Genomic DNA, 144,179 nt, shown 5'->3' with positions numbered 1-144,179 from the left:
TAGGGCATCTGTTTTAGGCCGGTGATCCTCTTTGTGAGGTATTTCTGTGGTCTTTCTAGTTGCTGCAAATGTCTTGTGAGGTACATCCCAAATGGGGCATTGTACTCTATAATAGGTCTAATGAGGGCTGAGTAGAGAGGGACAATGACCTTTTTTTTTTGGATGAGAAACCTTTTGTGATGAGGTGTGCCACATAGAAGGACTTCCTGACCACTGTGGCTATGTGGTTATCAAAGGACAGACTACTGTCTACCTGTGTACATAGACTAAGGTATGGACAAAGCTCCCAGAGATGTGAACATTTGTCACAGTCCAAAAACACTGCAGTCTTTGAATCTATATTGCAAACAGTAAGATAGTCAAAAGACCACAATGTACAAACTTGTCACTAAAACTATCTTGTGGTGTGGCTGTGCCCAGATGGTGGAAACACCCAATGCAATACATGGTTAGCACTATGCTTAGGGTGACAGGAAAGAGAAAAATACGAATTAGCAAACATAAGGATGCACAAAATGCATGTAATGGAGGGAATTTCAATATGCCGTATGCTTACAGAAAGCATTGCCTACAGTTTTACATATGCTATCACGATAGAGAATGGAAAGTATTTTGTGATGTGAGACTCCATTTATTTTGCCATTGACAATAGACAAGGATGTAAAAATATGGCAAAATTCATCAAAGCCACAACTTGTTATATTAATTACTTTCTCATGGTCTGATTTCCCTGTTTCTCATACATTGTGTGATCTAGAACTGATAAGTTAAGGGGTCACCTAAAGCAGATTATTTTTTATTGCAAAAAACAAAGATCAATTTAATCTCATTGATACAATGAGTCATGCATTTGATGAACTATGAATCAGTGAGGGCTTCCTACTGTAATTCTGAAACATGTAATTACAAAACAAATGTAAAACATGGTGTCCTGAATATGTTAACAATATGTATGCATGCTGTTTTCTGTGGCTTTAAACCATAATGTTTCAAAAGAAGCTTCAAACAAAACATTGCACTATATACCCATGTTTAGTTTAAATTCAACATTTTGACTATTAGTTTTAGTTTTCAAAATTTATTGCCAATACTCGGACTTGCACTCTTGTCTATTTCTGATGCATTTTCATTCATAATATTTTCACTCTTTACCACGTCAATAATGCAGAAAGCTGAAAACAGCTTATTGTGTTTTTGTTCAACAACCTGCAAATACATTTGAAAAGCAAATGCTTCCAAGACAATGGATTGTACAATTACAGCATAGCTCAGAGACATTCCTAACTATAAAAAAAAGTATTCCTTGTTATCATGGATGGTCGAATATGCAAATATCCTGTCTAAATTCTAACAGATTTATGTTTTTGTGTCTGTAATTGTTCACACACACACGTGCACACACACAAAAGTAAACACTATCTATCTTGTGCATCTTACTTTATGTGATAAACAATATTTTATGTAAAGTACACCTTTGATGGATTATGTGTTTGTAGATTACTGCTGGGCTAGCTGCCCTTGTGGACCATTTTAAGCCAATTTCCCTTTTAAATTTAAGAATCAAGCACTGTTCTTGTGTCTGTGAGGTAAACACTTTAACCAAAATGTCAACCCCCAACCCCATAAATGGTCTGGATCATGGCTAGAAATGGTGTTTGTGGCTAAAATTCTCAGATCAATGGATTTATCAAATTAGCTTGTGAGCAAACAAATACTTAAAAATAATTATTTGTAAATTCAGTTGGTATGTGTCCACATCTTTTGGCCCTTTTTTAATATCCTACTCATTATTTTACCATTTCTTATTACACAGAGTATTCTAATTCTTATTAATGAATTCTTTTGCTTACCAAATTAACAGTCCTTACCTCAGTTCTTTATCTCAGTAACATAAGCATCCATAGTTTTTCTACGACCTTTTAGCCATGATCCAGACCATTTATGTTGTTGTTTTTATAAATTTGATGTTTGAAGACATCAACCATATGGTGTCGACCACATGGTGTTCGATGCTTTCAACCGTCAGTCTTATAATACAGACCCCCGGAGTCTACTTTCCTTACTTTTTATGTAGGTATATATATCAGGTCACAATGACACTTAAAATGGAGAACAGCAAAGTCTGACAAGGAACACTTTAGTGACACATGTAGACTTATGTATCATGACAGGAAGCCTTTAACTGATGATGTTTCTAGATGTCTGGTGTTGTTTTGTTATATATGCTGGTTTGAAGGCTAGCTGAATCAGAGTGGAGGGGAGAAATACATTTTTTTTAAATTTCCTCTTTTCTTCAATATTCTGTAACCTATTTAGAGATTAGAGGCATAGGGAAGAGCCCCCATTTTGACCAAAGTGCTGGTAATCCATCTTCCATTGCAAAAATTATGTTTTTGCACATTTTTAATGAAATCTTGTCTTGAACAGCTGCAGTGGTGCAGCGGTGAGTGTTGTCACCTCACAGCAAGTGGTTCTCCCGTTTGATTCTCGGCTGGAGCGCCTTCTGTGTGTAGTCTGCATGTCCTCCCCATGGCAGAATGATGTTAAAGACATGCAGGTAGGTACGAGCATGAATGGGTGTGCCTTTGTTGAAGGTTGGGCACCAGGCTGGCAACTCGGCACTGTAAAAATCCACTGCCAATCATGAGTGGACCAGAGTTCCGCTGTAGCGACCCCTAACCTGGAAAAGCTGCAATGTTTAGAAGCATTATATATTATTATATATCTGTTAAACTTAATAACACTTTAATAATGTTCACTACACCCATAAAATATACTTATATAATTGAATAGCAAACTACATTGCATACATTTAAAAATTAGACTTTTTTATTCACCTTCATTCTTATTTCAGTCCTTCTCTGTGCTCCTGAACCCCCCCTCCCCAGCTGCTGCAAAACATTCGGCCTGCCTCATCCACGTTCTGTTCTTCTTTTTTATCTATGACTCATTCCTAGTAATCCCAGATGTAATTCTTCACACAGTGAATCTCATGACTTCTGAAGAAGTGATACCTGATGGCTACTCACTTATTAGAACCAAGGGAGTGAGGACTTAGTAGGGAAAGCAGACTAGTACTAGTGGTCATCATTCAGCAGTGAATATCAAAGTCCCTGACCAGAGGAAAGAATCATGCAGTGGTATCAGTTTGTACCAGTACATGCTAGTGCAAACCAGGAGATGGATGTCTGCTGCCCCTCCTTTCACCTATACATGTATGCATACTTGTATGGGTTCTGGGCTCTGTCACATGTTGTAGGACTACAACTCATAACCTCCTCATGCGTTAGGAATGCAAGGTCTTGTCTTCATCATTCTATCGTTCATTCTGACCCTTCACTGAGTCTGAAACAATTACCAAAATTGGGTCAATGGAGGAACAGATGAATACATTACTTCTGTGTCAATAGGCCAGTTACACCATAAGTGATACTCAAAGTATCCATGATTAACAATTGTAGCAAAGACAGGAGGGAGATTATTTTGCAGAATCACCGTTAAACATTGTTTTCTACTTCTATAAACACTTTTATTACTTCATGTTACTGTGGATTTGATTTAGATGTCAGAAGCCTAGTGACTTTTTTAACCTTAATTTGTTGATGTTGTGGTGAGGAAAAAATCAGTGTGTAACATCATGAGGACATATATCAGGTACTGTATTTCTTTTCCCTTCAAAGGGAAGCAATCCCTTCAGAGAATACAGAATATAATAATGTAGATACCTATCTTTTAGGATGATTTAGATGTTGCAAACTATTATTGAGAATTTTAAACCTAGTTAGTTTTTTATCATGATATTTTGGGCCTGGATAATGCAAGCCTCCATTTGTAGCAGCAATATATTTTTTCTTATGGCCTCTTTATTGTACTTCATAAGGAACAACAACCTTTTGATTACATGTTTTAGTTCACTAGCAATGCAGCTTTTATTAGCAAGTAGCATATGGATAATATGTCAGATGTGTTAAGCCAGAGTCTAAGTATTGTAAACTAATTTAATTCTTCAGGCATTTCTGTACTAGGAGCTGATCATCTTCAGCGAAGGGCAGACAGTTTTGCCCTAAACCATAAGAGCATCCATCACCTTTTCTTTAGAAAGATTAGTTAGAAGCTGATTTCATGTAAGCATGCCATGTCATCAGCAGAAAGGATGGTTTCTATCCATAAATTCATCAAAGTATGTTTTGATAAACATGACAAAAAGCAATGGCCCGAAGAGAGAGTGCTTGGAAACATTACAACGCATTTTATGTACAGACATTTAGATATAAGATTGCCAGCTGCAATGTTAACTCCCTGCCTATGAAATAACTATGAAAGTCATGACATTTTCTTTACTGCAGGATATTTCAGATTCTCAAGGAAGACTTGATGACTAACAGAATCAAAAGATTTAATAAAGTCAAAGGAAATGGCCTTTCAATGTCAGACTGATAACATAAGCAGGATAAAACTGTGTGTAACTAAAATAATAAGTCATTGTATTGATTTTTCATGTTCTACATCCTCTGTATAAAGATGAAGCACAGTTTAACCCTGCAACTGCCATACTAGCAGAAATTCTCAACCAAGAATTAAAATATTAAGAGTAGAGCCTATACTCCACAACAGGCTCCTCAAAACAAATGTTAGATAAGTGATGTGGAACTCCATGATTTTAGAATATGCAGAAAGATTAAAAATTGAATATATTACTCTAATGCTTGTATAACAAATGCATAGACAAAGCACTCCAGGAATGCATAATCCCTGAGGGAAATTCCAAGAAACCTAAGTAAGAGGTTATCAGGGAGAAAGCAAGTAAGACAAGAACAGCTGCAGTGTGGCGTGATGGGAAGAAAACATCTTCATCTAAGGGTGGTATCTAATAGGCCAGGTCTTTGCACTTGCATTACAATGTGTATCCAGGAAAGAATAAACTGAGAATTAGCTGAGGTCATATGTTTTCTGCTTATCTTTGCTAGTCTGCACATATACAACATGCTGAAAATGCTAACAACAGCATTTCTAATAATAAAAAAAGATCTTTAAAACAGTGCCTGCAACTGGAAACAGGCTTAATGGACATGTGGCAGTTTAGTGCAGACATTTAAGATTATGTGCTGCTAAACCTAGATCCTGCAAAAGTCCTGAGTTTGATTCCCACAGCTTTCATCTGCTTACTGTGTGACAGCAAACAGACATTGCTACTGGATTGCTCCCTAATAGGGACTTTGTACCCAGTAAACATACCTGGTTAACAACTATGTTTAATTTTAATGAAATGGAAGGAACTGCACTTCTAGTATCCATGCCAAAATGAAAACCTTAAAGTATAGAAAAGGAAGGAAAAGTGTTAAACAACAGGATAAAACTGGGTGGTCATATTAATAAGTATAGGTAATTTGTCAATGTGAAAACACTCAAATGAATAAAAGATACAACAAGTAAAGGATACTGCAAAATGTAGAGGCACTGTACTTAAGCTGAATATACCTGGCTTTAACTGTGGGAAGGACTTATGGGGTGGTATTTGGGTGTAAAAAACACACGCGCACACACACACACACACACACACACACACACACACACACATAAATATATATATATATATATATATATATATATATATATGTATGTATATAAACAGAACTGTGAATGGAGTTGTATACTTCAATGCATACATTATCTTGAATCTGTGAAGAAACTGGAAAATCCATGACATATCAATAGAGAAAAAACTTTGCATTTGGTAGATGCTGTATATAGGCCAGAATGGTGAATTGCCATCAGGCTAATAATGGGTTAAATAGCTGTCTTTGACCTGATATCTTATCTTAATATTTATTTTATTTATTCTTTTGTAAGAGTGGCCTCTTTTCAGCAAAGACCTGAGGTGATATTCAAACTGACTATGGGAAATTTGGCAAGGCCACCAGGGAACTTCCCCAATTCTTTAGCATATGGGGGTGCTATTGATGGTGGCACACTCTATATCCTTTTTCCATTCCAGGCAGTTAGGTGGCCTGGAGAAATGGGAGGAAGTACGGCAAGTGTGAGTGAGTGAGATTTAAATAAGGAAAAAGAAATTTGTGTGGAGATGTCTGAGCCTTTACATGGCAGCAAAATGAATCAGAAGAAGTGGAGAGGTTGTTGGTATGAGAGGAGAGTTCCTCCCTAATCCAATTCAAGTGCAACTTGGGCAATTGGATGGGAAACCAGAAATTCATCCCTGGTTTGGCACTTATGCCTATAATGGACAGAGGTAACCTGTAAATGGTATCAGAACTTGTCAGAGATTTGGGATACGTGGCTAGGCTTAAAAAAGTCCTTGTGGTCGTTAGCCTAGTAAACACCTATGAACCTATAAGGGGGATGGTGAAACTGGTGTGGTTCCAGATTCGGAGACTTTATTTCAGAAGAAGGTGCTCAAGGTGGAAGGAGAGAGTCAGCAGGAGTGTAGTTTTTCAGCCCTTCAATCAGGAGTGTTGCTGAATGATTATCTAAAGGATATTATTGAACCAGAGAGCAAACTGGTGGAATTATGGGGTGAAATTATGGAGAAAATACAGTAAAAAGAAGTTATAGAAGATGAAAAAAAATCATACACACAGCCGGTTAAAGAAGGAGAAGAAAGAAATGAAGATGAGAAAGGAAGGAAGGATAAATATACAATAAAAATAATTACCAAAAAAGAAACAGGACTGGACAGATATGAGGTATGGGACACTATAATTGCACCATTGGGTGTTTCACTCAAATAGGTAAGAGCATTTATTCTTATTAACAAAGAAACATACTCTGACTTAATTCTTAAAACAGGACAGTACATGGAACATTTCTTATAGAAATATGAACTGAAAAAGAATTGTAATCCATAGACTGAATACATAGAATAGGCATTTTGTAGAGAAACAAAAAAAAGAGTTATAATACAATTCAGAATGGAAATTGAAAAAGATGGATTAAAAAGACATTTAAAGACAATATGTAAAGATGTGATGGGTATAACAAAACTATATGATGAATGAGGTTTATGGACTGGGGGTTAGGATTGTGGGATTTTTTTGGAAATGGAAAGTGATAATGTTGTGAATATCCCTAGTGTGATTAATGTAAATGATAATAGAGAATTTGTTAAGTACAGAGGGCAACCTAAAACATGCTTTTTTGTGGAAAAGATGACCATCTGATTGGTGAATCTGATAAACGAAAATGTTTTATTTATGACAAAGTAGGACATGCAGCAAAAAAAAAATGTGATATGAAATGCAAAAATGTGGAAAAACAGGACATATATGGGTGGATTGTGAAGAAAATGTAGAAATGATATAAAAAGAAGGTATACAAGATTCAACAAATGAAAAATATAGAAAGGGAAGAAGAAAAACAAAGATATAATAATGGAGGTAAAACCATTAGAAAGAGAAGGGGAAGAAAAGGTACTTGACAAGTGGGAAAAATAGAATATATAAATGTGCAAGTAGTGAGAGGGAAGAAAAATTCCATAGGGAAAAGGGTAAAAGAGAGGAAAATAATATTTAAAAACGTAATTGAAAAAGGAAACAAAAAAAGGTAAAGGATGAGATTAAAACATCAACATCAGTTAAAAGCTGCAAATTGTAGCTATAAATGTGAAAAGTATGACGAATATTAAATGAAGAATAGGTATTTTAGAATAGTGTGCTTCAATGAGCATGCATATTATTATATTAGAAGGTACTATGATTCTGACAGAAGAAGAAAGATTACAAACTGAAATTTTATGGAATGGAAAAGTCATTTGGAATATGGGAAAATACTCATTTTCAGGAATAGGTATATTATGTAAAGAAAATATCAAAATATTAGATTTACGATAGTCAAATTAGGAAGGATAACAGTACTAGATTTAAGGTGGAAAACAAAGGTTTATAGAATTATTGCATTATATGCATATGTTACTGTGACGCCCGTGCCCTGGTCCAGCAATCAAGGAGCCTCAATCCTCACCACTAATACCAATGAGGGGTGTCTTATATAGGAGGAAAGGATAACAAATGCACACAGTAAAGTGCAATTTCCCTTAAGAGCACACAGAGATCACAGTCAGTCTGGGACTGGTCGCTCCCTTGCTCTCCAGATCCCCAATAAGACTCCCCACTGGCACAGCTATAGGGTCCAGATCTCAGCCTAGTGGGCTAGCTAAAACCTCCAGCACTCTCTCTGTCCAACCAGTGCATTGTGTCCCTGCCAAGTAGCTGACACACACAAATGCACACACACACACACACACACACACACACATACACACACACACACACACACACACACACACACACACACACACACACGCACACACACACACACACACACACACACACACACACACACATGCACACACACACACACACACACACACACACACACACACACACACACACACACACACACACACACACACACACTTTCAGATGAGTTTATACAATCACACAGACACTCCTGGGGAAGGCTGGCACAGGTTCTCCAGCTGTGCCCCTTTTTCCCAGACTATATGGTAGTACCAGCTACCACCACCCACTAGTATTTATCAGCTACTCAAAGGCCTTTAAAAGGGTGACCAATTATTACTGAGCAATATTATTATCCAATTGGTAGTATAGCCCAGGCTAAAGCTATTGGAGTGGCTTTGTATAATTTTACCAAAGGCATGCAAGTACTCTAAAGAGCTTAAATTATCTCTACAAAACAGCCACAGTTGAAAGGGTTTAAAAATATTTAATAACAAATAGTCAAAACACAAGACAATACTTTGTACTACACGGTGCTAGTCAAGAGTTCAGAGATCACAGAGAAATAATTCAGTAGTACAGTTCTGACATCACAGAAAAGCACTTAGTCTAATCTTTCTAGTTTCTAGCTATTACTAAGAGAAAACACAAATCTAAAATAAGCTTACATATAGAGCAAGACAGTGCTAGTGAGTTGGATGGTCAAGACAAAAATGCTTAATGCTCTGTGATTCTCTTTGTTTTTAAAATCATATTCTTGTTTCACATTACATCATTCTTCACACTACCCCAGGTTCCCAGGCTAACAGAAACTACATTTGCATTCTTCACCTCTGGGCAGAAACCAAGGCAATAAAGGACAGTTATGCGTGCAAATTCTGGCCATTAACTCTGGCCTTAAAACAATAGGCAGGATGCCTCACTCTAGACTGACTGGCTCCGAGTTTTAACATCAAGGGGTCACAACATGCTTTACTTGGTCAGTAGAGTGCACTGTTGTTACATTATTTTTCAGTTCTACATGTAACACTATTTTTACCATTTAAGACAACAAGCCTGTGGTTTGCATTAATATTTACAGATGACAAAATTTTCTCCAAAATTCTATCTGGCTAGGCTGGCAGCCTTCACCTATCTTCACCCAATCTTCACAGTTACAAAGAAAGAAAGGGGAATAATGTTTAAAAAATTCTAAATTATGTAGGTGTTAACATGAATATAATATTAGTGAGAGACTTTAACTGCAATTTAAGATTAGGAAAGAAAAACAGCAATGATGTCAAAACAATACATGAGATAATGAAAAGTGGAAAGTTATATATATGGGACAACAAACATTGGGCTTACAGAAGAGGAGAAAAAAATGGAAATTTGCTATTTCTTAGTATCAGAAAGTTTAAAAATATTACAAAAAGGTATAAAAAAGACAGGATTTTCAGATCATATATCTATATGGATAGAGGTATATGAGAAAAAAGGCTACATAAAAATAGGCAAAGGTGTTAAAAGGCTTAATGAAAAAGACTTACATAAAAACGATAAAAAATAAATGAACAAATTATGGAAAGATCTTATAGGTATGAGAATATTTTATAAAAATTGGACAAGTTGGTGGATAAGCTTTAAAGAAAAATACAAAAAATGCTTTTTGGAATGTCAAAATGAAAAGAGAAGAATATAAAAATTAAGATATAAACAAGAAGTGTTCAAAGAAATAATAAGAGATACAAGCATCCTTTTTGAGAAAGAAAAATAAATGTATGATATGAACCAAAAAAAAAAGATTAAAAAATTGTTGTATAAACAAAGATATTGCTTGCATCACATTTTAGCATCACATATACAACACAGTAATATGGCCTGCAAATACTCAAGTGATGGATGTTGCAACTGTACACCAGATGGGCTTGTACTGACAAATATTAACAAAAATGTCAGGTTTCACATGTGCAATACATTGTTGATAGCTATGACAATTTTGCTGTAACACACCTGATCTGCCTGCACTTGAAAATGAATGGCTTGCCCCGTCCACTGGATGTACCTGTAGCATACAATGGTAGTTAAACAACAATATAACAGTAAACAACACTGCCCTGAAATGAGGTTGAAGCACTAACAAGGTAGACATTCACCTGCTGATCCCTGGCTTAGTCCCAAATTAGATGGACCAGTAAATATTAATTCAATCAGCATTACAAATGTTGTTTGGACTGCTCTGTCTGTACTTCAGCTGTATCAATACATGCTATTAGACTTACTTTCATCATGCTCACCCTGTGTGGATGTCTGTGCATGGTTCAACTCTGCTGCTGTAAATCAAAAACAATAATACATGAATATGTCTGATACGGCAATAGGCAGGGATTGTCTTAATAAACAGCCCCATAATGGAATGAAAGACATGCATGTTCATCCTGGAACTCCAGCTTCAATCTCACCACCAGGGATGCATCACTCCCCTCTTGCTGTATGCAGTCAGGCCAGTGGTACTGTGATGTCATCGGGGTCAGTGGTGATCCACCACCGGTGGCATTCCTCGATCTCTCATAACATGTCACTCTGTTGGCTGCACGAAGGATCATGTCTAAGCAGTGTCATCTACAGGATTCACAAAAATGGTTGTGGCCTCCAACTGCATTGATCATATTGGTGAGGTCCATTTAGATTTCATTTCTCCAAACAGTATCACCTGAACCCTTCCATGTTGGCAGAGAGTATCAATTATGATGTCATTTTCCATGTGGGAGAAGTTTCACCCCTAGGATGGTTGGCCATCTGAAAGACATTGATATGCACATCATAATATTCATGTTTAAGCCCATTTATGCATTTAATTTTGTGAACAGCATATGTCAACATAAACAGTATGCATTCTGGTAAATGAAAATGTTTGTATAAAACTGTGGGAGATAAATACTAACGTGTCACATTACAAGTAACAGCATGCCTTCATATATAATATTGTTTAAAGCAGGATAACTTGTAATATCTTTACAGTTTGTGAGAGGATTAGTGCCCTTGGCAATACATATGCATTGCATGGAGGTCCAAAGACAACCACATTATGCCACATGAGTCTGCTTGCATGTCACATTCAAATACTACAACAAATAATTTGAAGAACTTATGGAATGCATGGATAAACCTCAGGATTCATAGCCAGGCCACAGAAAGTGCATATACTTAGTATATTTATTTATTTATTTATTACATTTGTTTACCAGGTTATGTCCAACTGGGCCAGGAGCCCATTTTCAGTTGAGACCCGGGGAGAAAAGCTCCATCAAATAATTAGTAAAACAACAGTGGAAGAAATACAGCAGAGTATCACCTACAGTGTCAATACTGAGCCAGTACTAATCTTTGTTAAGAATCATTATTGAAGACATATCTGTAACAGCAACAGCACACGTTTTTAACAGTTTTGTTAGGAGACATGAATCAAGAAATATCCATAATATTAACATCACATACCAGATATCGATAGTGTTAGAATCCGTAGCTTTCCATAGTTACACAACATAGCTCAAGGAATTACCTGTAAGAATTACAGATGATCTGTAAATCAGCCTTCATATACCATTAACATTTGCAATGGAAGTCAGTCTATACAACTGCATATGGAACTGAAATAAATTTTTTATTAGAGCAGCACCTATATGCATAAAGTTCAAGGCAACATCACTCCAGTAAGTTGTAACAACTTCTGTTAAAGATACCATTTTGAGTAAATATTACTTTATAAACATGTACCTTTTGAAATGACTAACTTTAAGAAATTTACTAATCATCAAAACGGAAATGCTACCAACTGCCAATGTGCCTCTCACTCCAAATCACAGAATCGAAGTGCACCCACTTTTAAGTACCATTTGTGGTATACATTTATTTATTTATTTTATTTATAATTTGTTGACCGGGAAAGTCTGACTAGGTTCCACAGAGCCTGTTTTCAGCGGAGGCACGGGGAGAAATGCTCCAGATGCATGTCTTTGGAATGTCGGAGGAAACTGGAGTACCCCAAGGAAACCCATGCAAACACAGGGAGAACATGCAAACTCCACACAGAAGGCACCCCAGCCAAGAATTGAACCGGAGAACCTCTTGCTGTGAGGTGACAATGTTAACCACTGCACCACTGCACGCCCACATAATTAATGAAGTTTATTAAAATTCACATTTTTAGAATCCCATTCATGCACATCAGTGTAAAGTGTGTTTATGTTCCAAAACACTCAGGTGTACCATATAAACACCCAATAGATATCGATAAATGGTACCATGTGTAGCACGTGCCTATTATCTTCCAATGATCTGATAACATGACATCAGCACCACTTTCCGATATTGATGTTTATACATTTACTGATCAGATCATTGCTAACTGTGAACTGAGTGGTACCTCAGAGAGCATTTCTCTGTTTTTGCATCTTCCAGACATCTTCAACTTGAGAATCATGATGGCTACTTCGAGGAGGCTGAGACATGTCCATGCACCCAATTGGACTGATGAGAAGATGACCCAGATGTTGACAATGTACGCCGGATTGAAGCAGAGGATGAGAGCCAGACCCAGGAGCTTCACCATGATTGACATGTGGAACCAGATCATGAGGAAGCATCGACCAAGCACAGGGATTTACCACACTGCAGTGCAGGTTCATCACTATTATGACCTGTGAAGGAGCTCTGTAGGAGGCTTGCCAAGACCTGGAGGCAGCCTGTAGATCCCTACAGTCAGTATCAATTTTCTATATATACCTGAGCATTGCTACGGATTTGAGAGGTAGTTCTTTCCATTATATATCAGTTTTTTTATAACCATGTATTAGTTGCTGACAATTACCTTGTGGGGATAATTAAGTGGACTTGGTAACCTCTTAACTATGTGTTTGATTCCATGTTGTTAATTTATTTAATCATGTGTATAATATCAATAAATATGTCCTTTGTAGATGTACATATGTTTTACAACATCTAACTACATAATTTTGCATGGCCATTGTCCTCCGGCATCACAGATGCCTATAGCACCCTAGACTGCAGATGACTCCACACTTCGTAGTTTTCCATTATAATCCCACCATATCACCTATTGTACCATTACACGTTGAAATAAAAACATGTATATAAGTTCATTGCAACATTTTTCCTAAACAGTTACACAAACACGTTTATTTAATTTACAAAGTAATACTTGTCTGACTGCTTGCACATATATTTTTAGTTATGTGTTGATAGCTGTTATTTCTTTACAATAAAAGGCCAAAAAATTGTTTGCATTTTCTGTATTCATCCATTTTCCACAGGAGTACTAATAGACACCTGCAGTACCTCTTTTCTTAAATAAACCCTAGTTGAATATTAGCTCCACCTGCAAAACAACTGGTCAGCATGTCTAAAGTTTGGCATGTTGTGAGTTTCAAACCACATAGGGGAAACATTTATCTGTACCTGTTATCTTGGCTAACTTCACCCATAGCATTTTTTGGAAAAAACATATTTCCATACTTTATATTAATGTTTATGTTGTGCATGGTAATGACTCATTGATATAGTTTTCGAATATCTGTGAATTTGGCCATAATCCATAATGTTCTAATAACATCAACACTTTAATAAGAGGGTATGTAGAGCAGTACTTGTTTTTTTAAAAGTTGCCTGTGCTCACATTGTAAGGAAACAAGCTAGCATGTCTACATCTTGGTATGCTGTGTGTTCAAACCCAGACACAGGATATATATATATATATATATATATATATATATATATATATATATATATATATATATATATATAGGATCATTACTAAATCTCGAATTACGAAATCTCGACACTCTGAATACTGAAGACCAAAATCTCAAGATTCGTAATCTTGAAAAAAAAAAAAATTTTTGACAGCATATGCAGGGGGGCAAGCACCCCTGCACCCCCCACACGGGTGGCTGCGTCCCTCACACCCCTTGCAACTTAAATATACCAACTCTGAGATCATATCACAGTGGAGTGAATGACAAAATAGTGTCATGCAAAGCAGAACGAAAATGTTGCCGTTCACTCCACTGTAGTGTGATCTTGGAGTTGGTATATTTAAGTGCAGGGGTGTGTGTGTGGGGTGCAGGGGGGCTTGCCCCCCTGCATACAGCTGTCTAAGTCTTTTTTTTTACATTTATTTATTTTTTTTTACTTTTGAAATTACGGAATTTAGGTTTACTATCAAAATTTCGAAACAAACTCCGTCGACTGTACTATCGTCGAACACGGAAGTTCGAAAACGGTAATATCGATGTCAAAAAAACAATCTAGGAACGGGTTTTAACATGGGTTGAGGTAGGTGTTCAGTGTTATTCTGAACTACAGATATCTCCCCTACCTCGACCCATGTTAAAACCCGTTCCTAGATTGCTTTTTTGACATCGATATTACCGTTGTCGAACTTCCGTGTTCAACAATAGTACAGTTGACGGAGTTCATTTCAAAATTTTGATAGTAAACCTATACATACATACACAAAAAAGCTCAAGCCTTCAAAAACAGGTGCTGGATTTATTTTTCAAACTGCAAGTAAGCTCTTTCTTTCCAAAAAGCATTTACAAGGAACTTCATCAGACAATTACTTAAAAATGATTGCCTGGTAAAATACTTTTAAAGCATGACATCACTTCCTAACTGATATTTAAAAGCACAGTGTCTTACTTTCACATACAAATATGTGATTTAAAAGCATATGCATATGAAAAAGTAAAATATGTAAATGTGCATGAATAGTAAAACATGAATCCTGACATTAAGAACTATGAAGTATTTTAAAGAACACAAAAATGTGTATTCATACCTTTTACACATATATGAAGTTTCTGACTTAATAATCCTTTAGAAAATGCATGATGTCACAAAACACATTTTCTACTAACTTTCTATGGTTATAACAGCAATATTTTAAACATTTTCCTGGCTGTGACTTCTCTAACTTGAAGCCGCTATATAATGACAGACATCAGAGTTTCAGACTTCATGCCCTTCTGAAAATGTGTACTAATGCAAAATACATTATTATACCATGACCCCCCCAAAACGTGCATGCTGATTGGCCAGCATGCACATTGTAAATCGAGTTATACTAATGGAAAAAGGTCCGGTCGCCCGGACTTTTTTCCATTAGTATAACTCTACTTTTAAAACACTGTCTCGCTATGTTAAATGGGTTTAACATAGCGAGACAGCTTTAAAATAAGCAACGGAGATCTCCGTTGCTTATTTTAAAGCTGTCTCGCTATGCTAAACCCATTTAACATAGCGAACAGGTTTTAAAAAGCAATGGAGAAAGCAAGATCTCCGTTGCTTTTTACTGTTCACTATGTTAAATGGGTTTAACATGGCGAGACAGTTTTAAAATAAGCAACGGACATCTCCGTTGCTTATTTTAAACTGTCTCGCTATGTTAAACCCATTTAACATAGCGAAAACAGTAAAAAGCAACGGAGATCTTGCTTTCTCCGTTGCTTTTGCCCACAACTCGATGTACTGCACAGGCGCAGTACATCAGAACTGCCGCGGATGCCAGACATCTGCGGAAGGGCAGTAAACAGGCATTATACTATGCCATTATTTAAGAAAAGTAATAGTTTCTTTTCTTAAATAATGTCATATAATAGCAATAACCACTTCTGGGTGTGGGTAATGCTGTATTTACCCACGGTTGGCTTTGTTTGGTCCCTCGGGCTTCACCCTCGGGACCAAACCACGCCAACCGTGGGTAAATCCAGCATTACCCACACCCAGGCGTGGGTTATTGCTATATTCTAGCAACTTTAACTATATAACAAGACATATTTTGCACTTTGTCCCTGAAGTTATTCCTCCCCAACTTGAAATCACTAGATAATGAGATAGACACTTTGAGTTTCAGACTTAATACCCTTCATACTATTTACATACATATAAAATTCTCACTAAAAATGAACTACTATAAATAATTCCATCTATTCAGGGCTTTCAGTTTTAAAATACTCGCTATAAACATGCTGTAATTTAGTCCAGGCCAGTGTACTGAATCCAAATGGATCTGCAAGCTCAATTCATTCCTTTCAAGGAGATATGGCTATGCACCCCCCCCATGTAATGTATTAACTACGTCTAAAACTATAAACTTAAAACTGTGATTTGGATATTGTGCGATATATTTAGCTAATGCATTGGTTTCACAGTGGTCTCTAATATTTCTTAAATGTTCACCAATTCTATGTTTGAGCTTACGCTCAGTTTTGCCTATGTAAAAACAAGGGCAGAATTCACATATAGCACAATATATGACTTTTTCAGTAAAGTAGCTATACCTGTCTCTAATTTTTATTCTCATCCCCTTAATACTTCTTACTAACATGTCCGTAATTTGTAACATTCCTTTAACATCAGCTATTTAACCACAGACGCAGTACATCTTGCTAAATCCTGTTATATGTCTGAACAATTTTTTGGTTAATATTTTACCCTTTATAAAAATGCTGTGAAGGTCTGTCTTCTCATAAAATATTAAAGTCAGTAGTAGAACAACATCATCTTCAATTTTTTAGGGACTGGGATGGGCAGACTAACAGCTGAAATGAGGAACAGGGACGATGTATGTATTTTCCTAGTGATGTGGAATTTAGCAAGGAATGTCATGGTCCTCACACATACCTTACTGTGTCCATAATGTACAGCAACATGTATGGTTCTGTTCACATAAGCTCTATGCTACATGACACTATCAGACTGCTTGAGGAATGTATGCTCTCCGTTACCATTAATGTTTCTAAAAACAGTGATAACATGAATAAATTTTTCCAGCTGTTTAGCTACATGAGCAGCACATGTTCATACTTTGCAATCCTAAGCCAAGATCATTATGAGTAGACCATCCCCCATCCAGAAGATGTCATAACATAAACTCTTTTCACTGCATGGAAAAGCATGCTTTTTTTCATTTCTGATGTGTTAGGTAGGGAGGTAGCTTGCAAAATCAGAGTTTGGATGTAGAGAATACCTCACTAAAAGAATCACAGACCTAAAGCAGATGCCTTACGCTGCCAGCCTTAAAAAACTCCAGCTATACTCTGTCGCATATTGTCTACTCAGAGGCGATCTCTGCTTTAACATACAAGGACATGTAAAACCCAGAGCTGTTGGACATGCTACACTTAAAGAAATCCCAATCCCTCAGAGTCACACGCTCCAGGGATCTAAACCTTGTCATCACAATAAACAAAACATGCTGGAGGGATAGGTTCCTGACCCAGAGACTCCCCCAGACTCTGGAATAGACTTCCCATACATGTCAAGCAGAGCGCCTCTTTGGCCCTCGTCAAAAGGAACCTTGATGACTGGATGGGAGAAAGGAAATTCATCCCGGGGATCACATCAGTCGCCCTGCTAGACAGGGGTCCAGGGAAGTAAATAGTGTGGGACGAAATAGCCAGAGAATTGTTATGGCTAGGCTTGTATGCCGATAGCCTAGTACCAACCTATGAACCTATGAACCTAAGATTGTGTTTGGAGGTTTGAATCTCATGTTCTCCCATCTGTGTTCAAAGATTTTAACATCTGAATGTGAAAATATCAACTGTGTATTGTGATTATCTACTGTTCAGCAGAAAGAAATGCCTACAAACTATGCTGAGTAGTGTATATCAGTGTTATTTGAGAAATACATTATTAATACTATTTTTATTTCAGGTGAGGAAATTTGTAGTCAGAATACAACCATATGAATCGAGAGTATCCACAGGTTTGAGGATCAGAGGAGGGAGAGAGGTATGTTGATTATTTTATGCATTTTCTGAACTGAAATGCATCTTCCCCTGTTTACAGGCCTACATTTTTCACAATAACATGTATATTGATTAGAATGCAGGAATATCCATCATGCATCAGTAAGGTAAATGAAATTACTACGCAGTAGCTGTGCTTTCAACTGTGAATAAAATCTAACAATTTTACTATTTTATGTATTACTGAGCCACTGTTTGAAATGTACTTCACAACCTAAATAACTGTTGGGTTGGTATATTTATCACACATCTTTCAGCTGGATGTTTTGCATATAAGTCTAAGTGTTTTGGATAGTGCTTATGATGCATGGTTTGATGTACTTGTATGTCTGGCTGTCTTTTCTAGTGATTGGCCAGTTGTATATAGCTTGCCTTTTCAGATAGTGAAGGGGTGTCTGCTGAAGTAGTGTTTACACTGTTATTTGCAGACTGTGTTGCATGCCCTTCAGTTCTACAGTGGTATTTCATCTGCCTCTGGCACCTTGGATGTTTTTGTAGAAATATAGTTATAACCTAGGTTGACTGATACTTGAGTAGATATCTGCCTCAGACACCTTGGCTGTTTTTGTAGAAACACAGTTATAGCCCAGGTTGATTGACACTTGATCAGATAGTCATTTGAATGTGGTAGTTCAGCATCTGCAAACATACTCACAATATTTTGCTTTTTTAGGCCACTGATTGCTAATTGGTAGATAATGCATGCAGGTGTACACATACAATATTGTTAGTAACAGATATATTAGATCCAAATGTGCATACAGCTGTAAACATGCAATACTGCTAGAGTCAAAAATATTAGATTCTCATATGTCAACAGTTCGGCTGACTGAACATATCGCATTGTTTTTAGTGTTGTACTCATTATATTGATGCTTGTTCAGCCAAATGTCATGCTGCCTGTCTCAGATGTTTGTCATATGGCTTGCCTATTACCCCCAATAGTGTCAGTTTACTTTCTCCTCATTTTAACAATATTTTGTGGCTGCTCATATAAATCATTGACTGCAGACAGTATGATCTATTGATCTGAGCATTCATACATTTTTACAAAGATAATGACATATGTGTATGTGTCTAAGCATATAGAATTGTTGAGAAAAGAATACTGTCATCCTTTTTAGGGCACCAACATATAGGGCCATAGGTAGCTCTGTCCATAATAGACGTGTGTCAGTCCCTGTGTAAACTGTCATCATAATCATATTGTGTTGTGCTATGGTATTTATGGGACTATTCTGCATTATACACATTTGCTTTTCTTTACTGTTGTGTTTTGCAATTAATCTTTACATAGCATGGGACATATGGAAGTTCTCTGATCCAGAGACGATAAGTACATGTAAGAACACTGCCAGACTCTTCCAAGGATGATGGTGATGATGATGATGATGATGACGATGATGAAGATGATGCTGAGGAGCCTAGATCCGCCCCTGCCTGAGCCATCCTGCCTACACTCTGGAGAAGATGTTATGACCGAGATAGAGATGATTATCGGGAGGAGATCTGGGAAACCATGGCCGATGTGCTCTGAACAAAGATGAGGGACATGATGGAGTCCTTCTTTGAGGATATATTATGGGCTATGTGGGATTCTTTCATAACAATAGCTCAAAAAATCATTTGGGAGTCTGAACCCCATCAGCCTGGTCTATTTGGTCCTAAGTATCATCTATGTACTCCACTTGTGTTATGCTACCAACATGGTGATTGCCATTTCATTGATTGGACTGTATATGCCACTCTTGTGCATGCATACCATTTATCTGTCATGCTTATGTGTTATTGCAGTGTAGCATTTACTTTGGTTTCAATATGTGCATGACACACATTAACATAATACACTTTCCACACATATTCAACTCTCCATGCATTGTGGCAGTTAATCTGCAGATAGTGCTGCAGGAGGTAGCCTGTAAACGTGTATCTTACTGGGGCGACTGACAGACAACATATGTTGTCCATATTCCATCACTGACAGTATGATATGCCTTGGATTTCTGTTTTACCATACCAGGTATGTGCAACATACAGACATGTCATTACACATGTTTTTTGGATGACAGTTGTCATGATGTCCTACTGTCATGTTGTAATGTTGTGTCATGGTTTGGCAATACTGATACCATGTGTGATCATATACAGGTATATCCTGCCTATGTGCAGTCCTCCTTTTCTGACTGCATCAAACAGCAATGTAACATTAATCTGTACAGAATGTTACAGATAACACATTATTTCACTGTACATTAGGCTGTGTTTCTTGTATGTAGTATTTCCACACCCATTATGTAGTGACATTGGTGTACACCTTCCATAAATATATATTTATATAAATATATTTAGAATGCATGATATGTCTGAGTAGGTACTGTACCTAGATTATATATGTTGATATACTTTTTTATATATACAGGGTGCCATATTTTTAAATATTTTAAATATTTTATATATTTTAAATATGCACATACTTTTTGAGATGTTATAGGAGTGTATGTTTGTTTGTTAGTACCTTTTCTGGTATTGCAATTTTCATGGCTTGTAACTTTACATTTTAAAGTGGTTTAATCAATTTAATGTTAAATAGTATAAATAGAGGGTTTGCATGGCCTTCCGGTGCCTTGTCTGATGAAGTTGTTGATGAAAACATATTATGCAAGTGGCGTTAATGTGGAAATACATTTTGGCTGTGCTTTAATTTTGGATGTAGACATTTCTTAGTGTTTAACGGTGAAAATTTAACTCCTGTGTAGTGTCCCAATCTACCTTGGCTTTGGTTGGTTTATGTGACCTGCCATAAATAGTTGTATACATTACATGACTGTGTGTGTGTGTGTGTGTGTGTGTGTGTGTGTGTGTGTGTGTGTGTGTGTGTGTGCACACAGTCAGAGACATACTGACACACAAATGTACATTTGACATGTAAGCATTCAGTGATTTACTGCTGATGTGATATAATGGTGCTCACAGGAGTGTCCTCTGATCCATAATGACCAGGGTGGTTGACATACACCTGTGTTTCTTTATCTGACATTTGCATGACAATATATGTTTATGTGCTTTTAATTTTAGCTTGCTTACCTATGTATGTTGCTGTGACATGATTTCACATTACTATGTATGTATATTTTATACATGTCCAGTTCTGTGGATATCAGCAATCCATCTCGCCATTTGACATACATTTTCCGTTTTGTTAAATGTATGTCTGACTGGCTTCTGCAACACCCTATTTGCTGTACACATGCATTTGCATTATGTCAACTTACATTGTCCTGCCTTACCCTGATGTGGGCCCATGTTGTACACCTCGGTCCCACCTTCATATTTCATTATTATTTTTTGTAGCTATGTTTGACTTTGTTAAAATTACTGATCACTGCCATGTATTAATTTGACACAGTGAACTTGTGCCACTTCTATGGGCTTTGTATAATGTAGGACATGTGCACAGGAGTTTCTGGCTAATGCTTGCAATGTATTATTGTTCTCGTTATACTTGTGTGTTACCCAATAAAGCTTTTTTCCCAACCATGTGCACAACCTGCTAAATTCATTTTGCTGTACTGTTACATTTTTGACCATATTATTACATGTCACTGGTATATGTCTGTGTATCAACATTGATTTCATGTACATTCCATTTATGCCACTGACAGACATACATACACATCTACATATAACATATACACATTCCATTACACATTTGTTTGGGTTGTGTCCACCTACTTGTATATGTAGCAGTGTTTGTTGTTCTGCAATACTTCTGTTTGGCACTGCTGTTCCTTGTTTACCTTTCACATATGGTTGTAAGCTTGGCTCTATCCTTTGGTGAAGTTATTTAGTATTGTTAAACCTGCATTTGCTCATCTTATATTTATTTTAATATACTCCCTTTCTTCTATCATGTCTGTCAGTATTGCTAAATGGTCTGACAAACCCACCACAACTGTATCTCAATCTACTACCCCTAAGCCTTCCGATAATACAAACGTTCCGAAGCTCCATCTCAAACAAATTTTTGTCGAAAATTTAACTTTCCACCGCCAAACTCTCTATAGTTTTTCTTCCTCCTCCATGCTGCTGGTTCCCTTAGGCTTCTTATTTGCCACTGTAGGAGCCCTCCAGCAATATCTAGCAACTCCAAACTATAGGGTAAGTTCTCTGATGTCATGGCCAAATTTCCCCTAGTAGTATAAATATCACCTCGGGTCTCCCCTGAAAAAAGGATAACAGCCTAAGTTGGACTAACCTACTCAACAAAAGAGAAACTTCAAGTTGTGAGAGAGCCTGAAATATTGTAGTCCATGTTTTTGACATAGTTTTGTGGACTTATTGGCCTCCCCTGGGAAAAAAAAAGAAATATAAGCAGAAGCGTTTGTCTAATGTATTCCCACATTACATTGCAGCTCAGGCAAGTCATGGCTGTTTTATGACTGCAGAACTGTTTTGAGAGTTTCTTTAAGCCCTTTTCCCTTACTTCTGAGCCCCTTACTATGCATTCTTGAATATGAGGGTTTACAAGTGGAATTATTTTCTGACTATTCATGCATAGGAGTGGGTGCTTCTCAGTATGTGAATTCATGGGGTAGCACTCTGGCAGGTAGTAGCTGAGTTATTCATTCCACATGGTTGGGCCACAGGATCCCAGATCCCAGCTGTTTTTTTTAGCGGGCAGGGGATGATGGTTGTGTATTGTTGGAGCTGAGTTAGTCCTGTAGTGATTTAGGAATGATTCAGACATTAGCATCAGTTAAGGTCACAGCTGTTGTTTACTTATTTACTTGACATTTGTTAACTATTTTGCTATACTTACAGGAATAACAGCATTATGTGCATTCTCATGGAAGTGCTGCCAGACACCTTAATGACTGAGGCTCATCTGGGACTGTCTTCTTCTTTCACATCATTAGAAGTACATCAGAAAGATAATCTTTCATCATAAAAAAGAAAGACAAAGTGAGAGAAAGAGAGAGAGAGAGAGAGAGAGAGAGAGAAAGAGAAAAAGATAATTGAGTCATGACTGTGGTTCAGTGAAGATGGAAAAATTTAGAACTTACTGACACAGGGAATGATCACACACATGACTCCATGGGGGGAATTTTAATAAAGCCTACATGGACTTATTTTCCATGTAGGCATAGTGGCACACTGCTTACATGAAAGTAAGTAGGTGTGTGATCCAGGAAACACAGCTGAGGGGTGTGCACAAGTGTGCCAACACAGAAGTGTCCGTGGCATGCAAATCACCTCATAAGCAGGTGAACTGCTTGCAAATGAGGGTGGTAGAGCAATCCAGCAAGCAGATAATCAGTCCTGCACACCCCGTGTTGGTGTCCAAAATGTACATGGAAATATTACGTGTACAGGATGTGAAACAGAGAACAGGGTCTCTAAAAGTGCAGTAAGAAGGTTAGAAATAGCACAGCAGACACATATATGTGCAAAACTATCCACTATATGTCCAAAACCTAATGGAAAATAATGTAAAATATTTTTATTTATTTATTTTTTTAATAGTCAGATGATGTTTGCTCCGCATGCCGCAGTGCACAAACATGCTGTTAAGAAATAAATAAATAAAAAGTGTAAAAATGTAAATTAGTACTATGTTACAGTAATGCATTATAGGACCCTACATGGAGTGTGTACAATAGTAGACTGTTGTGGTTGCTAAAGAGGCAGGGCCTAGAACCGTGTAGTTCCCAGGCTGTGTGCACGGATCTCTATGCAAATCAGCTGGGGTTGCTGTATAGCACAAATGGGTATCTGTGTCTGCAGATCCCATTTATGTAGGCAGAGAACCATGTTGGTGTCCAAAGAAGAGGTAGCCAACATCAAAAGAGGGTGTGTCCACATCCTTTCAAGCTCATTGGAGCATAGCAGTGCTTGCTTGCGTGGCACACTACTGTGCTCAGTAAAGGGGTGTGTACACTGGCTGCTAAGCTTTGTTTACCTTTGGGGCGTGTGTTTCAGTGTGTTTCCATATGTCTGCGTGATGCGCTAGTGTGGTGACTGTGACTTTCCATGGGGGCATGTACAATGACTACTGAGCATTGTTTACCTTTGTGGCGCATGTTTGCATGTGTGAGGAAGACTGTTAAAAATAAAAAATAAAAACTGGCTGAGAAAGGCAATGAGATCTAAATTACTGATGACCCCTGTTCCACTTGAACTAGGGCCAGTGACAGTCCTTAATGGTGTACTTGGCAGGTGGAATGCATCATAGGTAGCCAATCAGAAAGGCTGCACCTACAGCAGAGCATTATAGAGGTTGCATAAACCCTACAATCTGATTTTAGCCCCCCATACTCTGCACCACTAGAATACAGACTTGAGACTTTTAACTGAAGACATGCTAGGTGCTGCTGCAGGTCTGCTACATCTGTATGTGCTAGATGCTGAAATCAATGCTGCTGCTGTTGATAATAGGCTTAGACTGAGAAAGAGAAGAGAGTTCAGGCCTGCGTTAACCCTACTAGGAACTGCATGAGCTGGAGATTGTAGAACGCTACAGGGTGGACAGGGACATACTACAAGAACTCAGTGAGGTCTGCCACCCTCATCTCAGGCCCAGAGCCAACAGAGGGGAAGCCATCCCAGTGGAAACTAAGGTATGTGTAGCTCTTAGGATACTAGCTGTGGGTACATTCCAAAGACCAAATGGGGATATAATGGGGGTCTCACAGGCATTAGCATCCAGGGTACTCCACCAGTTCCTGGATGCCATCCTACCACATGCCAGTTAGCACATTTATTTTCCCCCTCACCCCTGAGGCAAGGGCCAGCAGTATGCAACACTTATACCCTACCCTGAGGTACTGGGTGTCATAGACTGCACTTGTGTACACATCAATGCACTACCTGGTGAGGAGGGTAGAATCTACATCAAACACAAGGGGTACCACTCCATCAACTGCCAGGTTGTGTGTAATGCCACAACATGATCATCAAAGGGAAGGGATACACAGTCCCTCCAATAGTGCCTGGGTCACTACAGCTACACTCACGGGGGACTCCAAGAAGGAAAACCCTGAGGTTGTCCCTGTAGACAAATGTAGGTGTGCCCAGTATACCCTGGCCTTGGCCAAGAGACAACGCATAGCATATGCACTGACAACCTAGGGCCCTAGGGGCTGACACCTTACTTTGATTCACATATGTATTAGTAAAAATGATGCCAGTCAGCCCACACAACCTGTACCTCACCATGTATTGGTTGTGGACTGCATGTATCAGACAAAGTCAGCCCCAAACCATAGGACTGTCAACTGCTGCATTTGCAAGGTAAGTCACATAGCTCCTCACCACTTGTAAGGGGTACTAAAACATGGTAGCATATGTATGGACCTGCTGCATGTATGCAAGGGAATATAATGGGCTACTGTTACTTGCAGAGATTTAACAGTCACTTGGGACAACATGTACTCTGTCCAATAGCATGTGTCCGATAATATTCACTGGGCTACATGTCTGCAAACCCCACTAAATTATTCAAGGGAGATGCCAAACAGTGGGGTCACAGAACAGTTGAACAACTGTGTATGCTAGCAGAGCATGGGCTGGTCGTCCCCCACCCCCAACTCATCAGTGTACCCATATAACTGCTGTAGCAGTATATTTGCAATGATATATCAGCAGATCACCCAATACCAGGGCTGCGACATAGAGACAGAACCTGGCCACACATTCTATGTCTCACGTAATATAGGGGTGACAATGTGTATGTCTGTAAGCTGTTACATGTGTGATGAATGATGCATCCCTGTCTGGCAGTCTGTGTGGCTCTGTAGGCTAGGGACATTAGCATGGGTGATGGTCTTGATCATTTGAATCTGGCAGTAACCACATATTTTGCAGTCATTAGGTGGTGTTCCCACAGACTGTAATAACCTCTCAATTTGTTACCGCAAGAAAGCTGGACAAAGCCAAAGTGAATGGGGGGACAAAGGGCCAAACCGACAGAAAGATAGTATCCGTGCTCTGAGTAACCTAGAAGGTGGCTATTATAACAGCAGTTTGCAAAAAGTCAGATTATCTGCAGGATGTTAAGGCCATCACTTAAATGTCTCAGTAGTTACAACAGTTCAGTGACTGCATTTTACAGTATAGTACTGGAAAACTACAAATGTATAAGGAACAGAGCAAACATATGGAGTGAAATGCTGGACATTCTGCAAAACATGTACAGGGAGAGATATGCAGACTGTCACCCTGTGTGTGGTGTTACATCATATACCCCAGTCACATCATACCTCTCAACCTCTTAGAGCAACAAACTGGCCAAAGCCATGAATAAAAGTGGGACAAAGGCCCACAAATAGGGACATGTTTGAAATATTGTTCTTACAAATGTAGAACATTGATAGAATAACAGGTCTTGCATTAGCAGGAATCTCCTGATGTGTATGGAGTCTAAAACTCAAATTCTGTCATTAATTCTTGACTTCAGCCTTCACTGATTTGCCACTAATTTGCCAGAAAACCACAATGGTCTGTAAAATGGACCAACAATAAGAGGCAAAATTCCAGACACTCTGTGAAGCTCTGTACAGTTGTGAGGAATGATTCACATATTAAGGTCATGCAAACAGCCGGGGAATGCCTTGGACAATATCAGGGAAGTGCAGTATTGTGGTAACAGGTGCAGCAGCCAATGGCCTGCAGCACACAATAATCCCAGACTGGAGTACAGGTAGCTCTGGCCTGGAGTCACCTTGTAAGTACTGATAGTCACACTGGGCATGGTCCTACACTTAGCTAACTTGAGCCCAAGTCTGTTGCCTCTACCATCCAAAGACCTGCTATGTGGAAACATGTCTGTACATACATACAGCTACATATACATATCTGTCTCTCCCTATCCCCTTCACATTTGATTAGTGTATCTATCAGTATGTGGCACACACACACACACACACACACATACATATATATATATATATATATATATATATATATATATATATATATATATAGCTATATAAAGTACAATGATACATAGACTCTCCACATATATTTACATAACACATTTACATAACATACACACACAACAACAGTTAAGGAGACATCCCTGTTATACACATTTATATAAATATGTGTGGGGATGTACAAATGTCCTCACCCCCCCCCAAATGCTGGGGTTATCTGCACTTACACATCATAACAGTTGTCCAATGGGATCAGACCAAGGCCATAACAGTACATAATCCACTTACCCACAGACCCCTGTGCATGCAGACTGTCACCCTGTACACAGACACAGGTATGCAGGTAGTGTAATGTACAATGGGTGCAATACACGCCTTGGACAGGCCATATTGTCCCTGGCCAAATGTCTGCCTATCAAACTGGAAAGAGCCACATATGGCCATACTGGTAACTGTACATGCATAGAAGGAATTTTACCTTGTATCCTACCCCTAGGACACTAGATGCAATCACAGTACCAAGCAGTATCACTCTGCAGGCCACACATGTAGGCCACTTTGCATACTCCACAAGTATTGTGCCTGCATCCACATGTACAACAGATACAACCTGTGGTGTATGCGATAAGTGCTGTGAGCTGTAGTGTGTAATACTAGATAGGTAGGGGCTCTAATCTCACATCATCCAACTTGTCTGTGTGTGCGTGGGTGCATGTAAATATATCCCCTTGCAGCACTACAGACATGACCATCTGGCCTGTTTCTGTGCAATGGTTATGCATTTTAAGACCCTGTGACTAGCTGCTGGCCTCTACATTGGCCCTATTTACAAGGCCTACTAATGCTATCCACCTTTTGTGTGCTGGCTGACATTCTAATATCAGATAAACTCCGTTGCACATGTGATAAGTAATGTGTAATAGTAGATAGGAGGGAGTTCTAATCTCACATCATCCAACTCTGTGTGTGTGTGTGTGTGTGTGTGTGTGTGTGTGTGTGTGTGTGTGTGTGTGTGTGTGTATTAATATATCCCCTCACAGCATTATGGATATGTCCATGTGAGCTATCTCCATACAATGGTATGCATTTTATGGCCCTGTGACTGGCTGCTGGCCTCTTAATTGCTTTCCTCTACAAGACCTGCTGATGTCATCCACCTTAAGAGCACTGGCTGACTATCTAATGTTAAATAAACTCCATGGTGCATGCAATAAGTACTGTGAGCTGTAGTGTGTAATAGTAGATAGGTAGGGGTTCTAATCTCACATCATCCAGCTGTATGTTTATAAATATATCCCCTTACAGGACTACAAACATGCCCATTTGGGTTATCTCTGTGCAATGGTTATGCATTTTATGGGCATGTGACTGGCTGCTGTTCTCTATGTTGTCTTCCTCCACATAAGCATAACTGCTCTCCACCACCTTCTAGATTTGTATGTTCAGAAAACCCAGGTGACACATATTGAGGGTAGCAGACCTTGTCACAAAGTATGAATGCATTATATCCTGACTGCCCCCATTGTCCTTGATACACTGTTATACACATATGACCTAGGGAGCCATGCATGTATACTGCCTTACCCTGCTGACAACAGATGTCTGCTGTGCTGCCACGCCATCCTGTGCTGCTGTATTGCCACCATGTGTCCATTGTTTAAACCCTCAGACATCTGGAACGGACACATATACAGGTCCATGACACACCTGTCATTCTGTAACTCTACAGCCAATCTAACATCATGCAACAAAGTTACACGAAGTTTGATGTGTATTCATGATACATGGCTGCATTCAATACTTGTAGTGGCCCACAAGTGGCATGGCAAAACAATATTGGACTACACAAGTACATGTAAGGTAATATATTCATCCTGTGCACATATTTCAATTTCCCTGCATCAGTGTCATGGATGGCAGGAATGTGGCACATGTATCAGCACATGCACAGGGTGTGTTATGTGGGTGCCAGAGGCCTAGGCTGTGCCAAACAGGTGACATCATGTATGTGAGTCAGGAAGGTATGCAGGTTAGATGGACCATGGAGAGGTGCAGTGTATGTCTGTTGGTGACCTGCATGCAACAGTGGTGTCTGAGTGTCTGCATGCACACCATCAAGTCTAATATTAGCCCTACATTTGTGTATCTTAGACAGCTGTGGACAGTACATGGTAGAGTTGACAGTTCACTGTCTCTGACCATGGACATGTGAACTGGCTCTGCCAACAGTAGCACTAGCACCACCATGGCCAGGGTCAGATGCTTTGCCAGTACCGGATGGTGACTGCAATATGCTGAGGCTGTGTCCCACATGAGATTGCCCAAAACCACATGCCCATGGCCTTCCATGTCATGATGTGGACAGCACACTTCCCTCTGTAGTGCTATAGGTACTGCCAATACAAGAACATGACTGTATATGGCCACATGGACTCCCAGCAGATGGTGTTGCTGACCTTTGTCCATGTGTCTGATGCCCAACTCCAACTAGATGCTCCAGCACAGACATTGTGTAGTCAAAGACAGACACTGTCTCAGCCCACTGTCTATCCACAACAGCAGGGAACCGATCCAGGGTTCCCCAGTGTGGTGGAGTAAATCATGGATATCTGTCCATGCTGCATCCATAACCCTAAGCATCCATGTGGTGTTGCATTCTGAACTTGCCTGTACCTCAATGATGGAGCAAAACATATGGTGAGTGACCCTTGATGTGACACCTGCAACAGGTGGTGGATAGACAGCAGTCCTCCTATGAGCACCCCTGTCAATCTGCCTGTGTGGGACCTAACCATCTCTCTGGCTATGGCCAGTTTCTACACTCATTGAAGCCATAGTTGTCACACTGCCCTGTTCAATGTCTCCAGCCTCTGACTTTCCATTATCTGTGGCCTCTGGGGACTGGATATGTGTGAGCATACTGACCGTGTGTGGTGACAATGAGGGCAGAAGAGGGATGTCAACCTCTGAGACAGATTCAACCACCAACAACCCCACCTGTGCCTCACTATGGCCACCATCTTTATCAGCATCCAATGAGACAATGTCATCAGGTTGTGAGGGGGACAGACTCCAACTTCCCCAGTCACCTGTGAGAAACAAAACAACAGCAGTACAGGACTATCTGCACTAATATGTATGGTAATTCACACAGACTCATACAGATGAGGATCCACAACTGCAGTATAAGTTCCACATCTTCACATCTCTGCTCCCATGCACAACAGACAAACACACAACAACATACAGAGACAAGTCAGGCCCATTATAACATGCACATCAGCTGCATCTAGTTAACATTGTCAGTACAATACACATGTAAGCTATGCAATATGACAGTGTATGTGATAGACCTAAACATAACAGCCAGTACACGTATATTGAGAATGATATGCCAGTAGTACTATTAATGCCTCAGGTATGTACTATGAGTGTGGGCCTTTGACCCTCCATTAATTATGGGTTTGTCCTAAGTTCCTGCTGTAGAAGGTTGACAGGTATGTTAGGCATAGCTCTCAGCCAAACAGGGACAAATGTCAAGACACAGGGACTTAGCCAGAGTACATCAGGTAATTCAAGGTCAGTTTTACAATGTTATAACTAATTATGTGAGACATGGGCAGAATGAAAGGAGATGAATTACAGTACATTTTTTGATGTTTCAGGGGTGTACACCCTCTCTTATTGTCACTATGCACTATGTGTACTCCACTAGCTTTCCTACAACAGTCAACCGTTGTAGGTGGGATTGACAGGGACAGAGCTGGGATGTGATTGAAATCAGGGACAGGTGAGAGGCATGCGTGTAGGTGTAGGACAGTAGAGTATCAATGACATGTCATCACCATAGATCTAAGATGAGCTTACTGCTGTAATCCCTATTTCCCATACCTCTATCATCCCACCTGCATCCTGTTATATGTAGAAGTCTATTACATACCTGATGGAGTGCAGTACTCCTTTATTGAACTTTGCTTCAAGTAATCTTTTGATAATGCACTCTGTGTGTGTAAGACTCATACAGACCTGTCCCCCATAACAAGCTGCTTGTCTTTATAAGGTACTGCTCAATAGCAGGTAATTGTCCCTGCAACACTCTGTGGCTCAGATGTGCTAATTGCAGCCAAAACAGCTGTATTGTACTATCATTTGCCAATGACACGCCACCACAGTGAAATATATCAGGTCTTCATGTAGGCCTTGGCCCCTGTCTTAGTTTATGAGATGGACATTACTGAGGTGTAGAGACTACAGCATCACAGAGGGCAGGTACAAACACTGTCCACTGTAGAGATTTATGACGTATGTCCACAGTTTTGCCTCACATGTGTTGTCAGTGTCCCATAGCATTTTGGTCATCTGACAGTGCACTGGCAAACATTGTGGGCTGAGGTCAGTAAGGGAAGCCACACATGTGTGTCACACTGTATACCTGTCAGACTATGCATACTACTGCAATAGCTCTTATTCTATCAACATGTTATCTTTGTAGGGGCAAACTGTTACACATGTCCCTACCTGTGGGCCTTTGCACCATGGCTGCCCATTAAGTATGGCTGTATCTGGAACCCTTGTGCTAGGGGGTTGGGAGGTATGGTAGGTTTGTAGCAGCTATCTTTATATACAGCTGTGTATGCTACAAGCTGCAGCTGCTGCTGCAGTGTACAACACATAGGGGGAAGTGTGAACACTTTGGTAGAAAGCAAACTGTATGTGTAACTGTGTAAGCCATGGCAGGCCTGTCATCATGGCAGAGCCAGGGCATGGGTATTCTATACAGTGCAATCAGGGCATGTGCTTAAGGTATGTCTACTATGCAACAGTGCAACTAACAGAGTAGTAGGTGGTATATAGTTAGGCTATATGGATATGTGCATGGTGTCCCTCCCTGCAGGCCTTTGTCTTGCAAAACTGAGTAGCAGTTAATTAAGTAGCAGTAACCTATGGGGACTATGCATGCATAACTTAGTCATTACTTGCTATATTCACAATAATGTAATTGAAGTGTGACACAACAATGGATTTGAACCCAGGACTGTGTGTGGCAAAATGTACTGCATGTAAGGCATTTAACAGACTGAGCTACTAAGTCTCTGCAAATGCATGTGTATTTGCAGGATATATGTACATATATACAGGCTGTGAAAAACATTTCCACAGCCATGAGTATGTATGTGGCTTTATATGGTTGAATTTCTACACCAGGGTCCCAGTTGTACATGTACTTCACCATTGTTGCCTTAGCAGGTGTCTTACCAGACGTTGCTGATAAAAGGGCACATATACCTGCTATCAAAGGCATCACGTACAGTCATTAGTGTGTCTTCATTATTATTTATTATTGCACCAGAGTCCAAGATACACTCTCAGTTTTCACATTAGTTTTTTTATTTCATTTAATTGCATAATGTCTATAAGTCGCAAGCAGTATATTTTGCTGGAAACACCTGTTTAATCTAGAGCTAGTGTAGTGTGGTGGGTTAGTGTAATGTGCTATAGTAAAGTGTGGCCTGGGTTTGACAGTTGGCAGAGGTGTTTATTTTCTACATGTAAGTAACACTGTCATAAACACATATAGACATTAAAGCTGTTTAAAGCTCATTTAAGCTAATTTTAACTGAGCTTAGTGAGGTGGTGTGAAGTGCCTCTCCTTGCAAACCTGCACTAAAAAATATAAAGAAAAAAGGGGTGATAGGAAAATGCTAAAATGGTGGCAAGCAGGGGCCGAAAAATATAAAAGGCAGGTAGGGATGTGCAGGATGGGTGTAGGGCAGAACCATAGCTATCTATTTCTTGTACATCAACAGCTATGCATTTTGATAGGTTTTGTAGATGAACTTGGACTCTCAAATGACAGAGACAGGGGTGAGGACAACATAAATGTGTTGTCAAGCCAATTGGACCAAATTAGTTATGTCCAGTGGACACGTGTGCAAAATGGAGAGCTCTATATGGGGCGATATGTTTTTTTGTGGGACAGGTGCCCATTTTTTTTTTTTTTTAAGGAGAGAGTGGAATGTTGGGAAAGGGACATAGGTACATGTGAGGAGGTAAGTTGGGTAGGAGAGGATGCAATAGCAGACAGACAAAACAAACAAGATAGCAGACAGGGGCAGTGTGTGACACATGTGGGATAAACACCTTGGATGGGAAGGGTGTTGTGGAATCAGAGTCACATGGGCCTCCAGACAGCAGCAGCATGACTGACATCCCCACCCTTGGGCAGTCAACACTGCACCTTCACTCCCCTGAAGTTGGCTGTGCTGGAGGCTAGGCGCCAGGGCCAGGCTGCCCCACCAGGTTGGCCAGTGTGCCCTCAATCTGGTGCAGGTAATGTTCATAGGTCTGATGAATGATTCTGCACACCATAATTGGCAGTTCCTGTTGGGTGACTGCAGCCCCTCCATCATGACTCCTAGGGGGATGATGGCCCCCATCCCCTGAGGCAGTTCCACCCAACACCACAGGTGGTGCAGGGGCAGTGGAAGGGGAACAACCAGCCTGGGTCCCAGATATGCTAGGACCCAGTGCCATGGCCAGTTGAGGCAAGGTAGATTGATCACTGAGAACTGGCCTACCCTGATGTGTTGTGGTGATGGAGGTATAGCAATATGTATAGGTTAGTTATGAACAAAACATAGTAATAACAGCATGCCAGAACAGTGGAAATAACCCAATTACATGTCAATGCATATTATGTGGAATACAACAATACATACCAGAAAAGTTAGTATGTTAACAGCATGCCAGTAACAGTTACAGCATAAGGCCAACAAAATAGGTAATTCAACAAGATATGTTAATACGTAACTATTATAATACATAACAATAATAATACACATGCTCAAAATACAGGTAATTGAACAAGATATACAAGATATATGAATAGTAAACCATAACCAATGGATTACAAGAACAATGAAATGAAGATAAGGGGTGAGGAGAGATAGTAAAACAGTCCATTATTACCATTATAAACTATTAATTGTCAGTAGTACTAATATCTACTCTATGGTTCTGTCCATTATTTATGTGTACAAGTCCCCTATAGCTGCTGTATTACATACATACCTCTCAAGCTATTCGCATGGGACAGTATGGGCCAAGCAGGAACAACTGTGGGTACATTACTGCACAGAACACTGGCATGTCAGGTGGACCTGTATAACTACCAAGGTGTACTGTGGGCTGATGTAGTGATACTTTACATTTTAGGTAATCATGCCAATGATAATCCCGTGACAGATGGGTTGTGCACTACTAATTACACTAGGTGACAGCGTGACACTTAGAGACATATGTGTACAGTACAGACCCTAAACAACTATCACGCCTTGCATGGCAGGCATGGTGATAGAACCCAATAGCAGTGACTGCAGAGGACATCTGCATGGAATGTATGAATCGGCTGCAGCAACTTTGAACAGACACTCCCGTCATATAGCCACAGCACTATTACACATTATTTTATTATTTATTTTGTTTTATTTTATTATTATGTATATTCATTCCCTTTTCTGTTATGCTGTGCTGTCACATTCTTGCTAATGATTTTAACAGTCTGTGACATCTAAACACACAATTATTTACTCATAATGTGGGCCACCACACCCATTTACCTGTAGTTCCAGTGGAGTGAGAATCTGTAAACATTACATGAACGATACTGTAATATTTATTACTACATAGTACTGGATTTGAACCCTGGTCTGTGTGTGGCAAAATGTATTACAGACTTAACACCACCACACTGCACAAACCCACTCAGCTATGCTTAAATATGACCTTTAAATAAAAAATTGCATCTGGTTTCTATTTTTAGATGTCTGGCAGGATTCTCAGTGCCACTTAGCATTGCTGCGCTCCACACCACACCTTGCAAACATGCTTTTTCAAAAAAAAAAAAAAAAAAAAAAAAATATATATATATATATATATATATAATATATAAAAAAATAAAAATAAAACAAATAAATAAACACTTACAACACTTAAATACACGGCTGACATTATACCATTGGACAGTGCAGGGAGTGTCTTACTCATCTGCAGACACAGTTGGCACTACACTCCCGAGTCCCTACACTGATTCTATAACCCTGTTCCACAGCTGTCCCTTGGCAACCCACCATGATTAATATGCATGATGTGCTGCGGAGGGGGAACCATGTACACAGACACAGTAACATTCCATGTAAGCTCTACACTTTGCCTACACAGAGTTTATTAAATCCTGGGGCATGATTATATGAACTATCCTATTCAAAAGGGATTAATGAGCAATTTATTTGTTTAGCAACACAATAGTATAGCTTGGGGTCTGCTGTAGCTATTGTGGCTGGCTAGGATAGTGATTTTTTAGTTTAGTGTTCTATTCCGGGAGGTCAAACAAAAAAGGCAAAACTCTTAGGTCATAATGCATGTGGGTAGTTAAAGGATAAGTGTATAGGATATTGTTAGTTTGAAGGTTTTATTTCTTGCTGGACATTTACGGATTTATTTTCATATTAGGTTTTCAAGGTTTGTTGGTTGTAGGTTTTTTCAGGATGGACCACACAATTAATTAAGGGGCATACTGGGAGTTTGCCTTATTGATGATGATGATGTGTGTGTGTGTGTGTGTGTGTGTGTGTGTGTGTGTGTGTGTGTGTGTGTGTGTGTGTGTGTGTGTGTGTGTGTGTGTGTGTGTGTGTGTGTGTGTGTGTGTGTGTGTGTGTGTGTGTGTGTGTGTGTGTGTGTGTGTGTGTGTGTGTGCTTTTAGCTTCTACGGTCCACTGCCTTTCTTCTTTATGTCTTTACAGCCACGGATAGCAGCATGGTCCATCGGTTAAAGGCATTCATTTAGCCAAAGGGAGGAACATTGTTTGGCAACATCTGACTAAATCAGTATTTGACAAAACATTTTTGATGGATGGGTCAAGAAATCTGTTTCATGCCAGGCAGTTATATACATCTATTAAGAGATTTCCAAGACAACTACTCAAGCACATATGTATCAAGTTAGAAATTTTAATCCAAATGTTCAAAAATACAGAAGTTTACAAACAATTCTGAAATGCCCAGAAGACACCAATGTGCATAACTTTCAATATTAACACAGTATTCTTGCCAAGCACAACTCTCCACATCCACCATATAGAATATATAACACACAAATCTCATTGCCCTAATCCTAACTCTAAACTTATAAAAATAAAAAAGAAAGTACTAAAGCATCTGTAGCACACACACTGTTTACTTCTCATTTAGCGCTTTCATCCAAAAGGTATATTGACTTCTTCAGAATAACATAAAATGACAAAAAGCCAGGCTAAATACAGTTAAAAAGTCATGTGGCTGACTCAACTAAAAAACAAGTCTAGGTCACTAACGAGGGGTTGGAACAGTTCTTCAAGTATATAAATGAATCCACAGAGTTTTTGAGGTTTACCATGGCAATTGACACTGAATGTGCCAACTTTCTAGATGTTAGTATTAAAAAGAACAGGGAGAGTAATAAGTCTGAGTCAACACTCTATAGGAAGCTGACTTACTCGAACTCTCTCCTGCGCTTTGATAGTTAGCACCCTCTTCATCAGAAGAGGTCATTAGTGAAGGACCAATGCATAAGGCTGGCCCGTATGGTTAGTGAAGATAGCTGTTTTATATCAGAATGTGATAAACTTTGCGAGATGTTGTGTAAAAGGGGTTACCCTAGAGATTTTCTTTCTAGTATTTTTACAGAGGTTCAAAGGAAGAGAACTGACGGGACTTATATACCCCTACTTGGTACACTACAAAACCAAGTAGTAATAAAACCACCAAATCATGAAAATGGCACCAATTTTAATAAGGCTCTTATTATTCCATATTGTTTGCAATTCAGTGATATAAGTGTAATCATACACAAAAATTGGGCCATTTTTGGTGGTTAGCAAGACATTATTGATAAGGTAGGGGAAAAACCTATTGTAGTTTACCAGAAAGATGTATGCATCAAAACGATGTTGGAAAGAACAGTGTATGAAGCTACCAGTGGTAAAATAATGAATGTGGTCATTGTATGCAATGTAAAAATATTTTGGAAGGTAAAGAAGTAGACATTTGGGGTTATGGCACTGTGAATTTATAAAGGAAATATAACTGTAACAGCAAGGGGCTGATTTACATGGCAAAGTGCCAACAATGTAAAGGATTCTACATTAGGAAAACTGTTAGACACTTAAAAAACAGGATGTATCAACATTTTTATGACATTGCAAAAAAAGATGAACACAATGCTTTATATAGGCATACTAAGGAATATCCAAATCACACTTTTAAATTCATTGTCATTGACAGTGTCCAAGAGAGACCTAGAGGTGGACCTATAGATCTGTATTTAGAGTACCAGGAGTTAAGTGGCAGCTTAGATGTAATGCTGCTAACAAACCTGGGCTTAATGAGACTGTATCCTTGTCTTGTTACCTTAAGCTAAAATCAATGTTTGCTATTTAGTTTAGCATTTTTTAATTACACTTTAAATCTGCTTTATGGTTGAAAACATTTTTTAAGGTAAAGTGTCAAAAGTTTAAAAAGTTATTAAGCATTTTATATATGGTATCTTTAAGGAGAAAAGGTTAATTATGACCTAGCCTTGTTTTTCAATTGAGTCAGTCATGTGACTTTTTAATTGTATTTAAGCTGTTTGTTTGTCATTGTGTGTTATTCTGAAGAAGTCCATATACTTTTTGGGTGAAAGCGCTAAATGAGAAATAAACAGTGTATGTCTGCTACAGGTGCTTCTGGTACTTTCTTTTTTATTGTTATTAGTTGGTTTATGTATTTGTTTTCTAACTCTAAATTTAAATGCACCCAGATCTTAACCCAACCATAAACCAGACTCTTATCTTAATCATAACAATATTCCAAAAATAAAACTTCACTAGCAGTTTTCAATCCAACCCCTCTTTTAATACTAAGTTACTGAATTCTGGGAATATTATACCATTGATATTCAACCAGTTGGCAAGTCATATAGTGTATTTGCATCAATAAATATTGCACAATAGTTTTTACCCCATTGCTGTAGAACAAATGTCACATGAAGAAAATAATATACTAGCAAGCACAGAGCACTTAAAAAATAGTCATATAAAGGAAGCCCTGTAAGAAGGAAAACATCATGCAGTTGAAGGCATAATGGCTACCAAGGGTTGCTGATGGACCAGAGCGTCATATCAGGCATGTCTGACTTAGATTTCTATCAAAATTTGTATAGAAAGGTTTTTGGTTATGGATCCTGAGTCTGCCTTCCGATTGTCAACTGCTGATCACATCTTCTAACAACTTGCACCCAGCTCAGCTATCATTTTTGCCCCATCCTAGTAGTGGCTCTAATCTGTTGTTGTGAGGAAGATTAGTTTCTCCTGAGCTGTAGGATGATTTTAAATACTGCTCTTGTGAGTGGTCATTGTGTAAAACTGATGGGATAGCTGTCTTACTCTCCTGTGTTGCTGCATAAGCAATCTCCTACTAGTGAAGTATGCCACACTTGTTATTTTATTTTTATCAGCTTATGCAACATCCCTTTGCAATAGAAATCCATTGTTCTGGGGGAGACTCATTCTTCCTGAGCTGCAGAAGGATTTAAGGCACTACTCTAGCAATAATTATCTTACTATATGATAAGTGTGATTAGCAGAACTAGTGTATTATAGTAGATGAATGGCATTGTTAAATTTTTAAAAACCTTTTATTAGTAAGAACAACTTGTATGCATTGGCTTAGTATTTATGATCTTTGATACTCTGAACAGCTTAAAGAAGACTTTAAAAATGTAGAGTTAGCAGTGTCACAAAATGTATTCCAACCAATGATACTGTCAAACCAACTCCAGTTTCTGATTTTATTTCCAGTCTTGCAGGTATTTTCAGAAAAATTCATTTAGTCCTGTGGATATTTTAGTACAGAGAAGTGAGTGTTAAATTATAGTTCACTCGAAAATGGAGTACCTCAATAATTATGCACTGCACGTTTGACTGAAGAATATTTTTTTATAAAATGTAATATTTTTACTATTTTAAGTCATCAGGTTGCAGTAATTAGGGTGATAGTTTCAATTGTGAAAAATCAAGGGGCTTGGATTGTATTGTGGATAGCAAGTGAAGCAGAAACAGCTTCACTTGTCATTGTTCTGCTGCCACAACACTGAGAGCTGTGACAGTATTTGTAAGAGAATGGGCTGACAAGTAAGTTCACATGAGGAAATCATTACCAGCAAGTGACTAAGGTGAGATCACTTCAAGGGTGTAACCAGGCATATTCTGTGTACTCAAATGAGTACAGTCTGAGCATGTCTCTGGAAATGCTATGGCTCTAACAGCACAGACTGTTTAGAACGTCTAAACTAGTGTCTATTGTATGGAACTATACCAACATGCTTAAATGATAGGAATGCATATCTTAAAATAGTTTTATGGTTATATGTGGGAACAGTGAAAATAGTGTACTCCATTCTGAAGTGTAAAAGGGCATTTGGGGGCTGAGTACATTTTTAAATAATAGGTGGATGGTAGGGGCAGCATTATTAGGTTTGAGTACAAAATATAAATGTTTGGCTACACTCCTGAATCACTGTGTTAGAAAAAAATAAGGGAAGGAACTCTGAGAGTAACGTGGGTCATACCACAGCAAAGTATAAGGAAGAAGGAACTGAAGAAAGATGTGGGGGAGTTTTTAAGATATTAATACAGGAAATGGAGTGATTCCTACAGGCATGTATTGAGAGTAGGATTACAATCACAGGGCATGAAGTGGTAAGGATTTTAAATTATTTTGTGTCATCACACTCTAGCAGTAATTGGAAGATGAAATGCATGCAAGAGATGAGGACAGCTATAATGTTTTTGAACTAGACATCCAAGAAAAGACATGAAGTGTGAAAGAAGGTTTACAGAGTAGAGGGATGTGAAACTATGGGCAAAGAAAGAGCAGGCTGAAACACCAAATAAATCAAAGTTGTGTAGGAGACCAAAGTATGATGAAAGAATGACATCCAAGAAGCCAGTAAAATAGGAGCTTCTGCCCATGGTATATCAAACCCAATAAATAGGCAAGCATACATAAGCTTTAGAGATTCAAAAACTGGAGAAAATGCTGGAGTAAAATAGCTAATACCCAACAAACCTCAGGGTAACCTGGATGTATACAGGAAATAAACCAAAGTTCAAAAAATTTTAGACAGTCCAAAACTATTTATTGCAAAATACCTTGAGCGCTTTCATCACTTGCCGCGGAACTTCATAGAATGTACATAGATAAAATAACAGAGTTTAAATAGCAGTATTCAAAGGCACACGACAAAAACAACAAATCCTAACCTGCAGTTAATCAACTATGAAACTAATCTGATTAACATAATTAAATAAAACCACAATAAAAATGCACATACATAAAAACATTAAGAATATATAAAAATGTAACTAAAAAAACGTTATTCCACAGCAATGATAATAAAACAAGTCATAATAAAAACAACCTCCCCCTATAACTTGGAAGCTCTTAGCTCTAATTTACTGCTAATGGACAACATACCATTTAAACCAGGGAGTGAGTTAGCTTCCAAGCGCAGTTTCCATAGCAACTCTATGTATTCAAGTCTTTGCTCCCAAGCACCAGCTCGAATATCAGAAATAACTTGTTCAAATAGGAAAACAAAAACATTTTGTTATTTAAACGTTTACTTATACTTGAATAAAGCATTATTATCATTAGAGTTATTTATATCATAATAATGTTCATAGATATGCTTCTTTAAAGTCCATTCGGGTTTGCCCATGTAAAAACAGTCACAATAATCACAGAAGGCGAAGTACATAACTTTGGTGGAATTACAATCACATCTATAAGACAGTTTAAACTCATAATCAATACTTGTGAGTTTCAAATTATCACTTAAGTATATCAATTTACACTGTGCACACATTGTATTTTGACATGCCTCTCATGACAAAACTAGAGGTAGGTAATGGCACAATTAGCAGCTGATTCAAACTTTTCTTTGAAATTAAAATGCCTCTTATACACAAAATCTGGTGCTTCACCCAATATCCTTCCAATAGTTTCATCACTAGTAATAACTTTCTAGTTATTAATCGTAACTTGCTTTATCAAAGTAATAGATGAGCATACTTAATAATTATGGTATGATCAAAAGTATTTATATTCATTTCCTTCCAGCCAACCAGGTTGGTCTGGGGACCATACCTAACAAAGGAAAAAACTATCATGAAGTTTTGTACAAACTTCCTCTTTAATCTCATTAAGAAGCTTCTCTTAACTAACATCTCTATGAGTTTATTTATCTCTAAAAGAAACTGTTCATCACAAGAAACTATTCTTGAAATACAGACCATCTAGTCCTTAATCAAACTTTTCTTCTGGGTGGGATGGGGGGTTGCTTTTATAATGTAATAATGCATTGGAATAAGTTAGCTTCCTATATAAAAGAGAAGTAAAACACTAGCTTGTGTTGTCCTTAACCAATGTGATATCGAAATAATTCATCTTCTCTAAGGAATAGGAAAAAGTAAATTGTAGAAATGTAGTAGTTGCATTTTAAATATTAGTAAATTGTTGCAATTCTAACACAATTCCTTTCCAGATAAGGAGAATATCACCAAGAAACTGAAAATAAGTAACAACTAACTGCATAAAATCAGACACAAAACCATAATTCCTTTCTCAGCACCAAAGGACCATATTAGCATAAAGGGAGGCACATCCCACCCCCATAGCCACACCTGAGAGCTGTTTAAAATATTCACCCTCATAAAATAAAAAAATATTATACAATACAACCTCCATAAAGTCCACTAGAATATAAACGTGGCTGTTTGATATCTCTGTACAAACCAAACAAGCCTCCCCAAACCACTCAAGATCAACAGAGTGAGGTATACAGGAGAAAAGGTTAACAACATCTATTGTGACCAATAACCAGCACTCACAATAACAATTCTTGCTTTAAGGATCTTAACAAATTCCAGGAATCATGTAGAATATAGCTAAATTTTTTGGAAAACATTTTCAAAAGTCTGTCTATATATAGTGCTAATGGATGAGTTTTAGAGTCCACCACTGAGACTGTAGGGCATAAAGGTGGATCATCTACATTTTTATGGACTTTTGGGATGCCAAAGATGACCAGTATCACTGGTCATTCTACATTCAAAAATCTATGGAGAGTGTGTTCAATGGCACCCTGATGCAAAAGGTCCTTTAAGAGTAAGTTAGTTCTATGGGGAGCAATATCATTCCGGAGATCCTATCATGCTGAACATTGTTGTTAAGTAATATATACATTCTGACCAAGTAATCAATAGAATCCATAATCACCACTCCCCCACCTTTATCAATTTTCATGATTCTTATATCATGGTCATTCATGAGTTCCTTCATTAATAAATTTTCATCTTTATTTAAATTATAAGCCCCTTTAGTGTATAAATACTGAACCCAAGATCTCAAACCCTTTTCATGTTGTCTTTCATATGCCTGTAAGGTAGGGTGAAGTGGACGATTAAAAGTACTGGCTCTGCTAAAGCATTTATCATGCATTTGCAAATTAGATAAGTCTTGAAACAAGACTTTAAGATTTAAATTTCTAGTGAACAATTTTAAGTCTACTAATAAATCAACAATATCGTATCTAAAAGTAGGAACAAAGGTAAATCCTTTCATAAATAAATCAAAATGCTTTTGCTCAGTCTCCAAATGACTGTAATTAAATATCTTGAAATCTTTATAAGTTAAAACTATTGATTGTTCAGAAGCAGTAGAAAAAGCGCACAGATGGCAAAAATCTTCAGTTTCAGGAAAAAAAAACAGACGGAAAAGTATCTACATTTAATGTCTGGTATTCCTGGTTCAATATTTTTTGCAATAATGCTGACCCCGAGAATAGTGGTGGGATGTCCATACCTGACGACTGTCTTGCTGATAATTCTTCTGGCTGGATAGCCTTTCTGACCTTTGAAGAGGGGAAAATCTTCATGGTTGCCTATGCTTTGTACCTGCTCATGAACATAATCCACAGTGGAAACCCCTGAGCAAGGTGATCTGATCTCTGATTAGTGACATTTTTATCATAAGGTATAGGTTAAGCTGTGCCCTTGGCATAAGCTAAATCATCCCTTAACAGTTCCTTATCTTTGACCTTCTTGAAATATTGGTTAACCTTACGAAAAATGTCACTATACTGAAGGTGATGAAATTCAAACAACAAATCACGCTTGAGAGCCATGTCAAATGTGTGAATATTTTTAGAGAGCTTAAGCAACTCTTTCTCATTGAATTTAATAAAAATTTCCACAATAGTAAGGCTACATTATCAAAGGCTGTCAGTAACGCGGTTAAAAGCTTGTTGTTCCCCACCTAGTCCATTGAGAAACTTCCAAAGTCTAAGGCATTTGGGGACATGCTTTCTGCTTAGACATTCAGCTAAGTATAAATTGTCAAGTTGCAGTGACTTATATTAAAAAAGCTTTTTATCTAATAGTGCCATCAACTCTTTAAATGAAGCACTTACTGTTGGTAGACCGGAAATTCTATTGAAACACTCGGGCACCAAGTCCAACGAAGCCGTGATGTCCAAATCATTAAAAGAAGCTCCAACAACTCTATTACAATTAACTTCAATGGCATTAGGTGCTTGTCGGGCCACATCATTTGACAATGGAAATCATTCATCCAGAATAATATTGTTGCTTAGAGGTGGAACAAACTGCGGAATCCTTTAGAGATTGATGAAGTAATTTATAATGATAAAACAAGTAGAACTTACTACAACTGTGCATGAGTATTAAGAATCTTTAGAACAGGAAGAAAAATGAAAACAAAACAATGAATGCCATGATACAGAAAAATAAAACAGAAAATGGAAAGCAGTTCTTCCATTTAACATGTAGATTCTTCACATATCATGAAAAGTCATAGAACCAAAACTGGGGAAAAACTGCTTTGGGTCATGCTAGCAGATTGCAGGACCAAGTACAAAACGAAAATGCCACACAGCCCAAATCTTCTATATTAATGCAGACTGCAGGCTGAAGTACAAAATGAAAACACCATACAGCCAAGATCTTCTTGTAGCTTAAGAAAGCAGGATCAAACATAAAGACACTCCAATATTGGAGTCCAAATCACCACTCCTTACATCAAATGCAAACCAGGCAACATGTGTATAATGTAAAGACTTTATTAAAACAATGCAAAAATAACTAACTAAGCACTTTCATCCTTCAGTGTTAATGGGACTTCATCAGAGTTAAAACCTGAAAGTACTAAGTGCTCCTATATATAACAAAAACTCCTCTCTTAAGGTGCATCCTCACCTGTTCCAAGTCATTATGTGTTTAATACACGCCTCCTAACCTCCAAGCTCAGTTTACTCTTGCAAATTATAGTGCTGATTTTGATGTATCATACAGATGAGCTAAAATATACTAAAAAGATTAAACTTTTCAGATCAGCTTTAAAAAAGATGGAATGTTCCTGTGATCTGTATATGTAATTTAGTTATATAGAATGGAACAATTTGTTTTCTCTGAAATTAAAGTTAGTTAGTTAGTAGTCTGTAATTAAAGTTAGTGAAGGGTAATATGATTGACTTTTTATGAAAGATGAAATGCTCTGTGAGAAAGTCAGCCAATAATTGCATCTCTGATTCTGAGTAGTGACTAAATTATGCATCTAGCTCTCCAATTACAACTTGAAAGATTGTTTAGCTTGCTTTCTTTGGTAGAGAGGACTCATACAGTCAGATCAAAAGGGTTGCTGTGGTCAATTTACTCTTTTTTTGTTCATGAAGCCTGATCCCTCTCTGGCATTTTCATTTCTGATAAATTAATTGGTTTCTAATAGTCTATGTAGTCATGACCAGATTTAGGTAAAATGGAATCCTAGGCAAAGGACTCTATAGGTTCATAGGTGTGTACTAGGCCAACAGCCCTGGAGCCTTTGCAAGCCTAGCCCATAGAAGTGCCCTGGCATCATGCCGCCATTAGTTCTTGGTGCCTCGATCAAGTAGAGCCACTGGAGTAATCCCCAGGGTGAACTTTCTATTACCCATCCACTCATCAAGATTTCTCTTGAAAAGGGTCAGTGAGGTGCTCTGCTTGACATGTATGGGAAGTCTATTCCAGAGCATGGTCAGTCTCTGGGTTATGAACCTGTCCTGCCAGCATGTTCTGTTGATTGTGGTAATGAGATTGAGGTCCCTGGAGTGTGTGGTGTGGAGGGATTGGGATTTCTTTAGGTGTAACATTTCTAACAGGGCTGGGTCAGACATGGCTTTGTAAGTCAAGCAGAGATCACCTCTTAATAGACAATATGAGACAGAGAAAAGCTAGAGTTTTTTGAGTCTGTCCATGTAGGGCATGTGTTTAAGGCCTAGGATCCTCTTTGTGAGGTACTTTTGTGGCCTTTCCAGCTGTTGCAGATGATTGGTCTAATGAGGGAAGAGTAGGTAGAGATGATAGCCTCTTTCTTCCTGGATGCAAAACCCTTGGTAATGAGATGTGCCACACAGAAGGACAGAGTGGCAATGTGGTGGTCGAAGGAGAGGTTGCTGTCAACCTGTGTCCCCAGATCTCTTATAATGCCTTCAGTGTTCAGTGGGCTACCATCAGTGTGGTAATTAGTGGGAGCTGAGTTTTTCACAAAGGGAATGGTGATGCATTATTTGGCATTAAGCTTAAGGCCATGGTTTCGACACCAGTCGTTGGTCTCAGTGAGGCCTTTCTGTAGGATGTCTACATCACTTGAGGAGTTAATAATGGCTCCCAGCTTGCAATTGTCATCAGACTTGGACAGCCAGAGTCCTTCCGTGTGAGCCTGGACTTCTGAGAAGTACATGCCAAACAGGAGAGGAGCCAGGACCGATCTCTGTGGGACTCCACTCGTGACTGGTCGGCAGTCTGACTTGGAGTCTGCTACTTTCACATTGTGGGTTCTATTTGTGAGCCAATTTGCAACCCACCTAGTGACATATGGATTGATGCCTAGTTTGGTGAGTCTATCAATAATTCCTGAGTGGGGAATGGTATCAAATGCCTTGGCCAGATCAAAGTAGGCTGTATGAACTGCCTTGCCCTCATCCACAGCTCTGGTGACTGACTCAAAGAAATCAACCAGATTGAGCAGGCATGATCTACCCTTCACAAAACCAAATTGTGTGGGATCCAGAGTTTGCAGATTCCATATATCCTTGTTAATTAGTTCCATGATGATGCGCTCCATAGCCTTGCATATCAGACTCATCAGGCTAATGGGGCAATAATTCACAGGGTCTGTAGTCGCTCCCCCTTTATGGAGAGGGATGACTGTAGCAGTGTGCCATTCTGTAGGGACAAAGCCTGAGGTGAGGCTGTGACTGAACTGGACACACAGGTGTGGTGCCAGTTCACTTTGTAGTTCACGTAGAACACAGCCAGGGATATTGTCGGGTCCCATGGAAGCTGTATTCTTGGCCTTGGACAATGCAGCTTTAACCTGTGCTCCAGTAATGCTGGGTGCCTGGCATTCTTCTGGTACTGTGATTGGTCCTTTGGGGGGGGGGTAAAGTTGGCACTGAATCTGTCGGCCAGTATGTTGGCAATATCTGTTGGCTCAGTATAGGAGGCAACATTGTGCAGTAACTCAGAGCAAATCTAGGTATTGCCATAGGGATTATTGATATAACTGTAGAAGGCTTTGTGGTTGTTTTTAGTGTCTGCCGCAATTCTGCCTTCGTAGCTAGCTTTAGAGGTTTTGATGAGGGATCTCAACTTTTTGTTGAGGATAATAAGGGTGTTTTTCCAGTCTTGGGACTTCATCTTTTTCTGCAACAGTTTCTTCCTTCTGTTGTAGAGTTTGTTAATGGCAGGGAACCATCAGATTGGCTTTCTTTTTTTGGAGGAGAGTGTCTTGGTTCTGTTGGGTATGGCTAGTTCCATGCATTTATGTACGTGTTCGTACAGTGCACTGGTGTTTGATTCGGAGGTCATGCACCTATTTTCCATTTGCATGGGTGCCGTGAATTTAGCCACCTCTGTTTGTAGGAGCCCAAAGTTAGCTTTGGAGAAGTTTTTCATGGTGGTTACCTTTGTTGCTGCTGTGGGTGAGATGTGGATTTCCATGGTAATTAGTTTGTAGAAGGTCCTTTAAGAGTAAGTTAGTTCTATGGGGAGCAATATCATTCCGGAGATCCTATCATGCTGAACATTGTTGTTAAGTAATATATACATTCTGACCAAGTAATCAATAGAATCCATAATCACCACTCCCCCACCTTTATCAATTTTCATGATTCTTATATCATGGTCATTCATGAGTTCCCTCATTAATAAATTTTCATCTTTATTTAAATTATAAGCGCCTTTAGTGTATAAATACTGAACCCAAGATCTCAAACCCTTTTCATGTTGTCTTTCATATGCCTGTAAGGTAGGGTGAAGTGGACGATTAAAAGTACTGGTTCTGCTAAAGCATTTATCATGCATTTGCAAATTAGATAAGTCTTGAAACAAGACTTTAAGATTTAAATTTCTAGTGAACAATTTTAAGTCTACTAATAAATAAACAATATCTTATCTAAAAGTAGGAACAAAGGTAAATCCTTTCATAAATAAATCAAAATGCTTTTGCTCAGTCTCCAAATGACTGTAATTAAATATCTTGAAATCTTTATAAGTTAAAACTATTGATTGTTCAGAAGCAGTAGAAAAAGCACACAGATGGCAAAAATCTTCAGTTTCCGGAAAAAAAAACAGACGGAAAAGTATCTACATTTAATGTCTGGTATTCCTGGTTCAATATTTTTTGCAATAATGCTGACCCCGAGAATAGTGGTGGGATGTCCATACCTGACGACTGTCTTGCTGATAATTCTTCTGGCTGGATAGCCTTTCTGACCTTTGAAGAGGGGAAAATCTTCATGGTTGCCTATGCTTTGTACCTGCTCATGAACATAATCTACAGTGGAAACCCCTGAGCAAGGTGATCTGATCTCTGATTAGTGACATTTTTATCATAAGGTATAGGATAAGCTGTGCCCTTGGCATAAGCTAAATCATCCCTTAACAGTTCCTTATCTTTGACCTTCTTGAAATATTGGTTAACCTTACGAAAAATGTCACTATACTGAAGGTGATGAAATTCAAACAACAAATCACGCTTGAGAGCCATGTCAAGTGTGTGAATATCTTTAGAGAGCTTAAGCAACTCTTTCTCATTGAATTTAATCAAAATTTCCTCAATAGTAAGGCTACATTATCAAAGGCTGTCAGTAACGCGGTTAAAAGCTTGTTGTTCCCCACCTAGTCCATTGAGAAACTTCCAAAGTCTAAGGCATTTGGGGACATGCTTTCTGCTTAGACATTCAGCTAAGTATAAATTGTCAAGTTGCAGTGACTTATATTAAAAAAGCTTTTTATCTAATAGTGCCATCAACTCTTTAAATGAAGCACTTACTGTTGGTAGACCAGAAATTCTATTGAAACACTCGGGCACCAAGTTCAACCAAGCCGTGATGTCCAAATCATTAAAAGAAGCTCCAACAACTCTATTACAATTAACTTCAATGGCATTAGGTGCTTGTCGGGCCACACCATTTGACAACGGAAATCATTCATCCAGAATAATATTGTTGCTTAGAGGTGGAACAAACTGCAGAATCCTTTACAGATTGATGAAGTAATTTATAATGATAAAACAAGTAGAACTTACTAAAACTGCATGAGTATTAAGAATCTTTAGAACAGGAAGAAAAATGAAAACAAAACAATGAATGCCATGATACAGAAAAATAAAACAGAAAATGGAAAGCAGTTCTTCCATTTAACATGTAGATTCTTCACATATCATGAAAAGTCATAGAACCAAAACTGGGGAAAAACTGCTTTGGGTCATGCTAGCAGATTGCAGGACCAAGTACAAAACGAAAATGCCACACAGCCCAAATCTTCTATATTAATGCAGACTGCAGGCTCAAGTACAAAATGAAAACACCATACAGCCAAGATCTTCTTGTAGCTTAAGAAAGCAGGATCAAACATAAAGACACTCCAATATTGGAGTCCAAATCATCACTCCTTACATCAAATGCAAACCAGGCAACATGTGTATAATGTAAAGACTTTATTAAAACAATGCAAAAATAACTAACTAAGCACTTTCATCCTTCAGTGTTAATGGGACTTCATCAGAGTTAAAACCTGAAAGCACTAAGTGCTCCTATATATAACAAAAACTCCTCTCTTAAGGTGCATCCTCATCTGTTCCAAATCATTATGTGTTTAATACATGCCTCCTAACCTCCAAGCTCAGTTTACTCTTGCAAATTATAGTGCTGATTTTGATGTATCATACAGATGAGCTAAAATATACTAAAAAGATTAAACTTTTCAGATCAGCTTTAAAAAAGATGGAATGTTCCTGTGATCTGTATATGTAATTTAGTTATATAGAATGGAACAATTTGTTTTCTCTGAAATTAAAGTTAGTTAGTTAGTAGTCTGTAATTAAAGTTAGTGAAGGGTAATATGATTGACTTTTTATGAAAGATGAAATGCTCTGTGAGAAAGTCAGCCAATAATTGCATCTCTGATTCTGAGTAGTGACTAAATTATGCATCTAGCTCTCCAATTACAACTTGAGTGATTGTTTAGTTTGCTTTCTTTGGTAGAGAGGTCTCATACAGTCAGATCTTAGTTTGCTTTCTTTGGTAGAGAGGTCTCATACAGTCAGACCAAAAGGGTTGCTGTGGTCAATTTACTCTTTTTTTTGTTCATGAAGCCTGATCCCTCTCTGACATTTTCATTTCTGATAAATTAATTGGTTTCTAATAGTCTATGTAGTCATGACCAGATTTAGGTAAAATGGAATCCTAGGCAAAGGACTCTATAGGTTCATAGGTGTGTACTAGGCCAACAGCCCTGGAGCCTTTGCAAGGTTAGCCCATAGAAGTGCCCTGGCATCATGCCGCCATTAGTTCTTGGTGCCTCAATCACGTAGAGCCACTGGAGTAATCCCCAGGGTGAACTTTCTATTACCCATCCCCTCATCAAGATTTCTCTTGAAAAGGGTCAGTGAGGTGCTCTGCTTGACATGTATGGGAAGTCTATTCCAGATCATGGTCAGTCTGTGGGTTATGAACCTGCCCCTCCAGCATGTTCTGTTGATTGTGGTAATGAGATTGAGGTCCCTGGCGTGTGTGGTGTGGAGGGATTGGGATTTCTTTAGGTGTAACATTTCTAACAGGGCTGGGTCAGACATGGCTTTGTAAGTCAAGCAGAGATCACCTCTTAATAGACAATATGAGATAGAGAAAAGCTAGAGTTTTTTGAATCTGTCCATGTAGGGCATGTGTTTAAGGCCTAGGATCCTCTTTGTGAGGTACTTTTGTGGCCTTTCCAGCTGTTGCAGATGATTGGTCTAATGAGGGAAGAGTAGAGAGAGATGATAGCCTCTTTCTTCCTGGATGCAAAACCCTTGGTAATGAGATGTGCCACACAGAAGGACAGAGTGGCAATGTGGTGATCGAAGGAGAGGTTGCTGTCAACCTGTGTCCCCAGATCTCTTATAATGCCTGCAGTGTTCAGTGGGCTACCATCAATGTGGTAATTAGTGGGAGCTGAGTTTTTCACAAAGGGAATGGCGACGCATTATTTGGCATTAAGCTTAAGGCCATGGTTTCGACACCAGTCGTTGGTCTCAGTGAGGCCTTTCTGTAGGATGTCTACATCACTTGAGGAGTTAATAATGGCTCCCAGCTTGCAATTGTCATCAAACTTGGACAGCCAGAGTCCTTCCGTGTTAGCCTGGACTTCTGAGAAGTACATGCCAAACAGGAGAGGACCCAGGACCGATCTCTGTGGGACTCCACTCGTGACTGGTCGGCAGTCTGACTTGGAGTCTGCTACTTTCACACTGTGGGTTCTATTTGTGAGCCAATTTGCAACCCACCTAGTGATATATGGGTTGATGCCTAGTTTGGTGAGTCTATCAATAATTCCTGAGTGGGGAATGGTATCAAATGCCTTGGCCAGATCAAAGTAGGCTGTATGAACTGCCTTGCCCTCATCCACAGCTCTGGTGACTGACTCAAAGAAATCAACCAGATTGAGCAGGCATGATCTACCCTTCACAAAACCAAATTGTGTGGGATCCAGAGTTTGCAGATTCCGTATATCCTTGTTAATTAGTTCCATGATGATGCGCTCCATAGCCTTGCATATCAGACTCATCAGGCTAATAGGGCGATAATTCACAGGGTCTGTAGTCGGTCCCCCTTTATGGAGAGGGATGACTGTAGCAGTGTGCAATTCTGTAGGGACAAAGCCTGAGGTGAGGCTGTGACTGAACTGGACACACAGGTGTGGTGCCCGTTCACTTTGTAGTTCACGTAGAACACAGCCAGGGATATTATCGGGTCCCATGGAAGCTGTATTCTTGGCCTTGGACAATGCAGCTTTAACCTGTGCTCCAGTAATGCTGGGTGCCTGGCATTCTTCTGGTACTGTGATTGGTCCTTTGGGGGGGGGGTAAAGTTGGCACTGAATCTGTCGGCCAGTATGTTGGCAATATCTGTTGGCTCAGTATAGGAGGCAACATTGTGCAGTAACTCAGAGCAAATCTAGGTATTGTCATGGGGATTATTGATATAACTGTAGAAGGCTTTGTGGTTGTTTTTAGTGTCTGCCGCAATTCTGCCTTCGTAGCTAGCTTTAGAGGTTTTGATGAGGGATCTCAACTTTTTGTTGAGGCTAATAAGGGAGTTTTTCCAGTCTTGGGACTTCACCTTTTTCTGCAACAGTTTCTTCCTTCTGTTGTAGAGTTTGTTAATGGCAGGGAACCATCAGATTGGCTGTCTTTTTTTGGAGGAGAGTGTCTTGGTTCTGTTGGGTATGGCTAGTTCCATGCATTTATGTACATGTTCGTACAGTGCACTGGTGCATGATTCTGAGGTCATGCACCTATTTTCCATTTGCATGGGTGCCGTGAATTTAGCCACCTCTGTTTGTAGGAGCCCAAAGTTAGCTTTGGAGAAGTTTTTCATGGTGGTTACCTTTGTTGCTGCTGTGGGTGAGATGTGGATTTCCATGGTAATTAGTTTGTAGTCAGATCTAACCAGGGAGGAATTAGTTGCCCATGTTAATAATAACCAATGTGATATCGAAATAATTTATCTTCTCTAAGGAATAGGAAAAAGTAAATTGTAGAAATGTTGTAGTTGCATTTTAAATATTAGTAAATTATTGCAATTCTAACACAATTCCTTTCCAGATAAGGAGAATATCACCAAGAAACTGAAAATAAGTAACAACTAACTGCATAAAATCAGACACAAAACCATAATTCCTTTCTCAGCACCAAAGGACCATATTAGCATAAAGGGAGGCACATCCCACCCCCATAGCCACACCTGAGAGCTGTTTAAAATATTCACCCTCATAAAATAAAAAAATATTATACAATACAACCTCCATAAAGTCCACTAGAATATAAACGTGGCTGTTTGATACCTCTGTACAAACCAAATAAGCCTCCCCAAACCACTCAAGATCAACAGAGTGAGGTATACTGGAAAAAAGGTTAACATCTATTGTGACCAATAACCAGCACTCACAATAAAAATTCTTGCTTTAAGGATCTTAACAAATTCCAGGAATCATGTAGAATATAGCTAAATTTTGTGGAAAACATTTTCAAAAGTCTGTCTATATATAGTGCTAATGAATGAGTTTTAGAGTCCACCATTGAGACTGTAGGGCATAAAGGTGGATCATCTACATTTTATGGACTTTTGGGATGCCAAAGATGACCAGTATCACTGGTCATTCTACATTCAAAAATCTATGGAGAGTGTGTTCAATGGCACCCTGATGCAAAAGGTCCTTTAAGAGTAAGTTAGTTCTATGGGGAGCAATATCATTCCGGAGATCCTATCATGCTGAACATTGTTATTAAGTAATATATACATTCTGACCAAGTAATCAATAGAATCCATAATCACCACTCCCCCACCTTTATCAATTTTCATGATTCTTATATCATGGTCATTCATGAGTTCCCTCATTAATAAATTTTCATCTTTATTTAAATTATAAGCCCCTTTAGTGTATAAATACTGAACCCAAGATCTCAAACCCTTTTCATGTTGTCTTTCATATGTCTGTAAGGTAGGGTGAAGTGGACAATTAAAAGTACTGGCTCTGCTAAAGCATTTATCATGCATTTGCAAATTAGATACGTCTTGAAACAAGACTTTAAGATTTAAATTTCTAGTGAACAATTTTAAGTCTACTAATAAATCAACAATATCGTATCTAAAAGTAGGAACAAAGGTAAATCCTTTCATAAATAAATCAAAATGCTTTTGCTCAGTCTCCAAATGACTGTAATTAAATATCTTGAAATCTTTATAAGTTAAAACTATTGGTTGTTCAGAAGCAGTAGAAAAAGCACACAGATGGCAAAAATCTTCAGTTTCAGGAAAAAAAAAACAGACGGAAAAGTATCTACATTTAATGTCTGGTATTCCTGGTTCAATATTTTTTGCAATAATGCTGACCCCGAGAATAGTGGTGGGATGTCCATACCTGACGACTGTCTTGCTGATAATTCTTCTGGCTGGATAGCCTTTCTGACCTTTGAAGAGGGGAAAATCTTCATGGTTGCCTATGCTTTGTACCTGCTCATGAACATAATCCACAGTGGAAACCCCTGAGCAAGGTGATCTGATCTCTGATTAGTGACATTTTTATCATAAGGTATAGGATAAGCTGTGCCCTTGGCATAAGCTAAATCATCCCTTAACAGTTCCTTATCTTTGACCTTCTTGAAATATTGGTTAACCTTACGAAAAATGTCACTATACTGAAGGTGATGAAATTCAAACAACAAATCACGCTTGAGAGCCATGTCAAGTGTGTGAATATCTTTAGAGAGCTTAAGCAACTCTTTCTCACTGAATTTAATCAAACTTTCCACAATAGTAAGGCTACATTATCAAAGGCTGTCAGTAATGCGGTTAAAAGCTTGTTGTTCCCCACCTAGTCCATTGAGAAACTTCCAAAGTCTAAGGCATTTGGGGACATGCTTTCTGCTTAGACATTAAGCTAAGTATAAATTGTCAAGTTGCAGTGACTTTTATTAAAAAAGCTTTTTATCTAATAGTGCCATCAACTCTTTAAATGAAGCACTTACTGTTGGTAGACCGGAAATTCTGTTGAAACACTCGGGCACCAAGTCCAACGAAGCCGTGATGTCCAAATCATTAAAAGAAGCTCCAACAACTCTATTACAATTAACTTCAATGGCATTAGGTGCTTGTCGGGCCACACCATTTGACAACGGAAATCATTCATCCAGAATAATATTGTTGCTTAGAGGTGGAACAAACTGCAGAATCCTTTAGAGATTGATGAAGTAATTTATAATGATAAAACAAGTAGAACTTACTACAACTGTGCATGAGTATTAAGAATCTTTAGAACAGGAAGAAAAATGAAAACAAAACAATGAATGCCATGATACAGAAAAATAAAACAGAAAATGGAAAGCAGTTCTTCCATTTAACATGTAGATTCTTCACATATCATGAAAAGTCATAGAACCAAAACTGGGGAAAAACTGCTTTGGGTCATGCTAGCAGATTGCAAGACCAAGTACAAAACGAAAATGCCACACAGCCCAAATCTACTATATTAATGCAGACTGCACGCTCAAGTACAAAATGAAAACACCATACAGCCAAGATCTTCTTGTAGCTTAAGAAAGCAGGATCAAACATAAAGACACTCCAATATTGGAGTCCAAATCACCACTCCTTACATCAAATGCAAACCAGGCAACATGTGTGTAATGTAAAGACTTTATTAAAACAATGCAAAAATAACTAACTAAGCACTTTCATCCTTCAGTGTTAATGGGACTTCATCAGAGTTAAAACCTGAAAGTACTAAGTGCTCCTATATATAACAAAAACTCCTCTCTTAAGGTGCATCCTCATCTGTTCCAAGTCATTATGTGTTTAATACACGCCTCCTAACCTCCAAGCTCAGTTTACTCTTGCAAATTATAGTGCTGATTTTGATGTATCATACAGATGAGCTAAAATATACTAAAAAGATTAAACTTTTCAGATCAGCTTTAAAAAAGATGGAATGTTCCTGTGATCTGTATATGTAATTTAGTTATATAGAATGGAACAATTTGTTTTCTCTGAAATTAAAGTTAGTTAGTTAGTAGTCTGTAATTAAAGTTAGAGAAGGGTAATATGATTGACTTTTTATGAAAGTTGAAATGCTCTGTGAGAAAGTCAGCCAATAATTGCATCTCTGATTCTGAGTAGTGACTAAATTATGCATCTAGCTCTCCAATTACAACTTGAAAGATTGTTTAGTTTGCTTTCTTTGGTAGAGAGGTCTCATACAGTCAGATCAAAAGGGTTGCTGTGGTCAATTTACTCTTTTTTTGTTCATGAAGCCTGATCCCTCTCTGGCATTTTAATTTCTGATAAATTAATTGGTTTCTAATAGTCTATGTAGTCATGACCAGATTTAGGTAAAATGGAATCCTAGGCAAAGGACTCTATAGGTTCATAGGTGTGTACTAGGCCAACAGCCCTGGAGCCTTTGCAAGCCTAGCCCATAGAAGTGCCCTGGCATCATGCCACCATTAGTTCTTGGTGCCTCGATCAAGTAGAGCCACTGGAGTAATCCCCAGGGTGAACTTTCTATTACCCATCCCCTCATCAAGATTTCTCTTGAAAAGGGTCAGTGAGGTGCTCTGCTTGACATGTATGGGAAGTCTATTCCAGAGCATGGTCAGTCTCTGGGTTATGAACCTGTCCCTCCAGCATGTTCTGTTGATTGTGGTAATGAGATTGAGGTCCCTGGAGTGTGTGGTGTGGAGGGATTGGGATTTCTTTAGGTGTAACATTTCTAACAGGGCTGGGTCAGACATGGCTTTGTAAGTCAAGCAGAGATCACCTCTTAATAGACAATATGAGACAGAGAAAAGCTAGCGTTTTTTGAGTCTGTCCATGTAGGGCATGTGTTTAAGGCCTAGGATCCTCTTTGTGAGGTACTTTTGTGGCCTTTCCAGCTGTTGCAGATGATTGGTCTAATGAGGGAAGAGTAGGGAGAGATGATAGCCTCTTTCTTCCTGGATGCAAAACCCTTGGTAATGAGATGTGCCACACAGAAGGACAGAGTGGCAATGTGGTGGTCGAAGGAGAGGTTGCTGTCAACCTGTGTCCCCAGATCTCTTATAATGCCTTCAGTGTTCAGTGGGCTACCATCAATGTGGTAATTAGTGGGAGCTGAGTTTTTCACAAAGGGAATGGCGACGCATTATTTGGCATTAAGCTTAAGGCCATGGTTCCGACACCAGTCGTTCGTCTCAGTGAGGTTTTCTGTAGGATGTCTACATCACTTGAAGAGTTAATAATGACTCCCAGCTTGCAATTGTCATCAAACTTGGACAGCCAGAGTCCTTCCGTGTTAGCCTGGACTTCTGAAAAGTACATGCCAAACAGGAGAGGACCCAGGACCGATCTCTGTGGGACTCCACTCATGACTGGTCGGCAGTCTGACTTGGAGTCTGCTACTTTCACACTGTGGGTTCTATTTCTAAGCCAATTTGCAACCCACCTAGTGATATATGGGTTGATGCCTAGTTTGGTGAGTCTATCAATAATTCCTGAGTGGGGAATGGTATCAAATGCCTTGGCCAGATCAAAGTAGGCTGTATGAACTGCCTTGCCCTCATCCACAGCTCTGGTGACTGACTCAAAGAAATCAACCAGATTGAGCAGGCATGATCTACCCTTCACAAAACCAAGTTGTGTGGGATCCAGAGTTTGCAGATTCCGTATATCCTTGTTAATTATTTCCATGATGATGCACTCTATAGCCTTGCATATCAGACTCATCAGGCTAATGGGGCAATAATTCACAGGGTCTGTAGTCACTCCCCCTTTATGGAGAGGGATGACTGTAGCAGTGTGCCATTCTGTAGGGACAAAGCCTGAGGTGAGGCTGTGACTGAACTGGACACACAGGTGTGGTGCCAGTTAACTTTGTAGTTCATGTAGAACACAGCCAGGGATATTGTCGGATCCTACGGAAGCTGTATTCTTGGCCTTGGACAATGCAGCTTTAACCTGTGCTCCAGTAATGCTGGGTGCCTGGCATTCTTCTGGTACTGTGATTGGTCCTTTGGGGGGGGGTAAAGTTGGCACTGAATCTGTCGGCCAGTATGTTGGCAATATCTGTTGGCTCAGTATAGGAGGCACCATTGTGCAGTAACTCAGAGCAAATCTAGGTATTGCCGTGGGGATTATTGATATAACTGTAGAAGGCTTTGTGGTTGTTTTAAGTGTCTGCCGCAATTCTGCCTTCGTAGCTAGCTTTAGAGGTTTTGATGAGGGATCTCAACTTTTTGTTGAGGCTGATAAGGGAGTTTTTCCAGTCTTGGGACTTCACCTTTTTCTGCAACAGTTTCTTCCTTCTGTTGTAGAGTTTGTTAATGGCAGGGAACCACCAGATTGGCTTTCTTTTTTGGAGGAGAGTGTCTTGGTTCTGTTGGGTATGGCTAGTTCCATGCATTTATGTACGTGTTCGTACAGTGCACTGGTGTATGATTCGGAGGTCATGCACCTATTTTCCATTTGCATGGGTGCCATGAATTTAGCCACCTCTGTTTGTAGGAGCCCAAAGTTAGCTTTGGAGAAGTTTTTCATGGTGGTTACCTTTGTTGCTGCTGTGGGTGAGATGTGGATTTCCATGGTAATTAGTTTGTAGTCAGATCTAACCAGGGAGGAATTAGTTGCCCATGTTAATAATAACCAGGTCATGGATGTTGCTTCCTCTACTGGGGGTAAGAATGAGCTGGTCCAGCGCATATGAATTAATGAACTTCAGGAAGCGTTGGCCAAGTGTATTGGTGCATGAGTAGCTTTCCCAGTTGATGGAAGGGTAGTTGAAGTCACCCAGTATGAGAGTGTTGGGTTGGACCCTAATACTCTCCAGGGTGTTTAGGAACATGGAATGAGAGTCTTGGGACATGGTTGGGGACTTATAGCAGGTTACAACCTGAATCACCGTTTTACCCACTGTTAGTTGTACCTAAAGTATCTCTGGTGTTTTATGCTGGGCTACTAGTCTGGAGGTGTACATATCCTTTAGGAATATGGAGACACCACCGCCTTTGGAGCTTCGGTCCATTCTCTGGGGTGGAAAGGTGTAGAATGAGTTATAGCCTGGTAGCACAGGGGTTCTTTCTGCTGCTTTAAACCAGGTCTCTGTTACAGCACAAATGTCGATGTTCTCCATTTTGAGGAGTGCTTCAAGTGAGTGCATTGTGAGATTTAGACTTCTAACAGTGAGCAGCATGACCCTCAGATTGCATTTATTTATAGCTGTTTACGGTAGTAATTTGGTCTTTGGAACACCACCTAAAAAAGGCACTATAGGGGTCGCTAGAGCCTTAGCCAGTATCTGGAAACTTAGGGGTGACAGATGCAGGCCATCTCTGGCAAAGCATCGAGCTCTGTCAACCATGTCATCCCAAGCAGACAGATACTGGATCCCCTTAGAATAACACCAGAAACTTAGCCAATTGTTGAAGTCAATCATTTTCTGCTTGTACTGCTGTATCATTCTGGGCAATGGTAGGATGCTGCTCAGGGCTAGGGTCATACATGCCTGGCCACATAATATGAGAGCTCCTCCATGTCTCTTTTCATGTAGTCTAGGGAGGTACGTCTCAGGTCATTCACACCCTCATGGACAATGACACAGTCATACTTGTACTTGTTGTGGAGTAACCTGAGTGCATGAGTTATGTGTCAGATCCTGGCACCTGACAGAAAGCTGACTGTTACCTTCTTCCTCCCTGTGGTCTAGCCATTTTCTCATCACCCCACTCCAGTGCTGCTCCTGTTTTCTCCTATCCTGCCCTCCTCACACTATCCAGTCAAATTAATTATTTCTTGTTGTGTTCATACTTTGTTTTACTCTTTGTCTTATTCCTCTATCATTTCATCACACTGTAACTAACCAAGATATTGCTGTAAAATAAGTGGATGAAATCCACCAAAGCCATTGAGTTCTAAATGCACTGATATACATTTTAGAGCTTTTCCCCAACTGCTTGTTCCAATAATGACCCAAAGAAAAATTGTGACAATGGAAAGAAATTTCATTTTAATTTTTTTCTTTCAAGGAAGAAATCATTTCTGTATAAGGCTTTGTGCAAAGCTAACAGAATATTAACTCCTAATAAACTGATAAGACAAATGCTTGAAAGGATACATAAATCTTATTTGGGAATCATACCTGCCTCCTTGCTCACTCAAAAAATGATAGCTTCTATGTGTTTGGTGTTAGATTGAGACGAAACTGAAAGAACAAATGGCTGCAGTCATAGATCTCAAGTTGCTTTGATTAGTTACATTTACAGAATGTCTCCTCATGCCTACAAAAGACTGTCATCTTCTGTGCGTGCACTCGTGTGTGTGTGTGTGTGTGTGTGTGGGGGGTCAAAAGAGAGAGAGCATGCAAGAGACAAAGATGTATTATTCTTATAATTTATTCATTGTCTTTGTTAAGCTGACTGCCTTCCTTGTCTTAAGATTTTATTCATTTTGACCTACTCAGTCATTAGCCCAGTAATCACCTATGAATATGTATGTTTTGTGTGAGTGACATTTGACAGTGCAGTCTTCATAAGAAAAAAAAATAGAGGGACAGTGCATTTAGCCTATCTGTGTAGGGTAGATGTTTGAGGCCCTGGATTCTCATGTTGAGAAACTTCTGTGGTCTCTCCAGCTGCTGCATGTGCTTTGTGAGGTACATGCAGAAAGGGGAATTGTACTCAATAATGGGTCTTATAAGGGAAGAATACAGGGATATTATGACCAGTTTGTCCCTGGATGAGATGCCTTTACTAATGAGGTGGGCCATGTAGAAAGATTTCCATACAATGGAGGCAATATGGTGGTCAAAAGTCAGTTTGCTATCAACCTGGGTGCCCAAGTCCCTCACGACTGATTGTGCACTTAGGACCTTATTATTAATGTGATAATTTGTGGGGACATCACTCTTCAGAAAGGGGTGATGATGCATTTTTTGGCATTCAGTTTGAGGCCATGTTGCTGGCACCAGTCATTTGTTTGGGTGAAACCCTCTTGGAAGATGTCCACATCACTAGGGGAATTGATGACAGCACTCAGCTTGCATTCATCTGCAAACTTGGTCAGCCATAGCCCACTGGTTTTGTTCTGCACCTCAGAAAAGTATATCCCAAACAACAGAGGCCCCAAGACTGATCCCTGGTTTACACCACTCATTACGGGTCTACTGCTTGAGGAGGCTTCCCCTGTTTTGACTAGATGGGTTCTATCAGTGAACCAGTTTGCTACTCGTCTGGTGACATATGGAGTGATGCCTAGTTGTGAGAGTTTATCTATTACACCTGAGTGGGGAATAGAATCAAATGCTTCTTCCAGGTCAAGGTAGGTGGTGTGCACCATTTTCCCCTCATCCATGGCTTTGGTGACTGTCTCAAAGAAGTCAACCAAATTTAACAGGCATGACCTTCTCTTGACATGACCAGACTGTGTGGGATCAAGTGTTTGGAGGTTGCTAATGTCCTTGTTAATGAGGTTCATGACAATCTGCTCCATGGCCTTGCAGATCAGGCTAGTTAGGCTGATGGGTCTATGATTTTCTGGATCGGTGGATGCCCCAACTTTGTGCAAAGAGATGACAGTGGCTGTCCACTCAACTGGGTTGAAGCCATTACTTAGGCTTTGGTTGAAGAGGGTGCCTAATGGTGCTGCAAGTTTCTGCCTGAGTTCATGTAGGATGCAACCTGGGATGTTATTGGGTCCCATGGAGGCTGTACTTTTTGCCTTTGAGAGGGCAGTGCTGACTTGCTCCCTGGAGATAAGGGGAGTGGGGCAGATGCTGGGGATGTCCTGATATATTGATGGGAGGGACAAAGGGGTGAAGTTTTCACTGAATCTGTCTGCCAGCAGGCTGGCTATATCTATGACATTTGTGTATGTGGTATCCTTTATCACCAGTTAAGAGCAGATCTGGGTGCTTCCTTTGAGACTGCGGACATATGTGAAGAAGGCCTTATGATTGTCCTTAGTAGATATGGCTAGTTTGGACTCGAAGTTTGCTTTGGAGAATTTCACTAGTGCTCTTATTTGCTTGTTCAGGCTGACGAGAGATTACTTCCAATTAGACACCTGCTCCTCATTGGTCCCGGACAGCAATTTTTTCCTTTTATTATAGAGTTTATTTATTACAGATGTCCATCAGACAGGTTTTCTTTTCCTTGAGGAGGATGATTTCATCCTGTTGGGTATTCCTGATTCCATGTAGCTCTGTAAATGTTTGTAGTACTTTGGTGTAGGTTTGGACATATGTACCACTTCCTATGGAGGAGGAGGGGTTCATGATTCTCTCCATGGCCTTGCAGATAAGGCTAGTCAGGCTAATAGGTCAATGGAAGCACCACCTTTGTGCAAGGGGATAATGGTGGCCTTTTTCCATTCAGCCAGAATGAAGCCAGTGCTTAGACTATGATTGAAAAGAGTACCTAATGGCATTGCTAATTCTTGTTTGAGCCCATATAGGATGCAGCCTGGGATGTTATCAGGTCCGATGGATGCTGTGTTTTTGACTTTAGAGAGGGCACTCATGACCTGCTCTTTAGACATACAAGGCAGAGGACAGGTGGTAGGGATGTCTTGGGTTAAGTGTGGCAGGGACAGGCGAGTGAAGTTTTCACATAACCTGTCGGCTAACAGGTAAGCAATGTCCACAGACTTGGTATTTGTGGTATCATTAACTGCCAGTTCGACACAAATTTGGGCCTTTCCTTTACCATTACAGATAACTAAAGAATGTCTTATGGTTGTCCTTAGTCGAGGAAGCTAATTTGGATTCATAGTTAGCTTTGGAGGACATCACAAGAAGTCTTGTTTGCTTTTTTAAGCTGAGGAAGGAGTGTTTCCAGTTTAGGGCTTGCTCCCTCTTACTCTTAGACAGCAATTTTTTCCTTTTATTGTAAAGCCTGTTAATGGCAGTTGCTTACCAGAAATGTTTGATCTTCCTTGATGAGCTTGTTTTGGTCCTATCAGGTACAGCCGAGTCAATGCAGTTTTTCAAGTGTTTGTATAAAACTTGGCATAGTTGCCAGTTCCATCTGAGGAGGAGGTGCAGTGAAGCTATTTATTTTTAGTTTAGTTGGTGCAGGGGGGTCAGGTGTGACAGTACCTTCAAATGAGACTTATTTCTGGTCAGTTCTCACCAGGGAAGACCTCATAATGGGGGTGCTACAGTGGTCCCCCATAACAGTAAGCACCAGATCCAGGATGTTGGCACCCCTTGTGACTCAGAAGTATATATTGTTTGATATTGCTCCTATCAAGCCTGATCAGTGACTGTTTAATTGCGATTAAGCAACAACAGGAGTAAGTCATTCTTATCCTCAGATAATCTCTTTACCCATCAATTATAGAGAGTTTACTGGTCATGTATATGTTTATGTGTGACTGTGATTTAAAAAAAAATGGCCACAGTAAGTATTCCAGTTTGTTTGACACAAATCCATACTAGTCCTGTAATGCCAGATGAATGACTATTTCATGTGATCATGAAAGTATGGCCAATCATTTTCATTCACAGATAGGCCTCAAAGGCTTCCAACTTAATTCAGTTACTTCCTCTACGCTTATTACAGTATAGTCTTCACCAGTTAGCGTAAGTTGAAAGGCTGGAGGAGAAAAAGGAAGCTTAAGACAAAGTCTGAAAAAATAAGAAAGAAGTAATCTATCTAGTATGAGAGACCAGGACAGAGAAAAATGGAGTATACTGGAAGTGCTGGAGGAACTGCAGTGCAACAGAGATTCATTTCACCTAAGATCAGTCTCACACATACCAGCAATGTTTCATAAATACTCAATGGAAGCAAATTCACAAAATGTTCTTATTCCATGGGTGTCTCCAATTGCATTATTTTTAAACTGTCAAGCCACTGTAACAAAAATACAGTAAAATAAACCCACCTGTTGCCTTATTCTTCTTAAATAGAGAGAGAACTGCAGACATCAGACAGTGTTTCCAAGATGGCCCACAGAGTTACAACTCAGCAATGAAATGACTCAAAGAGTTGAACTTCTCAGCAACTCAGTCTGATCAAACAACTAAACATGCTGTTCAGGGCGAAAGCCCCCTGTACCTCATGTGAAAGATTAGTCCTCCCTGCAGCCCCCAAACTTATATGTGTCTATTGCACAGTTACACAAATCTGATGACAACAGAAGTTTCACACAACAAAGGAATCATTGCCAGTGCACACTTAGCAGGTTTTTAAGTGTGCAATAGCACTGATTACCCATGCAAAACAGTATTTAGGGAGTTCAACAACTAGCTGAACTCAACCAGATAGAAGCTTGTCCAATCTACACTTGACAAGATGAAAGGAAACCTCAGACTGTAAAGTGTGATTTAATGTAAAATCTTTAAATGGGCTAAGCCATACAGAAGGAAGATTGCTGGTTTCAGAAAAGCAGCTCAGCAAGATAAGGTTATTCCATTGCATAGTAAAATAAATGCTATTATTTAGCATATAATTAAAATATGAAAAAAAGCTTAACAGAAATGACAATTAAAATAAACTCTAGTACAGTAAAAAAGAAAATATCCTTATGCAGTTTTTGAAAGAAACATCTAACAAGACAAGAATGAAATATTGATTTTTTTCATGAAATACAAACTGAGTAGGTCAAAATGAATACAATCTTTAAGACAAGGAAGGCAGTCAACTTAACAAAGACAATGTATGAATAAATGATAAGAATAATACATCTTTGTCTCTTGCATGCTCTCTCTCTCTTGACCCCCCCCCACACACACACACACACACACACGCACACACACACACACACACACACACACACACACACACACACACACACACACACTATAGACACCAACAACCGTAAACCAATAAACATGCAACCAGGCTTTATATACAAAAAGTTGTCAATCTAACATTGTCACAAGCAGCATCATGATGGAGACTACACAAGAAATTTTCTTCTTACTTTATTAGTTAACACTTTTGTCCAATAAACAGTACTGGATTTACACAGGCTAATATTACCTATCTCACATAAAACACTAAAATATATGTACCGCAATCAAATGACCTGAAATTACATGCCATAAAATATGCAATATTTATATTTCTTAAAAAAAAACATAAGAACATCTTAAATGCACATATATGTATAAAAACCTCACTTAAGAAACATTTTAATGCAGGCCCCCATGGATGCGGGTGGAAGGCCCCATACAAAAAAGTCACTTTAACCTATGACTTTTTCATACTGGTTTCAAACTCTGAAACTCATTTTGGTCTGAGGGAAACATACACTGCTAATGTTGTTTACCAATACAGCTCCCTTCTGTCCAGGTCCAATTCCAACTCTCCCCCACTAAGTTGAGTGTTAATATAAAGCTTTATTTGATTCTTTCGTTTTAATGGCTTAATATGCTGTTGTATCCTCTGTTGCATTTTGTGTCCCATCCTACCACCATACAATGCTTGAGAGGTGTAACAAGCCAGATGAACACATTTCTACAGTTGCAGTCAAAGTGTTGTGTCACCCAATAAAGGTTATCTGTTCTTTCATCACAGTAGTAGGATCTGTTTACAATAAAGCTATGGTGATTGCAGAATCCACAAAGGAAATATCATTATTTCCTTTTAGTAACCAGTCTGCCAGTGTTCAGGCCATGTGCTGTCTCTAAAATATTGTCCCACCATGTTAAAAATAGGAGAACCTATGTTTGCTACATTTGTTATGATGGGGTAAATTACTAAAATCTTTTAATTCTTTCTTAACCCATCTGTTATTGTACCAGTGTCCACACTAAAATGAATGCCCAGTCTAAGGCATCTATCAACAGACTCTTTAGTATCATCAGACCTGACTCCATCACTGATATTACCTACCAGTATAATCAGTTTATGTATTCTAAAGCTTTCTTTTCTTCCTTGTTATAAAATAGATTTCACCTCATCATGATCAAAGTCCATTTCCACAAACATGTTTTTATCTCACTGATCATTTCATTAAAACCATGTTCTTCACAAATCAGTTTGGAGGCTCTCACAGTTTGTCATTTCACTATGTCCAGTTTCATCTGTTTGGGGCGTACACTTTTTAAGTGGACATACCTATTACTAGTCCAGGCCTTTCTGAACAGTCTGGCACCCACTTTCTTACAAAAGTCTACTTTAAACACAATGTATGATTTACACAGCTGACCTACACCTGTATTTTGTGCAGAATTACCTCCCACAAGGACATCTTTTTTTTCTAGATGCTGAATATGCCTTATTTGTATAGTAATATGAGATGATATGCAACCTATAGAACATGGCTGAGATGAAATACAACACTATAGTATGGTCCCTTTTTTTGACAATTTAGTCATGACTTGGGAATTTTTTTTAATAAAATCAATTTATTCAAATATGTTAGACTTTGTAAAAGTTTTATTGATGATTTATTTATTATATGGTTAGGTTCTAATGAACAATCTGACATGTTGAAAACTGATATGTATTTAAGTACTATTTTTTAAATTTTTATAGGAGAGGTTGGTAGGTGTTACTGTGCAATATTTAGATGTGGAAGTGTCCTTTCATACAGAGTCTTTGAACTTTAAATCTAGAATTATTAAATCTACTTTTCCATGAAATGGAACTTAAGTAGTAAAGAATATGAAGTTCTGAATGAGTTAAGAAATGACAGGGGCTTAAAAAGTATGCATCCTAATAAGGGAAGTGGTACAGTAATTTATGATGCCATGCAATATTCTCAAGACATATTTGAAATGTTGAATGATTTATCAACATATTACCCATCCTCTATTAATGAAATCAATATTAGTCAAAGACGTATAGATTTTTACTTAGAAGAGTATTTAAATGAGGGAATGATCTCATCTGAATTATATGAGTTTCTGAAAAGTTAAGAACCCCACTATTGCGACGATTTTTGGTATCCCAAAGACGCATAAGGGATTGGAAAAATTGGCTTTTAGACCCATAGTGTCAGGGAGGGGATCTAAAACATACCCCTTTGGAGATGTGATAGATAAATGGATAAAAAGGACTATTGTTAATGCACAGCATTTAATCAAAGATTCATTGGATTTTTTAGGAAGGCTAGATGTTTCATTATGGGACCAGGATTTATACTTTTTGACTGTAGATATATCAGATTTATATACCTCAATTCCCAAACAGGAAGGACTGGAATATTTTAGGTCTAGTATGTATAATAACACTACCCATACTGAAGATAAAATTTATTTGATTATGGAATTTATGGACATAGTGATAGACCATAATTATTAATTCTTCGAAGGAGAGTATTTTAAACAACATAAATGTGTTGCTATGGGGGCATTCTGTGCCCCTATTTATGCAAATCAAGTCCTTCTGGAGTGGGAAAGAAGGAATGTGTTTACAAGTGAATATATTGCTAATCTAAAGCTCTATGTCTGATTTTTGGACAATATTTTTATTCTATGGAAAGGCCCAGAGAATGAAATTAAAAATTGTGTTGATTTTTTGAATAGGACCACTGGGTTTCTCAAATTTCCTTATACATATAATGGGGTAGTATCAATTACCTAAACACAGTTATAGAAAACCCACTTTTAGTAACTCGTATCTAGAGTACTCCAGTAGTCACCCTCCACATCAGAAAAAGAGTATTATTATGGGATAACTCATCCGAGTTGCCCATATGACATCACATAGAGAGGATGTGGAGGGAGAACTACAAAATGTTGTGAGACTATTTCAGGAGAGAGGGTACCTGAACAAAATGATGCAAGAGAATCTTGAATAGGGTAAAAAAGAATGGGGTGGGAAATACAAACCCCTGTTAGGTATCCCAGAGGGAATAAAGGAAAATGGTCAAAGCATAGAAGTTGAAACAAAGGAATTAAAAGAATATGAGAGAGCTATGGTGGTCCCTTATTCAAGTAAGGCAAATGAGGTTAAGAGGATTGCGGAAAATAACGGGCAATTCTGAGGAATAATTTGAAGTTATGGTCTACAGTGGGTGTTCAACCTAATTTTGTATTAAAGACTGGGGCAAATTTGAAAAAATGTTTTGGAAATGGTCCTAAAATGGTGGATAGAATTGGCACCTTTAGGTGTGGTTCCTTTTCTCAGTGTAAACACATAAACACAGAAGACACAGTCACTACAGGTAATACCCTAAAAACTCGTGTTAAGTTTAGATGGGGTAATTATAAAACTACTGGAGTGATCTACTTGGTGAAGTGCGTATCCTGTCCTAGTTTTTACATGGGTAAAACTGAGAGAAGTCTTAGGGACAGGATATATGAATACATGTACTAAATTACCACATGTAATAATAATGCCCTTTACAAAGATTACTGCATATGGAAAAATTTTGCAGGATTTCCTAACCTTACCTCTTACCAAACCCCAGAGGGGGAGATTTTAGAAGTTATATTGAAGAAAGAGAAGTTAGGTGGCAAATTAAATCAGAGGCCAGTCAAGTTCCAGGATTAAATGAAATGATATCTATAAAGCCCATATTGAATGGGAAGGCTGCATCAGTTAAATAAATAATTTATTCTTGTAGGAAATTGTTTTAACAGTCATTCATTTTTTAACTTCCATTCATTTTTTAAATGGACATAAAAATAGTTTTTTACAATAAATCTTAATAAATGTTTTTAAATATATTTTTATAATATTTTGTAATGACAATGAATTAGTGTTATTATGTAATGTTTTACGTGTGTATTTGATAATGTTCACGGGTTATTGTGCATTTTTTTTTTTTTTAAATTTAATTTTAGGGATGATGTCAGTTATTAATTAACTAAGGAGGGGAGTATATAAAGGTTAATGATGTTTTTAATAATTGATTCTGATGAGGTCCCTGTTGGAGGGAAGAAAGCACTCAATCCATGTAATTTAATTTGTGGAGAAATAAAACTACATTTGTGACAGTCCATAGTACAGCAGTGTGTTTTTCTTACTTGTGGCGAACCTTGGCACTGCTTTAGGCACCAATTGTTGCTGTTTTATTTGTTTAAAATCATGTTCTTCACGAATCAGTTTGGAGGCTCTCACAGTTTTTAATTTCACTATGCCCAGTTTCATATGTTTGGGGCATACACTTTTTAAGCGGACATACCTATTACTAGTCCTGGCCTTTCTGAACAGTCTGGTACCCACTTTCTTACCAAAGTCTACTTTAAATACAATGCATGATTTACACAGCTGACCTACACCTGCATTTTGTGCAGAGCTACCTCCCACAAGGACATCTTTTTTGTAGATGCTGAATATGCCTTATTAATATAGCAATATGACATGATATGCAACCTATAGAACATGGCTGAGATGAAATACAACATTGCAGTATGGCCCCTTCTTTTGACAATTTAGTAATGACTTGGGAAATTTGTTTTAATAAAATCAATTTATTCAAATATGTTAGATTTTATAAAAGTTTTATTGATGATTTATTTATTATATTGTTAGGTTCTAATGAACAATCTGACATGTTGAAAACTGTATGCATTTAAGTACTAATATTTTATTTTTTATAGGGGAGGTTGTTAGGTGTTACTGTGCAATATTTAGATGTGGAAGTGTCCTTTCATACAGAGTCTTTGAACTTTAAATCTAGAATTATTAAATCTACTTACATTTGCAAGTTATTACATGTTTGTATCTGCCATCCTCAGTTTATGAAAAAGAATTCATTAAAAATTAACTTATCAGAGCCTCCAGTCTTACATCTGACTATGTTTAAGGGACCTAATTATAACTTTGATGTCATTAATCAACTTATTGTAGAGGTATATAGCAAACAAAATAATTGCTTTAAATGCAATTTGTATAATTCATGAGGGAATATTATTAATACATAGACAGTTGACAAGAAAATTATTCATGTGCTTTGTCTATTACTCCCTCATTAGACTGCAATGAGATAAAGAAAGTTATTAACAACAACTGGAAAATTATTTTGTGTAGATGGGGATCTGACTAACATTGTTGGCAATCATCATATTTTTTCACTAAAACACTCACATCGAGACCAGGAGTACTGTTATTATGGGATCATTATGGGATTTCACACAGTTAAAAATAAAGGTATAGAGAATTAATTATCCAAACTAATTGGGACCTACGGTAGTTCTGATAATCAAACTGTTCAGATAATTAAACATACATTGAACCAGATAAAAAACTGCAAAACTCTTGTTTTTTCTGCATGCTTTTCAACCATTCAGTGATTCCAGTGGACAATAAAGAATATTTTTCACACACAAGCAGGCTTCAAGTTCAAAAAACACGCACAAGTGAATATGTATAATGTTTACAAATTCAGACTTTATGATTTTTCCTACCCAAAAACTTTGGAAGGCTGCATTCAGATAATTCATGTTTTCTGATAATCGATGTTTGGATAACAGAATCTCTACTGTAACATTTCCTGCAACAGTAGCTCATTATTCCAATGTTATTAGTTAACAGTCCTAATGTGTATGTGTCATCTTTACAAAAATTGTTAAACAACCAGGTGCTTTACGTTGTAATTATTGTGGTGTGGTTTATTTAGCGACTTGTTCCTCATGCAATTGTTTCTACATACTCAAAACTATTAGAAACTCACAGCTACCATATGTGACCATTCTTTGGCAATCAAAAATAAAACTAGCAATGTTTTATAAAAACATAGGAAAGTTTGCCAAAATTAAAAAAATGTTTTTGATGTGTTAGACCAAGTTGTAATTGACAAACAGTGGTGGAGATTTTAATAATTTACTTGAAAAGTCAGAGACAGATTTCCTGGTCCCAGTGAAAGTATCAATAGTACCAGGATTTTAAAATTGAAACTCTTAGTTTAGTTTCAGCCACAGTCACCTAACATATTTTCTTTTTTATCTTATGAATGATATTTAAATATTTTTTAGGAAGTATTAGCATTTCTTTTTGATATTTTTGCTTTATTCATGGTTTCCTCAAGCTGTAATTTCATGTTTTAGTACTAGATGTCAGAAAATGGTTATAATTTAATTGAATTATTTATTTATTTATTTATTGGGTTGATATTTCCAGCTGGTTTTATCACAATTTGTTGAAATTTTTAAAACAAAAATGAGTGAGTAAGATATTCTTTTACCTGTTCAAGTCTGTATTTTTTAGAAGAAAATGCAGTCATTTTTTTTCTTATGAAGACTGCACTGTCAAGTGTCACTCACACAAAATATACATATTCATAGGTGATTACTGGGCTAATGACACCATTGGGCCTTTTTAAGCATAGACACTCTTCTCAAGTTGAAAATCAAATCATGGACCTTGTGGCTGTGAGAAAATACCTTAACCATTAAGCCAAAGAAGGTGGAATTTCAATATTTTTCAAAGACATACACACTTCCAGGCTGGTTAAACAGTATGGCACACAGGAGACACTCCAGGTACAGTTAACTGTTGACAAAACACCTATTCGAATCATAGCTAGCTACAGACCTCCAACCATGACTCAGGAGGCCCATTCCACCTATTTGGACTTACTTGAATCCATCAAGATTCAACCCTATACCCTGATCCTGGGCAACTTTAACTACCCAAACATAGAGTGGAAGACCTAGTCTAGCTCAAACATGAATGCCCAGAGATTCCTCGACTACGTCAGTGCCAATGCATTGGATCAGCTGGTAAAAACCACAACAAGAGGTGGAAATATCCTGGACCTGGTAACAACCAACATGAGTAGCCACTGTAGCACCCCTACAGTGTCATCCTCCTTGGTAAGATCCAACCATAAAGCAATCACTTTCGAAGTCACCATTTCCCCTGACCCCCCCCCCACACTTTCCAGAGTTGAACAAAAATACTTTTCCAAAGCTGACTACCACCTCCTGAGAGCAGGTATAAGCAGCTTTACAGCTGCCTTCCCTTCAGCTGGAACAAGCAGTAATGTTCAAGCCTACACCAAAAACTATATGAGCACCTATATAGCTGCATTGACTCAGTAATACTTGACTGGACCAAATCATCTTCCTCAAGGAAGACTAAACCTGTCTGGTGGACAGCAGCAATAAACAAACTCTATAATAAAAGGAAAAAATTACTGCAGGTGCCAAGTTGGAAGGATTCTTTCCTTTGTCTGAACAAACAAATAAGGTCACTGGTGAAATCCTGTAAGGCTAACTTTGAGTCCAAATTAGCCACATCCACTAAGGACACAATCACAAGGCCTTCTTCAAATATGTCCACAATCTCAAACGTAACTCCCAAATCTGCTCTGAATTGGTGGTCAAGAATACCACATACACAAATGCCATAGATATAGCCAACCTACAGGCAGACAAGTTCCCCTGTCCCCCCATCAGTAAACCAGGACAACCCCAGCACCTGCCCCCTCCCCTCAGCACCAGGGAGCAGGCCATTAATGCCCTCTCAAAGGCAAAAAATACAAGCTCCATTGCACCTGACAACATCCCTGACTGTGTCCTACATAAACTCAGGCAAGAGCTCTCAGCATCACTAGCACCCTATTCAACCAAAACCTGTGCACCAGCTTTATCCCAGCCGAATGGAGGACAGCCACTGTCATCCCTCTGCACAAAGGTGGAGCATCAACTGACCCAGGCAATTATAGGCCCATCAGCTTAACTATCCTGATCTGCAAGGCCATGGAATGCATGGACCTTATAAACAAGGACATTGGCAATCTCCAAATGCTTGATCCCACACAGTTTGTTTTTGTCAAAGGGAGATCATGCCTGTTAAACCTAGTCACCTTCGAAACAGTCACCAAAGCCATGGATGAGGGGAAGACAGAGCACACTGCCTACCTTGACCTAGCCAAAGCCTTCAACACTATTCTCCACTCAGGCATAATAGATAAACTCTCCCAGCTAGGCATCAACCCATATGTTACCAGATGGGTAGCTAACTGGCTCACTGATAGAACCCACTCAGTCAAAATAGGGGAAGCCACCTCTAGTAGTAGACCTGTAACAAGTGGCGTACCCCAAGAATCGGTCTTGGGTCCTCTACTGTTTGGAATATATTTTTCTGAGGTGCAAGCCAAAACCAGTGGTCTGTGGCTGACCACGCTTGCAGATGACTGCAAGCTGGGCACTGTCATAAATTCCCATAGTGATATGAACGTCCTCCAAGAGTACCTTACTCAAACTAATGACTGGTGCCAGTAGCATGGCCCCAAAACTGAATGCCAAGAAATGCATCATTATCCCCTTTGGGGAAAATGGTGTCCCCACTAATTATCACATTAATAACAATGTACTAAGCATGCAATCAGTCATGAAGGACTTGAACATCTAGGTTGATAGCAACCTGACTTTTGACCACCACATCGCCTCCATTGTATGTAAGGCTTTCTACATGGTCCACCTCATATGTAAGGTTATTTCATCCAGGAACAAGGAGGTGATAACATCCCTGTATTCCTCCCTTATCAGACCCATTATTGAGTGCAATTCCCCCTTCAGCATGTACCTTGCCAAGCACATGCAGCAGTTGGAGAGACCACAGAGGTTCCTGACTAGGAGAATCCAGGGTCTCAAACACCTATCCTATACAGATAGGCAAAAAGCCCTGTCTCTGTACTTAGTCTCATACAGACTGCTCAGAGGTGACCTGTATCTGGCATACACGCTTGTCTCAGACTCAGCCTTAATGGAGTTGCTGCATATTCGTAAGTCAAACTCCACTCATGCAACCCACATGCAAGGCCTCAACCTAGTCTGTGACATTAATAGAACGTGGTGGGATAGATTTGTGTCCTAACAACTCCACCATCTATGGAATAGACTCCCTCTCCATGTCAAGAAGAGTACCTCACTAGCCCTCTTTAAGAGGAACCTGGACGACTGGATGGGAAACAGAAAATATACCCCTGGGATCCCACTTGTGTTCCTGCTGGACAGGGAAAACAGGTGCTGACTTTGTGGGAACATGGGTGAAATTCTTGGCTAGGTTTATAAGGGCCTCCAGGCCAATAGCCTAGTATCATCCTATAAATCAATGAACCAACCCCCTGTCACAGGCCCACAATATCATCAAGCTTGTGTTTGTAGTGATGAAGTCCTGCTTCCACTGCCTATATTCCTCTGTTGGTACACTACAGTATGCTCAGGAGATTATATATATTTTTGTCTGTGTAATTCTATACAACAAGGTAGTGTACAGACAGCTAGAGCAGGGGATAGCCATTGAAGGACCAGTCAGACTGTTGGCAGCAGTGTATGAGATGCAATTGAGGAGATGTTGGAAGAACCTGCTGTACAGGAGGACTATGCAAGGCAGAATCAGTAGCAACATACTGCACTACTGATGAAGAAGTGGCATCTGGTCCACAACTATGAGCCAGAATAGACACAACAAAGATTAAAAGTGATGCATACATTACTACACAAGGCTAAGCTGTGCAGTACATTTGATTGGTCATGCTGTGCATCAGACAACACCTACCTGCATAACAAAGCAGTGTGTATGGGGCACAGTCATCATTGTATGCACAAGTGGGGAGCAGAGACAAATCGTGGTCAAATGGGGCCCTAGACAGAGTAATAGGCCAGTCTGCAGTCATTATAGCATCCCATTACTTAGTTGTATCTCCTCAATTACTAAACTCTACTCAAACCTGTCATTCTGCATACTGTTTTCTACTTTACTTTTATAATAATTGCAAATATTTGGATTTAATTTAAAACTTTTATTTCAAAACAAAGCACAAACACTGATGGCCACACAAAACAGTCTAAAACTGAAAATAGCATGAGCAACAGTAAACTTCTCTGCTCCTAAAACTTTCATTCATTGAAAATGCATCTGGCCAATGGCAGATTAAGTGTACCTTGGGCCCTTGTCTGTTTTCAAACCATGGGTCTCTGCACACATTTTTAGGATTATGTATAAATGCAGGTATTTTGATTCATCTTCCTGACTTTATTAAATTATATAGATTGTTTAATACAGGGGCATTCATTAAGTGTGTTTTACGTTTGAAGTTTTGAACATTTTTTTTTCAGTAAGCACTAAGCAGTAAAAATATGTGAATCAATAATGACAAAACTACTCATTTTGGAGAATGTAACCATAAAAGACCACTCAAACCGCTGTCATTAATCCACCAATACCATTCAAAAATGCAAAATCCATACAGAATTAAAAGTCATCTGAATAATTCCACATTAAAGAGAACTTTTGCTAAAGCAGAGGTTGCTGCTGGCAAATATCTTTGCATTTCAGTGCTCAATCTACAAATGCAGTGCCTGCTGCCCTTGAAGAACAAATTACCTATATAACAAAAAATAGTGTGCTGGTGATATTGCCTTAACATTTCCCAAACTAGATCAGCAAAGCAATGGAGAATGCTGGAAAGCACCAACAGGTTTATATTTATGCATGGGGTCCTGGAGACTATAAAGGAGCTTAATCCAAATTCTCAATTGCTCTAAAGCACTGGTTAAGTAGTTTGCTCAATGTCACACAGCAGATAAATGAAGGTGGAATGATTCAAACCCTGTATCCTTCTCACAGAGAAGCAGCTCATTAACATATATGGACTTTACTCCTCTGCACTAACTGAATTTTGACTAAATGCTGAGCTCCTTTACAATCTGATCCTGTAGAGAAGATGGTATTACAGTAATATGCAGGAATCCCTATGTAATGGGTACTGAAGATCAAATGATTCTAATAATCACTCCAAATAATGCAGACTATATGACCTGACAAATGTCAACCCATTTGCAATTGCTGGAAGCTGTAAAGAAGGTGCTACAAAAATACATTAGTAAAATGTATCATGTTTAGACTACTAAAATGCAGTATGTCTAGATTATATAACACAATTCAGGCATATTAATGAATTAATTTGCTCTTTAGTGCAAAAATAAAGGAAAGCAATTGTAGACAATATAAATACTGCAGCAGCTTTTGTTCAACAAACCACAAGTCATACAAAAATCAAAAATATTACTACATACATCATACTGTTTCTTTTTTTTTTTGGGGGGGGGCGTACATGTTTGCATTGCACCTACATCTCATTTTTGACCTCCCTATATCTTCCCCGTCATCAAGAACAGCTGTCCCTTCTGATATCAGTCAGTACAGCTCTGTCCTACTTGAGTGGCTAATGCTGTATTGGTGAGGCATACACAACCAGGGTAAAGAGAGCCGGATCATGAACAAATGGGGCCCCATGCAATGTAATGAATCAGGCCGCTGCCAGCCAATATCAATATCCTATTACCATAACATTGTCTAAACCTGTCAGTGTACATACTATTTTTTTCTTTACTTTTCTAATTATCACAGAGATTTGGATTTCCCATAAAACTTTTATTTCAAATTTTACAGAAAAAAAACACTGAGAGCTATTTTTCTAAACAAAACAAAACACTTGCTAATTGAAAACAGACTTAGCATGAGAAACAGTAAACTTCTTTTTCCCTGAAACTCACATTTATTGAAAATGCATCTGGCAACCCATTAAACCGCAAGTGGGATTCATACTTAAAAAGCATACAGTTAAGTATTAGCCAATGTCTATATGAAGGTTGAAAGAATTCAAGACAAATGTATAACACATTTGCTAACACCCCACTGGATACAAGTGTCCATTTTTAGGAACAGCCCAGGAGTACTGTCTACTGATGTAACTTGGCAGAGTCATACAGAAGACAAAGGAAATCAAACCATGTACTACAGGAAGCAGCTGTTTAACAGTTTATTCACTTACTCAGTTGCACTAAGTGCTAGACAAGCTGTTGTGGTTCCAACACACTGCATGTCATTCCCATGTGTCTACAAAAAGCAATCTAAATTAAATCTAAATTAAAAATGCATTCATAGTTTTAATATTAACATTAAACTCACAGACTTCATGTTGTCCAATTTATTCACAACTACATAATAAAGACACTGTCAACATTTAACAAAACAAGGAAGCCAAGCATGTAGCGAAAGCACCCATATGCCTGCCCAACACAGCAATAAATTGGGTGACTCCATCATGTATATTATCATGCAGGCTACACAGTATATCTATCACCTCTGTCACGGCAGTGGTGGCATCTGCCTCTGCCTGGATGACAGCCCTGCCTTGCCTGGGTGACAGCTTCACATATCCATTGAGTATTGCTTATTGTGAACTGTGGCATTGATGGCCACCAGTTTGTAACTCCTGACCATTGTTCCTATGCTTTATAGAGGCAGAGGTGAAAGTGCTCCTCCCTGACTAGGAGTGCCTGGCATGACCTATCCTTCCATGGGCTCTGGAGAATTGGAAGCAGGTTTGACAGGCAACAGAATAGTGTCACTGGATGTGGATGATATTGTGCCCTCCACAGCCATCATTGCCAACAGTGGCACTGTGCCATCAGTTTGTGCTAGTATAAGGCTGAAACTGTTATTGCCTGATGCAGCACTGACATCAGCCATGGCCTCTTCCATTGTGGAGGACCCCATAACAATAGCACCTTCGAAAGCAAACTGACAAACACCTCTGTGTTGTTGTTGTTGTATCTTTTGGCTTTTCCCTGTTAGGGGTCGCCACAGCGAAACTTCGGTCCGCTAATGACTGGCAGTAGATTTTTATGTACTGTGCCATCAGTTTGTGCTAGTATAAGGCTGAAATTGTTATTGCCTGATGCAGCACTGACATCAGCCATGGCCTCTTTCATTGTGGAGGACCCCATAACAATAGCACCTTCGAAAGCAAACTGACAGACACCTTTGTGTTGTTGTTGTTGTTGTTGTATCTTTTGGCTTTTCCCTGTTAGGGGTTGCCACAGCGAAACTTCGGTCCACTAATGACTGGCAGTAGATTTTTACGTACTGAGTTGCCAGCCCTAACATACAACCTTCAACGAAGGTACGCCCATTCACGCATGTCTCCACACAGAAGACGCTTTAGCTGAGAATCGAACAGGACAACGTCTTATTGTGAGGCGACAATGCTACCGCAGCACCACCACCACAGTTTGACAAACACCTTTGTGTAATGATGCTAATATGTGACAACCCATCTTCACAGATCTGCACCAACTGCAGAGATAACAGCTGAGCAAAGAATATAAACAGACATCCTTTGTGTGGTATGCCTTTGTAACTACATCCTGGATGTACCTGTAGAGGAGATATGGCAGTGTTGAGCATCCCTGATCTCAAGGCACTGGTATGCCACTAAATCATGTTATTGACATAAGTAAATATCAGTCTCATGCATCTCCAAAACAGATGCAAGATTGTGCAACCAGTTCAGTGCCCACATCAAGGCCTCCATCAGATTTCACACTCTTTCCCCCTTCCCAGACATGGGCAGCAGGAACTCCTCCATGACACTGAGGGAGGCCTGTGACAGAGGACCCACATTCATGTCCATCTTCTCCTCTGCAATGGTATGGGCCTTGTTGCTGGCATGCAAGATTATGTTGCAGACCCTGCTAAGGACTTGATGGACTGCCCTGTTGTGGCCACCTACTACATTAACATCCACCACCAGCTCATGTCTCACATTCTTGAAAGGCCCAGCTGCTGTTGTCTGTTCTCAGTATCTATTATTCATGCTCACAGTGGGCCTGAAGATCAGTCACTGCCTGGGAGAACTTCTTGAGGTACTTCTGCTGTTTCAGTACCACATATCTGCTGTAAATGTGTACATACATCTATGGTCTGTGTGCAAAATATGTGCAAAACCATCTGTAGTAGGCATGTAGTCATGCAGCAGCTGTGCCACCATAAACAGGGACAATGATTTATGGTTCTCAAAAAAGCAAAATTCCACTTTCATGAGATGAAATCCAGGAATTATGCCCATGATTTTCAAGTGTACTTTCAGGTCATTACCATGAGTTTATTATAATTGCCTGCTTCATCTGTACCAGTGTAAAGCTAAAATACATTCTAGGCACAGGCATTAATAAAGCAAACTGAAATATTATAAGCAGTCAATATAACAGGAAATGTAGGGTGTGCTGATGATTAATCTGGCCTAAAATGTCAAATTCCAAGAACCCTCCCATGTTTTTCTAATACCCAGACAAACTATATTTGAGATTTACCTGTATTGTTTCCTGGAAAAATGTAAAAATCAATGTCCCTGACCATAAAGTGCCATGCGATTTGAGCTGCCTACCAGTGGACAGAGTCCACATCATACAGCCCCCAGCTATACATTTGGTAAGCTATTGCTGCCTGCATCTATAACATTCCTTCCCCATGCATCATTGCAACCTTCCCTGTGATCCCCATCCCCATATTAGGAGAGTGAAATAGAGCAACACGCTCAAAAAATAAGAGTCTTAAAGTTATCCAGTCAATCTGCCTTCTTAACAATGGCCTATGTACTGTTACCACAGCAGATGTTCTGCCCATCTGTAATCTGTAGATCCACATAATTATTTATTGTAGAGAACCCTTATACCCTTCTATGTGCTCTCTCTCTTCTTTTCAGCAGGTACCTCCTCAGGAACAACTCCCCAGCAATAAAAGATTCATACTATTATCCAGTCACTGTGCCTAACTGCCAACTGTCTTGTGTATGCTTATCACACAGGTCTTCCCATGTAAACACATATTAATATCTTCTGTGTGATCCACTAGCTATTCCTGAAATATTCAGTGGCATGAAGAGCACCACAATGCTGCTGACTATTGTTATTGCACTACAATGGTTGCCACCCCTAGACTACCTATGAGATACATGCCTGACTGCCTGTATACATGCATGGAAAATTGCAAAGTAGTCTGCATATGCATAGGTTGTTCCACAGGGACACTGTCCCACAACAGAGACACTGACATGATATGTACAGGACCAATACATTGTATCCGTATGCCTGGCAATCCTCCCAGGTATAAGAAGTTGCTGACCACTGACACTGTGGTGACATTGGGCTATGTTGAGCTGTAATGCTGCCCATCAATGTATGTCATGTGATGCTTGCAGTGTGTTTCACTGCAAATCTGGCACCATTTTTCTCCTAGGAAATTGCCTGATTGATCCACTACCTCTGCATAACTGGCCTATTCATTCCAGGAAATGTGAGATGTGTATTCCTGGGCTGGAGTGAGCCCTTCTGCCCATTTTTTTGTGCCTGGTAACCTCCATTCCCCAGTGAGAATCAGTTTGTAAGGGACAAAGCAATTTTTTGTCCTGAGGACAGCCTACCCTCTAAACCAACAACTCTTCTGAGCTCCCAATAGATTGATCCTGTGGGGCAGAGTGCCATTGCATGCTAGGTTCTCCTAGCATACTTAGTGAAATACACTGTAGTAGCACAAGCTCTACTGGCTCAGAACACCACTAAGTAAACACCTACTGCTTTCACTAGATGTCACTCACATGGTGAGGCAGACCTGACCTCCTCACCACCACCATGACTTGTGAGCTAATAGATGGTGCTCATTTTCATCCTCTCCAGATACCTCCTAGAGGCACCTGAGCTACCAGTTGAACTTGAGTCCTTTGCAGCATTGTCACCTTTATCCCTCTATGCCATGGAGCTGGGTCTTCTACCATTCTCCTCTTGATAGCAATTTGTGAACTGGCCACATACTTTAAAAAGTCTAAACCTGGAAGGGCTCCCACATAGTGTGGGAAAGAGACTACCATACTGATGAATCTAACAGGCTGTCAGGTGTTTCTTCATGAAGGCTGTGGGTTTTGGTGTCCCATGTGTATTCATTTTAGAATTCTGTTGCAGTGTATATATATGACTTGTTATCCATTTTGCCATGCACTTGCACTGTTTGGTAGGCTGTGTCTGCTACCTGCTGGTGAGCTCCTATGGCATTTAATCTTGCTTCATGTGGTGCACATATATTGCTGTAGTAAATTTGTGCCAGGCCTTTATATTGTTTCTGTCTTGCCACTGCATACTGAACAGCATTTTACTTCTCCAGGACTGTACTATCACCTAGTGTAGCACATCATTGCTAATTCCTTTTGCATTTATGCTTCCCTCTTTATCACTGCTTTCTTCTTTTTATTTGTCCTTTGATGTTTGTTTCTCTCCACTGATGTTCATATTTCATGATATGTCATTTGTGGCAGTATATGTGGTGCAGAAGCAGACACTGCATATTGCATCCACCTTGCTGGATAACTGGTGATCACCAGGCCCACGTCTCTAAAGGCTAATGTAAGTCATTCAGGAAGATGCAACCTGAAAGGCTCCCTGGTATCCTCTGGTCATCTGTCTCTGATGAAGGCTGTCGGCTTTCTCTTCTGGGCATCAGTGGGGGGGCCCTGGTATGTCATCTGACAGGTGGAAATCATGCTGACTGTTTTGCTAGATCAGTGGCTAGACACCCACATTGATAGCCTGGACCATGTCCTCATGCAACTGGCAGAATTGCACAGTTGTGTGGCCCTGACCAGAGAGCCAACAGTGGCTGGGCCCAGCCAAGTAGATTATCATGGAAGTATCTGAGTTCAGTTTGAGTGTGGCACTATGCAGCATGGCATTCAGTTGTCACCCCAACCTATCCTCCACTATGGTGTTCTCTTTCCTTATGTGTCAATTCCCTTCCTAGTTTGTAGTCCAATCCTTTACAATACTAACTCTCCTTCATCTGTCTGTCTGTCTCTCTTTTGTGACCCCCCACTCCATTTGTATTATTGCCTCTCTTGTTGGCCTTTGTCAGTCTTTTGTGTTTGTTTCCCTGCCCTCTATACCCTCTTTCTTATCCATACCTTTCCCACCTTGTAAACTATTGCTTCCTACCCCATACCTCTCCCCTCACTTGCCATTTTGTGGGTTCCTCTGCTAGTTCTTCCCCTTATTGCCTATCCTATACACCCACTTTCTTCTCACTTATAAGAAGAGTTAAGATTTTGCTGTGTAACCATTTGCTAGGCTCTCAGTTGTGCTCACAGTAGAGTGTCATTACGTGTTTGAATTTGTATCATCACAAGCATACTACATGCATGCAACTGCACTCATGAGGTCATGTAAGCACCATAGCACTATCCAGGTCATTTTGCTATTTGTTGTGTTTTTGACATTAAATTACCTATTAATTATTCTGACCCTGTTGTTTAATGTTTGTCCTACTGTATAGTTAATCAGTATTGGTCTGCATTGCGCTGCTTTAATTCTTTTTGGCCCTTATGCTCCTGTGTAAGCAATTTTTCTGAATTATGCCCATAGAGTGGTTTCATTTAACATCAAGAGATATTTAAAGCATAACTAAACAGCAATGACAGAGGACTGAGCTTTTATTTTCACCACTGTATTGCATCTGTTTCATTTTTAATTGATTCATTATTCATATTTCATATAGTTATGAATATTGCATTTATAGGAAGATGACAGATAGAAACAAATTACTGTGTTGTGATACTTTGCATCCCACATGCATTAGGAAAGTTATACCTAAGGGACAAACTATGTTATATTACTAGTAGTGCTGCTTTATTTTTTCAATATGCAAATAGTTTGTTAAGAAATAGTTGCTAGAAATTTTCCATTAGAAGTAAAATTACATGTTTTAAGTTGGACAGAATAGCAGATACTCTGGTCATGTTTATCAGGATGTAGGCTGATAGCAGACTTTTCCCTTTCATTACAAAACTATTGTGCATACAGTTTTCTTGTTGCTAATACAGGGATCAGGTTATTTAATAAATGGTGGGCATAGGTTCAGAGGTAAGTACTAGTCACTCAGTCTGTAGACCATTATGGCTCCCTGTTGAAATGTCAGCACTTGTAATGCCAAGTGCTGACATGCCAAAAAAAAAAGTCTGAAAACACAGGAGAAGAGTGAATGTCAAAGATCACTCTTCTCCTTAAAACCTCTTCTTGCAGAAGTGCAATCCTCCCCTGCACCCCCCCCCCATTGAGGAGCAACCCCCCCCCTCCACACCTCAAAGTTAAATATGCCAACTCCAAGATTGCCATACCTCGGAGAAAAAGGAATATTTTGAGAAATGGCATCTCAGACTCAATATATGTAAATCTGTTCTTTTGGCCATTCAGTGTCTGTATTTCGGGACTTGCTCTAGCGGGTCCTGATATTTCAACTGGTTATTGACCATTGCAAGCCTAGCCAAATAACCCTATTTAAAAGTTCTCCCTAGTCTCAAGAAAGATAAAACAAGATATGCTGGGGGAGAATTTGAGGCTCCCCATCCATTTATCTAGATTTACACAGAAGGTGACAAGGGTGCAACTTTTCTTAGTATGTTGTGGAATTTTATTCTAAAGGTGAGAGATACACTGGAATATGAATCTATCACATCAATGTGACTATTTTATCTGTGGATGAAAATTTAGTTTCTTTAACTGAGTATTTGAAATGCCATTTGTTCTGTGAAGGAATGGAAATACAGAGAGGTTTGGGTCTTTCATGGTTTGAAAGATTAGGCACATATCTCCATGAAAGAGTCTATAAGAGACTGTTTATAGAGGAAGGACTGCCAGTCAGTAAGGGGTTAGGAGGGTCACCTAATGGTTAAGGTGTTTGCCTTACAAACACAAGGTGCAGCATTTGAGTCTCACAAGGGATAATTGGCTAGGCTTAAAATGGCTCACAAGGGCAGTTAGCCTAGTACTAATCTAGGAATCTATAACTAAGATTTTTGAGGTCACTGATCTTTTTTTTTTAATTATGAACTCTGAGGTCTCTCAAACCAAGTGATAAGTTAAGACAAATATATACCAAAAGGTGCATTACATTCAATAATGGGTCTATTGACGTATGAGTAAAGGGGAGTTTGGACTTCCTTGGATCTAGTGGAGATGCCTTTAGAAATTAAATGAGCCAGCCTGAAGGCTTTTTGAACTACTGCAGAAACAAGATGGTCAAACAATAAGAAATTATCAGCAGGGGTGCTTTGATCCCTTACAAAAGTATCTAATTGAAGGAGTGTGCCACCTATATGGTATGTGAAAATGTTTTGTTTACCAAAATGAACTATGCCACATTTTTTTACATATAATTTGAGACCACTTTCCTTTGCACCAATTGTTAACATGGTCTAAATCACGTTGGAGCAATTGTAAGTCAGTTGTGGTTCGAATAACTGCACACAATTTACAGTCATCTGCAGACTCAGAAAACCCTGGGCTAGGAATATTTGACTGAAAGATTGAGAAACAGATGCCAAACAGGATAGTGTCCACCACTGAGGATGACAAGTCATTTGTAAAAGGAATGAAAATGCCCAGGGTATCTTACAGCATTGTAGTAATGAGAGAGGTGTGCATAGGTATACTCGCCCATGCTGGAACTGTAATATATGTAAATATGTTAATGCAGTAATAGTTTACATGTCTAGATTCAGCATATTGTATTTCAGTTTAATCATTTTTTTTTACTTGTAGCACCTCCAATTTGCTCAAGTTGGTATTTTCTTATTGACAAGACTGTTCGCCATTTCTGAGAGTTATCAAAGGACACATATGTGATGCAAGCAGAACCCGTATATCCAAGCCTTTAGCTAGGCCGGTAAACAGAAAGGTTAATAGACAATGAGTTTGCAAGACATTGCATGTGTGCAAGACAGATGGAAACATGGACAATGTGACTTTTCTTATACAAAGTCCCTGACAAAGCCAAATGGCTCCCTGTGTATCACATAGTAGAACTGCTACTAGGCTCTCTCAGCTTCAGATTTCTCCAGCCTAACTCATTCCCACTGCTAGCTGCCAAGCTTTATACTTAACACACACACACTACATCCTCAGATGCTTTTCTCAAGCAAAAAGCCTGCCTCCAATCCCCACAAACCAGGCTACACTGCACCAACCACTCTTTCTCCATCCTTGCTCCTAAGATATGTGAGTCCCTCCCCAGCCACCTAAAGGAACTATAATCTGCCTTTTCCACCTTCAGACACAAACTTAAAAAAAATTCCTCCACACCAAATTAAACTGTACTTGGCAGATAAGGGCCTCTCAACTTCTAGCATCACTCTGTTCGACTACTAACACTTGCTAACCCCCCACCAACCCTTGCACTGATTCTCATTATTACCCCACAGCATTTCCACCATGATGTAAACCTGAAATATAATAACGTGAATTGCAAAATGTGTATTTCTATCATAATTGTTGTTACATCTGTTAATTTACACTGTACAGTTGGTACCTTCTGTTCTGTTTTTAATATGTACTTAGGCTTATTGACTTCTTTGTGAATTATTTCACCCCAGTAGTATGTGCAAATGGCCGGAAGGGATCAGTGTAGCACCCAGTTAATCAAATGCAAACCAAAATAAAAGTTGCATGTCCTCCCCGCGGTCGAGTGGCCTCCGAAAGCCATGCGTGAATGGGCGTACCTTCGCTGAAGGTTGGGCATCGGGCTGGCAACTCGGCGCCATAAAAAAATTGACTGCCAATCATTAGCGGACCGGAGTTCCGCTGTGGCGACCCCTAACCGGGAAAAGCCGAAAAGACAAACAATCTGCATGTAATTTTCTGTATTTGAATCCCTGATTTGCTTTTGTCCCTTTCTTTTAGAACAGGGTGATTTATGCTGTTGTCAGATATATAGCAGTGTCAGAAAAATATCTATTAGTGTGTGTATGCTTAATGCTAATTAGAAACTAAATAAGTTAACACGTTTTTCATTCTATTTTATATGCACTGTTTTATATACAGTTGAGTTTCATATGAGACTGAAAAGATGCTTTTTGAAACTGCAGTGTGCTTTCTGGAACTAGCAAGATGCCCTCTGACCTAGTAATTGCTAGCACAGCAATATTCATGTTTACGCCTTTTGGAAATGTACTTGAGAAGCAGGTGATTATCTGCTAGATCAGGAAAAATGAATAAACAATGCTATATTCTGTAAATGTAATGATTTTAAACAATCAGCTCTGTTCGAAGTATGAGAACATGTGCAGCTGCAGAAGTTTAGAGATAGCATAGACAAAGGACTATTAGAGAAATGAACTGCAAACTATACTTGCTTTGTGCTCAAATTAGCCATAGTACCTTGAATGGTAACATTGCATATATCTAACAGGTGGTAGCCAAGGCCACGTTGTTTTTCTTAGGAAGTTTCTCACAAAAATTTATAATATCAGCAGAATATTGTAAAAACAATTATTACTAAATGATGATGACAAAACTTGTGATTCACTACGTCAGCTTGGTAGGCAATGTCTTATTAGAAAGTGTATAAAAATGTTAGCATTTCCTGTTTCTAGTTAGACAAACTCTGTATTAGCACGTTTTTATCTCCTTGCTGCAAGATTAAAGTGCCTTAACCTGAACCTACCGTGTTTTGATCATTTTTAAAGTATATTTTTCCTTTGACAGTTTGGTTCTTCGGACCAGAAAGTACCTCTCACTCTAGGCCCAGGTCAGAATTGGGCCCGGTGGCATGTACCCATACGGAGAAGTGGCCACATCGGCTCTTCTGTTTTGAAAGACCTCCGACTGAATTGTCATTCGAAAGAGGCCAGCCACTGTTTCTGATCTGGGATTGGAGGACGAGTCAATGTTCCAGTGGATCAACTCACGGAGGGTCAGGTAAGGAGGAATTTACCTTTTTTCTGTTTTAGATCAGGGACTTGTTACAGTACTGTTTTGTCAGGGAGATTTGCATGTGCAGATCAGGGACAAAAAGATTGCTGTCTTGTCATAGATCAGGGAAACAGAATAGGTAGGCAGTTATTCTAGATAAACTGTGAAAAGGTGTAAAAATCGTGGTACCATGTGATAAGAAGAGTTACGTAACAATTTCTGACTTAGCTAAGGCAACATGGGAAATCAGTGCACGAAAAGTTCCCGAGACCCGCCCCTAACCGAAGACGTGAAATATATGCAATTACAGCGTGCCGATAATGTTAAGTATTATACAAAATGGGTTGACAAATACAAATTTGATGGTAATTTAGATAAACCTTCACTTATTAAACTTGTTAGACAACTTAAAACAGATGCAAAAGGTCAGCTAAAAAAGCAATGACAATTAGGAGTCCCTCAGGCACACAGGTGGCTTGAGGAAGCAAACCGCAGGGAACAAAAGATTAAAAATTCAAAAGCAATGTTCTTAGATAAAGAAGATAATAACTTGGTAATAGCAACAGCCCCTCCTCCTCCCCCTCCGCTTCCCTTACCTGAATATGAAGCGAGTGGACAAGCTGATCCACCTCCGCTATACCCAGCTGTTTCTGTAAAATCAAAACCATTTGTCAGGGATCCTATTGAGACCAGGTCTCGAACATGAAACTTGAGAGGGGATATTGAATTATATGAAATAAATAGAAATTCACAAGCTATGAGTGAGGAAGAGATATGTCCACTCATAGAAGTACCAAATCCGCAGGCAGGACAGGCAGGACAGGATCCAACTCTTTTAGTATATAGACTGTGGACACCGGAAGACATCTGGAAAGCCACAGAGGGAATTCCCCATCCAAAAGTTAATTTTAGAAAATTCTTAGAAGACTTACAAGGCATGAGGTTAAGTTACCATTTGAATGGAGAAGAAGTAGAGAAAGTAGTTAGACAAATCGTAGGTCCAGATTGGCACATGATCAGTGGCAACTGGAATCCCCGTGACGCAGAGCTTAGACCACTCCCACATAGTAACGCAGAACTGGACAACAGAGTGAAAGGTCTGACAGACCGAATCTCTGAGAAATGGAAGCCTAGGGCTGATTGTACTTGCATTAATCAATGCATACAACAAGAAGGTGAAACTGTTGATAGATAGTATGCCAGATTATTAGAATGTTTTAATAACCATTGTGGAATGGCAGGTACCTGAAGATCAAACACATGATTCCCCGTAGGAGCAACAGCTAAAGAATGAATTTTTAAAAGGCAGTATTGCGCCCATTAGCAGCTTTATTACAAAGCACATGGTAGATCATCAAACAAGTAGATTACAGTCTTTACTTGAATATGCAAGACATGCCGAAAGGCATTTTAATAGCAAAAAGAAAAAGAAAACTCAAGTATTTGCAGTAGAAGATGGATCAGAAGTCTTTGTAGTATAAACTGGGAAGAAGGGTAAGAAAAATACCCAGGGAAACAAACAATCTGATAAATGATCAGAAGACTTTGAAGAAAGAAAGAAAAGGGGTGAATGTTTTAAATGCGGGCAAAAGGGACATTTGGCAAGGGATTGCAGGCAAAATAAGAAGGTAACCACGGAAGATAAGGAGGGTGAGGAATGACTATATGATAGTCAAGAATCACTGTTTAGGAATAAACAAGAAAAGATAAATGCAAATGTGGTAGAAAGAGTAGAGGATGTGACAGAAGAAATAGAGGATGCACATGAATTCATAGATAATGAAGAAAATTAAATTTTGGATTTAGCATTATTGAGCTTAGAGCTCTACTTAGCAGACACAAAACTGGAAGTTACACTTCTGGTAGAGGGGATGGAAGTCAAATTCCTGTGTGACTCAGGGGCTTCACGGACCCTGATACATCCTTCCAAGCTACCAGAGAATTCAGAATCACTGGACTACATATTAGTGAAAGCAGCTAATGGACAGCTGTATCGGGAGCCACTCTCCCACAACATAGTGATAACTGACCCAGTTTCAGGGATGACCCAGAAAAGCAAAATTGTTGTTTCTGCAAAATGCCCTGTGAATCTCTTGGGCAGAGACTTAATGCAGATATTTGGCATAGCCATAGTTCCAACTATGCAGGGTATAGAAGCACAGCGACAAATGGATACTTTTGTAGTGCGACCGGAGGGTGAAACATTTTATTGGTACAGCCAGGACTTAGTTACGACTGGTCCAGGGACAGTAACTGAAGAACTGATGAATGTAGCCATCAGTAAATCCCCCTCCCTTGACACTGATAAACAGCATTTGTTGCATTGCACTCTATATTACTGTAGCAGACCAGGACCTGATAAAGAATACGAGCAAGTACTGTTTAAAAAACATGCTAATAGGTTAGTATTGCGAAATTTGTACTGGGACACAGAAGGAAACAGTGTAGTAAGCTGTTCATTGCCCCAGGAATTCCTAGCACTTTACAAATCTAATTGATTACCACATGTAAGCTTAACTAAAGATAGAAATTTCAAGTGGGCAGACCTAGGAGAAAAAGTCACAAGGTGGGAAAAACAGACAGAGTTAGAACTCTCTGAACAAGGAGTACAGAAGCAGAAATTAAATTGGATAACACAGACACACCCTGCTGTGCACTCACAGGCAAGTGAGGATAGCTGAGTGGCACTCTTACTAGAGGAAGAGGAAAAAGCCTTGCGAGACATACCAGAGACTCTCTGGTCAACAGGGAAATCAGATGTAGGACTTATTCGTACAGCAGGACCAGTTACTATTACGCCAAAATCAGCATTTAGACCTCAAAAAAGACAGTATCCCTTAAGGAAGGATGCAGAAATAGGAATCAAACCTATAATAGCAGCCTTACTTAAGGAAGGAGTCTTAATAGAATCTCCTGATTCACCGTGTAATACACCCTTATTTCCTGTTAGGAAAGCAAATGGAGAATGGTGTATGGTCCAAGATTTACAAGCTGTGAATGACGCAGTTATACCCAGGGCACCTACGGTGCCAGATCCACACACTTTATTTAATGATTTGAAACCTCAACAGAAGTATTTTTCTGTGGTAGATATTAGCAATGCATTTTTCTCAATACCAATACACCCAGACAGCCAACATTGGTTTGCATTTACATTTCAGGGGAAACAGTATAAATATACGAGACTACCACAGGGATATTGTGAAAGTCCAACAATATTCGCACAAGAAATGGCAAGTAATCTGGTGGGATCTATCCCACTGAAAGGTAGTCAGATTTTACTTTATGTAGACGACATTCTGCTGGCAGCCCCCACCCAGCAAGAATGCAGAGAGGATACCATAGCATTATTACAATTTTTAGCCACTCAAGGACACAAGGTAAACAAAAACAAACTGCAACTTTGGAAAAAACAGGTCAAATACCTGGGATATGTAATATCCAAAGAAGGCAGAATATTAGATGAGGACAGAAAAACATCAATATTACAAGCACCCAAACCAACTACCAAGAAGGAAATGATGTCCTTCCTGGGTACTACTAACTTTTGTCGGAGTTGGATACCAAACTGCTTTGGAATCTGCTCCGCTGACTAACTTGATATTCAAAAAGCCGATGGCAGCACAAGATTTATTACAGTGGACACCAGAAGCAGAATCAGCTTTCTGCAAACTGAAACAACTGATAGCTTCTTCCTTAGTTTTAGGATTACCAAACTATCATAAGCGATTTTTCCAAACTGTAGACTGTAAGCAAGGTTATATGACATCAGTGTTAACACAACAACATGGGGACAAACAACGCCCCATAGCTTACTATTCATCACAGCTAGACCCAGTGGCGCGATCCTTGCCCCACTGTGTACAAGCAGTAGTCACAGCTGCAATGGCAGTGCAGGCTTCAGCCTCAGTAGTATTGTTCCACCATCTCACATTGAGAGTGCCTCATGTAGTCGCGATTATTTTACTGCACGAAAAAGTAGCATCTCTTTCTCCTGCTAGACATCTTTCTTGTATGACTATACTGTTGAGCCAACCTCATATGACAATTGAACGATGCACAACTTTGAATCCGTCAACCTTGCTCCCAGCCCCTGCAGATGGAAACCCACACTGCTGCCTGCAGGAGATTGAGCAAAAGACACTACCTAGGAAAGACCTTACAGATGTTCCCTTGGATGATGCCGAGGTGACATACTATGTGGACGGCTCGTGCAGGAGGGATCCTACAGGACAGAATCTAGTGGGGTATGCAGTAGTTTTTGATACCAAGATTTTAGAAGCAAAGTCTTTACCACACAACTTATCTGCACAAGCAGCAGAATTGATTGCCTTGACAAGGGCATGTACCTTAGCAAAAGGTAAGAAAGTAAATATTTTTTCTGACAGTCAGTATGCTTTTTCTACTGTACATGTTTTTGCGCAGCAGTGGAAAAATAGAGGGATGATAACATCTACTGGTAAACCAATTAACCATGCGCAATTTATTTTAGATTTGTTAGACTCTGTTCAATTACCTCAGAAAGTAGCTATTTGCAAATGCATAGCTCATACCAAGCAACAGGATAGAATTTCAAAAGGTAATGCAAGGGCTGATACAGCTGCAAAACAAGCAGCTTCAGCTTCAGAAGTTTTTCTTTTAAGTGAAGAATTACAACCATCTGAGATTTTAGACTTAGAAATGTTAAAAACAATGCAGACACTTACTACAAATGTAGAAAAACAGAAGTGGATAAAACGAGGAGCAATCCTTGAGAAGGGACTGTACATCTCCAAAGAAAAGAAACCGATTTTACCATCTAACTTATTTAGATATGCAGCTTTGTTGAGCCATGGGTAGTGCCATGTCTCAACAGGGGGGATGGTACAGTTAGTGAATCGAGTGTTTACGAAATATGGATTTACAAACTACACAAAAAAGTTTTGTGCAGCATGCCATGTTTGTAACAAGCATCATGCACAAGGGGCGTTGAAACCTAAGCAAGGGAGTTTCCTTATACCACCGTATCCGTTCCATACTACTTGTATGGATTTTATAGAACTGAATAAATGCGAAAATAAGAAATACTGCCTTGTCATTATAGATATGTTTTCCAAATGGGTGGAAGCTTTACCAACTAAAAATCCAGATGCAGCTACTGTTGCAAAAGTCCTTGTTAAAGAAATTATTCCTAGATTTGGCATACCGGAAAAGATTTATAGTGACAATGGCACACACTTTGTAAATCAAACTATACAACAACTTAGTCATTATTTCAGGATATCTCTGAAAAACCATTGTGCATACCACCCCCAATCTGCAGGATTAGTAGAGAGGCATAATGGGGTTTTGAAAAATAAGCTTAGAAAATTGATTAGTGAGACACAAAAGAACTGGGTGCACTGTTTACCTCTGGCAATGTTGAGCATGAGAACTGTTCTAAATGCAAAAGGGTTAACTCCTTTTGAAGTTCTGTTTGGGAGGGCATATTATACACCTCAATGGAAACCTCTCATGCCTGCAGAGCAGGAGGCTGACAGTTCACTTGCAGGGTATATGAGGCGATTTTTGAATAACAAACTTTTGCAGTTAAATTCTGTTTCAGATAAAGAGCAAACAAAACCATTGGAAGCAGCAGTAGCCCCAGGCGCATGGGTCTGGGTGAAGGTGGTGAAGAGAAAAAACTGGAGTTATCCGAAGTGGGAAGGGCCATACCAGGTACTACTGTCGACACCCACTGCAGTCAAGATCGTGGAGCGAGCATCCTGGATTCATTTGACACACTGTAAACTGGTTAAGAACTTTGAACTGGACAAAAACCTTGTTACTGTTGTACAACGAGAACAAAATGACCAGGTATAGAGCAAACAGAGATACAGAACAACCTCAGAAAACGTGCATGATTATTCTGGTAGCTATACTGATAACATTGTTCTTTTTGTTGTGGCCTTTCCTTTTTCCCGCCACAAAAGTTGAACTGATTAAACGTGATGAGCCGAACATAGACTGGCACCCAAACTTTAACACTTATCAGGCAATTACCCGTGTGTATGCTGAGACTTTCAATGTTTTGAACTGCTGGATTTGCACAGCCATACCAACAGCATACGGGGGTTTATTAATGACTGCAGTCCCCCTAGGGGTCAATGAGACCTGGGAAAATTTGGTTTATGACACAGTAGCTATTAAAGCATATGATAAGGTAGCACTGTATTTGCCTGTGGCACAAAAGGTAATTGTATGTTTTTTTAAGAATGACACAATTCAAGTGGGTTGGAGCAAGTGCAATGTGACTGTACATTACAAATGTTATACCAAAGCAAACAAAATGGGTGGAACTTGTAGTTCAAATTATGACTCATTTCTTGAGTCCATGCATAAGACTATTGACCAAGTGCAACATAATCCTGTACTTTTTAAACAACTATCTGTAATAGATAGGAAAATGTTTCATGCAGGGCAGCCATTTCATAACAAAGTAACTACTAAGGTAGAAGATTGTTATTTTGTGTGTGGTAAAATAGCATATAAATGGTTACCTGAGAATTGGTCCGGCAGTTGTTTTTTGGGGTACCTGGTCCCGACCATATGACACACTGTGGTTTTGCCTCAGGGAAATATTCGAAATACCTGAGATGTGGCCAAGAAAGCTGTCAAAAAGCCTGAAAATCCAGTGGGACAGATCGAGGCGGGCTGGAAAGACCATCATACTGTGGGTACCAAACTGACGCACATGGACTTGAGTGATGCTGTTATATCTTGGGCAGGCATATTACCTGCATATGGCACAGTGAAATCAATTTGGGAGCTGCGAAAACTGTCTAAACTTCTCGAAGTAATGAGTAATGCAACTTTTTCTGCTCTTGAATTGATAACTGATGAACTGAATGCTATGAGAACTGTAGTGCTCCAGAACCAAATGGCTCTTGACTTCACCCTAGCAGCGAGAGGTGGTACGTGCGCTTTAATCAAAGAAGAGTGCTGTGCGTATATACCTGATCATCAACATGAGATAAACGACCACCTTGAGGTGATACAGCAAGTGTCGGCCATGACCAAACCAGGCCCAAACCCTCTGATGGATTTTTTCCAGAATTTGTTTGGGGGGGTGGGGTTCCATCCTAATGAACATCCTGATTGCCATTTGTGTGGGATTACTCCTATTAGGAGCATGTATTTGTTGTGGTATCCCCTGCATGAAAAAGCTAATCAAATAATTTATAGATATATCAGTTTCTGAGATTATGTATCAAAGTACTGAACTTGAAGAATTGTTAGAATGTGAAACACTTTCATAAGTTTAAACTGAATGACTTTCTTAACTGCAAATCCTGAATGGAAGAGGTTAGGAAAAGAAGCAAACTGTTTATTCTTTTGAAAATAGAATTAAAAAGTATTAACAGGTGGGGAAATGTCAGAAAAATATGTATTAGTGTGTGCATGCTTAATGCTAATTAGAAACTAAATAAGTTAACACGTTTTTCATTCTATTTTATATGCACTGTTTTATATACAGTTGAGTTTCATATGAGACTGAAAAGATGCTTTTTTGAAACTGCAGTGTGCTTTCTGAAACTTGCAAGATGCCCTCTGACCTAGTAATTGCTAGCACAGCAATATTCATGTTTATGCCTTTTGGAAATGTACTTGAGAAGCAGGTGATTATCTGCTAGGTCAGGAAAAATGAATAAACAGTGCTATATTCTGTAAATGTAATGATTTTAAACAACCAGCTCTGTTCAAAGTATGAGAACATGTGCAGCTGCAGAAGTTTAGAGATACCATAGACAAAGGACTGTTAGAGAAATGAACTGCAATCTATACTTGCTTTGTGCTCGAATTAGCCATAGTACCTTGAATGGTAACATTGCATATATCTAACTTGTGGTAGCCAAGGCCACGTTGTTTTTCTTAGGAAGTTTCTCACAAAAATTGATAATATCAGCAGAATATTGTAAAAACAATTATTACTAAATGATGATGACAAAACTTATGATTCACTACGTCAGCTTGGTAGGCAATGTCTTATTAGAAAGTGTATAAAAATGTTAGCATTTCCTGTTTCTAGTTAGACAAACTCTGTATTAGCACGTTTTTGTCTCCTTGCTGCAAGATTAAAGTGCCTTAACCTGAACCTACTGTGTTTTGATCATTTTTAAAGTATATTTTTCCTTTGACAAGCAGTCAATGCTGATTCTTTAGCAATTAGCACTATCTTCATCAAATGATTCATCTTTTCAAAATGCATTTATTTTCTCGATAGTTTAACTTGGTATGGCTAATCTTGATAAAGGAACATTCTCTGCGCAAGTGTAAAATACACAATGGCCATTAATTTGTATATCAAAGACATTTTGTTATTTGCATCTGAAAGAAATAGCTTGCCATTTCTTTTTATTGTTCCAGAATAGGATGCTAGTCCATTTAATGTGTAAAGAAGTAAAAAATAGGGGAAAAGAAACAGTAGTTCATCTAATGAAAGCTTGTTTTGTTTCTTTTTTGCTTGCAGATGATGACATTTTTTGTCCTCAGCACAATGATTTTTCTTTCTTTTTGTCTTCAACTCTGGCCTGGGGGAAGCAAATATGGTATTATATCTCTTCAAGTACCTGAAAAACAGCTCAAAAGACTCTAAAGGTTCTTGACTAAGTAGATTTCAGAGGTGGACAAACTAAATTATCCTAGTAGATTTATAGACTTAGAAATAATGAGCTTTGTTTGGCTTACTGAGCAATGAAAGATACAACCTTCTTTGACTTTCTTCAACTTCACAAAACCAAAATTCTAAGACACTCACTTGAAAAACCTTTACTTTCATTGTAAGATACAGGTTTCTAACACAATGCATACCATCTCAGGAAATGACTCTCCTTACACACTGAACAAAGCAACACCTTATCTAAATTCAGAACAACTGTCTGGGTGATCAAAATGTATGCATGGAGTCATTGCCAACAGTATTTTAGCCAGGGATACCTAGATAAACTTTACTATGGCCTTCTGGCTGAAGGCTTAGTACAAAGTTACAAATCAATGCTTTATCATATCTTTAGGCAGCATAATAAATAAATGTGACATGTTAAAGCTGCAGAGTATTTGTATGAACATATTACCAGAATCAAACATCTAAGATGGTAACTGTATAAAAATGATAAGAAAGGCTATTAATTTGCATTATATTATATTATATTATATTATATTATATTATATTATATAACACATCAAAGACAATACACAATTGTGTGCAGTGCTCATTGTAAATGGCACCACCTATATTGAACCAGAAGATATAGTAAACCTCCTGTCTGATAAATTCAGCTCCCTTACTATCACTAGGGAACAGGTCCTTAATGCTGTCTCTAAGACCAAGAACACTGCATCAATGGACCCAGACAACATGCCAGGATGCCTTCTAAATAGCATGAAACATGACCTATCAGTGCCTCTGGAATTACTATTTAACTGTAGCTAAGCCTCCAAACAGGCTTTGTGCCTCATGAATGGAAAAAGGTAACAGTCATCCCTCTGCACAAAGGTGGGCCATCTACAGACCCTGGAAACTACAGACCCATAAGTCCCACTAGTCTTATACGTAAAGCCAAGAAAAGAATCATCATGGAGATGATCAATAGAGAAATAGTAAACCTCCAGACACTGGACCCACCCCAGTTGGTTTCGTAAAGGGCAGATCATGCCTACTCACCCTGGTGGACTTCTTTGATAAGGTCACCAAAGCAATGGATGAAGGCAGAATTGCTCACACTGCCTACCTTGACCTGGCCAAGATATTTGACACAATACCCCTGTAGATCAGAGTGCATGTGCTGTGTACTGTATCTTTAAGAAGCATGTCAAAGACGTAACGTGCACGCATAAATGCCAAGCACGTGACATTCCTAGTGCCATTTTGAGAGTGAAGCCAGAGAGTAAGCATGTATGATTCCAGCAGTTAGTGTGCATATAAGTTACTTTAAAATCAGTTAACTACAATCATGATGTGTTTCTATAAAATAAAGTTGCTTAAACAGAACCCACAAAGACTCTTCTATTGTGCCCAAAGTATGAGAGTGACATGGTGTCAGAACCAGGATAGCACAGATTAATATTTGGAGCCATGAGGTGCAGAGATAACAGTGAAGGGAAACTAAGAGAAACGAGCCTGAAAACAGAGCCAAAAAAGAATCAAAGGTAATGAGAATTTGTACAAACTATTTATTCTATAAAAAGGATTAAATGGAGCATTACAAGGGCACAAACCACATTATTAAACAAGCAGGAGGCACAAAAGGTTTATTAACCAAGGGAAATGTTTAAAATAAGATATTTGACAAAGTGATTATCAGAAAAGCAAAGTGATCATGTTATAACAAAAACAAATATGTTTAAATAAAAAAACGAGCATGTTTAAGGCAAAACTGGCATGTTTAGAGGAAAAACAAGCACAAGAAAAGTACAATGGGCATGAAAAGAGATTAAACGAGCAAAACAAATATAATAAGGGCAAAAAAGGTACATTAAGCATAAATAAAGCAAGGCAACTGTATGTTTTGGCAAAGTGCTGAGTTTTGGCATAACTATGACTTTATATTGTTTTAAGGGCATAATTAAAGTTATTCGAAGTATCTCAAAGTGTGTAAAAGTGCTTACAGTGTGTGCTTATTACTGTGCATGTATTCTGAAGAGTTTATTTATGTGCAAAGTGCAACTATTTTGTAAAGTACAGTCAAAGACTAGTCATTTTGAAAAGTTTCTTGTGCTGAGTGTGTCTATTTGCAAGGTGCTGCTATTACAGAGTGTTTCTTGTACTGTAAAGAGTTGCCTACCAAGGTATTGCCATTTTGGGGGAAATTTCAGTGTGGTGTGTACAGTTTATTCGCAAAGTGCAATTACTTTGAAATGTTATTGACTCTGAGCTTCTCTCTTGGCAGTTCAGTCGCATAGTGAAGTTATTTGAAACGTTTCTTAAAATGATGATAAATTACTTTTGCAAGACAACAATTTCAAAGGTGTTACAGTGCCTGAAAGAGTTATAGGTTCATAGGTTCATAGGTTTAGGCTATCTGCCCTAAGGCATTTATAAGCCTAGCCAGAGTGTATGTGGCTTACACCACCCCTTAGGATGAGAATACTACGCCCTTTTAGGGTTTAGTTTACTATGCCTCTGTCTAGTAGTGACACAGAGATGACCCCGGGTAAACCTCGATCTCCCATCCACTCGTCGAGATTTCTCTTGAATAGAGTCAGTGAGGGCTCTGCCTAACATGGACTGGGATTCTGTTCCAGAGTGTGGGGAGCCTCTGGGTTATGAATCTGTCCCTCCAGCACATCCTATTTATTTCTGTGTTGAGGTTTAAGTCACTTGTTCTCATGGCTCTGATGGATTTGGATTTTCTGAGGTGGAGCATGTCCATTAATTCAGGATTGGACATGGCCTTGTCGTCAGGCACAGATACTGAATAGAGCTGGAGTTTTTACAGTCGGGCAGCATATGACATATGTTTAAGACCCTTTATCCTCTTGGTGAGGAACTTTTGGGGTCTTTCCAACTGCTGCAGGTGTCAGGTGAGATACATCCCAAATGGGGCATTGTACTCAATCATTGGCCTGATAAGAGAAGAGTACAGGGGCACAATGACCTCTCTTGATCTAGATGTGAAACCCTTCATGATAAGGTGGGCAATATAGAAGGTCTTCCTAACCACTTTGGCAATGTGAGTGTCAAATGAGAGGTTACTGTCAACCTGGGTCCCTAGGTCCCTGATTACCTCTTCCGTACTTAATGGATTACTGCCTATGTGGTAATTTGTCGGTACCTTGTTTTCCCCAAAGGGTATGACTATACATTTTTGGCGTTCAGCTTAAGGCCATGGCTCTGGCACCAATTATCCATTTCTGTGAGGCCTCTCTGGAGGATGTTTGTGTCCGCTGGAGTATCAATTATGGCGCCCAGTTTGCAGTCATCTGCGAATTTTGTCAGCCACAATCCTCCTATGTTTGCCTGTACCTCGGAAAAATAAATGCCGAACAAGAAGGGTCCCAGTGGGACACCGCTTGTGACTGGCTTAGAGTCTGACATAGCTCCAGCAACTCTGACCCTGTGGGTTCTGTCCTTGAGCCAGTTTGCAACCCATCTTGTGACATATGGGTTTACATTTAAGCTGGTGAGTTTGTCTATGGTATTGTGTCAAAGGCTTTTGCAAGGTCAAGGTAGGCTGTGTGAACTGCCTTACCTTCATCAATGGCCTTAGTGACTGTTTCAAAAAAAGTCGACCAAGTTCAAAAGGCATGATCTGCCCTTGACAAAGCCAAATTGGGTAGGATCCAATGTCTGTAGGTCCCCAATGTCTTTGTTTATGAGTTTCATAATGATCCTCTCCATAGCTTTGCAGACCAGGCTCGGGCGGTAATTTCAGGGTCCGTAGAAGCACCGCCTTTGTGAAGTGGGACCACTGTTGCCGTACACCACTCTTTGGGTGCGTATCCTGTAGATTAAACAGCAGCCTTATGTGTGGGTTTAGTTCCTCTTGAGTTCATGTAGCACACAGCCGGGACACCATCCGGTCCCATTGATGCTGTGTTTTAGCTTTAGAGAGGCTCTCACCTGGGCATCTGAGATGTTAAGGAGGCTACAATCTGCTGGGATAGTTATTTCTCCTTTTGGGGGGGAGGAGAAATTTGCACTGAACCTGTCTGCCAGAATGTTGGCAATGTCAGTGGGTTCAGTGTATTTTGTGTCATTTTGGACTAACTCTGAGCATATCTGGGAGTTTCCACCCAGGTTTCTAACATAGCTAAAGAAGGCCTTGTGATTGTCTTTTGTGTCTTTTGCGATTTTTCTCTCAAAGTTGGCCTTGGATAATTTTATGAGTGATTTTGCTAGTACTGATCAGAGATGCCTTCTCTTTTAGGGATTTTGCTCTGTCATGTAGTAGCTTCCTCCTCCTGTTGTAAAGTTTGTTTATGGCTGGGGTCCACCAGACTGGGCCTGCCTTTGGGGAATGGGTCTTGGTTTTATTTGGGATTGCATGATCCATGCATTCTTGAAGGTGCCCATAGAAGGCATTTGCAAAGGATTCAGCAGTGTGGGTTGTGGTTTCCACTGGCCCAGGGGCCTTGAAGGATACCACTTCAGTCTTAAGAAGTGTGAAGTTTGCTTTTGAGAAGTTCTTCACTGTGGTCTTTTGTGCAGGAGGTGGGGGTGGGATGTGGATTTCCAGTGAGATTAATTTATGGTCTGATCTTACCAAAGAGGGATATACTTCCGGTGTGGAGCATTTTGTCCCCATGTTTGTGATGATCAGGTCTAGTATATTGTCTCCTCTTGTGGGAATGGTGACTAGTTGTTCCATTGCATTTGAGTTTATGAATTCTAGGAACCTTTGGGCTAGGGTGTTGGGGCTTGAGTAATGTTCCCAGTCTATGTTTGGGTAGTTGAAGTTTCCCAAAATGATGGTATTTGGAGAGACATTCATACTCTCCAGTGTCTTCAGGAAGGCTGTGTGGGGTTCCTGAGTTTGAGAGGGTGGTCTGTAGCATGCTACAAACTGTAAGGCAGTTTTGCCTATGGTTAGTTGCACCTGGATAGTCTCCGATGCTTCGTGCATTGCCACTAACCTGGAGGTGTGGGTATCTTTGATGAAAATGGATACTCCCCCTCCTTTTGTGGTTCGGTCCAAGTTTTGGGGCCGGAAAGCAGAGTATGCCCAATAGCCTAGTTTTGAAAAGGCCAAGAGAATTAATTTCAGAACTACAAAGTATAAGGGCAAAGTACAAGTACTGGCATAAATTTCTGGCATATGTGTATGTGTTCGTGATTATTTGCTAAGAACCTTCACTGGTATGTGTTAATATAACAGACAGAGTCCAAAAGCCCTTATCACTTGTATTTGATCAGAATATTGCAAATAATTGGAAAATATTTGAGGAAGAGTACAATATTTTTATACAAGCAGCTTATTCAAATAAAGATGCATGCATCAAGGCATTCATATTGTTAAACCTAGCCTGGTCAGAGGCTATAGAAAGAGAGCATTCATTTGTGTATGCACCAGCAGTATATGAGGGAGAAGGTCAAACTTGTCATATTGCTGTACAAGCTGAATCAAGGGAAGACCCAGAGTGTTTGAAGCATAAGTTCAGAGAAATGTGTAACCCTCAGACAAATATTACATTAGAGAGGCATTTGTTTTACATGAGAGAGCAAAAACCAGGGGAAACTTTTGCAGCTTATATAACTGACCTGAGAAACAAAGCTAAAACATGTCAGTTTGATGACTTAAAAGATGAGTTAATAAAGGACAGGCTCATGTGTGGTATTAATAGTGCTGCTATGAGAAAGATCTTGCTTCATGACAGTGATTTAACATTGAGCAAAGCCATAGAGATTTGTCAAATCAATGAGGTGACAGAAAAACACACAAGTATGTTTGCTAGTGACAAGAGCATGGTTTCAGCAGGCTCCAGAGCAAATGTAGATAGTATGCAACACATGGCAAACAGAAGTAGGCATAAGCACATGTCAGCCCTTGCTGGCTCACCACGGAAACCCCATAGCTTTCCAGAAAGTTCTAAGGCTAGTTCCTTAGTACAGTACAAGCATGAATCAACAGAACCCAAGTCTAGCTTTATTGTTAACTGTCACAATTGTGGTGCAAATCATGAGTCTAAAAGAGAGAAATTCTTAGCTTTGGGTCAGCAATGTGACAAGTATAAAAAATCGAACCATTTTCAAAAGTTTTACAAATCAAGTAAACCTCACACACTTGTAAAAAAAGGTCACACAAGAAAGCAAGTTGATCAAGTAGAAATGCAACAGTCAGCTTTTTATGTAGAGATGGTGTATCAGTAGTTGGTGAAAGGGTAGATGCAGTGAATTTATTGGCAAAGATTGAAGTGTTTTGAACTGTCCGGATCAATGATATATCACAGAGCTTAAAGTAGACACTAGATCAAAGTGTAATGTTATATCAGCAGATGCATTTGCCAAAGTGAGAGCTAATGAATAACTCTATGTGGCCAGTAGTGCGAAACTTGTTGCTTATGGAGGTGAAGAAATTCAAACCAAATGTTCAGTGATGCTTTCATGTTATTTGGCCAAGAGCTGTTACAACTTATTATTCTATGTAGTACGAAGGCCAGTATAGTCTTTATTCGGTCTCAAAGATACCTTGAGAATGAATCTGCTGTCTTTTACCAAAGAAGTTCATTGCATAAGTGCATCTCCTAGTTCCAATTTTTCTGAAGCCATTTTCTCAGAGTATGCTGATGTTTTCAAAGACAAGTTGGGAAAACTTCCAGTTGTATATTCCATGAAGTTATACCCAGAGGTTGCTCCAGTAGTTAAACCAGGCAAGAAGAGTTCTGATAGCTATGCAGGACAAAGTCAAGGCTCAGTTGGAAATAATGGTGCAGCAAGGTGTGATTTTCCAGTAACAGAACCAACTGAATGGGTGTCATCTATGGTAGCAACTCACAAAAAAGGTTCAGATGAAATAAGAATATGTATTGACCCGAAAGATTTGAACAAAGCATTGAAGAGACTGTATCATCCAATATGCACATTCGAAGATGTTGCAGCCTTATTCCGAATGCCACTGTTTTTTTCTGTTTTGGATGCAAAAAGAACATTTTAGCAAGTGATGCTTGATCACAATTCCTCATTACTAACCACTTTTGGTACCCCATTTGGCACATACAGATTCCTAAGGATGCCATTTGGAATAAATTCTGCAAGTGAAGTCTTCCAGCGTGCAATGGAGCAAACTTTATTTGGGTTATCCTTGTGCCATAATGGTGGATTGGTTGGAGACAGTGGTGAAGCAGAGCATGACAGAAACCTAAAGAGAGTTCTAGACAGGACACGTGAAGTAAATTTGAAGCTCAATCCTCTGAAGTGCAAATTCAGGATGCCAGAAGTTACATATGTAGGTCATTTATTTACCAGTACTGGCTTGAGACCAGACCCGACCAAGCAAGCAGATATCCTTGAAATGTCAGCAACAGACAATGTTCAAGCTCTACAGTGTTTTCTAGGTATGGTCAACTATTTAGGCAAGTTTATATCAGACTTCAGTGAGTTGACAGCACCTTTACGAGAGCTAACATGTAAAAATGTTGCATGGTCATGGTTAGAACATCACCAGAAGGCATTTGAAGACATTAAGCAGAACATTGCCACCCCCCACCTACAATAAGATACTATGATATGAATAAACTAGTCACTCTTTCCTGTGATACTTCAAAATTTGGTCTTGGAGCAGTTATACTTCAAGAGGGTAGACCAGTAGTCTATGCATCTAGAACACTTACCCAAATTGAGATGCATTATGCTCAAATTGAGAAATAACTTTTGGAAATAGTGTTTGCATGGTTCAAGTTTCATTGTTATATTTAAGGTTGAGCTATTCAGACTGAAACTGACTAACCACCTCTACTAGCTACTATTCTAAAGAAGCCTATACATTCAGCTCCAGTGAAATTACAAAGAATGATGCTTAAATTACAAAAGTACAACTTCAAAATGGTCTGTATGAGAGGCAAACTACTCCATCTGGCTGATACCTTATCCAGATCACCCAGAAATATGATGAAACAGCTTGACGCAGAGAATTTTGACTTTGATGCGATGGCAGTGCATAATTTTTCTACGACTAGGCTTGATGAGTTATGAGATCACACAAAAACTGATCCAATTTTGCAAAAGCTCAGTCACTACATTAATGATGGGTGTCTCGCAAAGCAATCAAGTGTATCACCTGAAGTGCAAACCTATTTTTCTTACAAAGGTCCTAAAGTTGTTGTTCCAACTTCCTTACAACAAGAATACAGACAGATTTTGCATCGTGGTCACCCAGGTTCCGCATCCACTAAGAAAAGAGTGAGAGAATTAGTATTTTGGCCTTCATTACTGAAAGACATTGATAAAGTACTTTCTTCTTGTTCAGTATGCAATAGTACTAGATCGCATTTGCAAAGAGAACCACTTCAGCTAAGTCAAGTTCATGAACTACCTTGGTCAACAGTAGCCAAATGATATTTTCGAGTGGAACAATCAACACTACTTAGTGTTGGTAGACTCTTATTCAAACTGGTTTGAGATTGACTTACTACCTAACTTAACATCAACTACTGTTGTTACTAAGTTGAAATGTCATTTCTCAGTCCATGGTAGTCCACACAAAGTTATCTCTGACAATGGTACTCAGTTTACTAGTCAGTGTTTTCAGAAATTTGCAAGAGAATGGGACTTTGTACATGTTACTAGCAGTCCTGAATATCCACAGTCAAATCAGCTAGCTGAACATGCAGTGCAGAGTGCAAAGCAATTACTTGAAAGATCAAAGTGTGACAACACCGATGTCTTTGTGAATTTACTTAATCTCAGAAACACCCAGTGATGATATTCTTGGCTCACCTGCTCAAAGACTTCTTTCCAGACAAACCAGAATGATGCTACCTATTAGTTCCAGTTTATTGAGCCCTAAAGTTAAGAACAACAGAACCATAAAGTCTCAGCTATTCAAGAAGCATTCGATCCAGAAGTCCAGAAATGATAAATCAAGCAGATTTCTTTGTCTGTTGAGGGAAGGAGAGACAGTGAGAATACAAACGGTAAAAGGTTTTGACTGGATTGGTCAGGTTACCGGAATTTGTGCCGAGGCGAGATCTTACCTTGCAGAATCTGAGGGTATGGGGTACAGGAGAAATTGCAGACATCTACTTCCTGTACCAGAATCATCATCACAACATTGTTCTAGTGACACAGACTCTAGACCTCAGAGTGAACCAAATGTTGTTTCCATTCCAGAGTGTGTTCCTATCTCTGATTCCATTCCTGAAGATTTTATGTTATTTATTTTATTTTACATTTGTTAACCAGGAAAGTCCGACTGGATACATGACCATTTTCAGTGGAGGCCTGGGGAGAAAAACTCCAAATATACATAAACAAGTGTAATTACAATGAAATTCTTATTTTGTATTTTGACAACATAGATATTTGTTTAATGCTATATACACACAATTACATGTTTTTCTGAAGTACAGACAGGAAATGGATGGAAGTTAATAGGTAAGGAGGAAATAGTTGGAGATTATATCTGAGAATGGGAAACATTTAGCCTTAAGGTGGTTGAGGAGGAGATAGTTAGAGATTATATGTGAAAAGGGGAAACACATCGCCTTAAGGTGACTAACATACATGCTAACAACCTTATTTCATATCTTACCAGCAGGTGAGAGACAAATTAATTCTGACCATTTTAAGGATCAGAGTTTTATACTTGTAGCTAGGTTCTCAAATATAGTTTCTGTTTGAATGGGGTTAGTCAGGGTTTGTGCATGGACAAATCCAGTGCATTTTTAGGTATTTCTTTAGGGATATTTTGAATTGGGGTAAGGAGGACAGAGTAGTAAGTTCAGCAGGAAGTAAGTTCCAGTTTTTACCAGCAGAGTTGGAGAATAGTGATTCATCAGCTGAGTTGTGAGCTTTAGTAGTTTGTACTAACATTCTCTCCAAGATGTTCCAAATAATTCCAAGATCGATCATTTTACACAGTCAGTTCCAGTTGCTAAGCCCAATTCTCAGTTTTATGTCACACAATATAGACAAGTATCCAGGCCCAGTGTGAAATACGCAGCAACTTGGACTTAATTGTGTAAATATGTATCTTATCTTGTGAAAATGCATGATAGAGAACTGTCTGTGATATCTGCATATCAAATAGATTCAATAACATTAGATGTTTTATTGCTGTGTACTGTATCTTTAAGAAGCATATCAAAGACGTAACGTGCATGTATAAATGCCAAGCACGTGCCATTCCTAGTGCCATTTTGAGAGTGCAGCCAAAGAGTAAGCATGTATGATTGAAGCAGTTAGTTTGTATATAAGTTGCTTAAGTTAAAGTCAGTTAGCTACTATCATGATGTGTTTGTATAAAATAAAGCTGCTTAAACAGACCCGATGAAGATTCTTCTATTGTGTCCAAAGTAGGACAGTGACACCCCACTCAGGCATTGTTGACAAACTCAAGAGCAACAACATACCACTATGCCAAATCAGCTGTTTGAGGTTAGGTACAAACCCGTATGTCACTGGGTGGATAGCCAACTGGTTCACAGACAGGACCCAGGAAGTTAGAACTGGGGAGTCCCCCTTTTCAGTGGCCAGTCAGAAGTAGAGTCCCTCAGGGATCTGTCCTTGGACCACTCCTTTTTGGCATTTACTTCTCAGAAGTCAAGGCCAATGTCAGTGGTCTTTTGCTGACTAAATTTGCAGATGATTGCAAATTAGGAGCTGTCACTGAATCTCACACTGACACAAATGTTCTCCAAGAGGGGCTGACACAGACAAACAACTGGTGTCAGAGTCATGGATTAAAACTAAATATCAAGAAATGCATAATAGTATCCTTTGAGAAGTCATCCATCCCTGGTAGCTATCATATTGACAACACACCCCTAAGAGTTGACCCAGTAGTCAGAGACTTAGGGACACACATAGAGAGTAATCTAGCCTTTGATCATCATGTGTCTACAGTGGTGAGGAAATCATTCTATGTTGTGCAACTTTTAAACAAAGGTATGGCATCTAAGTCCAAGGAAGTCATTGTTCCACTGTATTCGGCATTCATCAGACCTGTCACTGAGTACAATGCCCCTTTGGTATGTACCTAACCAGGCATATCCAACAATTGGAACGTTCACAGAGGTTCTTCATTAAAAGAATACAGAGCGTAAGTAAAATGTCCTATGCAGACCACCTGAATGCCTTATCCCTGTATTCTGTCTCCTACAGGCTTTTGAGGGGACATCTATGCCTGGCACACAGGGCATTGTCAGACCCCACTCTGATGGACCTCCTGCATATCCACAAAACAAACAGCACCAGAATTACCCATTGTAAAGACTTAACCGTTGCCTGTGATATAAATAGGACTTGCTGGAAAGATAGGTATATATCCCAGAGACTACTGCGTCTATGGAACAGGCTCCTCATCCATGTGAAGCAGAGTTTCTCCCTAACCCAATTCAAGTGCAACTTGAACAATTGGATGGGAAACCGGAAATGTATCCCTGGTTTGGCACCTACAACTCTAATGGACACAGGTAATCTGTAAATGTTTCATCTCACAGGCCAATGCTTACACTTATCAAGGGTATCAAAAACTTGTCAGAGATTTGGGATGCATGACTAGGCTTAAAAAGGCCCTTGTGGTCATTAGCCTAGTAAACACCTATGAACCTATATTATATTATATTAATTTTGCTGATTCCTAAAACATCATAAAGGCTTGCCACATCTGGATGGTCTCTTTAGAAATGAGCCTCACACCTCCATTGAGGGATGCAAGAGAAAAATGTAGTCTAGTGCTAAGTGGCTGGAAAACTGTTGACTCTAGCACATTGATTCTGTCATGCTGTCTCAGTATCAGGTTTGATCATGTTCTGAGACTAGAACTGTCTCTGAAACACACCTGGAAATCATCTTTTCTAAAGAAGACTTTTCTTTCTAAGCATTTTAAGATAAATACAACTAAAACGCATATAATTTTGTTCAATACATAGAAACAATCCCTGGAGTCCTAAAGTTAGTGCAGAGAAACGTGATATCTGTGTAAAGATCAAATTTATAATCATACCTCTCAAATGTCCAGATTTTTGCCTCATATTTTGGTCTGTTTCTCATAAAACTTGTGGCTTTTTGACAAATTACTGATGACTGAAGCCACTAAATAAAGGAATATATTTGAATTTCAAAATTTGTATCTTCCAGAAAATACACGCTAATACCAATCATGTAATTTTAGCAACTTTCTAAGTTTATAAAAACAATGTTTAAAATATGTCCCAATTTTTGGACCTTTGTTCCCTCATTATTTTAGGCTTTGTCCAGATTTCTTGCACTAGGAGGTTGACAGGTATGTTTATAACTCAGCTGCATTACTCAAGTAAAGGTGTTCAGCTTATCTTTTAAAATAGTGCCAGGAATTTTTGACACAGATATATGACTGCACAGAAATTAACTACAATATAAAATGGATTTATTTTGTATCATGGGAGTAGTACATATTTGAGTTAATGCTTGCAGATGGCAATGCGTACTTCATTCATTCTCTAATTTATCTATTTTTAGGGTTTTGATGGAGCCAGGTCTTATCCTGGACAGAAACAGGTATAAGGCAGAGTAAGCCATTACAGAATGTATGAAGATGATCCCACACTACCTACACACCTACAGGCAATTTAAAGGATTACCAACTTATCTAACAGGATGTTTGGGAGGAAAACTGAGTCCTTGGTGAAAACTCAAGTTGTTTGTAATATATATTTTTAATAAACTAAATCAGATGTAGACATTAAATTCATCAAGTTGTGTCTCAACCTCAGCTCTGCCTTACTTGACTCTTTCTGTATTGAGTTCTACCTTCTCTTCCTCATGTTCCTATTGAATACTAATGAAGCATTAAGGTTCCTAAGTACTGTATGTTAGTTCCCCCTCTTAGAATTTGAGGGTACCATTTATAAACATTTCCAGTTTAAGTAGTACTACCATATGCCAAGCTGTAAAACTGTGCTTGGTTCAAAGTTCATGCCCTCAGCTGAATAAGTTAGGACTTCTTTCTTTGCAGAGTACATACTGGCACTAATGTAGATGTGGTTTGTTGGAGGATATAGCTAGTTCTCTATATTTAAATCAATGCTGTTTAAGACTGATGCTTTTTTAAAAGCCACCCTCTGTCCATTGCCTATTATATAGAAGGCACGTTTTTCTTTTTATTTTGTTCTATTAGATTGGTTCATGATGTTAGCAGGTGTGATGTGAATCATAAGATGGAATGGACAAAAACGAAAGCTAGCTGTGGGGAAGACAGCATGTAAATACAGCTCTGAATAATTAAAATCTGCAAAGAGTTTGCAGGAAATGACAGTGCAGCATTTCCTCTGGTTGCCTTGACAGGACACAGAGAAGTGCCAAACACTTTGGCACAGAACCCAGTAAATGAATGACTATTAAAGAATGTGTACAGCATGGAACTGAACTCTTGAACTTACATGCATTCTGTACAAAAGCAACATCAGACAGGCCAGCAAGTGTTGGGACAACATGAGTAACGAACAATTCAAAAACAAAATATTAAACATTATGAGATAGGAAAGGAATGATACAGGTAGCAGAAGTCACTGTGGATCTGATGATATCCTGACACTAATAATGTAGATAGGTAACAGAATGTAGCATGGAAGATTGCTGGCAGCTTTTCAGTCTTTTCAAATACATGAGATCACTTCTGATACCATTAAGTACTTACAGATGTCAACAACAATGCTGCTGCTGCTGATATCAGAGCTATCAAAAATGCAGGCCTGTGAATATATAACATTATGAATCTATATCTGTGGCAGTATAGCAATAATTAAGGTTTACCAGCCACTTTTATGTTAAAATAATATTTTTCTATACTTTACTGTTGTTTACTGTTGTTTGTATGACTCGTAATACTGGCAAAGAGGATATTGTTTCCGAGGACTTTAGGTATTACAATCTTTTTTGTGGTTACTGTCAAGCTGGAAGCAGAGATACGAATTACAAAAAGGTATGGGCAAAATATGGCATGTTGATGCCTTGCATGGAGTGTATTGTGTCACAGGGTACAGGCAAGGCTATAATACACACATGACATAGAAGTGTTGTCATTTTTGTCTCCCACAGTCTGATGAAGTATCTTTAAAATACTTTGAAAGCATATTAATGCAGATGTTATCCCCATTTTAATTCGAGAAACTATACCAGTTTTAATGTGCAGATTCATATTCCTTCAGAGAAAAATCTGATTCTGTGATAGTGATGTTAGAATCGGCATCTGACATCAGTTTAGGAAACTGCTTATAGCTGCATGGGTGCCATGCTGTTTATTAGGACAGAAGTTAGTAATTGAAATATAAATATTTCTACAAAATACCAGATTTTAATTACTGTGCTAGAGTCCAGTGATTGTTGCTGTTTGATTGGTTTTATTTTGTGATGTCAAATGCTTAAAGCAGAATTTTATTCAGAACTGCTTGCTAGTGTTACTGTGGAATATGTAATGTCAATGTCGGAGATTCATAAAAAGTACAGCTGCCAATGCTATTTGAGCAATGTGGTACTGCCCAGTAGTACTACAGAGATATATACAATTCAGAGACATGATAAAGCTGCACTGAGCAACATTTTATAAGCTGCTCAGTATCGGGTCTCACAGACATATGCACTCAAATGACTTCAGAGTACTTACCTGCAGTGGCAGTAACAGACTCAAACATGCAACGCGAATGAATGGGTGCACGACAGCAAAACGTAGTGTATATTCTGTTGTTTCTCTCCTCAAAGAGAACAACAGAGCTACACTTTCGAATTGCTCTACCATGATATTCCAGTCCCCATAAGAATCTAAATAGGATTAGCTGGACCCATGGACTGCTGCATTTGCATGTGGCCTTTCCCAGTGAGACTGGTGTAGCACTATTTACCAGAATCTTCTAACTGCAGCAGCTCATAAATCATTTTGGCTTACTGCACTGGGCAATCCTGATGCAAACAGAATCATACTAGGCATTCTACATTTCTGAATCCCAGCCAAAATATGAACCGCATTGTCGGTTTCACATTTCACATTCCTTGAGGAAACACTAAATGTAACAGTGTTGAAGTGATGAAAATGCTAAAAGAAACTGTGGATTGGGATTTTTCTTTTTTGTTTGTCTGACAACCATTAGATTCTCTCTCTTGATCTATCAACCCATTTGCTCCCTTCATCAGGTAAGGTCTGACTGAGGAGAGGTATCATTAAGGCAGACATTAGAGTGGTTTGAAATTCTGTCAGCTTTTAGAGTGGTTTGAAACTTTGTTCTAACTGCAAATACCCAGTGAGGTACTGGGAAGGAGCATGCAATGGGCTGTCCACAGGGGGTATTCCCCCACTTTCACAAGGGGCATTTCCTCCAAGCAGACCTGTTTGTTCTCTCCCCTTCCCACACAGCATGAACTGTGGTCTGTCCAGTCTCCATCAGGGAGAGCATACCACCTTACGTGCCTCCAGGTATACATAAACCTTGACCTACCTCCACCCAGGAAAGGCAAATGGGATACACTTCTTCACTTCTACCTAAACCAGTTCAAAACCTCAAGTGCTGTGGCCACTAATCACACCCTGGTTGTCATGGTCACTGTCAGCATTCCATCCCTCTTCATCACATGAAATAGTTTGGGGGTTGAGGTATATTCGCTGTAGGACATTAGACCTTGTTCTTCACACCTCTTAGCCTGAGCAGGAAAAAAACAAACAAACAAACAATAAAACAGTTTATGCTTTGAAATGCCAATAGTGTGCCCCCTAGCTATCGATATCCTGCAGTCTACCCACTGCCTTTTATACTTCCTCCACAATTTCCTCATTGCCTTTGTGGATTTTCTTTTTTCCTGTATTCTATCTCTACCACTGTGCTCTGTAGCAATATACTCTGGATTGCAAACAGTGTTGGATTCAGTGTTATAAATGGGTGGAATTGACCTCACATAATGCAGCCTATGCTAAAAAGTTTGCTGAATATGGTGAATCCAGAAGAAGCAGAAGTGAGTTACAGTAAGCCTTGTGATTCATTCCTGTAGTAGTGGCTGGTTGTTTTGAGGTATAAGACTAAAACCTTATTCTTCACAGACTCCACCTCTACAATGCTCACAAATATAACCAGGAACTTTTTTGGCAGAGGCTGGCTGATGTGAGAAACTATACCTTTTGGTGACACTGCATTTGAATATGTTAAGCATTTTGTCCTACAGTACAAATTCAAGCACCTTGTTCCCATTATTCACCATCCTCTCCCAGAAAAACGTATTCCTTGTGTGTATATTATCCTCTAACAGCTACAGGTCATGTCCACTCTTTCTACCCCTGTTATTCAATTCAGTCTTCTTAAAAATCCAGCATATTACTTTATGCACCTGTATCTTGTTTCACTTCCATCTATTTCCTATTGACTGCAGTTCCAGATTGTCTTATATTTCCTCACATGCCACTCCGTCTGATCTTTAATCATCCTTGTGGCCTTTCCCTGTATTCTTTCTAAGCTTAGTGCATTTTCCCCCTGCATGCTCTCCAGAACTAGATACAGTACTCCAGCTATGATCTTGCCAGTGCTTTGTACAATTGGAGGATGACCTCTCTGGTCCTTGCATCCATCTCATTTGTTAAGCAGCGCAACATGTCAATGGTCTTTTTTGTAGTTTGTTTACCCCTTCACCATCACATAACTTACTACTGGGTTACCATTGGCCAAATTGTAGTAGTTTGTATTTGTTAGTTTCCTGATTTGGTAATATCTGTAATTAAATGTTTCTCTTCTGCAGCTTCAGTGCTATTACACCCACTCCATAAACACCAAAAAGTTAACATCTCCTTGGATAACTCCTCCCTTAAAATTGTACTTTGTGACCTTTTTCCCTGTCAGTATCCTATGAATTCCATTAATTTTTTTTCTAATTCCCACAATTTTATCATAAATCTCTATCTGGGACTGTCAAAAGCCTTGCTGAAGTCCAAATATTTCACTTCCGCTGGACTTCATATGTCCACTTTGTCATCCATTAGATGAACTGGGCCAGGTGGGTCTGACAAGATTTCTTATAGATTTATAGGTTCATAGGTACTTACTAGCCCATTAATTTAAGAGGATTTTAAGAAGCCTAGCATTATACTTCCATGGTAGTTTTTAGCCCTTATATTTTCTGTATAAGTAAACCTGAGATGACCGAACAATGATGAGTTAGAAGGTATACATGCTGCTCCTATTCATAAGAGTCAAGGGTGTTAAACTAGGGGTGAATTTGCAGTTGCACATCCATCCACCTAGTCATCCAAAGTACATTTGAATAGGGTAAGAGAAGTACTTTGCTTTGTGTGGAAAGGAAGATGATTCCAAAGAAGTAGAATTCTCTCTGATACATATCCATCCCTACAACATTTTCTATTTATGCAGCAAAAGCGTTTGAAATTCCTTGAGCCAGTGCTTCTGTCATCACTGGACTTGTAAATGTGTGCTACTTAGGGCTGACAAGATAGAGTCTGTTGAGGCTCTGCATGTGAGGCAGAGATTGCCTGTCAGTAGCCTGCATGATACCAAGAAGAGAGATAAGCTTTAAGATGGTCTGCATAATTTTTATTATTTTGACTGTTGATTTCTTTGTCATAAACCCCTGTTGACATATATTCTTTGATCACTATCCTGCAAGTAGCTTGTCAGCCCTTCTGTTATAATGATCTCCAGCTCCTCAACAATGACTGAAGTTAATCACAGCCGTCTGTAGTTAGCTTGGATGCCTCTGCCTCCCCCCACCATTCAAAGGGCACTGTCATGGTACTCTTCCAACCCAGAAAATCACTACATTCTCCGCAAACCTGCAGAACAGTTTCTTGATGTCTCTTAGCATATTTATTAGCTGCTTTAACAACTTATGTCATAGCCTGTTTGGCTCTGAACTTCAGCTACTTTTAGTACCTGAAGTTCATTTTCTACTCATTCCTTGTCTATAATTCTGTTATTCTTTTCCATTCCATAACATCACCCCAGCCTTTGTTCTGTGAATATCAGTGCATGGCATTAGTTAGGAATTTGTGTTTTCTGTTTTAGTTCACTTATATCTGACACTATCCTCTTTTTTCTATCAATTACCTAAAGGAGATTGTTTTGTGATTTAATCCTTTTGCTGTTTTTTAATGTCACCCTGCCCTGGTCTACATGAACTCTTTCACTGAGGTTTCTTGTACTGTTGTCTTTTTTATCTCCATTTCTCCTCAAATACTTTTCCCCTGTCCTTTTCTTTAACTGATACCAAGGCTTTTCTTTTGATCTACATGATGTTTCTTTACCTGTTTTTGATTAGCTTCTCATACTTACCTCTTCCAACCTACCTTCCGACTTTTCACAACTTCCCATAATCTATGTATCCATCCCACATTTCACTAATTCACCATTCTTTACTACTTTAAATTTGATATCCTCCAATAATGCATTCCTAGAATTTCACATCATCTTTGCTCAGCCTTGCTACCTCTGCCTTGATGTGGTACAGTCCAGTTATATAGTTTCTGTCAGCAAGGGTGACCTTGAACTCTGTTGCAACCATATCTTTCTTGTTGAATAACACTTCATGCATAATTTCCCATTTCTAAGTGTCTACCTACATCTTCTGTGCAAATCACTCCTGCAGTATCACATCTACAGACTATCATTCTCCCTTTCTAGCCTGGAATGTGGAATATTCCATTCTTTTTCTGGTAGACTGGAGAATTACTTAAAACCACCATTTTTTTCCTTGCCTTGTTAAGCACCTTTGAGTGTACTTAAGCTCTATGCTAACACCAGAACATTAATAGCAGCCAACACAGAACAGCATCTGAAACATTTTCATAGCTGAAAATACTTCATACTACCATCAAAAAGTGGCAGTGAGACAAGTATAACAGCTTTTAAAGCATTTTGTGTTTGGTAATACTAGGTCTTTTGTGGATTTCAAAGCTGTACAACTTTGAGCTACTAGACAAGACAAAACAAGAATGCAAGCAGGAATAACTATACATGATCCATTTTGCCCAACACCAAAAATCTTAACTCAATGAGTACCAAAATGGATAGTTAACCTTATCTTAAAATGATTGATGTCAACTACATTCAAGTTAATCAGACAGTTTGTTCCACACACTAAGAACAGATTATTGGTAATATTATTACTGTTAAATCTCCTTCTTAAGCTATACTGATTTACAGACAATCTCTGTAAACCTACACAATCCAGATGAAATTACCCTTGAATGCATTTTGCACCATGAGCAGCTAGTTCAGTCTATGATACAAGGAAAATGCATTCAGTCTGTCTAACCTCTCATACTAGCTCAAACTAATTAAGAGTTCTGTTTGTTAATGCACCCTTTTTTAGAATATCAGCCATAAATGATAGGTGCCACATTTAAACTCCAAGTCCTAATTTTGTCATCATAAAACTAATAAATACTTCCTTCATCAACTATTCCTCTCTGCTATTGAAGAATCAGAGTATGTACCACATGATCATTTTAGCTGACATGTATCCACCCTTTCTGATAAGACAACTTATTATTCACTAAAATTCCCAAATTACAAAAGGATGCACCTGATCTATGCCATATGGTATAATGCCCATTTATCTTGCAATGCTCAAATGACATACACTCTCGGTGGGATTCAAAAAGCACCAAACTCCATGCAAGAACAGTATAGCTGCTCTTACATGGAGTCTGCCCTCCGAGCGATCCAGTAAACTCCAAAACTGCCGTGCACGAGCCTGCCTACACTGTTGTTGCACGGAAAGCCATGCAAAATGCTAATTACCTCATTTGCTAGTGAAAACCATGTAAATGAGGTGAATTAGTGATTCAGCAAGCAGGCAGGTTTCGATGCAAGAACAGTGTTAGTTGCAGAAATGTGTTTGGTTACTAATCAAACATATTTCTGCAAATAACAAAACGGAGGCATGACAGCTCAAATAAAAGCATGTATTATAATCTGTAGGGATGCCAATGGCCAACTATATGGCCATTGGCATGGAAAAGTGTTTAAATTTTATAAAATTTAAGTTTTTTTTTTGTCTGATCGTGGGCGTTTAAGCATAGGGCAGTGGCGCGCAAATGTGAAGGTGCTGAAAATAAAAAAAAAAGGGAAAAGTCAATTTTAAGTGAAATCTGCATTTTGCTATGATAGTGTATGGCATGCATAATCAAAACAATACCAGGGAACAGTGATTGTCAAGAGGAAAGGGCCTGTGTTAGTGCAGTAACTATGGACTAAGGCAGTGGGGTATGCAAATGAGGCAAAATTTACTGAATCACAAAATATTCTAAGTCCACACACTGAACCTAACCATGTAGGTGCTAGAACATGATTGAGTAGGCAGTAGGTGCAGCTAACATGAAAATGGGGTGCGTCATGCTTGCTGTAAGTACATTGGGGCTCCACGGCCTGTGTTTGCGCTTAGCTAAGCACAGCTAAGCGAGCGTATGTGTCTCAGGCTGTATAGCTTTGTTTACGTTGCCTAAACAGGTGTGTGCAGTGAGCACCGGATCTTAAACAAAAAAAAAAAAAGAAAAAAGCAGGAAATGGAAGCACTGTGTACATGTAAGCAAGGGGGTGTATCTGATGCTGTATACCCTTGTTTACCTTGTCTAAATGGGTATGTGCAGTGTGCACCGGGACTTAAACAAAAAATACAAAAAAAAAAAAAACAGGAAATGGCAGCACTGTTGACATTTGGGCACTGTGTTTGCGTGGCGCACTTCTGGCCTTAAAACGGGAGGAAATGCCAAGTGGAACAAGAAAATAAAACAAAGGGAAATAGCAGAATACAGCCAGTTAAATGCAAATAATATAGCTGGCAGGTGGAATGCATTACACTCAGCCAATCACAAAGGCAGCACACCACTAGAAATTGTGCAAACACCTTTCAGTCTGTTTTTCTCCCACAAACTCTGCATCATAGGTGTACACATACGGGGAAATTTTAACTGACAAAACTAACAAAAAATGTTAGGAGCTGCTGTTGCATTGATCTATCAGTATGTGCTAGAGGCTGATGGTGGGGTGGAGAATATTGCTGATGACTGCGTCAGACCAAGGAGAAGGAGAAGAGTGTTCAGACCCAGGGTAACCTACTAGGGGATACATGATCTGGAGACAGTAGAGTGCTACAGGGTAGACAGGGACATATTTCAGCAAATCATCGAGCTGTGCCGGCCCCGCCTCAGACCCAGAGCCAACAGAGGGGAACCCATCCCAGTGGACACCAAGGTATGTGTAGCCCTAAGAATACTAGCTACAGTTACTTCCCAAAGACCAACTGGGGATATCATGGGGGTCTCACAGGCATCTGCGGCCAGGATACTCCACCAGCTCCTGGATGCCATGCAACCACTTGCTGCTAAGAACTTTAAATTCCCCAACACCCATGAGGAGAGGACTGGCAATATGCGTCTCTTCCACCATGTAGCAGACTACCTAGCGGTACTGGGTGCCATAGACTGCAAACACATCCACATCAAAGCACAAGGGGTTCCACTTCATCAACTGCCAGGTTGTGTGTGATGCCCAGGGCATTATCATGAATGTGTGTGCTGGCAGCTCTGGAAGCTATCACGACTCCCACATCTGGCATTCATCACAGCTCTACCAGGCATTTGCCAGTGGGGACATCCCACATGGCCATCTGGTGGGGAATGCTGGCTACACACTGGAGCTGTGGCTGATGACACCCATCAGAAATGCACACACACCCACACAAGTATACCATAATGAGGCACACGCATAAATCAGGATCATTATAGAGCATGTGTCTGGGATGCTCAAGTCACAGTTCCACTCCCTTGACATATCCGGTGGAGCCTTGCAGTATTCTCCAGCCACATGTGCACACATGTTCATAGAATGTGCCATGCTACACAATATGATCCTGTGGAAACAGCTGCAGCAGGAACAAAACGGGGAAAGGCCACACAGCCCCCCACCATTGCCAAGGTTTCCACAGGCACAGAGGGACTCGGAGGAGGAACATCCTGAGCCTGCCCCTCTAGGCAGACGTAGATGTGCCCAGTATGCTCTAGCCTTGGCAAAGAGGCAACGCATAACACATACACTGAAACTGTAGGGACAGAGGGACTGATATCTCTCTCTGACTCGCACACACAGTAAAATGGATGCCAAACATCACACCACCTATACCTTACCATGTATAGGCAGTGTACTGCATCCATCCAACATAGTCAACCCTCAAGCACCATCCTCACAACTGCCTCAGGCACTAGGTAAGTCAGTCTTCTTAACAATAAATGAATGGAGTAGAATGTTCTGATAGCATATCTATGGTATTGATACAAGCATGCAAGGGAATGGGTGGCTTACTGGGGTAGCAGCAGACAACTGACTTCTATGTGGGACAGCAGGAAGCATATGCCTACTACTGGCTTACCCACACTATGCAGTACCACCCTAGTTGACAAATACCACTGCAATATATGTGGTGAGCCAAATAACTTGGGCATCATAGGTCACATGCATGGATGTCAAAGTGGGGGTCCCATACACACCCCTCAGTCTCACCCAGCAGATCAGCTGTAGAAAACGATACAGAAATGTCTGTCAAAGGCCCCCCAATGGTGACATCCATGAAATTCCCACCCACAGACTTACACAGTGATCTCACAGCAGGTCTGGCAGTGGCAGTATGGCTCTGAAAGGTAAGAAGTCTGAAATTAAAAATGTTTATGCCGGAACAATCTGACTTGTGGTCAGTACTGTTATGCCTGTAGTCTCAAAGATAGGGCACACCACTATGCTAAATGGGACCAAAATGTTAAGCAAATATCAGCGCAGTCTGTGCAAATGTGTATTGTGTACAGATGTGTCACCCCCCCCACCCATAGTCCCATAGAAATGCAGTAACATGTCCCTAGCCTTAAGCAGCATCCAGCTGTCAACTAGAGTGATGGCTCAACATGAACAGAAAGCAATTGTCAGTAACACCCAGTTAACTTACCGGTGCCATCCCAGGGGTGTCCACTGCCTGGCAGCCTGGAAACATATGATCATCAGAATGCACTGCCTTGCTACAGATGGCCTGCATCTGTCACACCTGGCCTACAGGTCTCTGGCAAATGCCCATGTCTCACCCACAGTGCCCTGTTAGGGAGTGTCATGGGGTCCATAACACCAACATAACACAGTCTGCAAAATGCAAAGAAAGGCCATGCTGCTAACTGCTAGGAGCAAACCTGCCAGCCTCAGAGAGCCAAAAAACTGGACAAAGCCATGAATAATGGGGTGATAAAGGTCCAAAGAGAAGGACACTTTTGAAATACTGCTCTAATAATGTTATAAAGTTGATGGAATGATTGTATTAACATGGAATGTCTGAAGGGTATGAAGTCTGATACTACAATGCCAACTGTCAGTAATATCTGACTTCAACCATGAGTGACTTCCAAAACACTTTTTCTTGAAAACCACACTTGTTTGGGTAACCAACCAGATATATGAGTCATAAATCTGGACATTCTGTGAAACTCTGTACAGTTGACAGGCAGGGCTAGGAATCTAAATATGGGAATGCACCAGAAGATGGTGACATGTCTGCACCCACAGAACCTTGGCATACAGCCATAGGGAGTAACACACCCTTCCCTGATCACTCATCCTATGCAGCATCCTGACCCCAAAATGTGGCCAGCCAAGCCAAATGAGGTGGGCCATACATATATGTGAGACACACACACACACCTCCAGGCTGGTCAAACAGTCTGACACACACACACAAGACCCTCCAAGTGCAATCAACCTTTGAGAAGACCCTTACTCAAAGTGCTGGTAGCTATAGGCCAACATATCTGACCTAGGATACCCCCCACATATCTTATCCCCTACAAATCTATCTGCAGTCTGCCTGTCACCCTGATCCTGCCTGACTTATATTACCCAACCATGGACTGGAAATCAAACCATTTCAGAATAGAAATGCACAAAGATTCCACCATTGTAATATATCACCAAGGTGCTGGACCATTTCCACAGCTCCTGCAGTCAATTGGTTGCAGGCACACTTCTCAGCAGTTTAGATTGTGTAAGAATGCCTAGCATTTGGCCATAATATTGGTGTGTGGATCATTCATCCTCTATTCATCTGGTAAATCACTGTGATGATCTGGGGAGGTATGTTACGAGGTACTGATACAATACATGACAGTGTCAAACATCATATATGTCAGATGTCTGCTAAAACAAACCCTGTAACCCTGGCAACTCATACATTACTAAGAGAAATAGTCATAATCACAGTATGGCCCATTGTCTCCCTATTTTGATAGGCTATCTCCAGATATCCTGCACCAACAGGTCAAGAGGTATGGCTGTAGCACAAAAAAATGGACTGAAGTACAACAATCCCTAGAATGGAGTCCCACATTTCCTATAGAAGGTCACACTGGGATGCTCATACACTTAGAGAATTGTCAGTAGGATCTATGAATTAACAGGCCTTTTCCACCAAGTGCACTTCCCATTGCCCTACTTTTAGCAGTCTTTAAGTTGTCTGTCACCATAAAAGTAACTTTTGTCAGGCCTCAGCCCTATATGCTTTGTGGTGCATGCAATAATGGAGTAACACTATAGTACAAATAACTAGCTAGGTAGGAGTTCTAATCTCAGTCCTGGCAAGTGTATGTGTGTTTATAGGTTAAAGATTTTGTGCCCATTCCAACCCAGTACACTCCACATTGCCTTACTTTAGCAGTCCTGCAGGTATCAGTCACCTTAGAAGTCCCTTTCGTCAGGCCCCAGCCCTATAAGCTCTGTGGCGTGTGTGATAACTGCATAATAACTAGTTAGGTAGGCATTCTAATCTCAGTCCTGGCAAATGTAAAAGTGTGTGCGTATGTATATATATATATATATATATATATATATATATATATATATATGTGTGTGTGTGTGTGTGTGTGTGTGTGTGTGTGTGCGTGTATGTGTGTGTGTGTGTGTGTGTGTGTGTGTGTGTGTGTGTGTTTGTTAACTGTGTGACACTATAGTACAAATAACTAGTTAGGTAGGTGTTCTAATCTCAATCCTGGCAAATGTAAAAGTGTGCGTTTGTGTTTATAAGTTAAACATTTTGGGTCCATTCAAACCCAATACACTTCCCATTGCCCTACTGTAGCAGTCCTGCAGATATCAGTCAACTTAGAAGTCCCTTTCATCAGGCCTCAGCCCTATAAGGTTTGTGGCATGTGTGATAGCTGCATAACATTATAGTTATAAGTAACAAGTTAGGTAGGAGTTCTAATCTCACTTCTGGCAAATGTGTGTATATGTGTAGTTTAAAGTATTTTGTGGCCTCTCTCAACCAGTACATCACCCATTGCCATACTTTACAAAGGCTGGTGATGTTCCTCACCTTAGAAGTACCTTTGGACAACCTTCACCCTATATGCTCTGTGGCACATGTGATACATGCATAACACTGTAGTAATAATAAATAGATAGGCAGGGGTTCTAAACTGTGTATGTATGTGCATGTGTGTGCAAGAACAGTGTCCTGTCTGTGGGGGGGTTGTTGTGTTTGTGTGAGAACCATATCCATTGGGGGTGGGTTAAGGTACGTTTTGCTGTTGCCCAGCCAGTACATGTCCCAGTGTTTACATTACAAGGCCCATAGTTGTCATCCACTGTAGAGGGATCTGTAGACACTCTGCAGCCCTATGAGCATTGTGCCATGTACAATAACTATGTGACAATATGGAATAGAGAACAAGATGGGCAGCCCATCTAATCCTTGGATATCACTCCCCACTCAGGAAACACACTCAGGTAGGCAGCAACCCCTACATCAGTAGGTGTCCTGCAAACTGGCTCACAGATAGAACCCACAGTGTGAAAGCAGTGGACTCCATGTCAGACTGCTGAACAGTCATAAGTGGAGTCCCACAGGTTGTGGACCTGGGTTGCCTCATGTTTGGGATCCACACATCTGAGGACCAGCCCAGTACGAAGGCGCCCTGGCTGACAATGTTTGCAGATGACTATAAGGTGGGTGCTATTATTACCCCCCCCCCCCCACGTGAGGTTGACATCCTTCACAAAGGCCTCTCTGAGACCTATGACTGTTGTCAGAACCCTGGACATAAGCTCAATGCCAGATGATGTGTCACCATCCCCTTTGGGTACGACATGGTTCCCTTAAAGTAATACATTGATGGTAGTCCACTGAACACTGATGTTGGTATAAGGGAACTGGGAACACAGGTTGACAGTGAGGTTTCTGTTGACCACCACAGTGTCATTTCAAAAGTCCTTCCATGTGTCACTTCTCCTGACTAAGGGTGTTGAATCTGGGAAGTAAAAGGACAGTGTTTCCCTGTACTCTCCCCTCTGTAGGCCAATCAATGTGTACTATGGCCCATTTGCCATGTACCCCACTGGACACCTGCAACAACAGGGGAGGCTGCAAATGTACCTCACAAAGAGGATCTTAGATACTACACACTTGCCCCATATGGACATACTCCAACAACTCCAATGAATCTCTGTCTCATATTGGCTACTTAGGTGCGATCTCTGCCTGACATACACAGCCATGTCTGACCCAATCCTGTCAAGAATGCTACATCCGAATAAACCAATCTGTCCACACAACATGCCCCAGATACCTCAATCCCATCCTCGCAATCAACAGGACATGCTGGAGGGACATGTTCACAACCCAGAGGCTGGCCTTGCTATGGAATAAATGTCACCTACTTGTCAAACTGAGCACATCACTGGCCCTCTTTAAGAAAACTCTGGAGGAGTGGACAGGCAATAGAATACCCACCCTGGGGATCACTCCAGTGACTATACTCAGTAGACACACTGGGGAGTATCATCAGGTGGCATGATGCCAGTATATTCCCATGGGCTAGCCTTGTAAATCCTCCATGGCCATTTGCCAAGTACACACCTATGAATCTTTGAACCTATGAATCTCAGTACTGTCAAATGTTTGTGTGTGCATTAGTGTGTATAAAAGTGTTTGTGAGTGTGTAAACATGTGGGTGAAAGTAGTTGGAGGCCCGTCTCATCCAGTACAACTACCATTGCCAAACCTTACAAGTGCTGTAGATGTTATTCACTATATAGGTACCTTGGGATACTCCCCAACCTATAATCTCTGTGGTGTATAGGGTAACTGCATAATACTATAATACCAATAACTACATAGCTAGGGGTTCTAATATGAGTCCTGGCAAATGTGTTTTTGTGTGTATTATTGTGTGTAAGTGTGTATATGTGTAGGTTACAGTATTTTATGGCCTCTCTCACCCAGTACATCACCCATTGTCATAATTTGCAAGGCCTGGTGGTGTCCCTCACCTTAGAAGTATCTGTGGACAAGTGTCACCCCATAACCTCCATGGCACATGTGATAAATGCATAACAGTGTAGTAACAATAACTAGATAGGTAGGAGATCTAATCTCAGTCCTGATACAAGAGTATCTTGTGTCTGTGTGTTTGTGTAAGAACAACATCCACTGGATGGGCATGGTTTCATATTTTATGCCATGGCTCACAGTACACATTCCTAGGTCTACTGTATGAGGTCCGCTGTTCACATCAGCTGTAGTGGTATCTGTAGACACTTTTCAGCCCTATGAGCCACATGCAACACTATGGAATAGTATGGTATGAATAACAAGATAGGTTGGTCTGCTAATGTCAGTACTGGCAAGTGTGTGTGTGTGTGTGTGTGTGTGTGTGTGTGTGTGTGTGTGTGTGTGTGTGTGTGTGTGTGTGTGTGTGCATTGGTGTGTATAGCAGTGGTGGTAAGTGTGTAGACTTATATGTGACACTATTATGAGTACTCTCTCACAACCAGTACACCCACCATTGCCATACCTCACAAGACCATGTGATGTTATTCATCTTATAGGTATCTTGTAACACTCATCACACTAGCAGTCCTGTGCCACCTGCAATAACTGCATAACAGTGTGGTACCACAACTTGATGGGTAGGGGTTCCAAGCACAACACTGGCAACTGTGATCCTGTGCGTGCATGTGTGTGTGTGTGTGTGTGTGTGTGTGTGTGTGTGTGTGTGTGTGTGTGTGTGTGTGTGTGTGTGTGTGTGTGTGTGTGTGTGTGTGTGTGTGTGTGTGTGTGTGTGTGTGTGTGTGTGTGTGTGTGTGTGTGTGTGTGTGTGAATAGTATTTACTGTGTGTTTGGTCAGCACAATATCCTCTGGGGTTGAGGGCGTTAGCAATCTGAGGTGTATTCCACCCACCACACTTACCATTGTCCACTCTGCAAGAGCTGATGTCAGCCACCATAGACTTAAATATAACCCCTCAGCACTATAAGCTGTGAGGCACATGCAAGAACTGTTACACAGACCTGGGAAATGTGTGCAGAGACAGCTGTACCTTGGCTATGACATGGTTGATGTGTTACAACACTGCCATACCCCTTGTTGGTGATATCTGCAGGGCCACATCCTGCTGACATACAGACACCTGGAACACAAACAGAATACAGCATGTGAGAACACATTGACTTAATGTTACTAACACCAATAATACATCATGGCTGAAAAGGTACACACATACTCTAATGTGTACCCATTACAAATGCTAGATGACAGGACCTTACACAGCATTAAATAGCGACAATCTACTAAAGACACCCTGTGCATCAGACGGATGGACGGCAGTGATGTGGTACAGGTATCATCATATGCACGAGGTGTTGCGTGGGTTTGTCAGAAGCCTAGGCTGGGTCATACAGTTGACATCATGTGTGTGTGTTTGGGGGATGTTCATTAAATGGGCTGTGCAGGGGTGGCATATGTGTGTGTGTGCCTGCGTGAAGATGACTTGTCTGATGGTGATGTGTGTATGTTTGTATGTACACAGTCACGCTATGTGGGCACCCTACTTAGGGGTATTTTGGGCAGCTGTGGGCTGTACATGGCAGGGTATACAGTTCACCATCTCCGGCCACGGACATGGGAAATGGGCCTGCCAGGGGTATCACCGGCACTGCCAGGGCTGAGTCCAGATGCAGTATTACTCCCCAATGGTGACTGCTACTTGCTGGATCCACATCCCTGTTGGGACCAGCCAACACCATATGCCCATGGCCTGCTGCATCGTGGTGTGGATAGTACACCCCCTTCAATAATGCTGGTGGTACTGCCAGTACAGGAACATGATGGTGCATGGCCGCGTAGGCCCTCAGCTGCTTGTGGTGCTGCCCTACATCCATGTGGCTGCTGGCCATTGTCCACCAAATGCTTACGCACAGATATTCCACGGTTGAGAAGTGCCAAGGTCTTCCTCCACTGTTTATCCATGACCTCAGGATGCTCATGGATGGCGGCAGTGAGTTCACGAATATCACCATAGACACCAGGGACAGGCTCATCCATGACCCTGTGTGTATGCCTGGTGTTATGTTCATTATGTACTTGTGGCTTCATGATGGCCTGAAACATGTGTTTGGTGACTGCTGCTGTGGCACTTGCAACAGGGGCATGATGGGCTGCAATCCTCCTCTGAGCACCCCTGCCCATCTGCCTGTGTGGGACCTTGCCAGCACTCTGGCTATTGCTAGTGCCTGCACCCTCACTTGCAATAGTCACCGCACTAGCCTGTTCCAGTACCACCACCCATCAACTGTCCATTATCTGTGGCCACTGGTGACAGGGTATGTGTAGGCCTTGTGGCTGTGTGCAGGGATGGGGTTGACAATAGTGGGTTGCCAACTGATAGTACAGATTCAGCCCCTGACAACCTCACCTGTGCCTCAATATGAGTATCATCATGGTCAGAGTCTGCAGAGACACTGACATCAGAATCAGAGCGGGAAGGACCACAGCCACCATGTCCACTAGTGAGGAAAAACAACATATGTAAATTACTACCTGCACTATAAGGTTTGCTGGTACACACATATACACACACGCGCGCACACACACACACACACACACACACACACACACACACACACACACACACACACACACACACACACACACACACACACACATACAGGTGAGGTGCCTCACAAACCTCACATTAGCCAACTGTGGACATTCACGACACACAGTCAGACAATAACATACACACTCTGGACAGACTCTCAGCATTATGCAGTGCAGCCCTTTCCAATTACTGTTACTAATAATATACACCTCTGGGATACGTGAGTGGTGTTAGTAGGTGATGGGCCTTCACTTAGCACACACTACACCCATGTAAATTATTGCTGTTCACCTATATAGCACTGTGGCAACTCCTACAGAACATATCCCCCAACTGTACAGAGTTTTGTTGAATGTCGAGATGTGTGGCTCATATGTTTGGTCTGTTCCTCATAACTTCTGTGTTTGTCTGCCACATTACTGGGTTGACCTGTGGATTGGTGCCACTAATTAATGTCCTAAATTGAGGTGCAGACTGCATAACCTGCAGTACATGTATGTTAAAACAAAGCCAGTTACTCAAACAACTTCCCATGCTTACAGTGGATATAGTAAGTGTACGCACACCTGTTAACATGCCAGGGTTTTGTTACATATTACAAGAGACCTGAGAAATCAGGTCATACCATTGCCATCATTTTATAACATAACCTGTGCAATCCAACTGAAGAACATACACATCAGTTACAGGTAACATATGGTAAATGAAATAGGTACAATAGGCTGGTTGCATGAGCATGCACATCTTTAAAGTATTATTCTGTTAAAGCACCTTTTGATTTAATCACACCATTCAGTCCTCTTGGGAAGGTGTCTATCACCATGTCACATCTTGACTTGCCAATGTTTGCACACTCTCCCTTGCAAAACACCTCCAACTATGTCAGATTGCAAGGACATCCCCTGTGCATTGCCCTCTTCAGGTCACCCTGCATATATGCTATTGGATGTAGATGTGGGCTCTGGCTGGGCCAGTGCAGAATGTTGCATGTGTTCTGGTGAATCCATTCTTTTGTTGATTTGGATGTATGGTTTGGGCCATTGTTGTCTGGAAAGGTGGAATTCCTCACCATCCACAGCTATGCAGAAGACACCAGAGGGATTGGAGCCACAAGGGACCGGTGTTTTGAACTGTTCGTTCATAATTCCCTCCAACTTGGCTACAGACCCAGTTCCAGCTTGTGAACAGCAACCCCAAAGCAGGACAATGCCACCACCATGCTTCACCATGGGGGTGGTGTTGTGGTGATGTGCAATGGTGTTATTGCGCCAAACAAACCTGTCGGAATTGTGACCAAAGAGTTCAACCATGGTCCCATATTACTATAACACATTTTCCTACTTACTTTTTGGAGACCTGATATATTGTTTTCAGACTTTCTCCAGGCCTGGATATTGTTTGGTGTGAGGAACTGCTGCCATCTTCCAACACCACCCTATAGGCAAGACATATGGAGACCACGGAAGATTGTTGTGACATGTAGTACACACCCAGTACTTGCTGGAGATTCCTGCTACTCTTTTACTGTTGCTGTAGGGCTCCTGGCAGCCTTCCTAGCCAGTTGTGGTCTTGTATTATCATAGAATTTGGTGGGATATCCACTCCTTGACAATGTTACTGTAGCCCCATATTTTCACCACCTTTTGATGACTGTCTGCACTGTGTTACACGGTATGTGGAATGCTGTGGAAATGTTTTGGTACACTTCTCTAGGCTGATACAGCTCAAACATGTGGCCCCTTAGAAGCTTTGTCAGCTCTGTGTGAACCATGGTTGTTGCTGTAGCAGGCAGCTGAGTATATGTTAGGATAATCCTGGTAGAACAGCTGACCATTATTTGCTGTTAATCAAAGAGTCTCTGTAATTGATGGCAGGTGTGTACCCAATAAGATGTACTGCTGTTGTTATAACAAAAGCTGCCTCAACACAGTAGTAGCTTCAGCCTGTACACACATATGCATCTATGTTGTTGTACTATTGTTATGTGTCATTATTTTTCCCCTAATAGATTTGTTTGCTTTACAATTGAATTGTACAGGTTATAGGTACATGAAAAGTTGGCAGTATTTTGAAATTTTATACTGTGCTCTCATTTTTGTATATCACAAATACTTGGCATTCTAACAGGTGTGTACACCATTTATATGCACTGTATACCACTAATTTATACAATATGACCCTAGTTTTGGGCTGTTGTCCCCCCATTTTGTTAGTCTTTGTCCAGATGTCCTGCTATGACAGGTTGTGATATATACTACTGATATGTGACATCTCCTGCAAATAGGCCCCTGTGATGACCACCATGATGCAATGCAGTAAACACCACCACAAGGGAACATGCAGATATTGCCAAATGGCTTAGTGTAACAGTTGTGTGCATGGTCACATGCATTAACTTTAGCATGCCTAGGGTACTGGTGAGCCACAAAAGGAAAATCCCATACTTACCGGCTTCAGGCTGCTGTCCCATGTGCAGACCAGAGGGATCTATGTACTTGTTAGGAAGAGATATTGTCAGCAGATTCTCATTAGGCATTGGTACAAGATGAATAATACATTTCTGCACAGGTACAGTACACACTATGATATTACACAAGTTGCTGTCCTTTACCATAGATGTGCACTTGTGTGCACTACTAAACCCCACCTACTAATCCATTTTGCACTGACATATGCATCTAGAGACTCTATAGAAGACAGTTTAAATGCTACCTCATTACATTGATGTGCATTTTGGCCTTACCTGGATGCTCCTCGCCTATTGTCTGGGTGCCACCCACCTCCACGACTGCTGTTTCCCATGTTTAAGGTTGTGTGTGGGCTACCCAAAGGTTAGCAAGGAGCTCCTCTGTTGCCATAAGTGGGGCCTGTGTGGCTGTCCCCCACCGGTAGCAGTACGGTCCCTCGCTACAGCAGCAGCCCTTTGCCGGGCATGATGTATCAGGTCAGTTGCTCTATGCCTGACTTGATAGTATGTATGTCCATGGTGGCCCAAGATGTTCACTCTGTGGATGATCCCATCCCACAGGGCAGTCCACTCCCACAGATTTTGCCAGCTACGGCCAAAAAAGATGGCATAGTTTAAGATTACAGCTTCTGAGATGGCTGCTTTCTCCACATCTGTGTAAGGTGGTTGCCGCTGCATGGCACCTGGAAGACATAAACTGGGAAACACATCATAGGATCTCAGACATTGCCCAGCATTCTCTACAGAGCCAGTACATGAATATTGACTATCATTAGCCACCACTTACAAATATATCATACCCCTATACCTAGCAGCACTGTACGAAAATGCATTGTACTCCTGGTCCTGATGTGTCATGTTCCTCCCAATGAGGGCAGCATTGCATAAACCACCATTCATCATTCACATTTGTGTAGAGGTATGACAGTGGCTATGTTCCTTGCAGATGGGATGTCAATGATGCTCAGGCTTTGCTTGGATACAGTGTGTAATGGAGCTGGAAGCATATGCCTGGGTTCATGTAGGATGCAGACAGGAATGTAATCAAGCCCCAAGGGGACTTGCTTTTGTTAACTTTAATTAGGCAATTTGTACCTGATCCATGATGATGAGGAGAGGGGTGTGTGTACTGTGCATAGCCACCTATACTGATGGTGAGCCGGGGGGGGGGGGTGTTTGCACTAAACCTATCTGCAGCAGGTTGGCTATAGCTATGGTGTGTGTGTATGTGCTGTGATTTGCCACCATTACAGGGGGGGGTCGAGTTGTTGCCTCTGAGACTGCAGACATATGTGAAGATGGCCTTGTCATTGCCCTTAGCAGATGTGTCCAATTTGTACTCATAGTTAGCCTTACAGTAATCCACCTGTGACCTAATATGCTCATTCAGACAAAGGTTGACATGCTGCCCAGTTGGTGCCTGCTCCTACTTTGCCCTGTACAGCCAGTATAGCATCCCATTATGTGCTTTGTGCATTGCTTCTGTCCAGCAAAGGGGTTTACTCTTCTTTGGTGGAGACAGGTTTTACAAGTGAATTGCTGAGGCCATACAGCTATGTGGGTGGTCATATATCTGTTTGTAGTAGGCATGGACACAAGGTCATAACACAGTTGGACACCTCTACAATTTCAACATAATCATCATCTTCTTTCAGCTGTTCCTGTTAGGGGTCACCACAGCAGATCATCTGTTTCCATTTCTTTCTGTCCTCTGCATCTTGCTCTGTCACACCAACCACCTGCATGTCCTCTCTCACCACATACATAAACCTTATCTTAGGCCTTCCCCTTTTCCTGTTACCCTGTAGCTTCATCCTTAGCATTTTTCCCAATATACTCAGCATCCTTCCTCAGCACATGTCCAAACCAATGTAATCTTGCCTCTCTGGCTTTGTCTCCAAACCTTCCAACCTGGGCTGACCCTCTAATATACTTATTCCTAATCCTGTCCAGCCTCGTCACACCCAGTGCAAATCTTAACATCTTTAACTCTGCCACATCCAGCTTTAACTCCTGCCTTTTTGTCAATGCCACTGTCTCCAACCCATATAACATAGCTGGTCTCACTACCCTCTTGTAGACCTTCCCTTTCACTCTTACTGGTACTCATCTGTCACAAATCACTCCTGACAATCTTCTCCATCCACTCCATCCTACCTGTACTTTCTTCTTCACCTCTCTTCCACACTCAACATTACTCTGAACTATTGATCCCAATTTCAACATGATACTCGTGCTTATTCTAGTACTCATGTATGTGTTAGGGCAATGCCACAACCAGTAGCTGTAGAAGTTTAACTCTGTTGGATGCACAGAAACTAAGATTACATACATGTACAACATGTACAGCTTATTTACCTGACATTTTTCATCCCATGTCAGTTGTTATGAGGCAGACAGGTACACCTACCCATACATGCATATGCACAGGTAATACCTGCTATACATTTCTGTTCTATGTTAGTATGGCACACTGTAATTACACTCTTGCTGCCCAGTCATTCCTGTCAACCTCTTAGGGCAGGACATCTGGAGGTCACTGCACATACATGATGGGCTATGGGACAAGACTAGTGACACTTTCTTCATATTGATGTAACACACGCACATCATTTGATAGTACAGTAGCCTTTGCATTCACAGACATACCCTAGAGGATGTCCACCGCTGATATGGCAGATAGAGATGAGAAAGGCTAGGAGTGTGATAGTGAGGGTAGGACCTTTTAATGTTGCAAGTATGACTAGTATGGGGACAGAGCTAACTGATATGATGAACAGAGGAAAGGTGGATATATTGTGTGTGCCAGAGACCAGAAAGGAAGGGGGATATGGCTGTGTGTATCAGAGTCGGGTACAAATAGTTCTGTCATGGTGTGTGTGGGGGTGGACATGGTGTAGGGGTTAACCTGAAGGAACATTATGCTAAGGGTGTTTTTGGAAGTGATAAGAGTGTTGGGTAGAGTGATGTTTATGAGGCTGCTTATTGATGGTGTAATGATGACAGTTGTTAATGCATATGCTCTGCTAGTTGCGTGTGTGATGGGTGAGACAGGAGTACTTTGGAGTAGTTGGATGAAGTGGTGATGAGCATATCCAAGGGTGAGGGACTGGTGATTGCAGCAGATTTCAATGTGCAAGTTGGTGAAGGGGACAGAGAGGTTGTAGAAGTGATTGGTATATATGGTGTTAAGCCAAGGAATGCAGAAGGTGTGATGGTGGTGGAGTTTGCAAAAGAGGTTGGACATGGCTTTGGTGAATATGTATGTTTACAAGACTGAGGGGCATAGGGTGACATACAAGAGTGGAGGGAGATGCACACAGGTGGGTTATCTCCTATGCAGGTGAGGATGCTTGAAGGGGAATGGAAACTGTAAAATGGTGACAGTGGAAAGTGTAGTTAGGCAGCATGGAATGTTGGTCTATGGGATGACGTTGGTGATCAGGAAGAGGGGGAGGAGTGTGAGGGAGCAGCACATAGCAAATGGTGGATACTGTAAAAGGGTGATTGTGAGGTTGGTTCAGGGAAGAGTTATGATAGGCAGTGGGTGGCAGTGAAGAGTTACCAAATATCTGGGTAATTACATCCAATCAGGTAAGGGAGAATAGTAGAATGGGGCTTGGTGTGTCATCTGGACAGAGGAAGGTGGACAAGGAGACCTGGTGGTGGAATGAGGGAGTACAGGGGAGTATACAGAGAAAGAGGTTGGCAAAGGAGAAGTAGGATTGTCAGACAGATGAAGAAAGTAGACAGGAGTATAGGGAGATTATTGCCTGGCAAAGACAGTGGTGGCAAAGGCTAAGGATGGCGGATCTGAAGGTTTTACATGTAAGTTTGGACACCAAGGATGGAGGATAGGACCTGTACCAATTGGCTAGACAGAGGCACATATCTAGGAAGGATGTTCAGCAAATAAGGGTGATAAAGGGTAACGGTGGAAATGTACTCACAAGCAAGGAGAGTGTGTAGAACAGATGAAAACAGTACTTTGGTGGGCTGTTGAATGAGGAGAATGAGAAAGAGAGAGAGAGAGAGAGAGAGACAGTTGGATGATGTGGGTATGGTGAAACAGGTACAACAGAGTATCAAGGGGGAAGTAAGGATAGCTATGAAGAGGTTTAAGAATGGAAAGGCTGTTGGTCCAGATGATATACCTGTGGAAGTAGCTGGCCTAGCAGTGTCACAGTCAGCAGTGTTCAACACACACTCCAGTAGTAGTTATATGTGAGCCATCCTTTCCTGGGATGACTCAGGGGCCTGAACTGTATTCTTTGTCACTGCAGACAGACACAGATGCTATGGCCATAAGTTCTGATCAGCAATATATCAGTACAGCAGGTCTTGTTTTGACATATATGTTGAACTTCCTATTTCCCATTATTGCGTACATCCTACTGTAGTCCATTACATGCATACTTGTTTGACATACCTGTTTTTTTTCAAGTGTAGGTGGTTATAACCTGCTTGCTGTTGTTTTTTTTCTGTCTGTTTTTCTCTCTCTCTTGCTCGCTCTCCAGGATGTAGGGTATACATCTGTTTTGCAAAGGCAGCAGCTTACCTTTTGCAGTTAATGCTCATGGGCAGCTGATGGCCTGTGCACCAATTGGAATCCCCCAGTTGCTAATTGCATTTAAAACACCTGTGGTATCATTACAATAGCCAATTGCATGGAAACACACTCCTATAACTGAGTACTTCATGTGGGCATTGGCCCTTTACCTTCCCTGTGAGGGGGACTTCATGGAGGTGTGTGACAAGGGTCTATATCATATGAGCAAATCGCACAAATTGCGAATGCTCATAATATCGAACGTACCGGACCTCGAACTTCCTATTGTGGGGGGCTGTGCCTCCCATACCCCCCCACTAAATATATATTCCAACTCTGAGAAAGCACTATAGTGAGGAAGGGGCAAATATCCCATTCTTCACTGTACTGCGATCTCAGAAAAAGCACTTCGAGGTCCGGTACGTTCCATATTATGAGCATTCACAATTTGTGCGATTCGCTCATATGATATAGACCTGTGTGACAAACAGCATCACAGAGGATAGTTGGAAAGACCTCTTACAACAAACACTGTGGAGACAGCCTGACAATCTGGGGGAGAATGTTCCAGATATAGGGACTGAATGTAAGTATTGATGTTGTACATTTAAAGTACTGGTAGTGTCACAGGGTTTGTGTGGATATGGCTGTTCTGCATGATTTTAAGTCTGACAGTGTTGTGGTTGACATAACTCACAACTATAGGGCTATCCACAGACTGGCCAGAATTTGGACACTTATATGCGGCATGTTACACGTTTTTTGTCATTGGAAATTCAGTAGCATACTCTGGGGATTGCAGTCAGTAAAATGAAACATCCATTTGTGTTTCTGACTTCATATCCCTCAGAACAGATATGTTACAACAAACCCTGTTACACCAGCAACTTTCTCAGTTTATAACAGCAATATGCCAATGAGGTCCCTGTGTTTGGGCCTCTGTCCCCCAAGTATGTCTGGCTTTGTCCATATGTCATGCAGTAAGATGTGGATAGGTATGGTATATCATTATTTAGTGACTTCATTCCTGATATCATCCCAGTGATGTATCAGGCTGCCAGCCATGTTATGTGTAAGAGATCTTATATATGAGGACAAAGCCTGGACATTCAGTGGGACTCTGTACAGTTGGGAGGTCTGTGTATTTTTGGTGATTGTTGACAGACTGTCAGGACTGTGTAGCAGTGTATTGTGAATATATTTGGTCTGTGTAGGGAGGGGGTAGATGTAAGTGTTATGGTTTCTTTTCTGTCTGTCTTTGCATGCTGCCCCAGTTTCTGGTGCTCTATCAACTGTATAAGTTTGTAGGGGAGGACTGAGACATGTCCCATACCACAGTTAGGCATCATACTACATTGTGAATTGGATCAGTATATGTAGGGGTAGTGTGTGTGAGTGGCAAACATGATTATGGTTTTGTTCACACAGTCCTTATACTGATTTGGCTTACCAGTATGTGACTGTGACTGTGGCGGACTTGGTTGTGGGTATGCACTTTCACACTGGTGTCTGTTTTTCAGTGCTGTTACATCCCTGCAGTGCATGATACATTTACAAATACATGTGTAATTCCCCATAGCAGATTTGGGTTATTGTTGTGTCAGTCTGACTGTAGTTTAGACAGTGCTTGTTGACATACCTAGCAGCTCAGTGTAGTTTCCCCACTGTGATGCTATGTCCAGATATTTGTGAGACGTACTGTTGTCTGGCCCCCATATGTGTTGCGTAGTTCTGACACATCAGTGGGATGATGTGAGGATTTAAGTCAATAACTAGTGGTAAGTAATTGGGTTTTGGACTTGTGCTATATCAGTCAATATATGTTAGAAGAGAAAGGAGGGTGTTACTGCAACAACTGTGTCAGCTCGTCTACTCCAGTATTTGAGATATGTCTTGATTTTCATGGCTTCCACCCTCCACTTTGTCAGGCTTGGTCCATATTCATTGCACCAAGGGGGTTCTGAGCATACCTCTCAACTGGCCAGAATGTCCAGGTTTATTGCTCATATTTCTGGTCTGTTCCACACATTCCCTAATTGTATTTCTCTGGTACATCAATGTGATGATGTCAGGATTCCTGTCAGTAAGTGCTGACATACATTTCATTTCCTGAACTCACATCCTTCAAAACATGTATGCTGAAACTTACCCTGTTACTCTAGCAACATTCCGCATTTATAAGAGCAATATTTACATTATGTCCCTAGATTTGTCCCATTGTCCCCACATTTTCACAGCTATTGGCCAGAATTCTTGCAGTAACAGATTGAGAGGTATGGTGCTGAGGTATGACTCCACTACATGTTATGAGTATATATATATATATATATATATATATATATATATATATATATATATATATATTTTATATGTATATATATTTATATACATATATGTATATATTTTACATGTATATGTTTTATATATCTCTGTAAATAGTTGTATATACTTTCTCGTATTTATCTCACCATACATATCTTATATAGAAACATGACTGATTCCACAGTGTTTTTCACTACTATTTAATACCAGTACTGAATGATATATTTGAAAAAACAACATATGTTCCTATAGCTCAGATGGTGTAGTGGTACATTGTTCTGACTAGGGTGTATAGGGTTCTGTGTTTGAGACTTGGTATTTAGTTATTTTGTTGCTGGGCAGAACAATGGCTGAAGGAGACAGGGTGATTAAGGCAGTTTTAAGCAGTTGTAAGTGGGTTTGCATGATGGTAAGAGATGCCAACACATGGTTAACCATGAGGATACTTAAGCTGTGTAGGCATCGCTTAGCGTTGCACAAATTCGCTTACTTCCACTTACTGCTGCCTACTGCTGCTTACTCACACTTACCCCCATGCTAATTTCTTTAAAAGAAAAGAAAAAAGGGGTGATAGGACGTTGGTGAAAAAAAGGGCACTCAGAGGGAAAAACAATATGAGAGATAGCTAGGGATGTGCAGGACAGGAGTAGGAAGGGCCATATCTGTCCATTTCTTCTACAGCAACAGCTGTGCACGTCTACAAAATTTGGAGGTAAATTTGGATGCTCAAATCACTGAGAGAAAGGTGAGGACAACAATAATGTGTTATCAAGCCAATTGGGATGGATTACATGTGTCCAGTGGACATGTGTGTGAAATGGACAGCTATGTATGGGGTGCACTTTTTTTTTTTGGGGAACAGATCGCCCTTTTTTTTTTAAGGTGAGAGCGGGATGTTGGGTAAGGATAGTAGGTATAATTGGGGAGGAAAGTTGGGTAGGAAGACAGACAAAACAGGAGACAGGGGTGGTATATGACATGTGGGGGTAAACACTGGACCCCCACGAGCCCCCAAAGGGATACAGTGGGACTGAGGTCACCACCCATGGGCACACCACTGCACCTTCATGGCCCCGAAGGTGGCTGTGCTGGGGGCTGAGCAGGAGGGGCAGGCTGACCCTCAAGATGTGCCACGTGGCCCTCAAGCTGGCATAGCTGATCTCTAAACTCCTTTTGGAGCTCGCTATGCACCAAACCCCCGACCTGACTACGGATGATGATGTCCTGTCTGCGCCCACTCCTGGAGGGGAGACGGGCCCCATCCCCTGAAATGGTTACACCCAAAGGTGGTGCAGGACCAGCAGACGAGGAGGCCCCAGGTTGGGTCCCAGATGTGCTGGGCCACCAGAGCCATATTCAGATGAGGCGGGACAGGTGGATCCACTGGGATCGGCCTTCCCAGACATACTATGGTATTGAGGTTTTACAACATATGTTGGTTAGTCATGAACAACACATTCCAGGATTAGTTATAACAGCATGCGTGGGTGTTCCAATTGACCCCATGAAATGGATTTGAATCAGTTGCATAGCAAACAGAACACATACATATATGGAACCACAGTGGACATTATAACAACATGCAGGTTACATTGATAGCAACAAGCCACCAATGATAGTATTTGAGCAGAGAACATTAATAATCAAATATTTAAATATTTATAGAACAATAGGACACATGTCCCAACAGTAGGTTTGGTGAAAAACATACTCGTTGATATATATATGTATAGATTACTGGTGCAGATAGGGTGGGGGAGAGAGAGAGATGTCAACTGACAGCTGTATAGGCTTCAATTGCTCACAACTATAATGATCATTACTCTACTCATTACTCTCCAGGTATGACTTCACTTGACATCTACCTAGGGCCTTGGGTTGGGCAGTGGTATGTTTGTACTAAGTGTATTAATAATGCCTTTCTAAGGCTGATATGAACATTCCCTTACCTGGCAGACCTGTGGAGGAAATGTCTGTTGACACTACCTGACGGTTTCTACCCATATTCACATAGTCAAGGTTGCATATGTGCACTCATACTGTGTGTGTGTGTGTGTGTGTGTGTGTGTGTGTGTGTGTGTGTGTGTGTGTGCTACTGCCATACTCTGCCTTGATTTCTATCAGTCACCCTGGATGTTGGCAGCAGTGACCACTAGCCGTGACAGTGTGACACTTGAGGGACATTCATCGGAGGAGACTACTTGGAGTATGCACTTATCTTGCCGTCATTTGCAGCCTTGGGGTTGGACAGTGGGTGTTGTACACAGTGTATAAGTACAGCCTTCTTACAGCTAATATGTACTTTTCTTACCTGGCAGACTTGTAGAGGAAATTTCTGTTAACACTACCTGACTGTTTCTACACATATTCACATATTCCTTGGTGGGATTATGCATACAGCTTACTACCACTTCCACGATTCGAACCGTGCCTCTTTGTGCAAAAAAATATAACAAGTTTGTGTTTCATCAGAATGAGTTTTTGAGGAACTGCTGTCTCTTGTTTGACTGTTTTCTGCCTAATACTCTCTTGGTTGTACAATCTGATCTTGTAATTCTGACATTCACGCATGGCGGATAGTTCTTATACTGTGTATTCATACTTTGACGTAGTACAGTCTGGGAAACACTGGTTAACATAACATTACTATTCAGGTATCAGATCTTGGTGCATAGAACATTTCATATAGTTAATCTCCTGTTTTACAACTCCACAATCTTTGTCAGATGAGCCACAATTATTTAATGCTTTCAGAGCCATAGTTGCTGTGCAGAACCTGTACACATTTAGATTCATACTACCACATACCAAAGTAAACACAACAGTATTGGATTTTGAGTTTTATTGACAGGTACTGACACTTTTATTGATATATACCCTGCACGTTACTATTACTCTGCTAATGTCTCATTTATTCAGTATAAACAATACACATTTTTAAATACTGACAGGTGACATTCTACTCCTTTCTATTTATTTGCCCTGAATACTACAAGCTAGATTTGTACTCACCAGCCTCACGATGCACCCTTAGCAGCCTGCTGGTGTGGGTGTCCAGATTTGTGGCCCTGTCATCTGCAGCTGTACAGGAGATAGAGAAACATTTATGCATACCTATTCATCACATACACAGGCTGGACTTTGGCAAACACTAATTGATACTGATACTTACACACATCTGGGACATTCCTTGCCCATGCATCTTGGACCCACTGGACCAAGAGCTCCCTCTTCCTATGCTTCAGGTCAGTGAAATGGTGCTGGACCTGTTTACCAGTCCGAGGGATGCCAGTGGCATTGGTGAGATCATGTGTGAGATGGTCCCAGGACTCCGCTTTGTATTGGGAGCCCTGGTATTGGCCCTGCAGCAGTCTCCCCTCATGAACTTTCACTAGGAGTCCAACCATGACCCTGGACTCCTGAATGCCCCAGTGCTGCACCCAAAAGCACAATTCCTCATCAACTCCAGCCATAGTGGCTGCAGTGATGAGCTACAACTGGTTATGGGCTGTATTCCCACCTATGAGGTTTAAATAGGGCTGATTTCCCACCCTTTGTCATCATTGGACCATTTTTGAATATGCTGAGTTAGCTAAGTGATGGGCAAACCCACTTAGCTAAGGCTGGCAGTGCTTAAAGGGCCAGATGTTGAGCACTGCTTACCAATGCACAAATCCGCTTAGCTGGGCTACTCAGTGCTTAGCATTTATATTTAAGCAATGCTTACGCCAGCTGAGCATAGCTGACCATTAGTTAGCATTGCTTAAATTTCATTTTATAGACTATCAGGTGTATGGTATTCAATCATCATTACTGACATTATAATTTTGTGTTTACCTTCCATGACATCCCCCTATGTGCTTTAATTTACATTTATTCTTGTATGACTATACTGTATGGGGCACTTGTATTTATATGAGGGCTTCATATCTTTTCTGGACTTACACCTCAATTTTGGACCTGCTACACTACCCTGATTGATAAATATTATTTACTACCTCATTTAATAAAACATCAGACTTTTAATACTGCTTTTACATGTAAAAGGGAACAGACTTTATTGAGACTTGAACGACTGCATGCAAAGCAGAAGCTCTAACCACTATGCTATTTCAGCTTGATAGCTTGAGCTGTATATTTCTATTTAGCTCCTTCGGATATTTAAGCTATACTAAGCACAGCTGCATGACATGCGCAGCTGCACAGCTACGCTTAAACTTTATTTGGGATGATAAAAAAAAAAGATAAAATGGATTTTAAATTTTGCTCATTTTAGGGGTGTGCACATACCTCCAACATCTTTCAGCAAGACATATGAACAAAGTCATAAGTAGTGAGGAGACAAAAAGGCACTAACATAGAGGCAATTTTTTAATTTTCTCTTACAAACCTTACATGTTGCTAGAATAACTGGTTTTGATGTCTGGCACTCAAACGTCTGTAATTATATGCTTTTACTTTGGCCTTTAGTGGTCAGATATGTGGGCAAAACTCTGGACATTCTGCAGAATGTCCACAAACAACTGTTGTTTACATTTAACAGTGCCATAACAGCACTTTCTGAGTGCAGGGGGTTGTGTTACATGTTGCAGGCACTGCTGTAACATGCCCCTGCACTCATTCATGGATCATGTCCATGTAGGTGTTACAGCAGCACACCTTCATGAATATACAAGGTGCACTGCTGTGCTGCATGGACACGATCCACTCCATGCAAGAATAGCCTTATTCTTGCACGGAGCTTTATTGAATCCCAAGGTCTGTCTTTGCTGTATTTATCATAATTTTGTTTGATAATGCCCAGTTGCTCCATTAGTTAATCTCTTCTTGCAGAATATTACTTTCTTGTTTAGGGCAGATTGTTTTATCCAATTTTATATCATTTGTATAGATGATGAAAAATATGCTACTGTCAGATTTTAATATCAGATAAGTAGATATTAAATAAGTGCAGTTCAATATAGATCCCTGAGGCATATGTTGATTTACAAGGTGATTCAAACTTTCACTGTTTCCCGGCGTGCATACCAAATTCTGTTTATCAATAACTTCCTAATCCAGACCTCACACCACAAGTTCCAGGCCAGATGAATTCACTCAGTTTAGTACACAGAATTTTTTGTTGTGTCTTTCGGCTTATCCCGGTTAGGGGTCGCCACAGCGGAACTCCGGTCCACTAATGTTTGGGAGTGGATTTTTACGTGCTGAGTTACCAGCCCTGATGCACAACCTTCAACGAAGGCACGCCCATTCACGCATGCCTCAACACAGAAGATGATCTAGCTGAGAATCGAATGGGACAACATCTTGCTGTGAGGCGACAACGCTACCGCAGCACCACTATCGCGGGACTTCTGTGTAAAAGTTAACAGCAAAACTTCAAACTCTAATGCCATTAAGAACAAGCAACACTTCTCTGGCACCTCGGCTTTCAGAAAAGCCTTTTCAGAGTACATCTTTCTGCTAGTAAGCATACACTTAAATGCATGTATTTAATTGATTAAATAATCATCCAATTAAGAATTCACTAAAAAAAGCCAATTAAAAAGGTTAGCTTTTAATATTCTGTTTTTAACCTTATTAAGCGAATTCCCTATTCCAACCTCTTGGAAACATTGTATCATATTTTGAAATAAATATTGCTTCCTTCCTTCTTAAGTGTTCCTTAATTTTTTCATCAGTACTAAACCTAGTATTCACTTGTTCCAAAACAGTTGCCTGTAACCCCTGTGGGTCTCCATTATGGTGTTCCTTAATGTGCATAGCTAGAGGACTCTGAAGTCTTTGCTTCTTGACATCCCTTATATGCTCTTTTAGTCTTGCAGCAAAGCTTCTCTTAGGTTCATAGATTCATAGGTAGGTACTAGGCTATCAGGCCAAGGGCCTAAGTAAGCCTAGCCAACAAAGTTTCTTGGCTTTTGCCACCCAAGAAAGTTATTTTCCTGTGCCCCTGTCAAGCAGAGCCACAGAAGTGATCCCCAGGGTGAATTTCCTATTTCTTATCCACTCATCAAGATTTTTCTTGAAGAGTGCTAATAAGGAACACTGCTCTACTTAGATGGGCAGCCTGTTCCAAAGTATGGGGAGTCTCTGGGACAAGAATTTATTCCTCCAGCATGTTCTGTTTATTGTGGTGGCAAGGTTTAGTCCCTAGAGCATGTAACTTAGAGGGATTGGGATTTCTTTAGGTGTAACATGTCCAACAGCTCTGGGTTGGACATAGCTTTGCATGTTAGGCAGAGATCACCTTGGAGTTGGCAATATGCTACAGAGTAAAGCTGGAGTTGTTTGAGACAGTCAGCGTAGGGCATCTGTTTGAGGCAGGTAATCCTCTTGCTGAGGTACTTCTGTGGCCTTTCCAGCTATTGCAGATGTCTTGTGAGGTACATTCCAAAAGGGGAGTTGTACTCTATAATGGGTCTAATTAGTGACGAGTTGAGGGAAACAATGACCTCTTTTTTCCTGGATGAGAACCCTTTGGTGATGAGGAGTGCCACGTAGAGGAATTTCCTGACTACTGTGACAACGTGATTATCAAAGTAGAGACTACTGTCTACCTGGGTCCCAAGGTCTCTTATCACACATTCGGCATTAAGTAGACTGACACCTATGTGGTAGTTCATGGCTGCAGAGTTTTTACCAAAGGAGATGACAATGCACTTTTTGGCATTGAGCTTGAGGGCATGGCTCTGACACCAGGCATCTGTCTCAGTGAGGCCCTTCTGTAGGATGCCCACATCAATTGGGGACTCGACTATGGGTCCTAGTTTGCAGTCATCTGTGAACTTCATTAGCCAGAGACCTTCTGTGATAGCCTGTACTTCAGAGAAGTAGATATCAAACATGAGAAGACCCAGGACTGAATCCTGTGGTACTCCACTTGTCACTGGTTTGAAGTCAGATTTGGAGTCTGCAACTTTTACAGTGTGGGTTCTGTCAGTGAGCGAGTTGGCAATCCATCTTGTGATGTAGGGATTTATACCTAATTTTGTGAGTTTATCTATAATTTCAGAATGGGGGATGGTGTCAAAAGCCTTGGCAAGGTCAAGATAGGCTGTGTGAACCACCTTATCCTCATCTACGGCTTTGGTGACTGCCTCAAAGAAGTCAATCAGGTTTAGGAGGCATAATCTGCCTTTCACAAACCCGAACTGGGTGGGGTCCAGAATTTGGAGGTTACCAATGTCTTTGTTTATAAGTTCCATGGTGATACGTTCCATGGCCTTACAGACCAGGCTCATCAGGCTAATAGGGTGATAGTTCCCAGGGTCCAGGATGGCTCCCCCTTTGTGGAGTGGGATAACTGTTGCTGTGCACCATTCAGTGTGCACAAACCCTGACGTGAGGCTATGATTGAACATGGTGCTTAAGATGGGGAGCCAATTTATTCTGAAGTTCGTGTAAAACACAGCCTGGGATGTTGTCTGGTCCCATGGATGCTGTGTCCTTGGCTTTAGAGAGTGCAGTATTTACCTGTGTAGTTGTAATTACAGGGACTCTGCATTCTTCCGGTATAGATATGGGCCCTTTAGGGGGTGAGGGGGGGGGGTAAAGTTAGCACTTAATCTATCTGCCAGGATGTTGGCAATATCAGTTGGTTCTGTAATTTTCATGCCATTGTGCTGTAACTCAGAGCAGATCTGGGTGCTACCATTGAGATTCTTGACACAGCTATAGAATGCTTTGTGGTTGTCCTTAGAATCAGTAGTGATTTTGTTTTCATAGCTAGCTTTGGAGGATTTTATGAGGGATCTCAGCTTCTTACTGAGGCTCACCAAGAAGTTCCTCCACTCATGAGATTTTACTCTCTTTTGTAGCAGTTTCTTCCTTCTGTTGTAGAGTTTATTTATGGCAGGGGACCACCAGATTGGCTTTCTTTTTTTGGAGAATGGTGTGCTGGTTCTGTTTGGAATAGCACGATCCATGCACCTGTGTAAGTGCTTATAGAGTGCATTTGTGTATGATTCAGCAGTCGTAACTGTATTGTGACCTGGAGGGTTAACCTTACTTTTATGTATTTTAGGCGCACAAAAAAACTTTACCAACCCACTGCTTTTATTTAAAAACTTATTTTTAGCATCTTCATGACTAAAATAATTTAGTCTAACCCCTTTGTGTATTAATGTTTCATAGTTCTTAACCATCTCCTGATAAGTTAAAAAAAACTACTTTTTTTATAGATTTTATCATTTTCTAGATGCTGTAAACACGTTTACATATTGTGTGTAATGCATTAATACTAGTTGTACCCGCTTATCTGCAGGTTTAAATATGAGTTCCTTTCTTTCTCTTAAAATTTTTAAGGCCACCCATTCTTTTTGTGTCATATTGTATTGAATTTCACTTCTAAAAAACTTTTTGCACTCTTGTTCTATTGCATAATTTAACATATGATGAAACATTTCAATTTTGTCACACTTAAAAGGTGGCATACATTTGCTTTTATAAGAAACACCACTAGTATCAAAACTAGTATAAGCACTGCATTCTAAGTCAGAACTACAAGAAAAAAAACTCTCTTCATTACTACTTGCAGCATCTACAAAACTTACATTGTTCACATCTGCTTCTAAACTTTTTGTTTAATTTCCAAAGAAATATATTAAATGTAACTGGTGAACAAAGTTAAATACTTCCCCCTTTAACATTCTGGGAAGAGGCATTGGGATAAAATTCAAACCCCTATGTAAAACATTTTTTTCTTCATCGCTAATAATGCATGCAGACAAATTTACAATATATTCAAAACCACTCACATTTATATTATTAGAAAGTTCCATTTTATTATGCCCATTTTCCCCATTTGTTAGTTCAGGAATTATATCCGGCACCACACGGTTGATCCTGCCAACTTCTCTTCTTATTTCCTTGTTGTAACCCGGGGTGGTCACGTAAATTTCTGTTGAGATACCCTGGATTCTGACCCTTTGGGAGCCATGGGTAGTCTTCCCATTCTTCCCCTTCACCTTCCGCTGATGAGACTCCACTTTCAGCCAATGTATAATAATTCACAGATCGTTCAGTTACCTCCTTCCCCTCCTGGAACCTAACATGCTGCTTTTTGTTAGTTCCAGAAGAAAAAATGAATGCTTGCTTGCATTCGTAATCCCGAATGTCTCTCAACAGTTTTTTTCTTTTTACGATCAATGAACTCTTTTTCATAAGTCAACAAGTTATCGTTGACACTCTGTAAATAACCTTCAAAGGCTTCCTGACTGATCTTACTTGCAATATTTGAACAAGCTTATTTAATTTCAGATTTCAGCTTAGCCCTCTTCAGCATGTCTCTCTCCAGCAAAATGCTGACCCACTCAGCACTACATCTGTGTGCTGCTGCCATCCAGCATTCATGAAATGCTATGTGAGCTTCACTGGTCAAATCAAATGGTGTAGAGGGATTATGAAAGGCTCTTAAGCCTCTAGGTGTTATATCTAGTTCTTGATATCTGTTGAGACTCTGTAAGTTGAAAAAAAACAGACGTGTCTTTAAAAATCAGTCTCTCTGCTTGTTCTAATATATCTTGCACTTCAGGTATTATAGAAACATTCATTCTCTCACCCACTGTTGAGAATGGATTCACTGACCATTTCTATCTGTTCTCATTCCACCTGGAGTATATAATGGTGGCAAACTCTGGATTTGGAGCAGAACCATCATTGCCATGGGTTAATGAACCATCTCCTTCTCTTTTGGCTGGGAGGAACCAAAAACATTATCCAAAGTTATTTGTCTGGAATCCATTTCCAATCCTCCAGATCATCCCATTATATCTGCCTGCAATTATGTAACCCACAATTCGGGATGTTTTTTGCATCAATTTTTGTTAAAAAAGGTGAAACAATTACCTTCATATATCAGACAGTTTTGATTTTTTGGACAAAATAAACAAAATAACATGGCAGAAGAATATGTTTTTTGTAGTGATAGATGTAGTCAGCCTATACACTAGCACTAAACATAGTGATGGCATAGAAGCTATAGGATGTTTTCTGAGGAAGAGTCCCACTACACAGTATATCATAGAACTGACATTGTTTTGTTTGGAAAATAATGTATTTGAATTTGATGGCTCTCTGTATCATCAGAAGTGTGGGACAGCTATGGGGGCAGCTTTTGCCCCCACATATGCTAACTTATTCATGGGTCTCTATGAATATTTATATGTGTATAGGAATGAATTTTTTAGAAAACATGTTGTTCATTTTTATAGATACATTGATAATTTGATTTTTGTTTGCAAGTGGGGCCATGGAGAAGTGAAAACATTTGTTCAAGAACTGCAAGTGAACAAGTTTGAGATCAAGTTTGATGGGTTACAAAAAGGAAACAGTGAATTATCTGGATATTACAATAGAAGGGCAAGAAGATGGCAAACTTAAAACTAAAATATATAGATAAATGGGACAACCAAGCTTTATGTTTCATGGAGTTAGTTGTCACCCCCCCCCCCATACTATGTCTTCCATTCCTTAACAGGAAATGGTTAGGGTTAAATGTTTATATAGCGACAGGAAGGAATGTGAGAAGGAAGTTCAAAATACAGCTAATATGTTCATAGAAAGGGGCTATGAGCCAGAGAAAGCATGGCTGGGGTATAATAAAGTAATGAAGACAAAAATGAATAAATCACAGAACATAATAATGCAGAAAAAGAATGCTGGAGAA

This window comes from Protopterus annectens, chromosome 5.part0 (genome assembly GCF_019279795.1).
Source record: "Protopterus annectens isolate FY-2018-M chromosome 5.part0, PAN1.0, whole genome shotgun sequence".
Classification (NCBI taxonomy): Eukaryota; Metazoa; Chordata; order Ceratodontiformes; family Protopteridae; genus Protopterus; species Protopterus annectens.
This window is presented reverse-complemented; position numbering follows the sequence as displayed.